The 144,179-nt window shown below is 33.7% G+C and overlaps 2 protein-coding genes across 9 annotated transcripts in view; both read right to left on the bottom strand.

The window, feature by feature from the left end:
- LOC143238200 (uncharacterized) overlaps positions 1 to 18,490 on the bottom strand; it is a 63,012-nt gene extending 44,522 nt beyond the window's left edge. For 2 of the 8 annotated variants that reach the window (XM_076478213.1, XM_076478215.1), the window contains exons 1-4: positions 17,881 to 18,290; positions 15,836 to 16,150; positions 7,777 to 8,088; positions 2,519 to 2,662 (exon numbers count right to left, since the gene is read on the bottom strand). In XM_076478213.1, the coding sequence (XP_076334328.1) occupies positions 2,519 to 2,662; positions 7,777 to 8,088; positions 15,836 to 16,117 (738 nt within the window). In that variant the 5' untranslated portion in view covers positions 16,118 to 16,150; positions 17,881 to 18,290. Of the gene's footprint in view, positions 1 to 2,518; positions 2,663 to 7,776; positions 8,089 to 15,835; positions 16,151 to 17,880 lie in introns of all 8 variants that reach the window. The other 6 variants (XM_076478218.1, XM_076478220.1, XM_076478217.1 and 3 more) reach the window with 4 other exon arrangements.
- A 20,687-nt stretch (positions 18,491 to 39,177) lies between these two features.
- Positions 39,178 to 135,306, bottom strand: LOC143238034 (sodium-dependent neutral amino acid transporter B(0)AT3-like). The gene is made up of 11 exons (XM_076477933.1): positions 135,116 to 135,306; positions 84,817 to 85,188; positions 83,041 to 83,348; positions 74,636 to 74,797; positions 71,180 to 71,290; positions 70,172 to 70,373; positions 68,520 to 68,707; positions 66,138 to 66,339; positions 53,442 to 53,601; positions 49,404 to 49,566; positions 39,178 to 48,533 (listed from the first exon to the last, which is right to left on the bottom strand). The coding sequence occupies exons 2-11, from the start codon at positions 85,157 to 85,159 to the stop codon at positions 48,276 to 48,278; spliced, it is 2,097 nt and encodes a 698-aa protein (XP_076334048.1). The 5' UTR covers positions 85,160 to 85,188; positions 135,116 to 135,306; the 3' UTR covers positions 39,178 to 48,275.
- Positions 135,307 to 144,179: the final 8,873 nt, after the last annotated feature.

Below are 144,179 nucleotides of genomic sequence, written 5' to 3'. Positions count from 1 at the left end.
CAATGAAGAGGAGGGGAATTAAGTGGGGGGAACAGAGACACCAGTAATACATGTGTTAAAACTTATGTTGATTGATCCTGCTCTGAATCCAAAACCCAGCCTATGAGAACTGACAGTCATGTTGGGGTAGAATGATAGATCCTAACCAAAGAGGTGAATTGCAATCCTGACAACTCATTCCAAAGCTACAACATTCTCTTTAATAGACCCATTCAGAAATGGAGCATCAGATTGGAGGATATATCATCATATACACCAGCAGAACACCACTGCCCTGCCCTACTTCAACTAAATACATTAAGTATTTTTTTGTATTGTATATCACCATCGCATTCAAGAAAATACCTCCACAGTCCACTACACCAGTGGCTTGAACCTGGAAAGTGGTAAGGACTTCCCATACTTCAATGGAAAAATAAAGGGGAAAAAATGTGGTGGGGAGTCCAGAGGGTCAACAAAACTGGAGACAGTGCAACAAATGACTATGAAAACCCTATTTTGAAAAGCAGACCACTTTTGATTTATTTAGTCTAAGAAGTGGCAGAGATGGCCAGGTGTTTCCTTAAGCTTTGCCCATGAAGTGTATGGATCAGTATGATCTGCAATGGACATATTAACAAAACAAAGAAAAATATACAAGTGATATTGTGGAAAATGTCATCTCATATAGTGCCTGTGGAAGCTATAATTATGAAGCTATCATGGCCTTACAGTGCAGATTTGACTTTAGTATACCTGGATAGACAACACTTGCCACAGAATGGATCTTGAAAAAAAAAAGAAAAAAAGAGGTGTATATATACACACAAAGGTAACTTACCCAATCACATTCTCACCAAAGAGGGAATAATGATGAGAGGTCAAAGATAGTACTCTAACAAAGAAGAAACAGCAACCCAAAGCAGATAATGAAATGTGAGATGTAGTCCTAGTGTTCAATGAAAGAAGTACCTCCAACAGACAAAATGGGGAGATGCAGGTAAAAGGCAAAGAGAATGATTAGAGTAAAGACATCAAGAATTAAGGGAAAAAGAAAAATTGAATCAAAAGCCAAATCCAACTGGGAAGAAAGGAAGAAGTCACGAACATATGAATGGTGCCAGGAAACTAAACTATAGGTAAGAGAACCAACAAAAAGAAGCCTTAAAGGCAATTAAGCAATCAAGAGCAAGTATAGGACACAAAGTATAGGAGTTATTCTTATCAGCAAATTGGGTAGTAGTTATCAGTGGACTTGTTAATGATATTCACTACTCACTGGCATACTGATCTAAGAAACACCAATGACAGTTTTCTTGTGTCAGAAGCTTTAGAGTTTATTGTCATATTCAAAACAGTGTTGGGGCCTAAGAAAGCAGATTTTGCTTAAATATTATATAGATTTAGCTTGGAAATGAACTTCTACAGAGATTTTCAGCATATTCTACAATCTACATAGATTTTGGCACAGAATAAGATTAATTTCATTAGGACATAAGAAGTTTTTTGGTAATGTTTAAATCTCACCCAAGAACTCTTTAAATTTCTCACTTTTCATAGCTGATAATGGGTTTACATATTTTTATGTAGTTTTACTCTCCAAGAACATTAACTTTAATTTTTATTTGTGCAGATGATGTTTGACTTAATATATAGTGAAATTAAATGTTTAAAATTAAGCAATGAAGTATGTGCTTACCTTCATAGAACAGTCTTAAAGTATCTTCTTTGGCTCATATGCACAATTTCATATCTTTATATTTTCACTATTAGTTCAATGTTTCTTTTTATTTCCTGTTTTAAATTTTTGATTATGTCTATACATATCAATAGGTGTCTTCAGGTTATTTAACATTAATACTGACAGACATGGTTTAGCCTAAATGAAAATATAGTTTGCTTTTCATTTGACTTGTTATAAAAGACATTTTAAATGAGGAAAAGCATAGGATATTTTAAAAAAATCACTAAACCTTTCAAATATGAATTTTCAAAACAAAAATAATACAAATTAATTAAAATAGAAAAGTAAAACCTATATGCTATTTAACTATCAAACTAATATGTGTAAAGGAAGAAAAACAGCCAAGTGCTAGGGACAATACTTTAAGAAAAAATGTAGAGATAGTCTGACATGTATTTTAATATACATATGTCACTAAACTGATCTGGACTCATTGTACTAGACAACACAAAATCTGTTCTTTTTGTTGGTTGGAAGCACACCATTGAACTTAAGACTGTCACTTAGCAACATGGTTTATACCTTGCAAGTGGGTAGGACATATCTTAGATTATGGAAATATTTACAATGGTTTCCTGTGAAGACATTTTTGGAACAACATGTATATGGTGTACTTTGAACATCTGAAGGATTGAGAATATAAATCACACACAATTTCTTTTATACTAGCTTTTAAAGATATCATAGCAGGGTAATTCCTGTCAAAACTGTTATTTACATATAGCTTTAATTTTGATTATCTGACTACAAATTAACATATTTTTTCAGTGGGGAAAAAATTTCAAAACAACTGACCTGCTGACCAGCATCCACATGAGCTTCTGTAGTTGCACCTGGTTGCACAGCCACAAAAGCAGGCTGCTCAGGAGTCTGGGAAACTGTAGGAGCTCCATGGCTTTGTACAACTTGAATCAATTCTTCAGAGTGACCCTGGCTCACCTGAAGAGACATTACAAAACATGTTAATAAATGTTATGAACTCAATGAACTGTGGTGTATCTCCTACAAATAGGCTTCTAAAAAAAATTGAAAAATTTTGTGAAGTACTTATTTTGGTACATGACATTGTATTGCTATACTTATAATAAAAAAAACTGGTATTGCTGTTTTCAAACATACTCCACAGAGCATTATGATTGGTACATACCACATCCTATTACCTAATTTATAATTAACAACCTTTCACTAAGAAGTAGCATACTGTGTACTTAAAAATATATTTCAGATCAATACACATCTCTCCACAGAAGACAGAAAACAAATTATACCACTATGAAAAAATTTTTATACTTGCACCATGCCTCCGAATGAAACTCTAACCACTACAGTTAATAGCATGTATTGTGTCAGTATACGATGCAATCAGCATTATACCACATTATACCATAGCCCTTCATGAATAGGAAGGCAACACATCTTTGCCCAAAAGTTCCATTAAGCACTTTAAGCATACCAAGTGTTATTCTTGAAGAATCAAAAGAGACACACTGGAAGTGGGAAGAAGGGTCAGTGGTTCTATGGAAAGGTTATGTATCTACCCAAAATACATTTCTGGGTTAAAAAAATTCTAATGCAGAAATGCTGTTCACACCTCCACAGAGCAAACAGCTACAACAGAATCCCACACTAAAAAGATGATGAAGGTAGTGGTATGGATGAAAACATTAAATAGTTAGGTACTTTCATAAAGTATAGCAACTACTGTGTGTATGATGGGGGGCTATAAGGAGCATTATTGGGCATGAGACTGCAATCACCTCAAATAGGAAATACTCTATGCCTTATACAAGTGGCAGTGCAGGAAAGTACTGTCAAAATAACCTTCAATCTAATGTTAAAGTGTTGTAAAAGTGAGTGAAAATGAATGGTGCCATGCATATGGAAAAACATTCTCCTCATGAAAAACAATCAGAAGAGCAAAAGAGACAGATGACAGATGATGCAACATCTCCTAGTGAATATAATCAGGTCCCACCAATGTACTGTCAGATCAATGAATAGCAGTTTTAAGATACATCAGTGTAAATATACAACTATAGTTATAGAAACTATATGCAAAGAAAGTAGCAATCTCTCAGCCCATGACTTGATGGCTCAGAAAGCAGGAGAAGAGATGGAAGAGCTGGAAAACATTCCTCAAGGACATCAGCAATGCTCTGAACACCAGCAACTTCCTGGCCATTTAAGTGCAAGATCTAAAGATCTAACCTTCCAAATTCTGCCAGTTCTGTGCCACTCAGCCTGCTCCAGTTTACATTGTGGTGCATGAATCAATTGGAAACAATCACACTCAATCTTTCTCAGAATGACAGAGATAAAAAAAATCACTTCTCCATTTGGTGTTATTTGCCTTTCAAGAGAAACTAGCAAAAGGGGGCAAATGGACAAATAAATAGTACTAAATGTTTGACTAGATGCAAGAAAATAGATAAATGAGCCAATACTGATAAGAGAGAGGTTGTGATCCGAGAGATAATGCTCTAGAGAAAGACCCCTCGCCCAATCAATATCAGCACCACCCAAGAGGAGACTGTGTCCATTAAAGTCTCCCAAGGTGAAAAAAAGTTATGGCAATTGTTCATTAAGGTCATCAAGGTCCACTTGATCATAATTCTTTCTTGTTGATAGATAAAAAGATCAAACAGTAAGAGTACAGCCCATGGAGATCAGGATGGCAACAGCTTCCATGGGTTTAATGTGTGGTGAAGACATAGTGGGTGCATGCTGGTCAACCACAAGTGATACATCTCCATAAACTCTTACATCACACAACCTGTCAGTTTTGTATAAGGAAAATGTGATAGCATCCACAGGCAAAAGGAGTATTTCCTGTAAGGAGACACACACAGGAAGATAGGAATTGATCAAAGGCCTTAATGTCATTAAAATTAGAATGGAAACTTCAGGGTTCTACTATCAACTTGGCCAACTTTACCTAAAAGGAGGAGAAATGGTTGGAGAACCATTGTGTTTGTGACCACAATGTTTTTATGTAGAAGAAAAAGGTCTGTCAACCTCCATGAGACCTGCCCTCGGTTGATTGGGCAAATCTCTTTCAGATGAATAATGGAACCAATGGAGAGGGGCCAAAACAGTTACTGGATGATATGATAGAGACAGAAATAGGAGAGGATGTCAACTTGTCAACTCTTAAATCCATGAAGGGCAGAATATTCTGGACATTATGAGAGAGGGAAGTACAGAAAGATCAGTCTGCATCCTCCACAGAAGGTAGTGGAACAGAGTGCAGCAGCATATTTTCAAAGTGGAACAAGGAACAGGAACTTCTCTGCTTCTGGATAAGAAATGTTAACAGTCTGTAAATGCTGTACATCTTTCCTTTCTATTCATTTTGAACAACAAAAAATGGATGTGGGGTGGAAACCACCATAATTAATGTGCAGTATGGGTCCAAGTGATACTCATATGCATTGTGGACTCCACCACCACACTGAATAGATATCACAGAACCATGGCAAGGTGTCGTATAACAATGCCTAAACCACTAAAACTGGAACATCTTAGAAGATTAGAAATATAATATTCATAATTACATTCCAACAGCTAAGCTGAAGAGGTATCCAAGAGCAGGTGAAGGAAGATGGATGCTTTGAGTTATGTTAAAATGTTTGAGCCACCAACAGAGAGAGGTAAAGAGATGGTAGCAAAGAAATAACAAAATGGTAGATTCAAGGCATATTCCACTTATTTGCTAGAATACAATAATGAGAACATTACAGAATATGAAAATGATGAAGTCCCAAAAAGTGAAAAAACCTCACATATAAAAAAAATAAAGAAACATGATAGTTTTGGAAACTAAAAGCTCCATATTATGCACATGTAAAGGGAAAGGTTGAGCCAAACAAATAAATGAGATTATAAGGAATCCTAAATGAATAAGCAACTGAATAGGAGTTAATAATGGCTTTGGAGCCTAACCAGCCAACCCCAAAAGGGTGGAGAAGGAGAAGGAAAATCCAAGATGACATGTTTCAGGATAGGGATAGGATATGCTAAGTGTCTGAAATGTAGACCAAACAAGTGTAAGCCCTGAAAGACAAGTAAACTTTTGAGAGAAAATCAGTGTGACTCAAAGATTTTCTACAACGTGAGTCCATAGGTGGGCAATTTGTAACAACCAAGCTCACAAAGGACTCAGACTGAGGGTTGGTTTCACAAACAGCTGATTACTGATTCCCACGATGGTTGGCCTCTTGGATAGAGTACCAGTAAGAGGCTATAGGAGAAGGAACTGCTTAAAACACTTCTGCATAAAAAAAAAAAAAAGAGTGCCAAGTGGTTTTCTCTTTCTGAGATAAATCTAAGTCCAGGAGCAAAGAAAGCAAATGAACTAGGTCGCAGCTGAAGATCAGATTAGTTCAACCTTCTCCAGTAAAAACGTAGGAGAAGAAAAAAAATTCTCCAAACTGGGACAAGAGATTCAATGGATATTAACACTAAAAACAAAAAACACAATTCTCCAGAAACAAACCACGTAGAAAGAGGTTAGCGTTTATGGAGAACAAGGTAACAGAGAGTCAACATGCAACAGAAGCAGAATAAATCTGCAATATGACCATCACATGAGGTAGGAAGTGATGTGTGTGTGTGTGTGTGTGTGTGTATGGAGAGGAAATCTGATAACTGAGATGCATGCAAGAAGTTCAGTTGAGAAACAGCAGAAAAATCTGGGATAAGTGAACAAATTTCACATAGCTGATTAGCAGAAAAGCAAAGGAAAACAGCAGGTGTTACCTGATCTTCATGAGGAACAGAAGAACCAAAACCAAAGGCAGGTTATAAGAAGATAAGGGAGACTTAATGGTAGTTACAGAACCACAAGGCTGTGAATCCTGGGTCTGAGATGAAAAAATGTAAATATAATGAGCCAAGTGATGTACAATGACAGTAACATTACTTATCATCACAACAACTCCATTTGGGATTTAAGAAAAATGGAGAGAAAGTCAACTGTCACGAGGTTTCAGAAACATAGATGTGAGAACAATAGATACCACTTCAAATGTTAACTAAAAGTTGAAAATAAAAAGTACAAAAAGACTATAATTCTTGATGAAAAAAGAATATGACTGAATACACCAATTTCAAAGAACAGAAGGAGTTTATAGTACACAAATCACTCAAGATGAGTAATGGTCATAAAAGATGTTGCACTCTTTTGTTGATGGTAGGGTATAATCTAATGCTGATATTATACTAGTCTAGGACAGTACATGCTATCATGTTCAGGAAGGAAAGTTTTATTTAAAGCCTTGGTACATGCATTTAAACATTATGGAAGTAGAATGAGATATTACCCATCTGTTATGTGGACAGGTAGGTAGCAATACTGATATGAGACTACTACCATTTTTTGCACACACTTTCTAAAACAAGAGAAATACTACAGTGTATTATAATCATTGGACTAAATATGAGAACAGTTTTCTTAAAATGAGTGCTCACTCTGAAATTTAAGAGTAGCCTTTACTAGATGGGGGAGGAGACACATTCCTGACAAAAAGAATACAAAAAGTAACTATAATAATTGTTTTTGTTTTTGAAACCAAACTTCATAAGTAATTAATCAAACCAGATGCTGTGATATCACAAATGTGTGGCAATGAAGGGCTGTAGTAATAAAAGTGCCAATGGAAAAGGAAAATATGTAAAAATATAATATGAATCATTGCATATTCAAAGTGATAGTTTGTCAATGAGTATAAACCTACACTTTAGGATGTGCAAAAAAATTATTAAATTGGTTGTTTACAGACAAGACTCCTTGGGGCTGTGCAGAAAAGAAAATTTAATTTTTTATGACTAAACATCAATTCTAAATGTTTTTAAATAAAATATAATTGGAATAGAGTTATAATAATATTTTGTTATTTAAATTTTCAAATTTGACCTGAATCTGTGCACCGATTCTAATAGGGTTAAATGTTGTTATAACATGAATAGCATCATTCTGGTAAACCATATTTAAACAATGTAACCTATAGTACTTAAAAATATAATGCTGCTTTTAAATAAAGGCAATGATGTACTTGTCCCGTCATAGAGGCCGGAATAGTAACGGAAATTTCTCGTGCTTCTCGTTCTCCTACTTCTCCAGACATTCCCTGTGCCTCACTCACAGCCAAGACAATCTGTTGTAGGCCACTCTGATTTTCAGTCACAACCTGTTGTCCATCGCCACCTCTAACTGCACAATAGGGACCCTGTGATTTGTTACCAGAAGGGTCCTGACTTCCATCCACAGTATGGTAGGTTGCCATTGCAGTGTATTGGCTATGAGCTGTATCTCCCTCTTGGACCTCAGCATAGTAAACCCCTTCTGCTGCAGCCCCATAATGGGCCTAAATAACAAAACACAATATTCAGCTTAAAAAAAAAACTTCCTCTATTACTCTAAACATGTTCCTCAATTATGTGCAACTATTAGAAGAGTTGAAATAAGAAACAAGAATGTCATACAGTGTCTTGTAAAAGTATTCATCCCCTGCAAAGTTTCCACATCTGTTGCCACCTGAGTTTTCATTCATGAACTTTTCAAATGGGACTTTATGTTTAGAATCAACACAATATACTCCAAATGAGAAAGCTAAAATAACATTTATATTATGTAAGTAAGTTAGATTTTCAAAGAAAATTAAATATTCTCAATTGCATAAGCATTCAACCCCTTTACTAAGGCAATCCTAAATCAGTTTAGATGCAAAAGATTAGTTTGAAAGGTCTGGCAATGTTTAATCAAAATGACTTAACTTGACTTCAGAGTAAATGTACATGTTCAAGCCACAACTCATGTAATGATTCAACAAACCAACCCTCTATGACCAAGGAACTTTCCAAACAAGTCAGGGATAAAGTAATAGAGAAGCACAGATAAGAAGGTTACAAGAAAATTTCAAAGTCACTGATTATCCCTTTGAGTATAGTGAAGTCCATCATTAAGAAGTGGAATGTGCTTCATACACCCAGAACAGAATTCTCTTCCACACTAAGAACCTAGGCAAGTAGGAAACTGGTTAGGGATAACACTGTAAAGTCAATGGTGACTTTGAAAGATCCGCAAAGTTCCACGTATGATACAAGAGTCAGTATTCATATGTCCCAGTCCCTACAGAGAGTTGGCCTGTATGGGTGATTAGCAAGAAAGAAGCCATTACTAAAGAAGAATCATCTTAAAATCCATATAGAGATTTTGACAAAGCAAGTAAATGATCCTACAGACAACTGGCAGTAGGTTTTGTAGTCAGACAAGAGAAAAATTGAGTTTTTGGCTCTAAAATTCAAAACATTACATCTGGTGCAAGCCCAACTCAGCACATCAACCAGTTTAAACCATCCAAACTGTCAAGCATGATGATGACAGCATCATGTTATTGGAATGCTTCTCATCAGCAGGGACTGGGAAACTTGTTAGAATTGAGGAGAAAATTTATGGTGCAAGGTAAATGCTAGGGAAAAACCTGCTTGTGTTAACCACAAATCTAAAATTGGGACAAACATTCACATTTCAGCAAGATAAATGATCCAAAGCATAAGGTTAAAGCCACATTCAGAAGAAGAAAGTGAATATTCTGGAGTGACCTAGTCAAAGTCCTGAATTGAATACAACAGAAAATTTATAGTGAAACTTGAAGATTGCAGTTCATCAATGATACTCAATGGACTTGTCAGAATTAGGATAATTTTGCCAGGAAGAATGGACAAAAATTAAACCACCCATTGTTAAAAGGAGATAGAAACCAATCCTCAATGACTTACAGTAACTTCTGCCAAAGGTTCTTCCATCAAAGTACTGACTTAGGGAGCTGAATACTTATGGAATCAGAAAATTTTAGTTTATGTATTTTCTTTGTAGGTTTTTCTTACATTCAGCCTCCTTCACACACATAACAGTTTGATCATTAGAGCTTTGTATAAAAACAAGCCCATTACAAAAAAATTGTTTACATTATTTGTATTCCATCAAAATGTGATATTATTCGCAGGGGTGAAACTTTGGGAAGACACTGTGTACAGAGATTGAATACATTATTTTAAAAGAATTTGAGAACTTCACCACATCGTTACAGTTCATGTTGCTACATCCAGTTATGCTCTGCCTGATGACCATGCATTTTGATAACAGTCCTGCAGCAAAGATTCCATTACAAATGTATCTTTTATAAGGCTGTCCTGTCCAAAGCACATCCTAAATTCTGACCTGTTGCATGCTGCTGCACTTTGTATACCATAGGTAGGATATGGCTTGTTGCAGATCTCCTCATATTGGATGGTACTGGTGTCCCAAGTTGATCCACCTTCCTTTGTTTTCCAATACAATTACGTACAATAGATATCCCATCATGGTAATCCTATATACTAGATTTGAACACATATTATAATCTGAGTGTGTGAATATTTTGTGCCTGAAAGAGCCATTCCACATTCTTCCAAAATGTGATACATTTTTGGTGGCATCACAACTTTCAAAACATTAGTGTCAAAATCTAGTTCTAATACAATGCAATCCAAATCTGACTTTATATTGATAGTCATTACAACATGACTACCATATTCAAAATCTTTGTAATATAACGCACTCAACCTTCTGTTTTCTAATCCATGTCAAAAGTATAAAAACAATAGAAATACTTTGATAAAAAATAACTGCAAAGAAAATCTGTGCAAAATATAACATGAAACTTGACACTCAGTACACACCTAAAATATCTTCTTTTAATAATAATATAAGTTTAAATTTTTGTGATGTAATTTTGTATACAGAGATTTTTCTGACAACAGAACTTTAAATCAGTTAAGAAAATGTCTCTGCTCTTTTAAACTATTTTGCTTGTTTATTAAATTAAATATATTTGTAAAGCAGAAGTTTTCTGACAGTTACATGTGTTGTAGCTTGTAACATAGATTTTAGAAACCACACTGTTTTGTATTAAATCAATGTAATTTTAACAAAGAAGCTACAACAATAACAAAGTAGGAACACAAGTAAAATTTATTAAATGAATCAAAATACATTTTACAAATTTACAACACATGGATAAACCCTGCTCCACCCCTCCCCACAAAGTATAAAAATTTGATTTGAAAGGATTACAAGTACAATGGGAGAAAAAATTAAAACTAAGATAACATGAAACTGAATTTCAGCTTCATCAATCAGTTAGCCATAGCACATATTAATACAAAAAAAAAAAAGACTGTACATAATGGTATATACATACATTAACCACCCAAAAATAAGATTGTACAATTATACATAATGGCATATGCACAAATCAACTCCCTAAAATAATTTACTTTATGACTATGTATCATGCCATATACACACAATAATCACAAAATGTAAGACTACTGAACTGAACATCATGCCATATACACACATTAACTCCAAAACATAAGACTTTCCAACTGTACATAATGCAATACAGCATAAACCTTTTCCAAGCCATAAAACATTATAGATATTCTAAATTCATAACAAAATATTTAAGCTACACAGCTGCTCCTTGGTTGTTTTTTTTCAAGAAAGAAATATACTTTCAGAAAATACACCACTACATTCTATGAAGTAATGCTCCTACATTCATTCATGAAATGTACAAAGCTTATAGTTTACACAAGGTTTTTTTTTTCACACCATGAAGAAGTTCTAATAAAAACTAAAAAATTATCCACCTCAGGAACCAAACCAGAAATTATCCTTTTTAACTGCAGACATAACTTTGAAGCTTTTAATATTTCACGAAGGTTATGTTAAGCATAAAGCTGAAAAATGAGCTACCTGAACTGTTACCCACAACAGACACCAAACTCAGAATGTTTGCACTACACGACCTCAAGATTATTGTTCAGCCACAAGATAGAGTGGGGATATAAAGTGTAGTATGCTAAAATGTTACACAGCAAAGTTTAGGAAAGGGATCAAAGATTTCTTGGGAGAAAGTAAAAGGTGGATTTAATTTTTACTTTTCTCAATGGTGTGTAAGAACCTTTACTGTCCATTTGTTATAATTACAGTTACCACTACCAGAACCATGATATTCTATTTAACAATGCATGTTAACCTATAACAATAAATATTACATGAAAAAGTTATATTTTCAGTAGTTAACTAATAACAATTTTACTTAATCCATATAAATTGTTGGTCAGTACTGATTTTCTTTTTTTCAAAGCACAAATGTTTAGTAATTAATCTCATTACAATCATAATTAGCTGATGCTCAACAATGTTAAGGTCATTTGGCCTTCCCCATAATGCAAAAATGTCAGTATATGTTAATTATGTTAAAAAAAATAAAATAAAATATGCAATAATGGCAGAGGTAGATACTCTTCTAAAAACAAAAAGTCACAAATTTTTCCTATACACTTCATCAAAACTTGTAAAACTTTCAATTATTTTTCACCATGTCTGATTGGTCAAGATCAGTACCACAATGGTGTTGTTACAGTGAAAACACTCAATAATCAATATATTTTTTTCCCTTTTCTCAGTTTCACTTTTTCCTTCGCTTTCTTTTATCCTCATCCATCCAAAATCTTGCCCTTTTTCCCCTTTTCTATGATCCAAAATTGTTCATAAATTTCAAAACATTATTCCTGTAGACCTTTTGAGTACTTATTTGGAAGAATATTTGTTTCTAGCAATTCAACATATTTCATGCACATACTTAAATCATTTACTAACTTACTTCAAATAATAATGTGATACAGAATGAAAGACGTCTCCTTATCGACCATGAATCTTATACTTAAATATTACTTATAGTACTTATTACTTCTAATATCTGTGCTGCTACTTATTTCTAAAACTTTATGAGATTCAAAAGCTAAGTCATATCCAAAATTTCTCTCTAAAACTTGAGAAAATATTAATATCTAAGAAAGGTCCTTCTAACTTATGACACCTCACAGCCATTAGGGTCAGAAAAGTATGTTTTGTTTAAATTTTAAGCATCTACAGTTTGTTCTTATAATGTGTGGCATTTAATAGCCGATCTATTCATAAAAATCATTTATTTCTTTTTCTCTAAGACTTCAAGTAATATTATTTAAATTATGACCTCATAATTTATGGCATGGCATCTCAAAGCTAATCTGTTCATAAAAATAATTTATTTCTGTCCAAAATTTTGGTATTATCTACAGTATGTCCTCACAATTTATGAAATATCATAGCTAGTCTATTCATAAAAATCATATACTTTTCTATGACTTAAAATTGAAACAAAATTCTCATAGTCAGTTTGTTCACAAAAATAATTTCTTAATACAAACATACATATTCTCAATTATCAGTTTGGCACTTTTATTTCTATAACAGACAAATTAATATTTTACCTGAAGTTTGTGTTTAGTTTTAACACATATACAAAAGCAAATTTATATACATAAATGTGGTGAAACAAATATTAATGGAATACCACATTAAAATGAACTCACACACAAATCAAGAAATATTAATTTACTACTTTATTAATCTTGCTATCCATTAGTTCTGAAGGCCTGAATACGATAAGTATAAATCATGTTACAAGGAACTAAGAAGTAATAAATAAACATCACAGCTGTTGCTACTTGCCTTATTTAAGTATCATAAGCCTAACCATGGATCATTCTGTAAGTTATCAAAAACACCAGAACTAGCATAATGTGAACAAAAACATAATTATGGATGCACTTATCAATAACAAAAAAAAAAAAAAATACAGCTTGGTTTCTTTCAGCTAACAACTTAAAATTTTCTATGTTAATTTTTCACTCACAGTAGCCCTACTGAAAAGACATAGAACTAATTTTCTATTGCGTGTTAAGTTAATCACATTCTTGATACCACAGAAAGTTGGCTAGAAAGTATTTCAAGAATGTATAATATGATTTAATAAAATGTTGCATTCATCATGGTCAAGTAGAGAGACAATAATGATTTCACTCCAACAAATCAACATTTCTTTAAAATTAACAGGAAAAACAATGAACTTCTGGAAAAATCCACTAAACATTTACAAGTAAACAGAAAAAAATTATGATATTACATTTTTGCATATCACATATTATGCAAGATAGTTTAATCCTTTCACAATGGGTCAGGGTTTAAAGACCATCATCACATTTCTTGATTTGATTTCAAAATTTTATTGTATTTATGTCAATAAGTTTTAAAAATTGTATTACATAGGATTTAATTTCTTAATTTAAAAGTAAATATTAAAAGAACAAATATAAATATAGATTTTAGTGAGTCATGTGGTATATTGAATGCAGTGTTGTTTAAAATTAGATGTTTTTGATGTCAAAATACTAAGTCTATAATTTTGTACAAATTAGGAACTCAAATTACTTATATTGAAAAGCTGGAATATGAAAAAAGAACCTTGTATCTTTTTATTTTGTTAAGATATGGCTTATGTACTGAATCTTTGAAAAGACTTCCATGTTCTTTTGATCAAAGTTTTCAAGGAAGTAGGCTGTGTTTTTAACCTGCTTGAAGTTTCATATTTTTTTTAAATCGAAATAAATCTTAGCTACTGAGCTTAATAAATTAGAGTGGATTTCTATGGTGTCATTGTAGTTATTTATGACTTGTGGTTATTCAATTGTATATACATAAAACCCAGAAAAATATTTTATTTGATATCCTCCATGTGCAAAATTTTAAAAGGCTTAGCAACATATGTCCAGCAATGAAAAGGTCAAAGTGGGAAAAGATAATTGTTTGCTTTACTTTTTGATTTACTGTTCTATATTTTAAGAAAAATGAGCCTAATAATTTATTTCTAAATAGTAATAATCTATATACAAATATATAATGTATAATAATTGAAATGTAACTGTAAATTACAAAATACTAGTCCACTAAAACACAGCTAAGACAGGGAAGACTAAAGATCAGTTTTATATTACTGGATATGTGAACTGAGTACATGTGCTCTGTGTCAATGCAAACTATGTAATGTTAGATAGACACAACTAAAAGGTCAATATAATAAAAAAATAATAAATACATATGTTCATATATAACCTTATGAGACTTAAATAACTGATACTAAACATTTGTATTTTCATGTTATAATATGTACTCATTCTACCACGAGAAAAGCATAATTTGCATTTCCTTCCTTATTTTTTATGATGGTTACAAGGTTAGTTAATTGACAGACCTCACATAATTAGAGTATAGAAAGTAATAAAACATAATGTCTTACTGAAACCAAACATTTGAAATGTATTTAGGTTTTAAAGATTGCACAAATATTTGAGATTTTTGGGATGAAGAATAGTATTTTTAATCATGACATAAAATCACTTTGTTCTCAGACTAGTGATGAGACTCTGTTTTCATAAATCTTTAGTAAAAATATTTCATTAAAAAAGCTGATTTTTTGTATACAAAATACAACCATTTTATTTCCTTTCTTTTTATAGCATTTACATAAAAACTAAGATAAACCAGTAAATTGAATACATTTACTGTGTCAGAAACCAAATTCAGTAAAGTTCTATTCTAGTATACTGATAGAACTGGTCAGGATGGGTTTGTATGTTTTTATTTTAACAAACTAAATATTACGTTATTCAGTTTTTTTCTTCTCATGTGTCCAAGTCACTAATGGTTCAAAATCTGCTATATTATATATTAGTTGATAAATATGAAAATAATAACCAATGCAGCCATTCAGTGTTTTATTGGCATTTTCAAACATCTAAAAAAATTGAAGTCTCAGTTTGGTTCCTATGTAAACTAATAAACAACACAAAACAGTTCAGTCCACATATATTAATGTTTTGTTTTTTAACTAATGATTGATTGTGCAATCCATATATAAGTAATGGGGTTTAAAGAGAAAAGACTATAAAACTGTCAGAATATACTTTTTTTGCATCATCATGCAAAAACATAAGCAAAGATTTCTGTAAAAACTCTTCTGATGCATATAATTATATAAAGTAGTCACAAGTACTTCCTTTCATTTATTAGTAGAAGGTTGCATATGAAAATTGAAATATTTTAAGACCAGTCACAATCAAATGGTCAGTTACACATACAAGCAATCAAAAGTTATGCACAAGTTTTACTTTTGAGCCTACCTGAGTATTAGGGTCATAATGATAACCTTGCAGGGCAGTGCCATCTGCTGACTGAGTGACATAATACGTTGTAGCTGCTTCTGCATTAGGCTCGATTCCAGTCTGATTGGTTACAGCAGCCACTAGATGGGTTCCTTCAGGCATCTGGTGGAACACTGCTGTTTCACCAGCTGAGGATGTTCCATTCTGTATTTCTTTATTAAAGGATGCAAGGTAGTTCTGGATATCAGATATCGTTTCTGCTTCAGCAACATCAGAATCTCCTCTTCCTTGACTGTCCATTTCACAGCATCAAGTTTCTTAAAGACTAAAAGTCTATGAGAAGAGAATTTGCAAGTTTTGTACAAAGAATTATAAAAAGTACAATAACTATAAATTGTTGTATACAGTTATAAAAAAAACTGGTGGTTACCATATTTGGACTACTCTCTTAACTGAGAAAATAAATAGAAAATTCAGCACAAGAAAAACACTTGTTCTCTTTAAACCTTCAACATATCAAACTTAAGAACACAGACAAAAACTGCTGTTCAAAAGATATTCCTAATTAAATTGATCATTTTGTGATATTATATTTATCTGATTTTTACTACTTGCTGAAATAAATTTCACATTCATTTAGAATACATAACCTATATAATGGGTATGTAAAATAAAAATGTATCCATTTATGAAGACATTTGTACACTGATGATGAAGACCTCCAAATTATTTTCTTGAGACTTACTACATGTGTATAAACTACTTTAATGACGTATCTATACACACACAGTATTACACAACCTGGTTTTGTTCATAGTGGGAACTAAACTCAGTAAACATAAATTGCAAGATCTAAAAATTAATCAATGCTGTATCCTTTTCATTCATTCATTTCACTTTCCCATATTTTTAAAACCCTTAAAAACTTCACACCAGTAGAAATAGTTTTATCCTACAAATTATTTAGAATAAAATGGGGAAATCAATATATACATCCTAAATTTACCTGCCAAAACTTGATTATTAGCAGGATCAAAAACAAAATTTAAAAACACATATTATACATCTGTTTTTAATGACACAATGCAGACTTCGCACTTACATCAAAATTGTGCCCCATACTAAATATAAATTTTTCATTATACTCCCACTTAAATCACAGCCTTAAAAATCTATCTATTCTCTTCAACTATACTTTATATTCTTGTATTATTATTATGAATGAAAGGTTTCAAGTTAGAGGAAAACAAGATAAACTGTTTAATGTTGTAAAAAAAATTGTTCATCAGATAACTTCTTTTCAAATCAAACTAATTCTGGGTAATTCAAACAGAAGTTATTTTTTTATAAATTTCATTACTAACTTCAATAGACTGACTATTATAGTACAGGCATATACTAATTAAAAACAATGTACAATATAACGTTTTCCTAAAATGAATAAATATATTTTATTAATTTGGTTGCAATGATATTGCTGAATTGTGAAGTTTTTAATAACTAGTTATTTATGTGTGTTTGTGTACATGAAGTTATAACCACTGTATTCTGAACAAGATTCATACAGTTCACATTATAACCACTGTATTCTGAACAAGATTCAGTCAGTTCACAGAATACACAAGATTCAAAGATACCTAATGGAAACATGGTGTAATCACCATTTGTTCAGAGATACACACACATCACAAGACGGTCTAAGACCCTTCACTTTTAGTTTAGAAACTTCGTATAATCCACACCTTAAATTTTTCAAAAGGAAAAAGTAAACATCCACTCCCATTCTTAACTCTTTAAAGAAACACAAATAAGCGCCATCTGCCTAAGTTTAGCGCCATCTAGTCATAAACTAATAAAAGTATCAAGCGACATGTTGCCTAGCATTGAAAAATTTCGTTTGCGCTTAAAAAACAGCACAACAGTGTTATGGCGGAACAAATCATGACTGTACTTAGAAGCTCATGATGTCGCTAATGGCAGAGTCATAGGTAAAGTATGCAAGTATATATTTCTTGCAAATAACAAAAGATATGATACGGAAAACTAGTTAATTGTTAACTCACTTAGATTCGTTAAAGGTTTCATTTCCCACAACAGACACCGCGGCGCTGCAAGCTTTTCCAGTCTTTCCATAAACGATGCTTTCAGCCCTCTGCACTGCGGTGGCGTCGTTATTGATGGAGGAAGGACTTGTCGTTATGAGCAGTACATCGTGCTGATTGTACCGACCTTCAGAAGTTCGGTATTGCAAGAAGGCACGCTACAAATTTAACTTATACGCAATGAGCCAGCAAAAGATACACATTTTTTCGATTATGTGTCAACAACCGATAGACTTTAGTACACAAACGCGAAAGCTTCGTTTAATATAAAACGAGCCTTACCTTCTCATACAAGCTTTAACGCTTGAGGGCGTTGTTAGTTTAAAGCTTCCATGATGGCAGCAAAACAGAAACGTTCCTACGCATGTGTAATAACGTCATGGAAAGGAAATTTGGGTCGATTATAAATGCTGCGGTTGGCGGGAAACCGTTGTAAAAACTAAATGATAAAATTTTCATCTAACATGAAATAAGCGATTTAATTCTTGCTGACATAATAAATAGCAAATCCACTTGAAAAATGGATCTTCTAAGCTCATCTTTTTTTATTAGTATCCTTCAAATCAACTACTCTTGATGAAACACAAAAATGTTATAAACCCTATATATCTTTGTTGTACCTGTACATATAAGATTAAATCATTAAAAAAGAAATATATAAAAAGCATTACGTAGCGTAATTTAGAAATATATTTTACTACTTCCATTTATTTATTTCTTCCATTTCTTAATAATTACATCATTCAAGTCGTGTAGAAACAATATTGCTACACTGATTGTATTGCATACATTCTAGTATGTGATTTGTAGCCCATACATCAATTTTTAATCGCAAAGTTATATAACAGATAATATGCGCTGTGCTCACTGCAAGAATCGAACCTCAAATTTTAATGTAAAATATTATAAGCTCTCAAGGATATCGTTAAACTGACGGAGTGTGATATTAATTATGACATAATTTTGGTTTCTATAGACTTCCTTTTAAAAAGTTGTTTCATGAAACTTGTTTACGTCAAAAAAAAAACTACATAGCGTGGACAGGTTAGTGTTGAAGATTTTAATACTAATAGAGGGTATAATAATAGCTAAATTTTTACGTTTTTTTTACTATTTTTCCTAAATATTGAACAAAAATGCAACGATGAACTTATTCATGGTTCGTTATTCATAAGATCCGAAGTTAAATATAACAGTAGTACTTCAGCGGCACATGTAATAAGTACTCCATTAGAATATTTCTCCAAAATTTCGGCGACACACTGGTATGTCTACGGACTTAAACTGCTAAATGGCCCGGCATAGCAGGTGGTTAAGGCACTCGACTCGTAATCTGAGGGCCGCGGGTTCGAATCTCTGTTATACCAAACTTGCTTGCCCTTTCAGCCGTACGGGCGTTATAAAGTTATGGTCAATACAACTATTCGTTAGTAAAAGAGTAGCCTGAGAGTTGGCGGTGGGAGGTGATGACTAAGTACCTTCCCTTTAGTCTTACACTGCAAAATTAGGGACGACTAGCGCATATAGTCCTCGTGTAGCTTTGCGCGAAATTCAAAACAAACCAAACTTACCTGTCCATCGCGGGGAATGAACTGGGATATTAGCATTTAAAGTACATTACCTTGGAGCTCATTCATGAAGGACTGTCTGAAATAACTTTCATCATTGCATAATAATTAAACAGAAAGATGCCTCAAATACAAGTTATTAACTTGATAATTTATATGTGATAGGATTTCGTCAACATAATACAATAAAACACTCCAAACTGTTAGAGTTTTACATAAACTTTTTAGGTTTAAACTATTTCTTTATTATTTTAAAGTATAAACACTGAACCTTATGAGGTTTAGTTTGGTTTAATTTGAATTTCGCGCAAAGCTACACGAAAGCTATCTACGTTAACCGTCTCTAATTTAATAGCGTAAGACTAGAGGGAAGGCAGCAAGTCATCACCACTCACCGCCAACTGTTGGGTTACTCTTTTACCAACCAATAGTTGGATTGACCGTCACATTATAACGCCGCCACAGCTGAAAGGGCGAGCATGTTTGTGCACGACCCTCATATTACGAGTTGAATGCCTTAACCCACCTGGCCATGCCGGGCCTATGTATATAGGTGTTATACACACTGAAGTTAGAAAATATTTTGGTTGTGTCTGTGCATATGTATCATTATAATTTACCAATCCTTAAAATGGAGGTTTATATAATAAATATAATCGTAGTGCATATTTGAAGATACAGTTTTACAAAGAACTTGTTGTTGTTGTTTGTTGTTTTGGAATTTTGCACAAAGCTACTCGAGGGCTAATTTTGCAGTGTAAGACTAGAGGGAAGGCAGCTAGTCATCACCACTCACCGCCAACTCTTGGGCTACTCTTTTACCAACGAATAGTGGGATTGACCGTCACATTATACACCCCCACGGCTGGGAGGGCGAGCATGTTTAGCGCGACGTGGGCGCGAACCCGCGACCCTCGGATTATGAGTCGCACGCCTTACGCGCTTGGCCATGCCAGGCCTTTACAAAGAACTCCTCAAATACAGTACTTTACAAAACTATTTAACCGGTGCAATATTTGCACATGTTGTTCCACCTAAGATTGCAATCATAAAATTTTCAAATGGAACTTTGTATTGATAATCTACTTCAAAATGAAAACGCTGATATTATATAAGTAAGTTGTATTTTTAAAAAATATATCCTAAATTGCATAACTATTCAACTCCTTTGACACGGCAAACCTAAATCAGTTCATATGCAAAAGATTACTTTGAAAAATCATAAACCTACTGTAATCGCATCTGTCTGTATGTATTCAAAGTGGTTTAACTTGACTTTATAGTAAATGCATCTGTTCATGTTACAATTCCTATAGTAATATAACAAACCAACCATAACGGCCAAGAAACTTTCCAAAGAAGTCAGGAATAAAGCGATATAGAAGCACAGATCAGAAAAAGGTTAAAAGAAAGTTTGAAATTCGGTCACTATCCATTTACGTATGGTGAAATCCATTATTAAGAAATGAAATGTGCTCCATACGATCAAGTCACTACCTATACCAGACAGCCCTTTCAAATTAAGCGGTCAAGCAAGTAGGAAATCGTATAGGGATGCCACTATGAAGGCGACAGTGACTTTTAAAGAAGTGCAAAGTTCTATGTCTGAGATGAGAGTCAGTGAGCCAATGCACTTACATCGAAAATATATTGGTCTCTACACAAAGCTGGTCTGTAGGAACGAGTGGCAAGAAAGAAACCATTGCTGAAAACAAATCATCTTAAAAACGTATGGAGTTTGTGAAAAAGCATGTAAATGATACTGTAGACATGTGACAACAGATTTTGTGGTCAAACGAGACAAAAGTTGAGTTGTTTTTTTTGTCTAACTATAAAACGTTACATCTGGCTCAAGTCTAACACAACACATCACCCAGTCGACACCATCCAAACTGTCAAGCATGGTAGTGGCAACATGTTATGAGGATGCTTCTTATCAGCAAGGACTAGGAAGCTTGTTAGGATTGAACTTAAAATAAATGGTGCAAAGTACAGACGAAACTTAGAGAAAAATATGCTTGTGTCAGCCAAGAGTCTAAAACTGAGTCGAAAATTTACATTTCAGCAAGAAAATTATCTGAAGCATAAGAAAAAAACACACTGGAGTGGTTTCAAAAGAAGAAATCCTGACTTGAATCCAAAAGAAAATTTATTGCGAAACTTAAAAATTTGAGTATATCAGTGATTCTCAACGAACTCGTCAGAAATGTAGCAATTTTGCCAGGATGAGCGGATAAAAAAAATTACACTATCTCGTTGTGCAAAGCTGGTAGAGACCTATCCTAAAAGACTTACAGACTAATTGCTGCCAAAGGTGCCTCCACCAAGTACTGATTTAAGGGCGGAATACTTTTGCAATAAGGACATTTCAATTTATATATTTTCTTTGCAGGTTTTCTGACATTAATCCTACTTCACACATAACAATGTTAAGTTTGATCATTCAAGTTTTGAATAAAAACAAGTCAATTAAAAATGTTTTACGCTATTTGTATTTCATCAAAAGTGATATTATTCGTAGCGGCGAATACTTTTGCAAGATACCGGATATTGATTATTATTACTGTTGTAAGTTTTATTTTCAATATTTTAATTCAAATGTTAGGTAAAGGGTGCATGAAGTTAAATTATTTCTAGAATATGTAGAACGTAGAGGAATGTCGTGACTAGAAATTTTGCGAAGTGTTTAGAAATAAGTTTACGTTATAAATGCGAGAATCAGCAAACAGTGTCTGTATTTTTGTTCTCCGCTAGTATTGAAGTATGTAGATCAGTTACTGTAAAACTGTAATGTAAATTTATCTTTACATAAGTCGTAGTACTGTTAATGACTTATTTCCATTTGGACATCATTTTTTCGCGTAGGCCTATAACTTACAACAGGGTACAAGCTTTTAAAATTGTAAAGGAAAACAAACCAATATGTTATTGTTACGTGGAGTGGACTTTAAAATATATTCATCAAATAATTTAATAGAAACACCCAATGAAGGAGAAATGTTATAACATTGTTATTATTATTCTAGAACAGGGATTTCCAACAGGCGGCCCGCGGCATAGTTTGTGTGGCCCATGAATGTCTTTTGAAAAATAACCAACTTTTATAATATTTTTTTTGTAGTGGAGGAATGAAAAATTCTGACTTGCAAGGTAAAACTGCAAGAGAGTTCCAACTGACATTCACTAATGAAATTTTAAAATTTATTTCATGTGCACCTATATGTTTATTATTTATGCCTCTATAATTTTACAGTAAAAACTTAATAGTAATAACTTTTAAGTTATGTGACATAAACCTCGGCGTATTATACCATCATTCCCCCTGCTAGACAAAGTGGACTTGCTCAGCTATATACTCCCTCCCCTCTGCTAAACAAAGTGAACTCGTCCGACTAGTGGCTCTTGCCAGTCTGTCTGTTTGCAGTTGTGGAGGTTGACGTGTTGTAAATTATCACTAATCAGTGATGTCGAGAAAACTCAATTGTAGAGAAATATATATGTAAATTATCACTGTTCATTTACGTGGTAAATATAAGCATGAGCAAGGTTTTTAAGAAACGCGAGATTGACAGTGAATATAGAGTGTACTAGGAACGTTGGGAACTTGATTATTTAATTACAAACAATAACGGCAAGTTGCAGTGTTTGGTTTGCATGTAAATTATATCAGTGTCCAAAGAATTTAATGTGAAAAGGCATTATTGAACGATGCATGAAGAAAAGTATAAAAATATGAAGGAGAAACTCAAAAAGTTCAGATTGCAGATTTCAGAAAGAAATTAAAACAGCGAACGAGTATGTTTATCAAGTTGTCAGAAATCTGCGTTGAATGCTTCGTACATCATTTCTCTTGAACTTTCTAGAGCAAAGAAACCTATTTATGACAGTTTAATGAAGAAATGTGCTGTTGAAATGGCAAAGGCGTTTGGGGATGCCAAAATTGCTGGAAAATTTGAATCACTGCCACCTTTCAACTAAACCATACAAAGAAGGGTCACTGATGTGGGAGAACAATTAGAAAACTCACTTGTTGGATTGGTTGAAAAAGTACTTATTTCTCGCTTTGTCTTGACGAAAGTACTGATCAAGCAGATGTAAGTCAGCTGTTAATTTTTGTGCGCGTTATTCATGAAGATTTTTCAACGAAAGAGGAATTATTGAATGTATGTGCTATTCGTGGGACCACGAAATGAAAGGATATCTTCGAGGCAGTGAAAAATTCAGTTGATAAAATAGGAGGTTTCAATAAGTGTTCAACAATAGTGACAGATGGCGCACCTGCAATGATTGAAAAAAAAAAAAGTTTTTTTTGGGAAAATGAAATAACTTGTCCAACATTTCATTGTGTCATTCATCAAGGAGCTTTGTGTGAGAAAACAGTGAAACAAAACGAAGTTTCTAAACTTGTTAAAGTTATTAACATGATAAGAAGAGGAAACAAAGTTCTTTTACATTAACAGCTGAAGCAGTTTTTGGAGAATATGGAGGCAGAATATAGAGATTTGGCATTTTACAACCAAGTAAAATGGCTCAGTGATGGAAAGTGTCTTGAACGATTCTTTGGAATAAGGAAATAAATCCCTGCATTCATCGTTCAGTTTGTTTCATTTGATACAACACGACTGGAAGAAGAGCTCAAAAGTAAGGATTTTCTGAAACAACTGGTTTTTCTCCCAGACATCACTGCTCACCTTAATGATCTCAACCTGAATATCCAGGGTCGGAACTAGATGATATCATATTTAATGGAAAACATAAATGGGTTTCGAAATAAGTTAAGAATTTCCAAATTTTGTTTAGAAAGCAACAACTTGGCCCACTTTTCAAGTTGTTAACAATTAACAGAACAGTTCAAAGATGACAAGCCACTTGATTTTTCAGAATTTTGTGTAAATATTGAAATATCATAGATGAGTTTAACGCAAAATTCGAAGAATTTGAAATGCTAAAAAGCAGGATAGAGCTGTTAAATAATCCTCTTTGTGTTGACATAGAAAATCAACAAGCTGACGTTCAACTTAAATTATGCGAAACTTTGTAGAATGGAAGGCAATTGCCTGTTATGGAGACACAAGCGTAAGGGACGACGTTTGAAAAGTCTTCCACCTTTCGTCTTTAAGGTGGAAGACTTTTCAAACGTTGTCCCTTACGCTTATGTCTCCACAACAGGCAGTTGCCGTCCATTCTACAAAGTTTCATCATGAATACTCTGCCTAAACAATTTATCAATTGAATTATATGATTTGTAAGCGGATCCATTTCTGCAAACAAGACAAGAAAAAAGGACAAAATTTCTTTAAACTACTTTCAAAAATTCGATTTCCAAATCTGCGTGCTTTTCGACAGAAATGACATTAATGTTTGGTAACACATACATATGTTAAAGTGTGTTCTTCACAATGAAATTCATTAAGAACCAGAACAGAAGTTGCCTCACGGATTCTTCTCTGCTTCACCTCCTGAGACTAGCAACGACAGAACTCCATGTTGGGATACCCGCTTTGGTCAGTACTACTGAGCGACCTGAAAGTTCACATTAAAAATTTTACGTCCTTATTACGTTAAATGCCATAGATATGTTTGTTATTCTAGTTTCTTTTATATGCAGCATTTTTTTCATTAAATTTATTTATTACGTAATTGAACTTGTTTAAATTATTTTCTTTTTATTTTCACAATGAAATAGACCTTTTTTTCACAAATATGCCCGTCCAAATATCATGTAACGTAAAGTAAGTCGCACTCATATTAACTCCTTCCACAATCGTAACTCATTTTATCATGTTGAAAGGACATAAATTAACCCTGCCATGGATTTATTTACTCTTTATTTTGCATTACGTAATATACCAACAAGCCCTAATTTGATAAAAATATAATGCCGCCCGATACTAGACTCGTGAATATAGTTGTGGCTCTCGGGAACTCTTAAGCTGGAAACCCCTGTTCTAGAACCACTCAAAATACGAATATCAGTATGTAAATAAATTGGCACCAGTATGATGCGTTTAAGACTTAACGAGGTATTTCTCTTGGGTTGAAAACAAAGTCTTTCTTTACGCATGTATCATCAAACTAAGAAACATGATAAAATATACTCAATAACATTTTTAAATATTCGTTTTGCGATTTGATTTTTGTCCTATCAATATTCAAGTTGTGATTGATTTTATAAACAAAACCAAAAAATATCAGCACGAATGTAACATCACAGAAAGTTTTTGCTTCAAACACTTAAAATATTTCATTTATTTTGGACAAAAATAATACAGAATGATTTTTGTTACCCTCTTATTTCTTCAGTAGTCCTTTCATGCCTCATCGGAAGGATTGGATGATTGTATTGCCAAAAATTGGTTTTAGATACCAGTAGGGAGCAAAATACTGATATTCTATGGGGTAGCTGTTTGTTTCAGCATATTAATATACCAAATGTTCCTATCTTATTGTAGTGCTATAAGATCTATTCTGAATTTATTCAGGCTTCTTAAACAGCTGTTGAAGAAAGTATTATCTAAGCCTGGACAATTCTTTGATGTTCTCAAAGTTGGTAATACCTGTTCCCATCTGTGAAAAATATTGCTTCATAAAACTACATCATATAAAGATGTCGGCAGTAGTATTCGTCAACAGCTACTGGTAATATTTAGAGGCCAATATCTCACCTTTATGTACAGACAGTGACTGGTATTAAATTTCATACTCGGTAAATATGAAGTTTCTTAGTTACGAAGAAAACTGGTGTTCGGTGAATTTGACAGTTATTCAACTCGTCAGTAACTACTATAACCTGTTCATGACAAAGGTTAAATCTAGGACAAGCTACTTAGAATTATCGTTCAAAGTAAATGTGTTCAAGGTACACTCACTGCTTTGGTTTAGTACACTAATAAATGTTTTTCGTATTATGTATTACTTGTGTCGAGTCTGTAATTTTCCTTCGCATCGAATCGGTTTATTAAAAGTTTTTGTCACACAAAATCTGTTATTTGATGAACTTACTCCAATAATTCTAACGAATATTCAGCTCACCTAAATATACTACATGCTTGATAAAAAACGAGATTTCTTATGAATTTTAATTGTCATTTCCCGTTGGATCAGCGGTAATATTTCGTACTTACAAGACTAAAGTATGTGATTTTATTTCTCACACAGATGACACCTTATGAAGCTTTGGTATACAAAAAGAATCGAACATTTAGACAAGTAAAAGCTTTATTTTCCAAATACTTATGTTCGTTTGATAGGAGTTTCCTCTTGCCGCGTTTCGGGCCTGGCATGGCCTAGCGCGTTAAGGCGTGCGCTACGTAATCTGAGGGTCGCGGTTTCGCGCCCGAGTCGCGCCAAACATGCTCGCCCTCCCAGCCGTGGGGGCGTTATAATGTGACGGTCAATCCCACTATTCCTTGGTAAAAGAGTAGCCCAAAAGTTGACGGTGGGTGGTGATGACTAGTTGCTTTCCCTCTAGTCTTACACTGCTAAATTAGGGACGGCTAGCACAGATAGCCCTCGAGTAGCTTTGTGCGAAATTCCAATAACCAAACCAAACTTACCGCGTTTTAAATTACTTTTATTTTCAGTTAATTTTCTTATTACTCATTAGATGGCACTAGCGACAAATAGGAAAGTACAAAATTCTGCATTGACAGGGAGTGACTCTTGACATTAGCGCACATTCATGTGAAAAAGTTAGAACACCCTATGAAAGCCTGTGTATTTTTGCCACATTTTTGAATATATAGATATTTAATCCCAATTTCAACAATACTGAGAGATTATAGGAATATAACTAAACAATTAAAGCTGAAAAAAAGACTTTTCAAGATCTTCTGTAAATGTAATTCAACAAAAATGCATATTTAATCTGAGGAAAAAGACAGGACACCCTACCCCCTAATAGCTAGTGTTACCCCCTTTGGTTGAAATAACTGTAGTGAGACGCTTCTTGTAGCCATCTACCAGTCTCTGACGTCGGTCTGAAGAAAGTTTGCCCCACTCCTTAATGCAGAATTCTTTCAACTGTTAGATGTTTGAGGGGTTTCTTGCATGTACAGCCCGTTTCAAGTCACCCCACAGCATCTCAATAGGATTAAGATCTGGGTTTTGACTCAGCCATTCCAGAACTCTCCATTTCTTAGTTTTCAGTTAGTCCTTGGTGGATTTACTGGCATGTTTTGAGTCATTCTCGTGTTGCAGGGTCCAGCTCCGCTTCAGCTTTAATTTTCTTACAGATGGTCTCACATGATTCTCAAGCACCCTATGATACACAGTAGAATTCATGGTGGATTCTATGATTGTGAGCTGTCCAGGTCCTGCTGCAGCAAAGCAGCCCCAAACCATGACACTTCCACCTCCATGCTTCACAGTTGGTATGAGGCTTTTCCTGGAATTCTGTATTTGGTTTACGCCAAACATGTCCTCTGTTCTGGTGTCCAAATAATTCACTTTTGGACTCATCTGTCCAAAGAACATTATTCCAGAAGTTCTGGTCTTTGTCTACATTCTCTCTTGCAAACTTCAGTCTGGCCTTGATGTTTCTCTTAGAGAGCAAAGGTTTCCTCATTCACACCTCCCATGCAAGTTACACTTGTGCAGTCTCTTTCTGATTGTAGAGGCATGCACTTTCATATCAACAGTAGCCAGAGCCTTCAATTTCGCGTAAAGCTACACGAGGGCTATCTGCGCTAACCGTCCCTAAATTAGCAGTGTAAGACTGGAGGAAAGGCAACTAGTTATTACCACCCACCGCCAACTCTTGGGATACTCTTTTACCAATGAATAGTGGGATTGACCGTCACTTTATAATGCCCACACGGCTGAAAGAGCGAGCATGTTTGGTGTTACAGAGATTCAAATCCGCGACCCTCGAATTACGAGTCGAGTGCCTTAATCACCTGACCATACCGGACCTATTATTACCGATCTCCTTGAGATAGCGGCCCGGTATGGCCAGGCTGGTTAAGGCGCTCTACTCGTAAACTGAGGGTCGCAGGTTCGAATCCTTGTCGCACCAAACATCATCGCCCTTTCAGCCGTGGGGCGTTATAATTTGAGGTCAATCCCACTATTCGTTGGTAAAAAGAGTACCCCAAGAGTTGGTGATGACTAGCTGCCTTCCCTTTAGTCTTTAACTGCTAAATTAGAGACGGCTAGCGTAGATAGCTTTCGTGTAGCTTTGCTACAATCTCACAAAACCGATTTATATATCACAATTAACTGGTATAAAATGCTTTATACTAGAAGAAAAGAGTTGTTTAGACTTGACGTATAAAAATAGATTTGTTGTCAAAACGATTGTACTAAGAAGAGTTAACTAAAGAGAAAAATTCCAGGATAACATGTAAGGAAATAAAAGTAACGTACGAATAAGTCTCAACGTTAGTTATACTGTTAAACAGAGTGACGTTATAACACTATATAACACAAATTTTGTTTCTGGATAGTATGTGTTATTTCTTAATTGCTTACGTCGTAAAAATACAGAAAATGGCCATTATTCCCTTCAAACTTTGCTTTTGTGACCTGGATAATGAAATTTAGAAACTAAACTATTTTGTATGCAAAAAGACGGGCAAATTTGCACATATACATTTATATAAGGTCTGAATAAAACAACATGTGAATCAAAATTTACATGTATTTATATCATATAAGAATGTTTAGAAGTGAGTAGTTTTTCGAGATTTGCGACTGTAATGTAAATCACTTTCACGTATCAACCCCCAAATATAGTCTCCCATCATGTTTTCCTTATACACTCATTGGTGGCGGTGTTCAAAGTCTAGTAAATATTGGCGGAAGCGTTTGCCTTGCTCCTCTGAGTATGCTCCCATGTTTTCCTTGAATTTATCAAGATAAGCGTCAAGGATATGGACTTTCACGGACATCCTGCAGCCCATTTTGCTGTAGATCTTCACCAGTTCCACATAATTTTCAGCCTTGTGATTGCCCCAAAGCCCCCAACCACTGCGACAAAGCTGCCCCAAGATTTTTTTTCCCTTCCTAATGAGCATCTTAGGGAATTCTGTGCACTCCAGGATCTTCTTTATTTGTGGTCCAACGAAGACAGAAGCTTTGACCTTTGCCTCAGACATCTTAGAAAAGAACTCTCAAAGGTAATTACAGGCTGCAGACTCCTTTTCAAGAGCTGTGACTAATTGTTTCATAAGACCCAATTTTATGTGCATTGGTGGGAACAACACCTTCTAGAGATCCACTAGTGTCTCACACTTGACATTGTGTTTCCCCACAGAGAACTCGGTCCGTTGTAATAAATTGGTCATATACATAGCAGAATACGTCTAGAGAATGCTTGCAGCTTCTTGATGCCATCTCTGATAAAATCAGATAGGTGTATGTGTTCACTTTAGCACGTAGAACTAAACTGAAGTGGTGAGTGGTGAGCCCTGTATATATATATATTACTATGGAAAGTTTTAGAAAATTTTAAAAGGTTCTTGAAAATTCTCGTAAGTTCTACAACATTCTAGAAAGTTCTTGAAAATTCTCTATCAGCTACTCAGCACTGAATTTACCTGGAATGTTCTGGAAAATGGGTAAATTTGAAAATTTCATTACCCTGGTCACAAAAGCTAAGTTTGAAGAGAAAAATAGGTATTTTTCATTTACTTTAGGCATAAGCAATTGGAAAATAATACTTAGTGCCCAGGAACAAGAAAAAGTAAACATTTTGTTACATAGTGTAATTAGTGTTAGAACTTTTTTTGGAACTGTTAATATTAACGTTATAAATCATTAATCGGAAAAGGCTTATGCAGTTTATAGTAGTATGATATTATATTACAATTAATTAATTAATTGTTACAGAAAAAATATATAAAATTGTTGAGCAAATATTTTCACCCAAAACTGTTTCAAGAACTTTAATATGCTTAATAATTAAGTGGTTACCTTTTAAAAAGAAATGTTAAGTTAGGCTAGGTTCTGCAACATGGTACATACCACCTGATGAGGCCAGCATCATGAAGGTTCTTTTCTGAAAGCCATCATCACGAAGGTTATCTGTTCCAAATGTTGCACAAAAGAGTCTTTATTTGGGCATGTGTGTGTAACATATTTATTTATGTAAGTTAAGCTTACACATATATTTACACAGTACCTTGAAAATGTATACACCCCTACCAATAATGTCACGTTTGGATGAGATACAAATAATGTAAACATATTTTCAAAGAACTTGTTTTTATTGAAAACCCTAATGATCAGACGTAACACTGATAAGTAGGATGAATGTCAGGGAGACCTTCCAAGAAAATACATAAATTGAAATTTGCTAATTGTATAATATTTAGCTTGCTAAGTCAGTACTTGGTGAATCACCTCTTTCAGCAATTAGTGCTGTGGGTCTTTTTAGATAGGTCTCTACCAGCTTTTTCCAATAGGATGGTGTAGTCTTTGTCCATTATTCCCGGCAAAATTACCCCAATTCTGATAAGTTTGTTAGGGGTGGTTGATAGATTGCAATATTGAAGTTTCGCCATAAATTTTATATTGGATTCAAGTCAGGACATTAACCAGGCCTCTCCAGGGCATTCACTTTTTTTCTTTTGAAACCATTCCAATTTTGCTTTGGCATTTAGACCATGTGAAATTTTGATCCAGCTTTCGATTCTTGGCTGACTCAAGCAGGTTTATCTCTGGTATTTTGCACCATTTATTTTACGTTCAATCCTGACAAGTTTCCCAGTCTTTGCTGATGAAAATCATCCCAATAACATGATGCTGTCACCACCATACTTGGCAGTTTGGAAGGTGCTCATTGGATTATGTGCTGTGTAGAGCTTGCACCAGATGTAACGTTTGAATTTAGATAAAGAAGCTCAACTTTTGTCTCATTTGACCACAAAAACCTTCTGCTACATGCCTATAATATCATTTACATGCTTTGTTGCAAACTCCATACGAGACTTAAGACGATTGTTTTCAAGCAATAGTCTCCTTCTTGCCATTCACCAATACAAGCCAGTTTTGTGAAGGGACAGATATATTGTTCATGTATGAAGACATACTCTCATTTCAGACATGGAACTTTTAAAGTATTTCAAAGCCACTGTTAGTTTCATAGAGGTATCCATAACCAGCTTTCTTCTTACTCGACTTCTTACTTTGGAAGGACTGTCTGCTCTGGATGGTATGAAATCTGTTCTACTCCTTAATGATGAACTTCACTGCACTCAAATGGATAATCAGTGACTTTGAAATTTTCTTGTAACCTTCTCCTGACCTGTCTGGAAAGTCTCTTGGTCATTAAGGGTTGGTTTGTCGTATCATTATGTGAGTTGTAGCTTGAACATATGAATTTTTTTTTTACACTGAAGTCAAGCTAAACCACTCTGATTACACAGAGACAGGTGCCATTACACTAATTTTGTGATCTCTCATATTATCCTATTGCAGCTTAAGTAATTTGGGTTTGTCTTACTTATGCAAATGAGAACATTCTAGAGTTCTTTGAAAATAAAACTTACATAATATCAGCGTTTTTTAGCTTTCTCAGTTTGGAGTATATCGTGTAGGTTCTAAATATAAAGGCCTATTTGAAAATTTCGTAATTATAAGCTCAGACGATAACAAAATATGGAAATTTTGTAGAGAAATGAACACTTTTCAAGACTGTGCAGTGAGGGAGTTGTATTCTCTCTGAGTGTATATTAATACACTTTAATAACAGCACTAATATAAATTCTTGCTGAAGAGCATTTTAGTTATAAAGTCTTAATGTGGTTGAATTTGCCAGTGATAACACTATGTAACACAAATTTTGTTCCTGGATAGTATGTGTTATTTCTCAATTCCTTATGTTGTAAAATGGCCATTTTTCTCTTCAAACTTTGCATTTGTGACCTGGATAATGAAATTTAGAAATTAACCTATTTTCTCTGTAAAAATGGGCAAATTTGCACATTTTTATTTATATAAGATCTGAATAAAACAACATGTGAATCAAGATTTACATGTATTTATACTAAAGTTATACAAAAATGAACAAAAATGTTTAGAAGTGAGTTGGTTTTCGTGATTTGCGACTGTAATGTAAATCACTCTCACTTATCAGCCCCTAAATATCGTCTCCCATCATGTTTTCGTTATACGCTCCCAGGTCACAAAAGCAAAGTTTGAAAAGAAAAATAGGTCTTTTCCATTTACTTTAGGCATAAGCAATTGGGAAATAACACTTTCTGCCCAGGAACAAGAAAAAAGTAAAGATTTTGTTACATAGTGTAATTTATTCCATGATGCCTAGAAAGAAGGAAAAGTGAAGTTTAATGACATATAGATAATAACATATTTGTTTATTTTAATCACGAAGCTACACAATAGTGCAAGATATTTTGATTGAATTGAATCAAATTATTTATAAATAAGTAAAACGACCAATAGTTGAGTAAACAACAAAAATTAGCATCTTATCAAATTTAAACTTCGTGGATCCAGTTTTATCTGGTTATGACAGAATCATTTCAATTAACCAGACTGAAATATTTTATAATCACACAATTTTTGAAGTGTCTTATAATGGTTGTTTTAGTATAAGGCGCATTTGTAACCCATGAAAATGCGAGTTGAGAATATATTGCAGAAAGTACTATCTGCGTGATGAAACTTTGTAAATTGTATCTAATTGGCACTAAACTTGCAACTGGAAAAAAGTCCTTAAGGATAAACAGTACGAATTTTAGTGAACTTCAACAGTCATAAGTAAAAGCTGGGTTATTTGTTTTGGTTTGTTTTGAATTTCGCGCAAATCTACACGAGGGTTATATGCGCTGGGCCGTCCCAAATTTAGTAGTGTAAGACTAGAGGGAAAACAGCTAGTCAGCATTACCCACCGTAAACTCTTGTGCTACTCTTTTACCACCAATAGTGGGATTGATCATCACATTAGAATGCCCCCAAGGCTGAAAGGACGAGCATGTTTGGTGTGACGGGAATTCGAACCGGCAATCTAAGATTACTAATCGACTGCCTTAACCACGTGGCCATGCCGGGCCTAAAGTTGGATTAGCTAGCCCAAATTAGTTCACATTTATATAAATCAATTTTTGCAGTTTCTACCTTCTTCAACGTCTACTGAGCCATGGCTCTGTTTGTGTAATAATTTGATGTTAACAATAAGACCGAGTTGAAAAGTAAGCCAGGGTGCTTGTTATCCATTAGAAACAACAGGGGGCAGCACAGGTAGTGATTAAACAAAGACCCAATGAAGCCTGAAAAGTTCTTAAATTTAAAAACTACATCAATAAATACATAATCAAACAGATAATCTTATGTGTAGCTTTGTGATTAACAACAAACAAACACGTATAGTGAAAGTCATGTTCGTGTTGTGAGGAGAGTACTTTTATATAAAGTTATGTTCCATTATAAAGAAATAATATTATTATCTAATTATTTGAAACTTGTGTAACCAAAGTGTGAAACTTATATGGATTTGTACTTGTGATGTCATTTAATAGATGGTATAGGAGTTATGGTCACATACACAGATTGGTTTGTTTTGAATTTCGCGCAAAGCTACACGAGGGCTATCTGCGCTAGCCGTCACTAATATATATCAGTGTAAGACTAGAGGGAAGGCAGCTAGTTATCATCACCCAGCGTCAACTCTTGGGCTACTCTTTTACCAACGAATAGTGGGACTGACAGTCACACTATAACGCCCCCACGGCTGAAAAGGAGAGCACGTTTGGTGTGACGGGGATTCGAAACCGCGATCCTCGAATTACGAATAGAGTGTCTTAACCACCTGGCTATGCCAGGCCACACACGTAGATACTGACGTACACACTATGTGTATTATAGTAATATTTTGTTGTTAAAATGTTTGTTGGAACCGAGAAATGTTTGCTTATCTTATTTCAATTGTGTTTCATGTGTAATAGCTATCTATGAGTCTGTTTTAATATCATTGTCGAATGAGGCCATAACTTGTATCTCAAGTAAAGGGTTTTTATGCAGATTTTTGTTTTATGCGTTTTTATTTTTCTTTGTTTGCAGTCGGATATTGTAATATATTGAGTTTCCGTTTGGTAGTTTCTACCATGTTATCATAATAAATTATATTTTTCTTATTTCATTATTAAAGCGTAATGATTGAAATGCCACTGTTAAAGTATTTCTTGTATTTTATTTGGTATCAAGTCTCGTTTTGATTTATATTAAATGGCATTTTTCTCGAGATATTAAATTATTTATTTTTGTGAATCATTGCTAAAGAAATTTCATTACAGTATCACATTGATTTGTAACTATGTATTAATTTACTTTGCTAAAGAGTTTTAGTTATAATTCTTGCAATCGTTGTTAGAGGGTATTACAATTGTATAACGTAACTAATTAATATGCTGCTTCCTTATTGAATGTTGTTGTTTTTTTACTCTGTGTTGTAAAGGTTGTAATACCTGTGTCGCATGTAAGTATTTAGAAGAATAGAACATTCCTTGATCTGTGCACGATTATAAATACAACCGGTTTCAAATTTTAGATTTAATGTTGACTTCAGAATAAACCTATAAGGGGAGGGGGGTAGACTGCTCTGTTCTTTGTTATTTTAATATAGGTTTTAGCTTGTTCTAGACGTGTGTAGTTGTCCAACGCGGTCAAGAAAGTGGTGAATTCATTTCATTTTGTGTACCTCTCTTGTTTGTTATTTCCTGGATATAACACCTGGTCTACCCATGGGAAAACATAGGTGCATATTTACTTCTTGTTCATGAAGGTTGACAGTGGTGTACTCTAGTGATATGTCAGGTAATGTCTTAAGATTTCAACCCCCTTATGTTTAAATGGATCCAGTCATATGGGCAGTGTTACTTGCTTTGGATAAGTCTGACATTACCACTTCAATATATCTTGAGCTAGTTGGTCAGTATGAAAATAAGTCTTGAGGGAGTAGGCCTAGCCTGTTCAGTCCAATACTTTAATGAATGTGACTGCTCACCATTCAAAAGTGCTACATGCACACTATTGTTTTGTGTTGGTTAAATAAAAATAGTTTCATCGTGTATTACACGTTCTATCCAGTGCCTATATTTTCTCTCACAGATTCAGTAAGGTTTGATGGAACTTTGTATTACTTCACAACTTACCTTCTCGGACGTCTAATTGTATAGTGGACCTATCTGATTTACTATTTTAGATGATCAGTTTCAACTGAAAATACCACATTGTTTCTTCTTTAAACAAATGAAACATTGATTACAACAAACTTTGATTTTGAAATACACAAGAAAAGTTATTTAAATAAAAAGTAGCTTTTGGTTGACTAGCCAGCATCCATTTGTGAGTGTAGTAAGTCATGCAAGATTCAATCTTTATTGAAGGGTTATCATGAATATAGACGAATATTTCTGTATTAGTATTATGTTTTTACTAGCGTATATCCCCTTAAGATTAAAGCTGAATCAATAATTCTACTTTCACGGTAAATTTAATATATTTGGCTGAAAAGACGAACATGTTTAGTTCGCCTGGGATTTGAACCCATGACCGTCAGATTACGAGTCGAACGCCTTAACCCACCTGGGCGTCGTCAAGAAGTCATCAGAACTTTAGAATACTACAGTGTTTTTCTATAACAATATATGTGTAATGACTGAGTCACAAATTCTATTATTGTTTGTAAATATCACAGCTAAAGTTTGAATTTCTTGTTCGTCATTTCTATTACATGATGATTCAAAAACCAAAATCATGATGTCAAACAATTTCACTGAGACAGTAAAATGTTTAACTTGAGTATCCATTAATAGTATTATTAATAAAACTAGAAGTAATAAGAAATTGTAATTCTAGTGTAAATAATGTTATAATTACCCTTTGAAGTTAGCTTTTTATATAGAAATGTGTTCTTTTAAAAATTCATGTGCAGAGTGAAACAGGAATTACCAGCCAATAAAAGATTAAAGAAAATAAGTAATGCATTTGGAGCCTCTTTGTATTCAGAAGGTAATTGTAAATACAACTTTCTTTGTCTCTCGAAATATCTCATTAAAAAGCAAACAAACAAGTAAAGAATAAACTTAAAAAAGAAGTAAATTTAGGGATAGATAATATAAATATTTAAAACACAAAACAAAGGAGTAGAAAATGGCGTCTGCATCGTTCATACATAATAGTACAGGCAGACAGTGTGGTGGAATGTTAATAGATAAAAATAGGGTTAATTATATTCAGTTGTGACTGAATAGTTATACACACATACAAGGGCGTAGATTTTTTACACCCGAAGGGGGGATGATTTTTGCAACCACTTATGTGGACTGTTCAATTTGCAAATTGGTAATCTCTGATTACATGAACCTGAAAGCTATAAACATGCAGTCACAGAGTAATCTAGTTACCACGATACTTGCATGTATACTTCAGCCTACTGACTAATACTTACGAACTATCGCTTAGATCGAAAAGCTTAGAAGCATACCTATATTAAAGATGTACATTTTGGCTACTGAAAAAGCCTACATTTAGGCCTGATTATGTAATTCGATTGGTAAGAACACGAGAATCACAATAACAAACACACAATTTGTAGGCCTGTGATGCAATAAAACAATTCAACAGACCAAACTGTAGGGAGGGATAATTGTTTTTTGAATTTCGCACAAAGCTACTCGAGGACTATCTGTGCTAGCCGTCCCTAATTTAGTAGTGTAAGACTACTCTTGGGCTACTCTTTTACCAACGAATAGTGGGATTGACCGTCACATTATAACGCCCCCACGGCTAAAGGGGCGAGCATGTTTGGCGCAACGGGGATGCAAACCCGCGACCCTCAGATTACGAGTCGCACGCCTTAACACGCTTGGCCATGCCGGGCCCAGGGGATGATTGTATGCACCATACCCCTCACCTAAAATGAAGGGGGGATGTATACCTCCCCCCAGTATCTATGCCCCTGCACACATACACAAAGAAATACACAAACACATATATATATGTTTCTATTTTATAATTATTGTCTTTGCTATTACATAGTGATGATGCCAGTGCCATCTGTACTATCTTGTTTGCATTATTTTTGAAGGGTTGATATTAGCCATTCCTACATTTACTTCCTCTTTTTTTTAAGTTTATTCTTATAATATATAAAACAGACGATTACACTTACCTATAATATGTAATTGGTCAATATTTTCTTGTTACGTTATCTAAAGTAAACGTCTCGTAATTTGTATTATTTAGCTAAAAGTTACAGCACATAGTCTCGTTACTAAAACGTGTAGTTTTGATACTTATTTAACAGACGTGAATTTGGTTTAAAAACGTTTAAATTGAATAACTTATTTTTACAGATGTTGCTTTTAGTCTGATTCAAGAACCACGTTGTTGTTCATGCATTTTGGTAATATAAATAACTTCTCAGCCGCTACAATTCTTACCGTTTCCCGGCCCGGCATGGCCAAGCGTGTTAAGGCGTGCGACTCGTAATCTGAGGGTCGCGGGTTCGCATCCCCGTCGCGCTAAACATGCTCACCCTTTCAGCCGTGGGGGCGTTATAATGTTACGGTCAATCCCACTATTCGTTGGTAAAAGAGTAGCCCAAGAGTTAGCGGTGGGTGGTGATGACTAGCTGCCTTCCTTCTAGTCTTACACTGCTAAATTAGGAACGGCTAGCACAGATAGCCCTCGGGTAGCTTTGTGCGAAATTCAAAAACAAACAAACAAACTTACCGTTTCCCAGTTAAGTATGATGAGGTCTGGTATTAGGCGATAAAGCTCGTTGGCACCGGATGCCTCATACATATAACGTGATTGACATGTTGTCACACATTCACCTTTATTTTCACTCAATTTTTTGTTTACAATTATTAATGCATTATTTTATTGTTCCTTGTTCACCAGTTCTTTTGAGCGACGAATAGTTAATTCAAGTAACAAAATATTAATCATTAATAAAATGGTGTTAGAATAAATAAATAATATTATTTTATTTTTCCATACAATATTAATAATTTGCAAATGATTCAAATATAAAATTGATGATAATTATGCTTGATTAAGTTAACATAGTCCACGCCATAAAAGTTGTTCTTGCAATTTGATAATATATATATATATAGTGTCTCAATAACACACACACACACACGTCTGTTGTACCCTAATCAGGCCTGATTAACCCTTGTATTAGGCAAAATACCTCGTCGTACAGAATAAAGCAGATGAAGTATGGGTGACATACATTCACAATGTCTTAGAATTATAATGGTTCACTTTGTTTATGTATTCTATTTAGTCTGTATATCAAAAATCTTCATTTTGAGTACTTTTCCACAAACTTTGTTTAATTCATTTCAAAAACGTTTAGCATTTTATTTATGTATAGGCTTTATATTTCAAAATTGTATAACATTATTTTTGTAGACGCTATTTTGCTTAGCCTACTTCGAAAATTTGAAGTTTTTTTCGTTTTCTTAAAGGGGTGTTCAACACAGCACCCAGTGGCACAGCGGCAGGTCTGTGGACTTAGAATACTAGAAACCGGCTTTCGATACCCGTGATAGACAGAGCACAGATAGTCCATTGTGTATATTTGTGCTTAATTTCAAACACATTTATTTTTAAATCAAAGTTCATATTTGCTTGGTGAAGTATCAGGGTTAGGAGTTTATTGGAAGTCAATCTTATGTTGGAAATATTGAGCTGACAGTACGTCATAATTTGATCATGCACTTTTTATTGCTTCTATAACATCTGACAATGAAATGAAAACAGAAATATATGGCATTTCTTAAATGTATCTATATATACATACACACACACACACACACATATATACAATATATATATTAACAATTTCATACATAACAACATAGTATTTTTTTTCTTTTTTTACCTTTGGTGCTCTTGTATTATACACAGTATACACTTATTTCATATAATTTAAAAATAATAAACCTTAATAATGCGTTTTAACATAGAAATATATTTCTTGATAATAAATAAAATCTAATTTAAACATTACAATGATTTGCTGCACCCTAACGAGCATTATATTTTAATTGTTTAATAAAAAGAATCACAAGTAAAGTAGGCCTTATTATATAGATCGATATATTTATAAAGTATTACATGTCTCAAGCTTAATCAAGTCCATTAAAACGTACGTTATTAAAAAAGAACGTTATAAGAAATACTCTTTTTCTAAGGATTTTTAGCATGTTGGTTTATCATCATTAAAAAAAAAAACAGTGTAACTCAATTATCATATTTGGAGTGAAACTTGTGCAACTTGAAATATACATTTTATTCAGCAAAACCATGTTATACCTTAAAACCTCAACTATCGATTTTTAATTACGTGCTTGCATAAACAATTTAGTTACTACTATCAAGAAAACTCATAATTAAATTTTATTCCAATCACTAGGTGGCTGTTAATAGCGTTAATCATTTAAAAATGAGATGTAACCATTCATGAAGTGCTTTTGCATTAACAAAATGTGGATTGAATCTCTTCACGTTTTGAGCTGTGAGGATGATATTAAGTCACTCACGGAAATAACGCAAACAAATGAAAAAACACGTTTTTTTTTTTTGTAAATGCTTGAAAGTGTTAGTAATTCCCGAAATCAGTGTCTCCCCTACATACAGAAGACAATAAAAAGTATTAGGCTAGTATTTTTAAAATTACTTGAGAAGATAATGACATAGCATCTATTTTGTCAGGTTTCAAAATAAACAGAGATGCAGCGCCAAGTAAAAACAAATCGTTTAATACCAAAGAGAAAGTCTAATTTTAATTTCAACCACAAGTCCACACTTTTCATATTACAATAGTAATATAAAAGTGAAATGTTTTACCACAGTCATTAGTTAAAGAAAATGAAGTACAAACATGTACAAAAACTGCAAACACAATTCAAGCTCGCGCACTTCGTGTCCACGTTCAGATGATTATGGCACTTGACTCGAAATCTGTGGAATCAAAACTCTTCTTTCTCAAACATATTCGTTCTTTTAGGCATGGAGGTATTATAATGTAGCGATCAATCCCAAAATTCGCTGGTAAAGAATTAGATTTGATTGTTTACTAGTTGCATTCCTTCTAGTCTATTACTAAATAGTTCTGAAGTAGCTTTGCGCGAAATTAACATAACAAACAAGGAAACTACCACTTTGTTTCAAATACATGAAAATAGGATGGAATACAGTTCCATTTCATTTTTGCCAACGTTGTAACCACCACAAAAAACTATACATTCTATAACTCTGATAATAGTAGGTGCATCTTTATAAGACTAAAAAAATTTAAAAAGTTTGTTGTGGACAAAAAAAAATAGGATTTTTAGTCATACAAATTGATAAAAATATTTCATTCACAATAAGAACGTGTGTACAAAATATATTATAACTACGATCGCCCAAAATGTTTATTCAGACACACACAAAAAGATCTAGACATAGTGGTGTAGGAAACAATCACTTACTCTACATAAATAACACGAAACAGAATAACGCTTGAGTTGCCAAATTTTACATTTCACATGCCAAACAGAATACAAAACATATAATCTTAGTTCATACACTAACGCAAAAAACAAAGATGTAAAAAAAAATCAGAACTCGGTTGGAGCTCACACACGCCGGTAGGTCGCAAGTATTACACTCCGAAAAATATGGTACAGTAATATAGTACATAACATTTTAAGTAAAAATACATAACTATATGAGAAGTATATTATTAAACATCTTAAAACTTTGTTTATAATACAGAATAGTATGTGCACTTATGAGTAAATGTGAAGGACAAAAATAATATTTGCAGGATGTTTTGTAAGAAAGTCACAATTATAAATAACAGAATGTAAAGAACTATACTGGACCAGTGCTACTGCTGATAGTTATGGAAAGTTGAAGCATTCAAACGTATAAATAAGTCAGAGAATATTCTCGAAAATTTAAATACCAACAGGAAGCTAATATTTTCCGGAATTTGATTATTAGTCAACACCAGAATGTACGGTATTAGTTATTCGACTGTAACCTTATGGTATATTACGTATTGGCATGGAATAAAAAGAAACTCAACCACACTTTCAAAACATATAATACTGTATAATGTACATTGTATGTCACCCTGCGAAGAAATCCAAACCTAAAGGACGCCAGTAAGTTTCATTTAATTCTTAAATTAGACTTTCAAAATTATATAATAAACGCTTAAAGTCACCTTGCGAAAGCAACAGCGACAATAAGCATTTTATTTGACTTAATATAAATACATATTCATTGCACATGAAACACTTTTCTGCCACTAGGTTTGCATGTCTATTGTTAACTATGGATGTGCGTCATAAGATGGTTACAACAGTGTGCTAATAAACAAACAATAAAGTACTCGCATCTGCAGTGAACAAGAGAAAACCTAATAAAACTTTGTACACCTTTCATATGAGACGATTAAGTTACAGTGATTGTTTTTTCTTACAATGTTTTACTAAGAAGTAATTAGCTGTACAAAGTATTATGTTTCTGTGTCACGTGTAAGGCCTCCTACAACAAATTATATTTTTCAAATAAAATAAACTGCTAAAACCAAAATCTCTGCACGAATTTTGGTACTTAAGTATTAACGGGTAGGGCCCGACATGGGCAGGTGGGTTAAAACGTTCGACTCGTAATCTGAGGGTCACGGGTTCGAATCCCCGTCAAACCAAGCATGCTCGCCCTTTCAGCTATGGGGCGTTATAATGTGACGGTTAATCCCACTGTTAATTAGTAAAAGAGTAGCCCAAGAGTTGGCGGTGGGTAGTGATGAGTAGCTGCTAAATTAAGGACGGCTAGCGCAGATATCATATTCAAGATAAATGTTCGGTTTGTTTAGAATTTCGCAGAAAGCTACCCGAGGGCTATCTGCGCTAGCTGTCCCTAATTTAGCAGTATAAGACCAGAGGGAAGGCAGCTAGTCATTACCACCCACCGCTAACTCTTGGTATACTTTTTTACCAACGAATAGTGGGATTGACCGTAACAATATAACGCCCCCACGTCTGAAAGGGCGAGTATATTTGGTGTGACGGGGATTCAAACCCACAACCCTCAGAGTACGAGTCGAGTGCCTTAACCACTTGGCCATGCCGGGCCTAATATAAATGTAATGTGATTAAGTTTAACAAGAGTAACAATTTTTTTTTTATTAATTTTCTAATTAAGCCGCGTTTTATCGAGTCATATTTAGCTGAACCTATCTGGAGACAGACGCTACGTGATCAAAATACCTATCTGGAGACAGACGCTACGTGATCAAAATACCTATCTGGAGACAGACGCTACGTGATCAAGATACCTATCTGGAGACAGACGATACGTAATCAAGATACCTATCAGGAGACAGACGCTGCGTGATCAAGGTCCATTTAATTCCATTCTTAATGCTATCAAACATGTTTGGCCTCCAGAAACAATTGTTTCTTCTGTGTAACACGTATGAGTCTAATGCTTTCTTATTAATTTTGTTGTTGTTGTTGTGAAAAGAAAAAAACATAACTTAATCTAAATAAACCGTATACAATTAATATTGTATTAATCTATTTTAAATTTCCAATATATACAAGTGATTTTAATGCGCTCCCGATAATACGTAAGTACCAGAATTTTACACTACCTGATTAATACCTGAATCGAAACTTTGAGTAGCATGTTCTTCATTTGTTGTTGAACTCAAAATTACATCAGTGAAATAATATATTCTACTCTATAATAGACCTGGTTTTTTCCTCAGTCATATTTTAAAGAAAAACTGACAACTACGTAGTGACACATTCTTGTCTTCATTTTAGTAGATACCAAAACAATTTTGATACCGACTCATCATTTTCATTCATACCAGGAATTACAAAAAAAACAACTTTAAAAGTAGATCTGATTAACTATCTCATATTACTAGACATTAAAACAGAGAAGTACATTAGTAAATCAAATACACTTCTTCACTCCACTGGAAAATAAAGAAACAAAAAGTGAATGTGATTACGTTTCCTCGTGTTACCATCCTACCAAATATATAACCTTAAAGGTACATATACATATACATACTTATATAAGTAAACTTCTTCATTTTACCTTTTATTTTCGCAAAGAACTATAAACACATCCAACTTCCCAAAACTAATTTTATCATCACTAATTTTGGAAAAAATTAAATATCGGAATAGCTCAAATGCGAGATCCACGTTAGGTCGAATTTCTTTGTCCACTTTCCCATTTAAGCCTTTTCTGAAATTATGCTCCTGGTGGTTGATGGGAAATCTTACTTCAGCAAGCCGTGCTTTTTGTGTTTTAACTCTAATTTATAATTTTAATGAATCGTTTGATTTCACCAGGCATTGCAGTGTAAATGCAGCAAACAGTTTTGTTTAATTAAAAAGACTAAATCTAAGCATAACTTAAGAACAATTATTAAAAATGTTTATTCTGTTATACAATATACTCATAAGAGCAAAATAACTACTTCTTTTATCGTTCTATCGTCGTTTTAATTTGAGATTTTCTTACGTGAATTGTGACAATCTGCTTTGAACAAACAATTACACAAAAATAGAATTACAAATAATTGAAAATATAACAATGGTTAAAATCACTTTATTTAACCAGAATAACACGGTCAAAGTTTAAGCTATACGACCTTTGGAAGGTTGTTGGACCGAAACATTAATCACCTCTTGCTCCTCACTGAAATGTTAACAAATTCTGAATTTTTGCATTGACCTTTGACCTTCCTCAGTTGTGGCAGGGTGTTTTAAAAAATATGAATTCTGCATACGTGGAGGAAGAGATTGAACCTCAGATTCCCACGTCGAGCACAACGATCAAACACTGACAAGACCAAACTACTGCATATATGGACGAATCCTATTTATATACTGTTCAAAAATGCATCACAGAAACAATAAGTGCTTAACCTAATAGACTTAAAACTTGTATTAAAAATCGCGTTAACTGAAACTCTTTCTTTTACACATTCCTCTTATTTTGTCCATTGCGGAAATGATGTCATAATACGCCTCTTATTTTGAGTGCGAAAGGGACAAATGATTGTTTGTTTGTTTTGGAATTTCGCACAAAGCTACTCGAGGGCTATCTGTGCTAGCCGTCCCTAATTTAGCAGTGTAAGACTAGAGGGAAGGCAGCTAGTCATCACCACCCACCGTCAACTCTTGGGCTACTCTTTTACCAACGAATAGTGGGATTGACCGTCACATTATACGCCCCCACGGCTGGGAGGGCGAGCATGTTTAGGGCGACTCAGGCGTGAACCCGCGACCCTCGGATTACGAGTCGCACGCCTTACGCGCTTGGCCATGCCAGGCCAGGGACAAATGAAAAGGAACGTAAAGAAATACATATACAATTGACGTTAGGCTTACTCGTTTCTAATGCTTCGTCAGCTATCTGCATTTATACAGAAACTTTTATTAAAATATTCAAAGTAAATTAATGTAAATTACATTGTACAATGTTTAAGTTCTGATTTGTTGGGATATCGCTCTATGTACCGAACACGAAAATTAAAATCCTTACTCCAAAACTTCTTTGATTTAAAAATAATAGACAACATATTACTATTACAAAAGCAATCTTTACATCTAAAACTAAACTAAAGAGTAGTGCTAACGTGATATAACATCAGTATTTACACCTATAACTTTTAAGTTTCTTGAATGATTTACATAAATACAACGGCTATAATTGAATTTGCTGAGTATCTTCATCAAAGTACAAGAAAACAGTGTGCATTTGCAATTACACTGGTTTAAATCACAACACCAACACACGTTAATAGAGCTAATGTACTCCAAAAGTGTTAAAGTTTTCAACCTTAATGTTCATGAGTATAACATCCACACTAATAGTCTATGTTTTAATGTCAATTTCCAGTAAATAGTCGGTTCTATTTGTATACGTTAAAACGGATAAATGTTAATGCTAAACACCAATGTTTAGGAATACAACATTTATGCTTAGACTTTTACAGTTAACCAGCACAATACGTAAATATAACACTCGTGACCTGAATCTTCCTTTCTCAAGCCGTCTGGTGGGACAGCGGTAACTCTTCGGATTTACAACACTAAAATCCGGAGTTCGATACTCATCGGTAGACACAGATAGCCCGATGTGGCTTTGGCATGAGAAAACACACACACGCACACTGAAGTGAGTACAATACTTGTTTCTAAATGTTTTTAATCTGAATACTAATGCAAATTTTTAAAATAACACTTATGACTGTTGAGCTTTAAAAATAATATTCATGAATATCAATCAACAATGGTGCAGGAAGCTTAGTTGCTTTTCGCCATAAAATGCCAAACCAACCAATCAATCAACAAAGGTACTTTCAAAGTTAGGCCTTAAAATTACGAACACAACTGCATTTTATAGTTAGGCTTAAGCGCTATAACACTTATACTTAACATTTATAGTTACAGTTACACTTGAATACATTGAAACTTGAAGTCCACCACCACTAAAATACAACAATATTTACAAACTGTGAAATACTTCAGTTTTTCGTCTTTTTAAAAATGTCTTTTTCTGACTTATATAATGTCACCGCCAATTTTCAGAACACCAGTCCACAATATTAATTTACTGGTCATTTGATAGTAGAATCTTCCAAAACATAACACAGACCAATATTACAATAAAGTCAATAAATCAGATTGATCGTAATAGTGAGCTATTTTAATATTTTCACTTAAAAACTATTCGAAGTAGACAAGTGCCCCGCTGGTACAGCGGTAAGTTTATGGATTCATAATGCTAAAATCAGGCTCTCGATTCCCCTCGCTGGACTCAGTGGATAGCCCCATGTGGCTTTGCTATAAGAAAGAAAAACACACACATACGAAGCAGAGAAATGCTAATTTTAAAGTTATTTATGTTTGTTTGTTCCAATAGTCAGTTGTTGTTTACTGTTATGTTCTTAATCTAAAAACGAATTTTATATAAAAAACTGAAAATCATTTATGAGCGTGTAGCATAGGACGTGCCAGCTTAAAATGATGTAAAACAGTAATTACAACACAAAAGGGGCAAAAGTTTTAAGATTTAGATCATAAAACAATTTTTTTTTTTGTAAAACATATAAAAGATTCTACCATTCCGGTTACTTGGATAAGTGCATTTGAGACAAGAAGTATGGAAACATCGATTGCTCAAAATGTTAGTAAAATGTGTTTATGGTAAGAACTGTGGAAGACTCCACTGTCTAAAATGCCAGTGATGTGTGTTTATGACAAAAAGTGCGAAACTTTCCACTTCTTATATTGTTATTGAAATCTGTTTATAAGAAGTGTGAAAGGTTCCACTGCCCAGATTGTTATCAAAGCGTGTTTATGACAAGACATCTGAAAAATTTCATCGTCCAAAAAGTTACTAAAACGTATTTATGTCCTAACACGAGTTAAGAAGGTTTTATTGCCACCAATAGTTGTTAGAATATTCAACTAGAATGATCTGTGACTTAATATATAATTATAGTACGCTCATATAATTAGGTGAATAGAAAGTTTTTGACTTACTAGACTTAATTAATTTTCACTATCAGATATGATTTTAATTTAAATGCTTAAGAGAGGAAGAAATGTAGATATTTTCAATATTTTTTCAGGGTTATTGAATATATGTATCTAACGATCATCTGAAACGATTTTTCGATATAAATTCTAGAACACTCCATTCTCTTAAAATCATTTTGATAAAAAGATATTCTTAAGGTACACCAAAGTTTTGTGATTCCCAATTTCTTCCTTACCAAGACAGCAGCTATAATATGGAAATATGGTAAGAACGTGAGTGGAAGCATTCACATCCATTCATACTCTGTTGATAGCTAATAAAAAGCTAAGGCTTTCTTTTTTTTAACATACAATAAATTCGATTTTTACTTTAATCGTGTTAACGAGCCCGGAAGTAATAGACATTTTATTTTAGTTCAAAATGACAAACTCTGATACGAACTAATGACTTTTTGAATTTGTAATTTCCTCCAAAGTAATATAGCTGAACGGAGAATTTTTGGAACTATTTCTATGTTGTCAATTTGAGCCAGAATTTGGTGAATGAATTGTATACAGCCATACTGTAGTAGCTATAATTTGGTAGACTTTTAGCTGCTTTTGTTGTTAACTGTCAGGTTCTTCACTGTATTTACAGCAACCAGTAAGTTCTCGGCTGCATTTGGGGCAAACCTTTGCAGATTTTCTTCTAAATTTGTCGTTATTTTACAAGATGTTTGGTAACTTTCTAGTTCTTGATTAAATTTGTCACAATATTTAGCTATATTTTTCGGTAAGATGGCAAATTTGTAGTATTTCTCTACCTAAAAGATACACTGCATCTATATCGATAGGCTTTTGTTTACTTCTGTGACAAAACACTTGCATGACAGCTGGATATTAAGGCTAGACCTTGCTGTATAGACTTACTGGGAATCCCTTCAACAGATGTTATAATTAAGTCTCTTTTTTATAGCCCCAAAAGTCTCTGTAGAATGATCGTCCTCAGTGAACTAAGGGTATTGGAAGGCTTTTAGTACTTGGATCTGAACTAAAATTATATTACATATGGTTAATGTCAGAGTTTCGTTGCTTCCTGTGCCTGAGAGTATATGTCGGTGCACTTTGACAATGCCAATGATAAATCTGATAACCAATAATATATTAGCTTTTCAACACAGAACGCCATCTGCATAAGAGGTGAAGGAAAATACGTAAATATTTTAAACATTTTCTTCTTCTCCACCATAAACATCTAATTTCAAATGCCCTCAGAAACATCGTCTTCCTCACGCACGCAGAAAAGCCACTTTTCCACCGTGGTCACTTTATGAGGGGCGATTCCATAAAAATCACGTAGTTCTTCTGCAGGAAACCATGTTGGTTCCTCATCCTGAAGAATTCGAATGCCAAGAACTCTTAGAAAGGCCACCAGGGGAATCCAAATGGCTGCCATCAAAATTAAAACGGCGATCAAAATATGTGCCCAATGAGGCCATTCCAAGTGCATCGGAGAAGCCTAATGACGAACATTTCTGCATTAATTATTACTGTAAATTGTCAGTTTTTTATAGAACAGAATGTTTGAAAAATAAACTTCTTAGTTATATTTTTATAATAATTCTTGCATTAAAGACAGAGTCAAAAAATAAACAATATAGCGTCGGAAACAAATAAGTGATGTAAAGAGTTGAAAGTGAATCAGATTTGTGAAGAGCATTTCATGAAAACAAAATTAGGCTAGATTAGATCATTACTGATTTTGGTGCCGGTTCGTAAGTTACAGTTTGTTTGAAGTAATGAGTTACTTTTTAATTGAGTTCAGTTAGTTAGCGAAATTCTATTAATCAGAAAAAATATCAGACGAAATTAATGTGAAAATAAACAATTGAATTACTAATTTATGTACCCTTTAATTGTTATCTTAATATCTTTATCTTGTTTTTCGTCATTTTTATCTCTAGCTATCAAATTCATTATATAATTTTTCTTTTTGATTGTGAGATATTATTTTGGACCAAATCCGAAACCAGATTCATATTAAGGATATCACAAACTTATTGAAAGTTATATGGAGGAGTCATATAATCACTTTTCCTCCCTTTTCCCTGTTTCCATGCTTATGAACGTGCATTATGTTCTGCCTCTATTGTGATATGAAATCAACATATTTAAAGAGTTGTTTTCATAGTAAGCTGAAATTTAAATTATTATGGGGTGAAGATAACATCATACACGTTACGATTTATGTTATAAGCATCTCACGATACAAAGTTTTTTTTTCATGATATTTTTTAACTAGCGAGAGTCAACTTTCATAAATATCGTTTACAAAACGTGAAATGTCGATAAATAACCAAATAAATATTGCTGAAAAGTTACAACCTACCGATTCACTGTCCCAAGCTTCGTATCCGCTACCCTCTTTAGCAATTTTAACAAAGCTGGTTACCAAGATTGTCAACATGGTAATTGGGGCAACATATTTCAAACAGAAGAGCCAATAGTAACTCGGCCGCTTGCCCGTCATTAGTTCCAAGTCATCACTGAACCTGTGTTTACGTTAGAGACCAAGCCACTTTGAAGTTCCACAAATAGTCATATAACATTAACATGATAAAAAATTGTTACATGCAGCGGGGTCTACTGAAGACACTTACTGGGAACAACTCTTCGTGAACATTGATTAGGGCGAAAGGGAAAAACAGGAACTGACAAAAATAAGGGGAAGGGGAGATAAAAATATAAAGATATTACTGGTATTTTATTATATTTTCCTTAGTTATACCACAGATGCATAGAAGGCAGTAGTTGGTAGAGATGGTGCATTCCTTCCAACACTTTTAAAATGAGGGGGATAATTAACTGACATTACTTTATTATAGGCAATGTATTTAATTTAGATAAATTTTTGAAAGATTCATCAGAGAAATAGTAAAACATAAACTATATTTTCTTACGGTTGGTAACATACAATGTTTTGGGCAGGTGATTTTCTTCAGATAAAAAGAGGTAATGAATCTAACTTTGTTCCGTATACTGATTAACGTCTTTCATCCATAGAACTTGGAAATGTACCTAGACGATACGTTGATTGCCTGTCTTATAAAAATGTATATATTTCATACCTACTATCTCTGGCAAATTTTTGAACAATGTATATAGTTTTAAACTTAAATTAGACTAGAATAAATGATTATACCATTTTTATGTCGATTTGTAAGTTAAAATGAGTATGAGGTAGTAAGGTATTATTTTACTGAGTTGTTAGTCGGTTATTTATTATAATTTGGAATATTAAATTCGTGTTATTGAAGAAGTAATAAGTGATACGCCATGCATATTGTACATCGTAATAAATTAGCAAGTTGCATAATTGTAGCCGATGGAGGGAATTATTTCGACTTTTTAGACCTATTATTTAAAGCGTTTATAAGCCTAGGTCTTTATAAGCCCATGGGCATTGAATCCGTAGTAATGTATGAATTTCTGAGAAATATAAAGTATTTATCATAAACTTAGGACTATCAGTGTTAAGTTTATCTGTAGAACTTGCAGTCGAATAAATAAAATGTTTTTTGTTATCATGAATTGGACTGGACCTTGCACTCTTCTTTCTCCGATCAATCCCGAAGAAACAGTTATAACAATATTTTAATATTAAATAGACATATTTGAATCTAAAACGTTAGTTACATTTGATCTACAAACTAAATAAAATTTAGATCCGTTTTGATTATTCCAAATGGTTTTGGGTAATATGCTCATTACCACACTTTAAGGTGTCACACTCTTATATTCTAGCGGGGGGTCCGTGGTATAGAACAAAGATTAAAAATTAAATTTGGGATGAAGACTTTTCCTAGTTTCTAAGGAAGGCAAGCCCTGTAACTTGTACAAAAATGTGGTATCTTATAACATCTACAAATGTGGGAGAAAACTAATATTTATTTTCAACTAAAAGGGTTTGTTTGTTTCAGCGCAGAAATAAACAATAGGTTGTATACGCTTGATTCATTATGGCGAAAAGAACCCTGGATTTTATCATTGTAAGTCTGTAAATTTACTCTTAATCCACAGGGTTTTGTTTTTGTTTGTTTTGAATTTCGCGCAAAGCTTTAATCTACAGGGAGCCAACTAAAGGAAAATATGTGAAATGGTGACACGATTTTTTGTAACAACCAAATATAATGTATTATTTAGTAACGTCCAGAGGGTTGCTCTATCAGTAGTGCCACCTGAATTGGAAAGTAATAATAATAATAGAATGGAAATTTACAGCATTTGTTAATAGAATAAAAAATGAAATTTTCTTTCATAACCTGAGATATACGTGGCTGTTAATAACAAGATAATCTAGAGCATCTAGACATTTACAGGGCATGGCATTTGCTAGATTTGTTTTGCATTTGGGACACGTGGGTAATTATAAAAAGACATAATTTTGTAACATTCGTAAGCAAAAGAATAAGAATATTTAACAGATATTTCGTGACATCAATCTCTGGCAAGGTAACAATACTAAAATAATTATTTCAGTATATCTATCCAGGAAAATAACAATACGTCTATAAGTATAATAATACTAAAAATAATGTTTTTCAATACAATTACCAAGGAAAATAGCAATACTAAAGTGTTATTTCGAAACACATATATTTATATTGATAATAATATTACAAGAATATTTTCAGTATATTTACCAAGGGGAATAACAATATTAAAGAAATTTCTGAATAACATCTATTTCCAGAAGTAAAACAATACTAAAGTAACATTTTTTTCAGTATATTTACCTTGAAGAATAACAATATTAAAGTGAAATTTTGTAGCATCCGTTTCTAGAAGGGTAATAATTCTAAAGGAATATTTTTGAATATATTTATTTAACGATGGAAATAACAATATTAACTTAATACTTTGCAACATCCACTTCTAGGAGGTAATAATATTAAAGGAATTTTTATATATCTTTACTCAGAATAATATTAATATTAAAATATTATTTTAATATGTACATCTAGAAGGATAGCAATGTTGAAGAAATATATCGAAATATATTTATTTTCTTATGAAAATATCAATTAACTTGTTATTTTGTAATATCAATGTGTAGAATGAAAATAGTACTAACTAAGGTTTTAAATATATTTTTACCTGGTAGAATAGTAATATTAAAGGAATATAACAATAATAAAATAGTAATTTTAAATATATTTATTAGCTTATGAGAATAACAATATCAAGGTGATATCTCATAACATATATATCTAGAGGAATAACAAGACTAAAATTAAAATTTTAAATATGTTTATTCACCTAGAAGAATAACAATATTAAATTGATGTTTCGTAATATCTACATACAGAAGGATATACCGTATTTCCCGGCGTCGAAGACGCTATTTTTCATCAAAATAAGTCTCAAAATTTTACCCTGCGTCTTTTAGGCCGAAGGTTACGTTGCTCATAGGCCTAAATTTAAGCCTAGATGAAGTGTTTAGATACTACACAGTAATCCAAGCCCCTCTATATGACTCGTTAAGTTACTTAGTATTAAATAACAAATAAATACACAGAAACAGGTCACAGTACATATAACGCTGTAATATCGGCACTCTTTTTAACTCCTCGGGCTTAGAATAACGTTACTACTGGTAATAACACAGATAATCCAGTGGTAATATAAGGTATACACTTTCAAAGCACATAACTCACAAAAACTAGAAGTGGAAAAGCGGATTTAATGTACCCATGAAACATCTTGGTAAGATTGGTGGAAGCGCTAGGACCTTATTCTTATGTTTATCTTTTTTTTCAAAATTTAGTTAATCAAAATGGGGGTGCGTCTTCGACGCCAAGAAATATAGTATTAATGCAAAATAAATTATTTTAAGTGTTTACTTAAATAACAAAAATAAAGAGTTATTTCGTAACTTCTATGAACAGAAGAGTAATATTACGGATGTATGCTATGTATCAAGGTTGCAAATGTATAATTTGAATCATTTGTATCTAAAAGAACATTAGTGTTATAAAGGTATTTTTATAATACTTGTATCTACAAGAACAACACTAAGTTAGAGATGTTTTGCAATATTTGTAGCTAGAAAAATTCAGTATTAAATGGTTATTTTGTAACATCCGGAGGTTGGTGGATAAAAGTGGTAAAATTACTTTCTACGAAAGAATAGTATAACAAAATCTGAAAAGTTTCTATGTTTTTCTCAAAGTTTATCTGCATACCCAACCCATGCTATATTACCTGTATCATCATAACTGTTAGCTTTCCCTTTACTTGTATTTAAGAGGATATTATTAATTTGAAACTCTTTATATGTAATAACGAATCACATAGATGTTGTTTACATTATATTCTAGGATAGAGTTTTACAAGTTTATCCAATTATTCCAATAATAAAACATACCTTGTAACGCCATAAATGTAAGATATAGCGATGCATTCAAAGAAGGCCACAATTAGCAAAGGGAAATTACCGCTGAAATCATCATACAAGGTGAAGACGTAATTACCTCCGCCGTGTGAGAAAATTAAAGACATTCCAAAAGAAACTAAGCAGATCACTCCTGAAACCATAAAACAACAGAAACATGTATATAGTAGATACATCTTACTACAATACACCCAAACACGTGTATAATACAACAGAAATATGTATACAGCAGATACATCCTAATACAATACATCCAAACACATGTAAAATGCAACAGAAATATGTATACAGCAGATACATCCCAATACAATACACGGAAACACATGTATAATACAACAGAAATATGTATACAGCAGATACATTCCAATACAATTCACCCAAACACATGTATAATACAACAGAAATATGTATATAGCAGATACATCCTGATACAATACAACGATCTATCAAAAAGGACAAAAATATGTAAAGCACACCCAAACACATTTGTATCATCCACACATAATAATAAAATATATATAACTATTCAATCACAGATGAGTTTAATAAAACCTATTTTTATCTGTTAACATTCTACTACACTGTGTTCCTGTACTATTACGTATGGATGAAGCGAATGCCATTCCTACCATCTTGTTCCTGAAGAACTGATATTAGCCATCCATACATTTGCTTTCCTTTTTGTACTGACTTGTATGCAAAATTATTTATAGAACACACGCAATGATATGGGTCATATCTCCAGTAATAAACTATCTTTATTGACTAAACTGAATTCTATAATTTCCACTAATAAATCGCGTAATCACGTTGAATAAAACAGTTAAGTAACTAAATAAAGATTTGTTTGAATCACTTATAAAAATACTTGGCTAATATCTACGAAAACTTACCTTTTTAAATAGTTTATGTTTAAGTTGATGTGGAATAAATTTTCTATTTAAATATGCAGTATTCATTTTAAAGACGCAGAATAAAAGTCTCTTCTGCCAGAATCTCTTGGGGATTATTGGATATAATTGTTTTTTATGTTTTCTCTCTTACGTTAAAAAATTAAAATAGAATATGCTTTTTCCAACGCGGTCATATCATCTTGTTTTTATATAAACCTGACTTATCAAATATGAATGCATCTTACATTCATATATATATATATATAAATGCATGTACGTAATGGACAAAAACTAAGCTCCGGCAAAGGAAAGCAAGATTATAATAATGTATAATGACACTACTTCCTTTTGAGAATTGTGATTTTTTCTGTCTTTTTTTCCATTATTAGCTTTTCGTTTTGGATACATTAAGATTCTTGTCTCGAAAAAAAATTTAGCTATCTTAGAATATTGCCTAGCAACGCACAAAAAACATTACTTTAAAAGTTGAGTAATTCGCATGGATGCTTTAAAATGCTGTGTCTGTTAAGATGTTCAGACACCTATCTCAGATTATAATCTATAACATTTATAACCATGTAAAAGTTAACAGATTCAAATTGAGTGCTGTAGGTCTGTATTACAAATGACGCTTATGTCAAATTATAGCATGTTAAATATTCGTTTTTAATGTTAATCAGATAGATAGCCAATAAAAGGATGACGAATAGCAATAAAGATATTTTCCCAAAAGGGAGCCAAAGGCCATCTGAAGTAGTCACCTCTTTTAATTATTGGCACCGCTATATAGTAGTGTGTTGTCCGTCAGTCAGTCAGTAGAAATTAAAACGACATCACATAAGATACCCTTAACATTGCAATCTGTACTACCATGAATCAGGAAATAAATTATGCGCTCTGCAGCATAACACAGCATAACATATGAATTCAAGAGCAAAAAATAATTTTGGTTTTATTTACTTTTGAAACAGAACAGATGTACGGAAGTACATCTAGAATATGTTATAATCAGAAGCATATCCCAGAATGTTTGGGTCCTTCTGCGAATTTTCCCATCGGGTTCCCTTTATTTCAGATTTATTATAGTGCTATGGAGCTTTATTCAGCTCGGGTTTCACACAACACGGAATCTCCATGGCAGTTACTTGCTTCTAGCTATAATATATCAACTACATTGTATTTGCTATATCTAATGTAGAAAAGGCCTTTTGTTGAGCACTATAGCTAATGGCTAGGATACGACAGACACAGGAACTACTTATGTCATCAGTTTTCATTATGAGGTTTGGTTAAGCTGTTTCTACTGTTTGTAGTTTACAACACTGTCATTTTCCATAACGATAGTGAACTATACGTTCAATAAAGTGTCGGAATATATATTTATTTATTTAACTTGTAATCCATGTCATATATAAATACCTCTCCTATAGTGACACACTTTTCATTACAAAATGAATAAATTAATCGACTATTAAGTGGACAAAGACGAGTGACAAGGGCTGATTCTTAACTTAGCGTTCAGTAAAGAGCATTGTGTATGGTTTAAACAGATCGGTTCGAACCCCCGTCGCACCAAACATGCTCGTCCTTTCAGCCGTGGGGGCGTTATAATGTTACTGTCAATCCCACTATTCGTTGGTAAAAGAGTAGCCCAAGAGTTGATGGTGGGTGGTGATGACTAGTTGCCTTCTCTCTAGTCTTACACTGCTAAATTAGGGGCGGCTAGCGCAGATAGCCCTCGTGTAGCTTTGCGCGAAATTCAAAAACAAACAAAAAAAAATTAAACAGTTCGTATCCGTAATGAAGTTCGGTATGTTTACGCTTTAAAAAGTATAAACTAATTCATCAGTTATTCCGAATGATAAAATGAGTTAACTCAAGTAAATAGATAAATAACATTAATAACAAACAAACTGTGTGTTAAAATAGATAAATAATTTGATGTTAATAAAAATCATAAACCTAATTCTGATATGCAACAACCTTGTTAAAACTGATAAAAACTTAATCTCGTAAACTTGACCTAGTTTACATAGAAACAGTTATTGTCGAAGTAACTGATGACACAAATAGAAAGTCAATCAATACTGTGAATGTTGTATTCCAGCCAGCTAATGAGCTCTGGTATCGAGCATAAAGCAGTGTTGACACTGATGATAGCAGATAAAGTGTGATTAATTTATTGTTACTTTCATTGAAAAATTCTTATAATTTATTAATTTAAAAAATTAAATTTAGAATAAGGTTTGGTGTTCATACTTTAAAAGTTTGTCTTCTTAATGAAGTTTCGTATGGTTATACTTTAAAAAGTTTGTATTACTAACGGTTTTCAGTTTGTTTATACTTTTAAACGTTTGTTTTCCTAACAAGGTTCTTTGTGTTCATACTTTATAAGAGTTTGATTTCCTAATGAGGTACAAATGAGGAATTCTACAAAACCCTCATAGAACTTACGGACAAAAAGCACCTAAAACAGTAAAGACCCAGTTCAAACAACGCTTTAAAACCTGTAACTGCTAAAGATATACACATGTAAAAACACACTTGTTAGAATTGCAAAGACAAGGAAAATGAAAATACATTTGAAACGGCTAGTTTGTAATTATTATTATTGTCTTGCCAGCCTAGAACAAAAACTGCTTGGTATATTCCACCCAAACCTACTTGTATAATACTGAATAAATTACTGTGAAGGTTGTAGGGGCATTGAAAAGTTAATTTGTTTAATCTACAGTACTATGGAAATGTGTTAGGACAAAACAGATTTTAGGCCAATTTAAAACACAAACCGGGAAGGTAAATCACAGGTGAAACATCAAGATTTTATTAAGTTTTATATTTAGTAAAAATGAAACTCAGTGAAAGTGCTTGAGTTTAACAAACAGTCAATAGTTTGTGTCCCTCTTTTACTTTAATCACTACACACTGTCTTTCAGGCATTGTTGCAATATATTTAACGAAAGTGTCCTTTGGGATTTTAATCCAAATGTCTGTAATACATTCCTATTAAGTTTCTTTGAAAGTAACATTTTATTTGTCAAGTTTTGATCTTATCTTTCAAATCCCATATCTACTTAATTAGGTTTAAATAAAGATCTTGTAGGGATCGTTGCATCATTTGAATGACTCCAGCAGCTAAGTAATTTCTGTGTTGGTTGGTTGAGTGTTTGGGGTCGTTATTTTGTTAGTAGTAGAATCCTTTACCGATAAGCTAGCCACCATTGTATACCATGACATATCATTATTTGGTGGTACTTGCGCTGGTCCATTATTGCATCTATTTTGAAAATATCTCCTTTCTCCTCAGCAGAAAAACACCCCCAAACTACTACCCTGCCTTCCCCATGCTTCATAGGTGATATGCATTAAGATATCTTTCATTTTTTTTGCCGGACGTAATAATTACGCTTTGAACCAAATAGTTCAAACTAGGACTCATCCATCCATAACAGTCTTTTCCAATCATCAAGTCCGAGTTTGTAACTCTTAATAATGTTTGGAGATCAAAAATATAACTCTATGTAACAGCATGGAGCAAAAATAGGGTTTGTAATTTGAGTAAATAATGTGTTCAGTATCTTATTTGCGTATTTTTTTACGATCCCTGCTTAAAGATTTTTGTATTCTCATTTTTTTTTATTTTTCTTGTACCTTAAAACTTTTGCTTTCCAAATGAGATTCAGTGTGTTTGTACTTTAAATTCTCCCGCTGGAACAGCGGTAAGTTTTCGAATTTACAACGCTAAAATTAGGGGTTCGATTCTCCTCAGTGAACACAGCAGATAGCCCGATGTGACTTTGTTATGAGAAAACACACATGCACACTTTAAACCTTTGTTTTCCTAATGAAGTTAAATGTATTTATACTTTAAAACGTTTGTTTTCATAACATGGTGGGCCCGGCATGGCTAGGTGGTTAAGGCACTGGACTAGTAATACGAGGATTGCAGGTTCGAATCCCCGTCACACCAAACATACTAGCCACTTCAGCTGTTGGGGCGGTATAATGTGAAGGTAAATCCCACTATTCGTTGGTAAAAGATTAGCCCAAGAGTAGCCGGTGGGTGGTGATGATTAGCTGCCTTCCCTCTAGTCCACCCTAACCACATGACCATGCAGGGTCCCCGCGACGGACAGAGCTAAAATTGTTCAATGTGTAGTCCTGCGCTAAACAAAAACGTTTGAGACAAAGCATGATCGAGTACGTTTTAAACACACATGTTAATCAGTAGGAAACATCACGAGGAGTCTGGGTGTGGCTTTAGTGTTTGGCACATCTTGATAGTGAATCCAAGAATACATGGTTTGAGTTTTGATGCCTCAAAATTACACTCCATACTTTAGGGCCCTATGCACCATAAGTGTGACGACCAAATCCCACTGTTCGGTCAGATAAGAGTAGTTCAAGAGTAATCGGTTTCTGTTACTGACTAGCTACTTTCCTTCTAGCTTGTCAGTTCAAAATAAAGTTATTTGCGAGTAGTTGTTTGTTTAGGACTGCATACTCTTTTGGGCCCATGTGTTGTTTGTTTGTCTTAGAACTTCCTAGCAGTTATATGTATCATCTGTAGGGAGAATACCTGTTAAAGTTCAAACGTGTAAAAAAAATGTAAGTGAAACTCAGTGGGAAATGCATTTCGGATTCATATAAATGCTCATTATTTGATCAGTACTTTTGTTAAAGAACCAATTTGCTGTAAAATAGAGAGGAAAATGTGATAGAAGTTATTCAAGTACAATGATTCTTAACAGCATGCATTGAGTGTGACGTCAATACATCAAGGCACTATATTTTTCTGACACTTGATTCGAATGGTTTTGCTTGAATGCGGCATCGATCCCTCTGGCTTATTTGCGACACGCCTACACGAGTCCTATAGTCTCGAGACATGTATTTCTATCGATACTGCAATAAAAAGTCCCTTCTCTTTAAGTGGAAAAGCTATGATAAATAGGTTAAGCCTCTTGTCAACATAATCTATATATACCACGATGGCTTAATTATCGATGGAAGACAGAATAAACATTTTTTACAAAATTACACCCTGACTAAAAACTAAACTAGAAGTTTCTATTTCAGAATCACAAACTGATAGGGAAGGACGCGTCCTAATAATTAAATTGGGGCCCGAATATCACTGCCCCGCTCAATATTTTTTATGATAATGTTTTGTTGTTGTTTTTTTCTATGCAGTTGTCTGTCTGCTTTTTCCTTCCGTAAAAGCGAAAACGCGCTGACCAATTCACCCCACCGGCTACAACAAACTCCCTGTATTCTTCAAAGTTTTTCTCGAACCTCATATTTATATCCTACCCTTGAATTTATTGGAAAATTTGACGTCAAATCTTTAGAGCTATTAAGGCTTATATTCAAACTTTTGATCTTAATGCCACAATTGTGACCTGCAGTTTTCTTAAGCGAAATAGATTAAAACGTTAAAATTAAAACTTACAATACTGCCTCTTTCCTGGATTGTGACGTCCCTTGAACAACATAATAAAAATAGATAAAAGTTACACATAAAACATCTATGGCCAGGTGGTAAGGGCGCTTGACTCGCAATCTTATAGTCACGGGTTCGAATCCCTGTTCCAAAAGACATGCTCGCCCTTTAATCTATGGGAGCTTTATAATGTAACAGTCAATCTCACTATTGATTGGTAAAATAATAACTCAAGAGTTGACAGTGGGTGGTGATGGCTAACTGCTTTTCCTTTCATTACCAAATTAGGAACAGCTAGAGCAGATAGTTTTCATGTAAATTTGCGCAAGTTCTAAACAAAACAAACAAAGTCATTAAAACTTTGTAACGTGCAAGTAAATGATACTTGGGTAAAGAGGTTTAAATAATTAATACCATCTTATCACATAAAATATATGTATTAAAAGTAATTTTTAGGCTTAGTTATAATTCATTTTGTAGTGAGATTGTAAGACAAATTAAATACATTATTTTATTTAACAAATACAGTCTAAAAATAACTAATTATAAAACTTAGGCTTAACAGTGTTACCAACGGATACTGGTACTTAATCATTATTCTGGGTGTTTATTTTAATTTTACAAATAATACAATGGCCAAGACTAGTTTGGAGGTTAAGCATTCAGAGTTTGTTAGGTAAAATAGGTACAAAGAAAGGGAAATCTGGACTACTATGTACTTTTGAGGAAGTTAGTATTTAGGATGTTTAATCTATATGTAGAGTTTGTAGGTTGGAGAAAAAGTTGGAGGTTATCCTTATTGAAGTTGAGGAAATAGATAAAGAAAAGTATAAAGTGTTGGAAATGACAGTAGGACTTCAAGAGGAGCTTAATCTTTTACATGCAAGGGAGGCATCAGCTAAGATTAACAATGAAATTCAGGAAGTTAGAGGGGGTAGTATTACAGTTGGAAGTACTGATCTTATTTGTAAAGACTCTATTCTTTTGAGCAACAGAGTTTAGCCCTTGACTTGTGTAGACGAGGAACTATTGGAGAGAGGTGTAAGAGAAAAAGGAATAGAGAAGGATATAGATTATGAACTTAAAGTGGTTATAGTTATAAATGATTATCAAATATACAGCATGTGTATAAAGTAGTCTGCGGGACAAATAGGGAAAATAGAGTTAAATTATGCTACACTGGAGTACAAATGGAAGGCATAACTGATAGAACAAGAGATATAATGAAGGAAACTGGCTACGATGCAGTCTTTGTTGTGCACATAATGGCTAAAGATATAGTGAAAAGTAAGTCACAGGAGCTAATTATTAAGTACAAGTGGTTAATGAAAGCATTTAAAGATAAAGGCTATAAATCAACTGTGTCAAAGATACCGACAATAAGTGATTCTGGAGATGACATTTTGAGTAGATCACTAGGGCTAAAATCAATATAGTATGAGCAGGTTAACTGGTCAGACTTATTGGATCAGTTCAGGGAAAGGAGGGAACTTTTTGGAATTAGTGGTTTACACTGAAGTAGGAAAGGATCTAACATGCTTGTAGGACTATCAACACAGCTGTAACGGAAGTTTTAAACAAGGACTAGATAGTGATGAGGGCAAAGATAGACTAAATGAAACAAAATCAAGATGTAGAGGAAAGTTTAGAATAGTAAATCAATATACAAGTGACTATAAGAATAGGCCTAATTATTACTATTGTAATGCTAGAAATATAAAGAATAAAATAGATTACTTTAGGGCACTAGTGGATTTTGATATAATGGTAATAACTGAAACATGGTTAAATGCAAATGATTTTAATGACAGAAATATATTTGAAATACATGGTTGTAGGTTATTTAATAAGGTCAGAGTAGTAAAGAGAAGTAAAAAGGAGTGGCACTATATGTAAAGTGTGAATTACATCCTGTTGAAGCTGAGAATAATAGCAAGAAGATTGAATCCATTTGAATTCTTATTAGTGGATACCAAGGAGAAAACAGTTTAGTAGAAACTTGTTACAGACCACCAGATGAATCTTTAGAGTAATAAAATTTCAGCTGTTAATGAAGTCATAATTATAAATTATTTTAATTTCAAACATATTGATTGGGCTGTTGTTGTTTGTAATTAAGTACAAAGCTACAAAAAAGACTATCTGTGCTCTACCCATCATGGATATCGAAACCCAGTTCTTAGCGTTGTAAATCCGCATGGAGGCCATATTGATTGGGAAATGCTAGAGTCAAACCATGAGGAAGAAAGGTTACTTGACAATCTTCAAGACGAATTTCTTCACCAGTTGATCAAGAAACCTATTAGAAATAATGTTATTTTAACTTTATTTCAACTAGTAGTGCAGAAGTGGTTGAGAGGGTGGAAATTGGAGGTACAAATTATCGTTGTTGTATTAGGTATGATGTTTTGTTGCATATGAAAATCAAGGCTAATCATATTTTGATTCCAATTTTCAAAAGAGCAAATCTTGGAGAGATGTAACAAGAATTATCTGTTATGAATTTGGTAGTTGAGTTATATGGAGACACCGAGCAAATGTGAAAAATGTCTTCGCTATTCAAAACAAATATATTTTTTATAAAGAGAAAAACGTAGCTGCAAGTAAAAAACCACGTTAAGAGATAAAATTTAAGACATTTAAATTGGCTGGCGTTAAAGAAAATTTGGAAGATTATCAAACAGGAAATTAAGGTATCCAAAAAGATGTATTAGAAACATTTGGCAGAAAACATAAAGATTAACAGTAAGAGTTCTTTTAAATACATTAGGGGTCAGCAAACTGTTAGGATGGGGATAAGACCCTTGAGGGAGGATAAAGGAAGGTTTGTAACTGATGATTATGAAATGACTAGGTTATTATATTATACTTTTTCTTCAGTTTTTATTAATGTATACTTAAGCAGCATTCTTTACCTTAAACAACTGATATATGAGAATAAAGTTGAACAAGACAGCTGGATAAATTTTGAGCTTGTTAAAATAAAATTTTAAAATAAAAGTTTAAAGAATGTTAAACCTCCTGAGTCAGATAATATTTCCCCAAGGGTTTTAAAGGAAGTCAAAATGGCTTATATATCCAACTTGCCACAATTTTTTGTATGTTCTTGAATAACGGACAAGTACCAACAGACTGGAAATTAGCTCATGTTACGCCTATCTGTAAGAGTTGTAATAGAAGTCGTCCTAGTAATTATAGGCTTATTAGTCTTGCATCAGTTGTGGGAAAATTTTGGAAAGTCTGACAAAAAATACTTTGTAAAGTCATTTAACAAAGTTTAGAATTTTATAGGATAGTCAACATGGTTTCATTAATGGAAAATCTCACCTAACAAGTATTTTAATATTCTTTCAAAATGTTACTGCATACGTAAATGAAGATAAGAGTGTAGATTTGATGTATCTAGATTTTTAGAAAACATTTGACAAAGTGCAACATAAAAGTCTTGCAAAAAAACTTATCTCTATAGATGTGAGAGATAAGTTAACTAATTGGACAGAAAAGTAGCTTGATGGAAGAAAGCAAAGGGTTGTTATAAATGGGGTTAAATCAAACTAGATTAATGTTGCAAATGGTATATTGCATGGCTCAGTATTAGAACCATTGCTTTTTCATTTACATACATGACATAGATAAAGGAATGGTCAATAATTTACTTAAATTTGCTGATAACATCAAGGTCTCTGGTGTTGCTGGGTGTGAAGAGGGCGCTGCTGTTTTTAGATCATTTATTGAGTTGGGTATATAAACGGTAGATGAGTTTTAAGCATAAGTGCAAGATACTGCATGTGGGTTATCATAATTTGAATTATCAGTATAATTTGAATGGAAATCATCTTAACAGTGTCATGAAAGAAAGGGATCTTGGTGTAATGGTTGATCAGTCTCTTAAGCTGTTCAAGCAGTGTGCTGTTACTAGGAGTATAGCAAATAAGATTTTCAGGTTGTGTCTACAGAAATATTGAATACAAGTCTAAAGAGGTTATAATTTCATTGCATAGATCACTGGTTAGGCTCCTTACCTTAGGAAAGACATCGAATTGTTGGAAAGAGTTCAGAGGAGGGTGCCAAAATGGTACCCGAAATGAAAGACTTGTCATACGTGGAGATATTAAGATCCTTATAATTGTTTCCTGAACAGTGAGAGGAAATGTGAGTGAAGTATTGAAGATTGTAGATGGAATTGATAATGTTGATGCATCAACATTTTTCATATTCAACTAGAAGAATTATAGAACTAGGGGCTACAAATGTAGATTTAGGTAAGGTCGAAGTCGTCTTCAGCTAAGAAAATTTCCAAATAGAGTTATTGGTCTTTGGAATAGGTTGCCTACGGATGTTGTGGGAGTAGTAAATTTGAGTGAGTTTAAAAGAAAGTTTGATATATACATGAATTATAAGAGCTAGCTTTCAATTTTTTTAATAATATTAGTTTTGCTTAGAGGATGGAACAGCCAAGATGGACCAATAGGTCTCTTGTTGCCCCTAAGCATTATGTTATGTTATTTTGTTGTGGTTTATTTCTCCAATTTAGTGTAAAACTAGCAGGCTCATCAATTCTTTCCCTCTTTCTAGACTAATGTTAAGGGAAGTTGATGTTTCAGTATTACATAATCTCATAATTCCATAACTTCTAGATGGTTCCTCTGGTATTTTATCTGCAACTTTAATAAATTGAAGTTTCATTGCCAATTTTCTATGTGCCAACGAATCCATCACTTTGCGATAATCATGTCGGTAAGATAATTGGAAAACCTTTTTAAATCTTCTGCAAGTTCGACTGAGGGCTCCTCTTTCTTCTGTACCCCATTCTGGACCTTTGCTCTGAATGCTTCTTTCGGTAGGACATTTTGTACTTGTTCGATTATGTGGCTAACAATGTTTGATAGTTGTTAGAGCTCTCAGCTGGAAAATTACTGGTTGCTTAGTGTTGTCAACGTTGGTCCTTTCTAAATGAGCAGCAAAATTGATTGCATGTTGTTCACTATTCTACCTGTTCATCTTGAAAATGATTTAAAACTAAGCCTCTTTTCACTCTCATAGTATATTCTAAAATAGTTCGTTGTTTTTTTTTCAATTAGCTGAAGTGGAACTGGCCAGCTGTAATTTGGAACTTGATTTAGTAGTGTTACGGCTGGTATTGTCAAGAAATGTCGTTCGCTAACAGATGGAACACCATTGGTAGTGATAGGTGTACAACAAACAAGTTATCCTATTCGGTATTTCGTAATAAATGGTGTTTTAGGTTGAAATTATTGAGTTGATTTGGAAAGTCTTATAGCTGGTTTAATCTTTTCATTTAATAATTAACTTTACATATGTTTTAATCTGTCACTGATATCCTTTTCTATCCCACCTTTGACTTCATTAATTTTGTCATTATAGCCTCTCTGTACATTTTCTGATGTCCTCTTGTATTATTTCAAAATTTTAATTGCAATTCCTCTGAAGGTTCTCAATATCTTCTTCAATCAGACTTGTTTTCAGTTTTAATTCTACTTTACATGGGATGTTTCTTTCTTCTAACTCTTCCTTTATAACAACACTTTATCCATTTGGGTAAATATGCTAGGTTCTTTATTCACTAGCATTTTGTTTTAGGTGGAGTCCATACATATTCTCCAAAAGAAATGAAAGTAAGGACGTGTAACAGCAGCTCATTGATTATAATAATTAATAATTAAGAAATGAGAATAGTTTTCCTTCTATTTCACGATTGTAATATTAACTAAGCTGCCAAACGTATAAACATAAAATCATTAAATATACATTTGTTTCTTTGTTTTGAATATCGTGCAAAACTACATGAGGGCTATCTGCGATAGCCGTCCCTAATTTAGCAGTGTTAAACTGGAGGAAAGGCAGCTAGTCATCACCACCCACCGCCAAATCTTGGGCTACTCATTTACAAATGAATAGCTGGATTTACTGTCAATTATAACGTCCCCACGGCTGAAAGGGCGAGTATGTGTGGTATGACGGAGACTCGAACCCGTGAACCTCAGATTATGAGCCATGCTGGACCTAAAAATGCACTTGAGCAATCTCGGTGCGTGCTAAGCTTGATGGCATCTATTGAATATTCTACAAATAATATATTTAATTTATTTAACTTTGGATTTATTTTTTTGAGATAAATATATAGTTTGAATCAGATATAGCTTCGATTTTTATTCCTGGATCATTAAGTTTGACATCACTTAAAAAGAAATTCTGAGTAAAATTCACGAAAATCTTCCACATACTTCAACAAAGTAACACTTAGGCCTACTTTTGTCTTTGCATAGTTTAGTTTTGTTGTTTTATTAAGAATAAAAAATAAGTAAATACTACCTGTCAAGATCTCTTTACGTAGATTCGGAAACAACTTTAGATCAACAATAGAGGTAATAACGCCCTCTAGCGTTCCAAATTGAGAGTCAATACCGAGGGTAAAGAGCATCAAGAAGAAAAGAATCGACCAAAAAGGCGCCGCAGGAAATTGGTTAACAGCTTCCGTAAATGCAATGAATGCTAATCCTGTTCCAGAGGCGCTCTAGAAAGAGGAAACAAGATAATGTCTGTATGATTTGGCACTACAAGCTTATTAGAGATTTCATTCAATTTTGACAAGTGATAAAGGAAAAAAAAACAACAGTTTTCTGATAGTATTTACTTCTAGGAAAATAAAAATAAATTAACCTTTCGAAAATAAAATATGACTGAGAATGAAATGTCTCAATAAAAAGTAGCTATACTTTAGGGCCGTATTGAGCTTAAAGTATGGATTATGTAATTTTATTTAGTTTTAATGCATATTTAAAAGAAAATATTTTAGTATCTTAAGCCATAAAGGGCCTTGTCGAAGATGATTCTTATACATAGGCAAACATTCAAAATGCCATCCGCTTGACACACACACAGATATATACATATTATTTTATTCAACTTTACTTCAAGGCAATTGTAATATATGTGATAATTATTAGAATTTTCACAGGTTAAATTTTTGTATTTAGTACTTTTTTAATAATTAAAGTTCTTACGTTATTTTTTTTCAAAGGAAATCTCAATTCAATGTTATTCCATGTGTAAGACTTTCTTTAGGAAAAGTTCAGCATGTCCAAGTGGTTAAAGCGGTCGACTCGCTATCAGAGAATCGCAAGTTCAAATCTCCCTCCTATCATACATGTTCTCCCTTTCAGCCATGGAGGCGTTATAATGTGATGATTAGTCACATTATTCGTTAGTAAAATAGTACCCCAAGAGTTGGCGGTGGGTGGTGATGACTAACTGCCTTCTCTCTAGTCTTAAACTGCTAAATTAGGGACGGATAGCGCAGATAGCCCTCGTGTAGCTATACACGAAATTTAAAACAAACAAACAAACGATCTTCACTGAAAGGGTCGTTATTCTCCCCCTATTCTTTCTTCCTACTCACTCTGGTTTTCACTTCCCTCCCCTCCATAATATACTCCTTTAGAGAACTGCCAAGTCACCTATCCCTTAAAGTACCAATGACGCTGAATTTTACTTTTATCTAACAATAAGTACATTTCAAAAGAAAATATTAAATGCATAACATTTTACTTGTAGTTAGAAACGCTTGTATTAACTCCAGCAATCCTTTCTAAACAAATGTTTTGAACTGTTTATGTATTGAATGTTTGAGGGTCCACGACATTTTGGTTAACAGAGTACCTAATAATAAATGAAAGTAAATGTAAATGAAAGTATTCTGAGTACTGAAATTTATACTACGAATAATTTCTGGGGTTTCTTACGTATTTTACATAGAAGTTGAGTGATTTTATCCATTATTTAATCTGTCGGTTATTTATAATTGTTGTGACTATAAAAAAAAAAAATCAACATAAAGTCTCTCCTTTCCGGTGGAACTGCGATAAATCTACAGGTTCACAAGCGTAAAATTTGACGTTTGATTCTCCGTGGCTTAATATACCGTTGCTCTAAAATAAGCAACCTAAACTTAATATAATTCAATATGCGCTCTCTACCTGTAATGAACAATATAAAAATAAATCTCTGATGGAAGTTGTTTTTTGTTTGTTAATTCTTTCATAATGATATTGGATTAAAGAATAGCATAGTTCTGCAGAAATATGTATCTTCCAAAAAAATAAAATAAAAGAAAGGAAAGATTTTCTCATCTCTCTGCAACTGACTCATCTTCGATAATTCCAGGATTCATCACTTTTCTCATTCAGTTAAAAGTGCTATATATACAGGGGTTGGACAAAAAATGTGCCCCCAAGGGAGATTCTTTTTGTCCACGCCCTGTATATATATGTATATATTTAGTGAAAATAATTACATTCTAATGAAGTTAAATAGTAAAATCATTAGGAAGGACTGCATTAAAAACAGCAAATCCTAATTACATAATTTGTTATATTAACCTGAGAACAAGCCGAAACGAAAACAAATTTTAAAAAACGCTGCATTTTATAATCCCACATTTTAGCTTGTACCCTGGGATCTTTTCAGTTGAGGCAGCGTTTTTTGTTTGTTTTTTATCGGCTTGTTTATGAGTTAAAGTAACAAATTATGTATATATTTTTTCATCTATTCCGTTGACCTGGATTACACATATGTGGTTGACTTCTGATTTATATATTTGTTTGTATACATTTTAGAAGCTAATAGACACTCTTATCATCTGTTCCAGTGACCTCGGTTGGTATTCATGTATACCCTGTGTAAATTAAAATTTACCTTTTCCAGTTCTTTTTTCAGGTCACATTCAGGGAAGTCGTATGGAACGATTATATCGGTGCTGTTCAGTAGTTTTGCTATTATGTCTCGTGTCAGGTGAGATGAAATCACTGAGGAATTGGAAAACGAACTGAGGAGTTCGTACCGCTCCTGAACACAGCGCTCGTGGGCCATGTGGGCCTTGAAACCTGTAAACCAAATGGTACTTTGTCAGTCTCATGAAGATGTTCTCTTTTCTCGTATGAAAATGATAACGATTCCTCCTGTACTATCCTATACAATAAGTAATAAATTTCTCGGATGGATACGGAAAAAAGAAAACTTTAGTCGAACATACAGGTATAGATATATCTATATGAATATAATAGTACTGTCTATTGTATATCCATATAACTGCATCACATGGTGTGGATAACTCTTCACTAAAGTTAACATGGAGGTTCATTGGATCCATGCAGAGGTGCATAGAAATATTCAGTTTTGCATTTTGCGTTTTTTTACCATCAGTTTGCCCCCTATAAATCGATCTTCATCACAGTTAGTGTGAGGATTCCTTGGGTCCAAGGAGAAATACAAATTTTCAGTTTTGGGATTTGTATGGGAAGTTTTACTCACTCACTGATAGACTCTCACTAAATTTTGTAGGAATATTCATTAGGTCCATGAGGAGATATATGCAAACTTGTGGTTTCATGTTTTATGTTGCAATTTTTATGTGCGATTTTTCCAATTACATGTAAGGGAAACAACTTTTCATGTTTCAGATAACCTTTCATCAAAATGAATTTACATAACTTCCGTCCAGGGGGTGATTTTTCTCCAGCTAGAATACCTTTACTTAAATTAATCGGTATTGTTTGGTATTCCTTAACTAAAATAGTTACAAATTTTCGCAGTCCCTTATTCACAATAATTATTATTGATAGAAATTTTTTACAAACTTACCAACATCGTTGAAAGTTTGTTAACTAAAAAACAAACAAACAAATGTACGTCATAAGAAATCCATAATCTAGAGTAAGTGGCATTGCCAAAACAACTAGTATTGCTAAGAATATTCACCTACCAGTGTCTCCTACAATGTTAAGAAACTATTGTTAAAAGTTCTTTCCCTAGAATAATTGGCGACGTTAATATTCACTTGAGATAACCAACTGTGTTTGTACTTCTTTCCTAAGAATAACCATTAGTGTTAATAGTCGCATATTACACTATAACCGTCTGTATTAACACTTTTTTCTCAAGAATAACCATTATTTTTAAGAGTCACTTAATGGAACTATCTGCATTAACATTTCTTTCTAAAGAATAACCAGCATTGTTAACTTAAGTTAACCGACAATGTTAAGAGTCACTTAAAATAGCTGACACTGTTAACAGTTTCTTCCCTAGAATAACCGTCGACGTTAAAGGGTCACTTAAGTTAGCTAGTTGCCTTTTAGAAGTTCCTTACCTAAAATAACCTGACGTGTTAAAATTTTTCTATTTAAAGCAATCATAAGTTTATGTTGCTAGGAGTCCGTGAGCTAGAACATAAATACTACTAACAGTGCGTTTACTACATTAAAAAGGGATTTAATACTTACTTAAAATGTCCAATGTTGGTCAAAACACCTCAGAAAGGTCAACCAGTGTTATTTTAAGATCCTTACCTAAAATAGAAAACACAACTATTCCTGCAAACATCGATGTTCCTGCGTTACATGTTGAAACCAAAATAGCGTCTCGGTAACAGTTATTATGGACAGGATTATAAGAAGAGAAAGCAATGAGTCCTCCAAATGCTAAGCCTAAGGAGAAGAAAATTTGAGTCCCAGCCTCCAACCAGACGATTGGATCAGCAAGCTTTGCCCACTAAAAGGTAAGAAAAAAAGTGCGAGGTTTAGTTTGAAAACAATATTCAACACTTTCTTCATTAATATTTGCATGAATAATGATATTTAGATATCAGTTCATTCTTTTATTTATCTTAGAACAGAGTCACGTTGGAAAATCTGCGGTGTCCACCGCGAGGAATAGAACCATTGATTTTAGCATAATAAGTCCGTTCACTTACTATTGTCCCACCAGGGGAAGAATAAAGATGTCAGCATGAGGCGAATGTTCTAGAATAAAAATGTATGTATTCTGAAAAGAATGATTACATAACTGGGGCATATAAACTGACTTTATGAAAAATATGCTTTTATTGTTGTCACAATCTGTCAAAGTAAAGGAAAGTTATTGTTCGTAATTATGCAGAAAGCTACACAAAGAACTATCTGTGCTCTGCTCAACACGGGTATCGAAACCAGATTTTTAGCGTTGTAAGTCAGCAGACATGCCGCTGTATCACTAAGGGACCGGTTAGGAAAGAAAATTCAAAACTTTCTTTAAAAACCTATGGATATGGTAAAAAATAAAATAAAATATACATATTTTGTACTTATCCTTCGCTGGATTTATTAATTTAGCAATGCCGCTAATAATCATAAATTCGGAGCATTTCCTATAAACTATTTAATTAGAAACACTGAAAATTCAATATTTAAAACTAAGAAAACGATAATTTCAAGTACAAATAACTACAGATAGCCATTTTAAGTTATACTGAGAGGCAAAGCAAATACTTTGATTGATTTATTAAAACATGTTATTTGGATATAACCATTCCAACTTACGTCTGGAGTAAAGAGATGAACAATCCCGTCTTTCATGCCATCCAAAGTGATCCCGCGAAAAAAGAAAATAACGAGAACAATGTAAGGAAAAGTAGCTGTTACGTAGACAACCTAAAAAATAAAGAGAAAAATAAGGAAAAAAATCCCATTTTTTTCAGATAAAATATCTAAGAGAGTTTGAAAATTACGAACCAGTCAGGAAGTTAAATTTTGATGAATTATAGAAAATTTACAATATTAGAACATTCCTTAGTAGAATTAATTACTTATATTTATAGATAATATTTTAAGAAAAAAAAGAAAAATCCCATTTTTCAAGTAAAAACCTAAGAGTGTCTGAAAGCTTCGAACCAGTCAGGGAGTTAAATTTTGATAAATTATGGAAAATTTAGAATATTAGAACGTTGGTTAGTAGAATTAGTTACTTATATTTATAGATAATATTCTGAATGTCGTTTACTTCTTCCTCATCTAGTTCATTGTCTTCTTTGTTCTTACCAGTCGATCCGTTTTATGTGTACTTTTTTGTAAAGAATATACCAATTTCTAAATTTCTATTTTTCTAGAAATCTGGAAATAAGAGACCAATAACGATGTTTATTTTCAAGCAGAGCGCCATCTTGCGAAACATGATGCACAAGACTAAACGGCCTCATCAGAGATCTCTGTAGTCCAGGTATCCCCCACCCTCCTTCATAATTTTTAAATACTTAATGTCTTAGTTAATATGATTGTGAAAAACCAATTGATATAGTCAAAATTCAGTACGTAGAACATACAAATCTTTAAACTAACAGAAAACTCGATATTAAGCTCAGCATTTATATTTGTTTGTTTTGAATATTTAAGCAAAAATGTATAAAAACTATTTATTTTAATAGATTAGCAGTAAAGCAGCTGTCGACATTACCCCCCACTCCTCATCTCTCGGGTCACTCTAATCAAAGAGTGCAATTTGACTATCATTCTTAGGATTCACCAACAATCTTCTCAAGTTTGGAGCATGAATTTGCAGTAATATTTCGCAAACCTAAGTACTCGGGCTCATAGTCTGGGCACACTTACTATTAAGTCTCAGCCGAATGCTATCGGCAATGAGAAGCCTTTTGCACTTAGCAGGAAAAAAACTGAAGAGTGGTTCATTCTAATGATGAAAATAGAAGCTTTGGTTTCTAGTAGTTCCTTTGAAAGCCTTGAACTGTATTTAGCATGCTGCCATTTCATTTTGATTACTGCTTGTAATATCATAGCCTAAACATAAAATACACGAAAATTATTCGGCCCGACATTGCCATGTGGTCAAGGCACTCGACTCGTAATCTGCGGGTTCGCATCCCCGTCACACCAAATATGCTTTCTCTTTCAGCCGTGGGAGCGTTATAATGTGACGGTAAATCCCACTATTCCTTGGTAAAATAGTAGCCCAAAAGTTGGCGGTGGGTGGTATAACTAGCTGCCTTCCATCTGTGTGCAAAATAAGAGACAGCTAGTGCAGATAGTCCTCGCATAGCTTTGCATGAAATTCAAAAACAAACGAACGTTCTTTTAGTCGTTAACATTAAAGACATCTTTTGTCTGTTTTCTGCTCGCATTTGTCCTTCTGTTTGTTAATTCTTACGTTACATGCTCTTTACGTTCAGTCATGTCTCATTTTTCGATCTTCGTTTTATTTTATCATAATTTTGTTTTTTATTTTATTAATTCGTTTTTGTTTTGTTTTTTTCACCTTTACATTGTTAACCCTAGTTTTATTTCATCATCACTCAGTTGGTACTAATATTGTTGTTTATATCACCAATACTAACTGTACTAATTTTATTCATTGTTTCGTCATTACTTTGTTCATCTTACTTTTGAGTGTCACTTTGTTATTGTTTTATTTTGTAATCATTCTTTGAGTCACATATTATCATTCATATATTGGACCTAATTAGTTTTCAATATTTCTCTGTTACTGCTCGTTTCATTTATTCTTTCATCATCACCCTGTTTATCCTAGTTTCGTTTCTTACTTCTTTACCACTGTTGGTTCTAGTTGTGTTTTTTTTTTTTATACCACGCTGTTAACACTAGTTTTGTTTATTTTTTGTATACCACGCTTTTAACACTGGTTTTGTTTATTTTTTGTATTCCACGCTGTTAACACTAGTTTTATTTGTTTGCTTGTTTTTGAATTTCGCACAAATCTACTCGAGGGCTATCTGTGCTAGCCGTCCCTAATTTAGCAGTGTAAGACTAGAGGGAAGGCAGCTAGTCATCACCACCCACCGCCAACTCTTGGGCTGCTCTTTTACCAACGAATAGTGGGATTGACTGCAACATTATAACGCTCAACAGTAGGCTATTAGAGTTCTGCCCACCACAGTATCGAAACCATGTTTCTAGCGCTGTAAGTCCGAAGACATACCACTGTCATTGGTGGACCATCCCTCTCTAAAAATCATTTTGTTATTTTAACCTTAATTTCTTAAGTTCTAAATCTGCGCTTTTTTAACCTACTTTGCTCTTATTTGTTATTTGGTTTCCAATCTAGTGGTTAGCGGTTCTTTTTATATAAACATATTTGTATTTTTCATTCCATAATGTTTAAAACTATTAATAATCCTCCAATGACCATTTGAAACTCATCAGTATAAGGATTAAGGCCAACTATACAAAAATGAGCTACAAAATGATGTTATTCTTTACAGTAGTATTTACAATTGTTTTCTTAAAATTACATATCTTGTCACAACCAAATCGCCAAGCGATTTCCTTAGTTGGGCTGTGCGACAGATTTAGAGCGGCTTGATATTCTAGAACTGTGCAGTTACATATCAGCAGTTCCAGAACATTCTTTACTGCTTTCAAATTTCTCCGTTTGTGAAGGAGACGCAGTTGGAAAAATACTTTCCATTAACTGTAGTGCCTCCTTGACCAACATAAGACGTTCGTTGATAAACTTATCATAGGATCCTCTGGTGATCAAAATAGCCTCATAATCAACAATACACCTTTACAGGAGAAACCACCATTATATGATCCACTCTTCTGCCGACGATACGGTTCTCATTCTTCTTAATCAAGAAGTCGCTGTTACTAAAGATTTTTTTTCCCTTTGCCCTTGATCATAATCAACAAGCTATCTTTACTGAGGAATCTCTCATTGTAACCTTTACTGAAGACACGGTCTAAGAAAATATATCTACTGACGATATGATTCAACAAAATATCTTTACCTGGAAAGTAACCACTATAATTTAACCTGACAATATGGATATGTACCCCTTAATATCTTTATTGTCCTTCCTCAGAAAACACTTCAGACAATCACCTTATTTTGTGAGAAAGCTACCCCTTAATATTTACCTTTGTTACGAAGACATGTTATACAAAATTCTCCTTCAATAAAGGCGTTATCTCTCTACAAATATTCCACATTTAGCGATATAGTTAACGAAAGATAAGAAATATTACCTTTCCTGAAGAAGCTATTCCTTTTATCATGCAGAGATAACACAGGATCCATGCCGCCAGAAGACACACCCCGATTCTCCAGTTGAATTTTCCTGTTGATTCTAGACTCTCTGTGATGTCCAGTGTTTCACGATACCAAAAATACTGCGTAGGACTACTTTTCTGAAACAAAACGAATTCGCAATTTGCCTCTATATAATATTTATTAAGTTCCAAGCATACGTCTTTTCTTTCCCAAAGAAACCCGACTTTAATTCACCTGACCTTTTCTTTATAGGTTTTGTATGACGGTACTCAAAAAAAAAATATTTTACATTTAACTAAAAATCTTCCTTTAGAAAATTCCCGATGGGAATATTTGTGACAGAAATAGAGTGCATTTTAACTGCGTTAGTTACGATTGTGTCATTGTTCTTCCAGTACAAGTTCCACGAAGTGAGACTACCAAGAAAAATGATGATAAAATAAAAAAAATCACATTAAGTTACTAAAAGACATAAACTTTGTCTAAAATCCCATCAGACGTATTTTTTATTGTTAAGATCAGCTTTTACAAAAAGGAAGCGACAACGAGCCAATATCGTTGTTCTAAACAATCTAGTGTTGAGTGAGTGTGTGTGTTTTTCTTATAGCAAAGCCACATTGAGCTATCTGCTGAACTCACCGAGGGGAATCGAACCCCTAATTTGAGCGTTGTAAATCCGTAGACATACGGCTGTACTAGCGGGGGATCTATTGAGTGATATAACGTATTGTTTTATAATTTCTATTCCGCCCCACTTGCATTTGTGATCCGCACTTTGTCATTATCCGTTGATGACAAGTTATTTGGACTCGGTGGTTATATTTCCAGTTTTATGAAGTTTATCCTACATTATTTGATATATCGATATAAAAGAAAATCACATATATACTATAGTCATAAATACATCTATCGTACAATGTTCTATTATTGGAAAGATAAAATCCCAATTTTTAATGTGAAAATGGACTTCAGATTTTTTTACATTTGAAACTACTGTTTAAAATAAGATGAAACGAACGCACCTTCTTCTTTCATAATTACTAACTGTATTACAGAAAATTATTCACATATTCAATGCACAGATTGAATACGTTATATCAAAAAGATTTTGGAGCCTCATTACGTCGTTACGGTATATATCGTCATGTTTAGTCTGCACTACCTTGCAACTCTCCAAAAACCCTGCAGTATGTTTCCCATTAAAAATTTCTTCTTCTTTCGACTGTCACTTTTAAAGTACACACTTCCCCACTTCCTTTGGATGTTGATTAACCAGAGCTCCTTTCGATAAAATATATTTGTATATCTTTGTAAGTACTATGAATACTTTTCATTATCCATGTCCTTCACGTATGCGATTGTTGAAAGGATACAAGTGTCTTTTGCCATTTTTCCAAATACAGTTCCTTCATGTTTGTGTTATGCATTGTGTCCTTGTCACATAGAAGGCTTTAACCACTGATCTCTATATTTGTGGATCATTACTTGACAAAAGACATCGCTCTTTGCTTGTCACAGCTAGAGTTATAAACTGCTGCAGTTCTATTTCTAGATAGTCCTGGTTCCCAAGAGGAGCCTTATTCTTTTATTTCTTAATGCCATGAACTACGAGAGATATCCTTGCTTTGGAAGTTGGAAGTTCCCGATCCTCTGTTATTCGAAGACTATCATAAAATGTATATGTTAATGGTATTCTTATAGTAAATAATCAAGGCTTTCCTCCAGCATGATCATAATGTAGCCTTCAAGAAAACGAATACGTTCACATCGTTTTCCAGAGAATTAAGAAATATCCTGAGAAATGTAGGTCAATGTATTTAGCATTTAATACATTAACAACTGTGAACTGTATCTGATAATGTGATAATAATTTTGCTTGTGAAACACAAATGCTAAGAGTTAGAACAATATCTACTCGTGTTTCTTCTGATGTCACTATTACTTCAACGTTGTGGTACATTGTATTTCTGCTGCTATCAGTACAAACCAATAACTGTACCAGATTATGTTTCTGTTGACGTCATCTGAAGTTAAAAGCCATGACAGATTGTTCTTTTTATGATTTCACTATGTGGTAATACAATTTATACATGTTCTACGGGTATACTTGGTCTCAGGACCTCTCGCATGCCAAAAATAGCTGTTTTCGGTCGGGCTAACATTGTATCAAGTTCAAAGTTGTACCAGATTGTGTTAATGTTACTATAGAATAAAAGTTGTATTAGGCTGTGTTAATGTAACTATAGCATAAAAGTTATACCAGATTGTGTTAATATTACTAAAGAATAAAAGTTGTATTAGATTGTGTTAACGTTACCACAAGCTAATAATTGTTTCAGACTATTGAGTTTAGAGACGAATTTAATATGTAGTGAAAAAAACTTTGAAAAGCTCACAACAACATCAGTTTATCAGAACGTTGTACATTTGTAATAACTTTTCTTTCATTGTCCATTTACGCAGCCTCCGATTTTATTATATAAAAAGTTGGTCAATCATCATCATATTTGTACCAGACTCTTTCTACTGACTTCACTAAGAAGTAAGAGCTATGGCAGATCGTGTCTGCTGACGTACAAGCAAAGAGCTGTCTCAATCTGTTTCGAATGACGTCATTCTGAGATAACAAATGTGGCACATTTGCGTTTCTGGTGATGTCACTGCAGGCTAAAATTCGTACCAAATTATGTTTCGTTAACACCTCAGGTAAAAATTTTGACATCAATACAAATATCAAACTGTATCAGGTTATGTATTAGCTGACGTCACTGTGGGCCAAGAGATGTATCAGAATTGTTTTTCTGACGTCACTTCGAGATAAGACCTGTATCAGAATTATGTTTTTACTGAAATCACTACAAGCTGAGAGGTATATAAGAATTATGTTTTTGATTGCGTCACTTCGAGTTATGATCTGTATTAGAATTATGTTTCTGCGTATATCACTTCGAGATATCAGCTGTATTAGAATTATGTTTCTGCGTACATCAGTTAGAGATATGAGCTGTATCAGAACTATTTTTCTGCGTACGACATTATAAGATAAAAGTTATATATCATTATTTAAGGACCAAAACAACATACCGCTCTGTGTCAGAGCAACTAAATACACGAAGGTGGGACCAAAATAAAACAATATCCAATACGTGTATACATCAACTGATGTGGTACGTAATCTAATTAAATGCTAAATGTATATAGAAAATAAATTTAATTTTAGAACTTAGAAGCAAGTCATGTTTATTGATAGTTAGAAAGCACCTAAGACACGTTAACTACAACAGAATGCTAACTAAAGATAAAACATGAACTTAGATATGTTTTTTGTAGATTCACTTACATTTAGGCCTAGCATGGCCAGGTGGTTAAGGTACTTGATTCGTAATTAAGAGCCGTGGGTTCAAATCTCCTTCACATCAAATATGCTCACTATATCAGTCGTGAAGGCGTTATAATGTGACAGTCAATCCCACTATTCGTTGGTAAAAGAGTAGCCCAAGTTTATTGGAGTTAACTGTTAAAAAATTTGAAGAACATTCCTGTGCTGATCATATGGGGGGGGGGCTACAACATCAGAACGACTAGTTTGTAACATGTCTAATAAGATTTTCTGTAACAATGTAAAAACACTAACTTATAAAACATTTACTATGGTTACCTATTTCAGTATGAGAATGACTAGTTTATAAACATGTTTACTAGAATTATATGTTATAATGAATATCGACTTGTTTATAACAAAATGAAAACATAAAAACGACTATGAATATTTTATACGACACCTTGCTCAACAAAGTTTAAAATCAAAAGGGCTTAACACATTAAATGCGCAATATTTTTTTACTTGGCCGATGACTAATAATAAACGATATATCTCGAGAGCGTTTTTGTCATCGGAAGTAAACACCTACATGACAAGTGGGCAGTTTTATAGAAAAAGGTTTAATTCATCGCAACTTATGTAGGTGGTAAGAGTATTATTTAATGTAAGAATCTAATATTTCTTTTCATAACTGTAAATTATCACCAGCTAATCCTTCATCTCCATTAATAAATAATTACTTGTTTTACAGCACAAAATTTCTGGTATTCAATCCACTTTAAGTTTGTTTGTTTGTTTTGGAGTTTCGCGCAAATCTACTCGAGGGCTATCTGCGCTAGCCGTCCCTAATTTTGCAATGTAAGACTAGAGGGAAGGTAGCTAGTCATCACCACCCACCGTCAACTCTTGGGATACTCTTTTACCAACGAATAGTGGGACTGACCAAAACTTTATAATGCCCCCACGGCTGAAAGGGCGAACAAGTTTGGTGTGACGGAAATTCGAACCCGTGACCCTCGAGTCGAACTTCTTAACCCACCTGGCCATACCGTGCAAACCCACTTTAAGTGTTAAATTCATTTAAAAATATTGTTTCGTGCCATTTCAACAATGTGTTCAGTAAGAGAAGTGAGTTTAGTTAGTTAGTTATCACCATTTGATTCCATCTAGGAACATAGGGCCGCAATCACTTGAGGATTCTTCAACAAGTATTTAAGTGAGTAGGTTATTAGCCCACTACACCGAGCCGTCCCTAATTTAGCAGTGTAAGACCAGAGTGAAGGCAACTAGCCATCACCACCCACCGCCAACTCTTGGGCTACTCTTGTACCAATGACAAAATATTTTTTCTTTTATTCACACATAATTTGATATATATATATATATATTCTCTAAAATGTCTTTTTTATGTCCAGTGCTAAGAACTGTTGTTTGTATTTTGTTAAATAGTAAAGAGATTGGAACATAATTATGTTTTTTTTAATACACTGGTGATTCCCTAGTTATACTTAGCGTGTATAGTAATGTTATTCTACAAGTAATTTTATTTCCATAAGCACTATTTAATCTAGTACATTGTTTAATAAAACTGAGTTCTATTTTTTGTATTACACTTACAGTGATGTCAACTTCATAACTTCTATCGTTAGCAATGCTTTGTACATAAATTCAATTTTTCAAATTAGTAGAATGAAAACAAATTCTTGGAGACTGCATATGGTTTCCAATAAACAGTTGTGGAAATAGAACCATTATTGATGAAACTTTGAAGAATGGACGGCAACTGCCTATTGTGGAGACACAAGTGTAGAGGATGACGTTTCAAAAGTCTTCCGCCTTTCGTTTTCAGGTCAGTGTGTGTGTAGGTATTGTCGTTCTTTTATAGTGCCGTCCATTCTTTATTATTGTCATTCTTTAACGACTGTAAAACTATTGTTTGTGTTCTCGTTAAATTACAATTCACTTCATTTCGACATTATATTTTGGCATCGCTATCCAATTATATTATTAATTTTACCATTGTTGCTTCTTGCAGAGTTCAAATAAATACTAGCTATCACATATTTTATGAGTAGAACTTGTGGAGTTACTACAAAATTTAAACCGAAGCTCAATACGTTAATTTGTATGGTTGACAACAGACTTATCAAACACTTTTAGGTTACATACTGGTGATACTTTCGAAGTTTCCGTTTTATTAGGCGTACATAGAGATTTAATCTCAATATCCAGTCGCATATTGTATTATTCATTTTCTTTTTTCATTTCTGTTCCAACAGTAATTCTATACCAAAGACTGTTCAAACTTTCATCAAATTCAACATCTTTTCTAATCTACTGAAGATGGCTTCTACAGTAGTTTCTAGTGTGGAAATTTCACTTCTTAATTTAGTGTTTTTCGAGAAGATGCATGTCTTCCAAATAATATTAATGAATTTTGAAATTGTCGAATTGTTTCTGATAGAATAATTTTAAATGAACCTAATTCGCAAGGTAAATCGAACACTAGAGAATTAACTTTTTGTTTCTGTGAATTAAACAATTCTTTGTTAAACAGAGATGAATGGTTAGCTGGTGATAACGCACAATTTTGAAAAGAAATATTGGCTTCTAATGTACAATACTCATACCATATATAAGTTATAATAATTTAAACTTTCTCTTAAAATACTTGCTTGTCATGTAAGCTTTCACTCCTAATGATCATAGTAAAAGCTACTAAAACATAGACTGTCTTTTAATGTTGACCCTCGGTCAAATAAAAAAATGTTTATTATACATTTTAAATGTTGGTCTTTTTAAAGTTTAAAATGAAACCAACTAGTTTTAGAAAAACGTCACTAGAATGTTTTTTCCTATATTAGCATGTATGTTTGTTTTATTGCTAACCACAAAGCTACACAGTGTGTTATAGGTACTCTGTCCACCTGTAAATGGAAACCCGATTACTAGCGTTATAAGATCTCAGACTTACACTATAGACCAGCGAGTGACTACAATGTAAGAACATTCGCATATAACAAGTTTACTAAGACTATGTACTACAGCATAAGAACAGACGCTTATATCAAGTTTGCTAAGATTACTTATTTCAATTTAAAGCAACTAGTTAACAAGTTTACTAGTATTATTTTTACAATGTAAGAAGGAATACTTTGTAACAATTTCACTAGGATTATTTGTTTCAAAGCAAAAACAACTTAAAAAACAAAGCTTATAACAACTTTACTACGACTGTCTGTTACGATATAAGAATGACTAATCTATAACAAGTTTATTAGAATTACCAGGTACTATGTAAGAACGGCTAGTTTATAATAAGTTTATTAGACTTATCAGGTACAATGTAAGAACGGCTAGTTTAGTTGGAGTAATTGTTACAGTGTAAGAAGGTCTGGCGTATAACAAGTGTAGTAAGACCAACTGTTAAGAGTATATGAACGGCTAGTTTATAAGAAGTTTATTATCTACTACAATGCAAGAAGGACTAACTCGCGGAAAGTTCACAAAAACTACCCGTGATATTGTATAAACCACTAATATATTACACTATTTCAAAACTGTTCATGACAGATGTTATACTAACAATGACGATATTTTAAAATAACAGATCGTAGCAATAAGTCTATGGTGTAACTGTATAATAACTATTCATGATGTCAGAAAAATACGAAAGTCCAAGAAGTCTTGATACAAAGTGAACCCTGTATATGGTTATGGCGTAAACGGTATAATAACTGGAAGTTTATGGCAAACTCAGATAACGATATTAGAACCAATAGTTCGTAAAAGTTTGTTTTACGATTAATCTAAAACAATCCAATTTATACACCTTTACTGATTGCTTGACTATTAGTTACTGAAAGATCTATTTCGTGACATTAAAAGTGAACTAAAGGCTTGTTGGATGAGTGCAATTAGATGATTTAGTTCATGATATGCTTACTGAAGGCTTGTTGGATGACTGCAGTTAGAAGATTTAGTTTCAAGACATGTTCACTGAAGGCTTGTTGGATGACTGCAGTTAGAAAATGTAGTTCATGATATGCTTACTGAAGGCTTGTTGAATGACTGCAGTTAGAAGATTAAGTTTCATGACATGATTGCTGAAGGCTTGTTTGGTGACTGCAGTTGGAAGATCGAGTTCATGACACATTTATGAATTAACCAAGATGTATCAGAGATTCAATAACCATAAAAGTTATTGACAACTCGTTCAAGTCATTAAAAATATTTATATAAATATAACGATTGCTTCAGGTTTTAGAATGGCTTTGTATAACTAAGTTACTACGCTCACAAAATCGTTGTTTTTATTATGTTTGATCACATTTAAACATGTTAAGACAAGTTCAGAAACCAGCACATATATATAACAAGTCACCTTACTCTATGTTGGCTCATGGACATTATCTTCAACAATTAGCACTCTCAGATGAAAAGTAATCTCGTTTCTTGATGTGTCGAAAATATCAGTTTCAGAAATTGACCTACTTAGGCAAATATGTCATATTATTTCGTAGTAGGTAAAAAAAATCATTCTCAACAACAGGTGCACTTAGAAGAAATGTAATCTTGTTCTGCTTCAGAGATTGACCCATTTAGATATGGATTCCTAATATATTTTAAACATCACACCCTCCCTATGAAGGTAGTTACTTATACCTTTATCTCATTTGCAAATGATCCATGATTTGGAATTGGTTTGAAAATAATGAGCTTTCAACAGTAATTGTTAATAATAATAATAATATCACCAGTAATAACACCGGGAGATGGCTCTGTACATCGCACAGTTTAAAATCTTATAATCAAAAACTGAAATGTTAAAATATTCGTGTGTTTTTTTATGGTTGCACCGATCTTAAAGGTAAAAAGAAATTCCAAACGTAAAATATATATTCAGAAAATCAGGAACTGCTCTCAAATGTTTACTTATTATAGTGAAAAAGATCATTCAATTATCTTGTTTGTCCGGCACAGAGTTTGTAGTTAAGGTATAAAATCTAAATATGTTTTATTTCACTTATGATTGCGAAGACAGTGTTACGGTCTCACCTCGCATTCAGGAACTAATGTGGAAGAGCCATTAGGAAAGATGTATCTGGGACACTCGGCCCAGGGTAGAGGAAACTGGAAGCTGCGGCCCAAGTAGAAGAGACACCAGGATATGATGGTATTATAGTATAGGGCTACGTTAAATGACACAACAGCGCTGGTTACCCCGATCCCGCCCATGTATGGAGACACTAAGTTCCATGCGCCAATGGCCCCTTTCCTCAGCCTTTGACCAACAGCTAGTTCCAAGAAGAACAATGGAATACCTTCCAGGGCTAACATGATAAAGTACGGGATCAAAAATGCCCCTGAAAATGACAAAAGTTCTAATATAAAGAAATATCAATGTATCTATATTATAACCTCATCATTAACTGTAAACTATAGTTTGATTAAATTTTATGAGATGGCTTCTAAGGCAATTTGTTTATATTACTACTTAAATTGAATAACAATAACAAATATAACTTACCTATATATTTTGTTTTAATATCGTCACTAATTTAATTGCGCATATTTGCTACACCGGTATAATAAAACTTCACAATGTTTTCTTCAATGTCAGCTAATCATACATATCTGGCAAGCTATAACACTGTTTCAAAGATTACAGAGCGATACGTACGTTATGTTAAAAATGACTTTAAATATATAAATGAGAAAGCTACACGCTAACCATGGCTGATAAAAATCTGTAGTGGAACGGGATGTATCAGAACTACATTTGGAAATTATTTTTTGTTTCGTAAGCATTGTGATGCCACTGAAAATTTATCGATTTTGGAAAAAGTATGTAACAGATCGTTTGATGTAAAATATTCAAGCTCTCAAATCGTAAAGATAAGTTCAGATGGGGAACTTAGAATTTACAAAACTGAGGAACAAAGATATATGAATTAATTTGAAGTACCAGAACCATCCCGAAAAAACACACGTGACAAGTCGTGTCTCAACCGTAGTAAGCAAAGTGCGGCGTCTTGTAATAGGTCAGAATCCACAAACATAAAATTCAACGCCAGAAGCTGTTCCAATGTCCCAAGGAACAAAGAAAAGAAGAATTTTGCAATCATAAGTCACGTGCACAAAGATTTATACTAGGATATACCTGTTTAACCGTCGCTTACCTTAAGGAACAGGTGTTCATGCTATTCCTTACGAAAATATAGCAGAAAATTCGAACGAACGTAACACTTATGGATGTCTGAGCGACCGAATTGTTGGAAGAACGCTTGGAAACAATTGTCTTCCTACACTTGATATATTATAAAAGCTGGCAAGAGGGAGTCTTACGACGAAATATTTTGCAATATAAAAACTCTTCAGGGCTATTATTAAGTTGCACTTTCGTCAATCACTGCATCACCGGACCTAATAACATGAACTACCTCGATGAATTAAGAACCCAAGATATATCTAATATGTCTAATATAGCGCACTCATCATCTGTGTAGTGTATGTTTACTTTGTTTGCTTCAGATTCTCTAACAAAATCACATATTATCTATTTGTGCATAACCGATCTTTCTCGTGGAAGTAATAGATTAGAGGGAAGGATTCTCAGCAACACTTACTGCCAATTCTTGGACTACATTTGTGTGATAAAATAGTAGGATTTTTCTCTCACTCTTATAGCGCACCTACGGTCCTAAAATGCGGAGCGCGTTTTTGCGGTAATGAATCCTCGAGTTCACAGGCCGACACGCTAATTGTTAGCCACGATGAGCACAAAAAATATTACATAAATTTTAATACTATGCTAGCTATGAATAAACGTACCTCCGCCGTTTTTTTGGGCCAGATAGGGAAATCGCCATACGTTACCAAGACCAACAGCGTAGCCGATAGTAGCCAAAATAAACTGAATTTTGCTATCCCAAGATTCTCGTTGTTCTGGTTCCACTGGTTTGAAACCGTCTCTTTCCACCATGGAAACCATATCCATGGTGATAGGTTCAGCTGTTTGAGGACTGGTATCATTCTCGAAAGCCACGTTGGTACTACCATACGTTTGGAGATTTCCATTTTCCACAATCAGTGGTCCTTGCATCTCCTGCAACTCTACCTTGTCTCCAACCGGTAGCTCACCCTTGGAAGTCTGTTTTCTTGGAATGTTCTGCATCACTCTAGTGTAGAAGTTGACCAAACAAACTGTGAGGAAAAAAAAATACTTTTACGATTAATTATAATCCATTTCTATCTACCTAGATACCTGTATATATCCATAATGGATGTATCAATAACTTACAGCTTCATCTGCAGTCGCATACATACTAAATTTCTGCACAAAAAGATTTGAAGAAAAACCCTTTATATTACGAATATAGATCTGAATAGGTTAGAGTTTTTTGGGTTTATAGCGTTATTACAAATTTATGCTAGTTAACAGCACCAACAACTCTTCGACGACTTTCGTCTCGACGAATTGTAAAATTTGATCGTCATTCTTAGAGCGCATTCGGGGCCTCATAATTCGGTGCACGTTTATTTCGGCAATGGACCATGAACCGTACATCATTCAGTTTACAACCACAGCGTGCTAACCACAGGACCATAGCAAGTTCAGAGTGTAGCAAAGCTTTACTAAGTATATGATAAAATTATAAATATAATATAGTGATAAACGTAAGAGCATTGGCAGTAGTATGTTATTGGCTGACTAGGCATGGCATTTTCTTTGTTAATGTGTTTATCACATACACTAAATAAACACAAGAGTCAATTAATTCTGTTAATCCTTTTGTATATCCAGCCTTTCCAAATTCAGATAACATCTAATAGTCTATCAGTGACTCGAGGTGTCATGTACACCTAATAGTCTATCAGTCACAATTCACACTACACACCTGATAGTCTATCAGTCACAATTTACTGCATACATTTGATAGTCTAACAGTGATTAGAGACTTTTGGTATGATAATATAGTAGTCACTAAGCTTCGTGTAACCTGATTGTGTTATAGCCACTAAGCACTGTGTACTTCTTGTAATTTGTCAGTTACTGGGTGCTTTGTACACATGACATTCTATCAGTCACTGTGTACTGTGTACAGTAGATATAAAAGCAGTCACTAGGTGCCATCTACAACTTAAAGACTAACAGTCTTTAGGGTACATCTGTTAGTCTAACAGTCTTTATGATACATCTGTAAGTCTAACAGTCATAGTGTGCATCTGTTAGTCTAACAGTCTTTAGGGTACATCTGTTAGTCTAACAGTATTTAGGGTACATCTGGTAGTCTAACAGTCTTTAGGGTACATCCGTGAGTCTAACAGTCTTTATGGTACATCTGTTAGTCTAACAGTCATAGTGTGCATCTGTTAATCTAACAGTCTTTAGGTACTGTGTTTAACTAATAGTCATTAAGTGCTGTGCTCTCCTGGCAGTCTATCACTCACCTTTGTGTTGAACTAATAGTCATTAAGTGCTGTGCTCTCCTGGCAGTCTATCACTCACCTTTGTGTTGAACTAATAGTCATTAAGTGCTGTGCTCTCCTTGCAGCCTATCACTCACCTTTGTGTTGAATTAATAGTCATTAAGTGCTGTGCTCTCCTGGCAGTCTATCACTCACTTTTGTGTTGAACTAATAGTCATTAAATGCTGTACTCTCCTGGTAGTTTATCACTCACCTTTTAACTTTTACGTCTGGCAATATTTGTCTATTTGATTGAAGTTAAACACAAAGCTACACAATGGGCTATCTGTGCATTGCCCACAACGGGTATCGAAACCCGGTATATAGCGTTGTAAGTCCTCAGACACGTCGATGAGTCACTGAAAGCACCTGGTTGTTTAGCAGTTACTATATAATAGTACGGCCCGGCATGGCCAAGCGCGTTAAGGCGTGCGACTCGTAATCCGAGGGTCGCAGGTTCGCGCCCGCGTAACACCAAATACACTCGCCCTCCCAACCGTGGGGGCGTTATAATGTTATGGTCAATCCCACTATTCGTTGGTAAAAGAGTAGCCCAAGAGTTGGCGGTGGGTGGTGATAACTAGCTGCCTTCCCTCTAGTCTTACACTACTAAATTAGGGACGGCTTGGTGCAGTGGGCTAACAACCTATTCACTTAAATACCTGTTGAAGAATCCGCAAGTCATTGCGGCCCTATGTTCCTTGATGGAATCGAGTGGTGAATGATGATGATGATGATATAATAGTACATTTGTTTTGAACCTAATTAGTTATTACATGATGTGTACACCTGGTAATGTAATAGTTATATTGTAACGTGTACATCTTGTAGTCACTGTGTAGTAGTACACTATTAAACATTAGGTTCTTTGTATACTTCGTAAAATTGTAGTGAATAAATACCGTATATAACTAGCATCCTGTATATTCACCTAACCACTAGCTATGCTATATATTATTGAGATAACTCTGTGTAACAAAATTGTTCCTTGACAGAAAGTATTATTTCCCATTTGCTTATGCCTAAAGTAAATAAAAAAAAGACCTATATTTCTCTTCAAATTTTGCTTTTGTGACCTGGGAGCATATAACGAAAACATGATGGCAGACTGTATTTGGGGACTGATTCGTGAATGTGATTTACATTACAGTCGCAAGTCTCGAAAACCAACTCACTTCTAAACATTTTTGTTCATTTTTGTATAACTTTAGTATAAATACATGTAAATCTTGATTTATATGTTGTTTTATTCAAACCTTATGCAAATGAAAATGTGCACATTTGCCCGTTTTTACGTAGAAAATAGGTTAATTTCTAAATTTCATTATCCACATCACAAAAGCAAAGTTTGAAGGGAATAATGGCCATTTTCTGCACTTTTACAACATTAAGAAATAATACATACTATCCAGGAACAAAATTTGTGTTACATAGTGTACTTAACAAATAATATGGTTTGTTATATCTTTTTTTTTAAATTGGCAGAAAAAATTCATTTTCATTGGCACATCTAATTAACTATGTCTCATATCACTAGATAATTTAATGTAAAATAATAGGGATAACTGACACTGGGTTTTTAACGTAAACATAATCTTAAGTGACACATACGCTGAACAGTCAGATCAGAAGCCAAGCCATGTTCATCATTAATTTAGAAGTACTGATAAAATAAACTGCAACTAGTCAGCCACTCCTGTCGCCCAGTATGCGGAATTTGTTGACACTATTGTAACACACTCACAGCTATAATTGTGAAACGTATTCAGCACCATCTCGTGGCTTGAGCTGTGTATTATGGTCCGCAGCCCGATTCGCTTGTCACTAGTTCACGTAAACCCATCTTGAAAGAAAAACAAATAAAACGAGAAACCGATTTTCATTTCAGCTAAAAATTCCTTTGTTAAAACAGCAAGACCAGTATATTACGTGCAAAGAAAAACTTGTCAGCGAGAAAGGAAAATCGAACGTATTTATTTTTATGGCAAAGCTACCACTGTCGCTGTCCTTAATTTCAAATTACGAAGCAGAGAGATAGCAACCAATCATCAGCAGCCTACCTTCTATCACACACCATAGAAGACTCTCTGTTACTCTTACAGCGTACCCACAACTTAAAGTGTGGGGAACATTTTATGGTCTTACACCGATTTGTGCTCTCTCACTGGTTCCGAAATCTAGAGTTCTCGCTTCTACTGGTCAGACCCGGTATGGCCATGTGGTTAAGGTATTTGACCAAACATGCTCGCCTTTTCAGCCGTGGGAGCTTTATAATGTGGCGGTCAATCCCACTTTTCATTGGTAAAAGAGTAGCCCAAGAGTTGACTGTGGGTGGTGATGACTACCTGTCTTCTTTCTAGTCTTACACTGCTAAATTAGGGACGGCTAGCGTAGATAGCCCTCGTGTAGCCCGCGAAAATTCAAAACAAACAAACAGTCTAATGGTTCAACCCATGCACGTTTGGCATGTAAAAATAAAAAGTAGTAAACTGTGAAGGATTCAGAGGGCGTACGGGGGGAGGGATTTCCCTGTCCAGTAGTTGTCGCGTGATAACTACATAAAAACAAACAAACAAATAAACTAGACGAGGATAAAACAAATTGAAACTAAAGCTGACTGTGCTTCCTGATATTTCTATGAATCGTCATGGGACTTTTTACCAAAATATCATCTGTGCCGAAAGTTAGATTAAAGGGTAGTTTGTACCAAAATGTATACCTACTCACATACACAAAAAGCCTTTAAGTCAGAATAGAGACTTGGAATAGAGACGACCGATCGATTCTAATGCGTCCATCCAACTCTGATTACTAGCTAAGCCCAACGTCGGGACGTGATCTAGTTGGATCAGTGCCAAACATCAGGCTACATTTCTTTGTCTACGTGGAAGCGTCATGCAACAGTAACGTTTCATTTGACCCTTTCTGGAAAACACAGCCTATAATAACTTTCGTTTCACCTTCCTGTTAGTTCAAACGTACAGCAGTGTTTTGTCTAATTTCTCCGAAAGCTATAATCTTTAATAAAGTCTCGCTTGGCCTCTGGGCAAAACAATCGACAAATAACGTTTTGTTTGACCGCTGAATATCTTAACTTACGGTAACATTTTGCATCACAGCCTGTAATAAAGTTTCGCTTGATCTTTTCAGATATTACAACCTATAGCATCGTTTCTCTGTTCACTATCTTAAAGACAATGCGACGTTCATTATAACAAGGAACATATCATGACCTCTTAACTATCACAGAAGACAATTGGCATTATAACACGGAACACAAAAATTGTTTGTTATTAAACACAAAGCTACACCACAAGTATCCATGGAACATAAGAAATCAAGATGTTTCATGATTCATGTGTTTTAGGAATTCTGTAACCAACGAAATCATGGATGAATTCATAAGTCATTTTGTACAAAAATAGTTTGGAAAGTGTGTTTAAAGAAACATTCAAACACCAACAATAAATTTTTGTGTTAGTACACTTAAATAAGATAAACTAAAATCTTTAAGCTTGTAGGCATTGTTGCAATTTTTGTTATTCAACAACCGAAACAATATATTTCTTTAAATTTCAACGATCATTTCAATGACGTCAGATAATTAGTTTTTAATCAGATCCAGTTTACTCTGGGAGAAAACGCCACACTTTCTATATAGGAATGGCACAATACAAAATGCATCTGAATTTTATTCTCTACGGGCCATCAGAAGCTAGATATCAAAAGCTACCTGACATAGCTGCTCTATTTCCGGTATATATGCCGCTTCTCAGTTATCCAGAGCGTCACAAAGTCGGAAATCGACGAATAGCCGAAACTGAGATTTATTATTGTCGTTCGTTATCATTTTTCTTCAACAGGCCTAGAGTCTATCTAGTTCTAGCAGTAACTACAATTTTATTATCATTTGGTACAGTAAAACAGTCTTCACGATTTTTGACTATCTATTTTATTGTCATTTTACGTAAAATTAGTAAACCCTTAGAATACGCTGTATAACTTAGTAACCACGTACGCCATCTTATATAAAGGTAAACAAACAAGTATCAGGAAAAATTATCTCTAAATAAAAACTATGTAAAACTTACTGTTGAACTTGAAAAAAGGAATCGAACAAGATAGGTATGGAAGTGGACATATCACTTTATCAGCTAATGATCACATAGCAGACTAAACCGTCTCGACTTTATATGGATAACAAAATTTTTCATTACTGGCTTCCTTATTGGCAAAACAAACAGAACCAGAAGTTCCAATCACAAAATGGTACTCTGTTGTAAAATAGTCATAAAACTGGTATTCTAAAGTTAACTAAAGGAAAGAAAGACATAACAATGAAAGTTGAGTTTGTATTCAAACTCCAACTATCGATAGCCAAAGTAGGAAAGTCATTAACGTAGAAATTTTATTCTCCCTGTATATTCTATACAATTTAGTCTGCTATGTGATCATTAACCAGATCAAATGATACGTCCACTTCCATCACCATTTTGTTTGGTTCCTTTTTTTTAAGTTTAATCGCCAGCCCTACGTTACGCTTTTTATTTAGCGATATATTTTTATCATGTGAAGTATTGATTTATGAAATGATTTTAATATTTAGCCACACTTATTAAAACGCTACTTGACAAAAGTTGTTTGTTTTTATTATAATAATATCTGCGAGTGGTTGTATTATAGCAAAGCCACATTGGGCTATTTGTTGTGTCCACCGAACCCCTGAGTTTAGGGTTGTAAATCCGTAGATTTACCGCTATCTCAGTGGGAACCAATAATATGTTCGATCGGTTATCTCACTGAACAAATGCCTGACGAAGTAAATAGAATAATTACATTGATCCCTTATATTTATTGCAACGTCGAATCTTTCGGATTCATATTATTATGTTTGTTTTAGGAAACTGTTTCTCTTGGTGTTGACCATTGGTTACTTCTCTGCACCAATGTTCTGAAGTATATAAGGCACCCTGAGGATAGAAGCTCAATAAAGATGGAATATTTATTTACCTATTTGGTTGATTTTCGCTCAAAATTACTCTAGAACTATGTGCGACAACCGTCCATAATTTAGAAATAGCCTCTTGAGCTAGTCTTTACTAACGAAAAGTAGGTTTTACCTTCACATTATAGCGCTCTCGCGATTAAAAATTGATCATTTCGGTGATTGGATTCCAATCTTAGCCTTGCAGTTTGTGAGTCGAACATTCTAACCTCCAAATTATGTTTGACCAGAAGGTGGAATGTAAAACATACGCATGCATTATTTAAAAAAAACAACAACATACGAAGCAAATAGAATTATTATTTTTTCGATCTTATTACATCAGCATAAATTTCTTCAGCCTCATCCCTCCACAGTGGATAACTGAGTGCTTATAACGCCAAAAATCAAGTTTCAATCGCAGTGGTGAGCAAAGCACAGATAGCCCTTTGTGTTTTCTCACCAACATTCAATCAACCTTGAGGGTTAACAAACTAATGCTCTACCCTAACAGACCTGAGTTTTGAGGGTTCGAATCCCCGTCACACCAAATAACCTCGCCCTTTAAGCCGTGGGGGTGTTATAATGTTACGGTCAATCCCACTTTTCGTTGGTAAAAGAGTAGCCCAACAGTTGGCGGTAGGTGGTGATGATTAATTGCCTTCCCTCTACTCTTACACTGCTAAATGAGAGACGGCTAGCGCAGATAGCCCTCGTGTAGCTTTGCGCGAAATTCAAAAACAAATTTACCCTAATGTTTAAGTCTCAAGCACAGTTTGATAAAACATCTTATAACTGTTAACAAATTGTGACGACACTGTAAGTTTTCTTTGGATTTTGTTTGCATATTGTTAAACAAAAAAAACTACACAGTGGTCTGCCTGTACTGTACCCACAGCGACTACTGAAACCCAGTTTTTAGCGTTGTAAGCCTTTAAACGTCTTTGGACGAGAGAGAAAAATGCTCGTGCTACCATCGTGTAAAATATTTATTATAAACTACTAAGTCTAATAAAATGTTCATGGAGAAATAGCAATTCTTTATAAACATATTATCATTAAGTTATAAAAAACAAACAATTTAAAGATAACCTGTGTAAAAAAATATACCTCACTAATAATAAAAAACAATAACAAAAATACATCCTTCTGAGATTTGAAACTCAAAAGTTTCGCATACTTTATGTGAGCGATTTTCAAACTTAATTTGTACTTTATTAAGCCTGGAACTCTGTTAATAACGAAATTTGATAAACGGAAAAGGGCTTTGTCTTTTACGTTGGAGAGTAACGATATAGTTCTATCCGTCAGTTCCTGATACTTGGAAGCCTCAAGTAATTACATTTATTAAAATGAAAAATAAAGAGATAAAACTGGCATTGCAAGAAATCATTAAATAAATACGTATTTCAAAATTATGAGTGTGGAAAATAGCAAACAACAAATAAACATACGACTAAATTATTTCTTTCTGTATAATTTATTATTTATCTCCTCCAAACTACCACCTAATTCACTCAAGTTATAAACATACAAAACATTTTATCAAAATTTTTAGAGTTTTAAAATGAGTTAATAAAACCGTATTGGAATTTTCGTATTAAATTTTCGCTGAGTAAATAATCTATTACTCAGTGGTAACCTTGGAGGCTTGAAACTTTAATCATCGGCTTTTGATAATAATGTTGGGGTTATATCCCATAATGTAATTTTGCCTTGTTCACACACACAAAAATACATTTGAACCAGGGTGGTGCGTAATAACAGTAATTTGAAATTATATATATCTTTCAAAAATGAATAAGAATTGTAATTTATATTATATTTATAAAAAAGTGTACATTTTTTGAATTTGAAAAATATTTCATAAAAAAAGGTGTGTTTATTTCATGTTTATTTTCGTTGCGTAGAAATATTATTTACCTATTCTTTTTTCTTGAATAGATTCAATCTAAAAAATGTGTTTATCTCTATGGGACTTTAGGGTAGAATAGCTATAGTAGGTTTGAGAACTTTAATAAACTATATTGAAACAAAAAGTTGTTCCTTTTTCTTTCAACAGGCAGTTGTAATCTATTAAAGTTTTCAAACCTACTATATTTGGTGTTTATGTTTTGGTTACTTTGTTGTTGTTCGTTTGATTTTTTGACTTTATTGGTGGTGGTAAAATCTAGGAATTCATGTTAAAATATATTAAATCAGTGATAGCTGTAACATTGTAAAATTAGAAAGTTTCGTATCAGCGATAAAACAATTGGTTTCTGTCTGTAAATGAGTAACACGCTTAACAATATTTGCTGGAAAGCTATATAACTTTTATATATAACTTTTCTGTTTTCAGTTTCAAAACAAGTAGAATACAAACAAATTCATGTGCATACAGTGGGGAAACTAATAATAAATTAAGTTAATTTATCTAACAGGATGCAACTTAAATGTGATAATTTATTTTAGACTAGCTTGTTCGCTTTTTGAATTTCGCGCAAAGTTACACGAGTGCTATCTGCTCTAACCGTCCCTAATATAGCAGTGTAATACTACAGGGAAGAAAGCTAGTCATCACCACCAACTCTTGGGCTACTCTTTTAGTCCAACGAATAGTGGGAGTGAGCGTCACGTTATAACTCCCCAATGCTGAAAGGGTGAGCAAGTTTGGTGTGATGAAGATTCGAACCTGCGATCCTCAGAATACGAGTTGAGCGCCCTAACCACATGCCCATGCAGGGCCTATCTTAGACTCACTTGCCACTTAAGATTAATTGAAAATATTTTTTTTCAAAATGCCAATCCCTTAATAATACAAAGGATCTGTACTGTAAGTGAGTTTGAATGTCATTTTTAAACTGTACCCAGTACTCAAAAACTTTAAAACATGCAGTCCTGTACGCTAATCGCTCAATAACGCCCAACCTTTGGACATAATAATTTATTTCAGGTTAAATCCCTTATTAATAGTGTGTACGATAAGCAATTAAACACTAAATTACTTATCAATGCTGCTTAGATATAGTTCAGTCCAAATTGCCTGTTTAATATAAGAATTTCTTCAAGCAGAATTTAAGAAAGTTCCAAACGTGTAGTTTTCCTACACGTCAACATGGCTTCTTTTGTATACCAGAACGGGTCTGGTCAAATCAATGAAACAAGTTGTATTTCTAATTCATATATCGTCAATATTACTTAACAGCTGATAGTATTAAAAGAAAAAGGAACGCTGCATGAAACGTAATTGTAGCTGTTGTTGGATGTGATACACTAGTTATGGGTAGTATCCCTTTATTATAGACATTAGGCTACTATGGTGAACGTTTTAGACGTTCCTATTAGTGTACCTATGATAATAATCAGAATACAACATAATTTTGTGTTTCAAAATTCATGCGCTTGTCATTCGCAGTCGAAGAGTGGCGCAATAATTCAGTCTCTGAAATGTTTGTTTCGAAATTACTCTTACGCCCATTACACTAACAACAGTTCTGTCTCTGAAATTTTTTGTCTCGAAATAGCAGTATAAGTCATTACCACTAACTACAGTAACAGTTAATAGTAGAGATCGTGATAAAACAGGTTTATTTGGTTTGGTTTGAATTTCGCGCAAAGCTACACGATGTCTATCTGCGTTAGCCGTCCCTAATTAACAGTGTAAGACTAGAGGGAAGGCAGCCAGTCATCACCATACACCGCTAACTCTTGGGCTACTCTTTTGCCAATGAATAGTGGGATTGACCGTCACATTATAATGCCTCCACGGCTGAAAGGGCGAGCATATTTTTGTGTGACAGGGATACAAACCTGCGACCCTCGGATTACGAGACGAGGGTTCTAACCACCTGGCCATGCCGGGCGTTATCATTTCGTATTAAGACTTTTTGAACTTACGTGTTTTTCTGATAGCATGTACATATACTAATAACACTGCATAACAAAGTTTTTGCTTCTTCAACACTGTTGGGTGTTTCTTATAGATTTGTGGCTGCTGATCAGGAAATTCACATCCAAATTTGCCCATCACGTACCGTTTCATCGAAATCTTCAGTTTCGCCAAGACATTGCTACAATTGAAAAACAATATCAGGGCAACTAGAATCCATCAATGCTTGCTGACTACTGTTGGACACTGCAACGTGATGCACCGAACATTGAATGAAACGAAAATCAGGAGCAAAACATTTTTAATTATGTAGAACTTAATAGCGTATTAGAAACATAAACGCAATTAAATACGTTATTGCCGGTAAACAGTTAACTGTCTATTTCTCAGAGTTACTACGCGATGAAGCAAAATCAAAACTATATTTGTGCATACCCACCAGGTACATGTCACAATCAGCAAAAACTTTTCAGGAAGCAAAACCTTTCAAAAAATTGTTGTGCAGTGTAATTATTACACTAAAAACTCACGCAGAACGAATTCTATTAATTATTACACTATCATAAAACTCATAACTATACCTACTAATTACAACTATGATAAAAAATAACTAAGTTTTGTAAAGATAAGGAGGTTCGATATATAGGTACCTTAGCTAGCTATGGTAATATAAACAGTTTTAATACTACAAAAAAGTATTGAAACAAGAGAGTCATAACTACAAAACTTAATTATTTAACATATAAAAAACACTTATCTCTACTTTGGCAAACCACTGAAATTATACTAGTCTGAATCAAAGTACAGATAATTTATTTTAATGATAAGTAACCCAGTGTTTGTTGTCTTGATATTCTTGTTTCTATAATTTTTGTAGCATTGAAACATTATTTATTACTATAGCTAGCTAGGTTACATATATATCGAATCTCATTGTCTTCATAAAATTTGTAAAAACATTATTATACTTGTACCAACCTCCACTTTGGAATCTGAAACTGTTTATTAACAGTGGAACTTTCACACGAGCCTACATTTAGGGCTACCTAAACATAAACGCCCCTAATATTTTAATGATAAAGTAAAGGTTAGAAAACTAATCAACAGCACCAACTGCTACTCTTTGGGTTATTATTACCCAATCGAATAATGTGATTTTTACCCCTAGTCTTACACAGCATTCTTGTATAAAAATAATGAACGGGTTTCTGAAATAACTGAACGAGAAACAGAATCCTTGAATTCATGGCCAGGGCACGCGGTTTGGAATCAGAGTAAACCACACTGCTGTATTAACATTTCAAACCTAATCCAATCTATTATACGAAATCTGACAGTATGATTTATAATTTGTGCTGTGATGAACTGATTTAATCTCAAAGATAATATTCTTAACACAAAATGCCAGTTTTTGATTCAACTAAGTCCTTTAGCAAGATGTATGAATACAACCGTTCACCGTATCATAAAATACTTCTGGGATCGTATGACGATACCAGAAATAAAAGTGAAACTTCTTCATTCAACTGGTGGAAGTTGTGCAAGTCTTTTCTTTTCTAAAATAGAAACTTCGTCATCAAGCTTAAAGAGTGAAGTGGTTTACATCAAAAATAAGTAAACAATATCTTACAGCGTTCCAACTTTTTCACTAATATCAAGCGATGCACCAAAAAGCGTAGGAATACATACCATGTAAACTATTTCTTTACAAATTGTGACGTTTCGAAACTTCAGCTATATATGAAAATCGTGCTAAGAACAGTTTGTTTGTTTGTTTTGTTTTGGATTTCGCACAAAGCTACTCGAGGGCTATCTCTGCTAGCCGTCCCTAATTTAGCAGTGTAAGACGAGAGGGAAGGCAGCTAGTCATCACCACCCACCGCCAACTCTTGGGCTACTCTTTTACCAACGAATAGTGGGATTGACCGTAACATTATACACCCCCACGGCTGGGAGGGCGAGCATGTTTAGCGCGACGCGGGCGCGAACCCGCGAATTACGAGTCGCACGCCTTACGCGCTCGGCCATGCCAGGCCTAACTAAGAACAGAAAACGATCAAAAAGAAGCTATGAGAAAGAAGCATTTGACGTCAGCGATGTCAACATTTTTTTAATACCAAAAGAAAAACATTTTCGGTAAATATTTAACGGGAACTCCCAAAGAACAGTTGGGAAAAAATTTCGAATTTTCTTACTGATAAGATAATGCTGTAGAAAATAAATAAACTAACAAATGACAGGAATTTTCCATGAAAAGTAATTTTTCAAAGACTAGAAACCAATTTAAAAACATTTATCTTCAATAAAATGAAGAAGAAATTTGTTACCTAAGAATATTCTAGAAAACAGATAATAATGTTCGATTAACCACTGTTCAGTCTTTAGTTTTTTCTTAGATGAATCCTATTTATATTTTACTTCATGCTTTAAGTAGAAAACATGCCATTCCTCATTCCATTTTCTTATCACCTGATCTCTAGATTAAGAATATGATAATAGTAAACTCTAATTCACTGTTTTTATCTCCATTTATTCCTATACTATATCCGCTAAATTAAGAATAGGGTAATAGTGACATCTACCTAATTCCCTGATTTTATCTACAGTTACTCCTATATTACATCCACTAAATTAAGAATAGGATAATAGTGACCTCTATCTAATTACCTGTTTTTATCTCCAGTTGCTCCTGTACTACATCCGCTAAATTAAGAATAGGATAATAGTGAACTCTACCTTATTCCATGTTTTTATCTCCAGTTACTCCTTTGCTACTTCCACTAAATTAAGAATAGTATAATTGTGAGCTCTATGTAATTTCATGTTTTTATCCCTGGTTACTGCTATACTACATCCGCTATATTAGGAATGAGATAATAGTGACCTTTATCTAATTCACTGTTTTATCTCCAGTTATTACTGTTGTTATATCAACTAAATTAATAATAGGATAATAGGGACCTCTCTCTAATTCCCTCTTTTTATCCTTAATTACTCCTATACTTCATCCCCTATGTTAGGAGTAAGATAATAGTAACCTCTATCTAATTCGCTGTTTTTATCTCTAGTTACTCTCGTACTACATCTGCTAAGTTAAGAATAGGATATCAGTGACCTCTGCCTAATTTTCTGTTTTTATCTCCAGTTACTTCTATACTACATCCACTAAATTAAGAATAGGATAATAGTGACCTCTGCTTAATTCCCTGTTTTTATCTCCAGTTACTCCTATACTACATCCACTACATTAAGAATAGGAAAATAGTGATCTTTACTTAATTCATTATTTTTACTCCTATACTACATCCGCTAAATTTAGAATAGGATAACAGTGATCTCTGTCAAATTACCTGTTTTTATCTCCAGTTACTCTCATACTACATCCGCTAAATTAATAACTGGATAATAGCGAGTTCTACCTAATTTCTTGTTTTTATCTCCAGTTACTCCTTTGCTACTTCCACTAAATTAAGTATAGGATAATAGTGAGCTACATCTAATTGTATATTTTATCTTCAGTTACTTCTAAACTACATCCGCTAAATTAAGAACAGGGTAACAGTGATCTTTTTCTATTTACCTGTTTTTATCTCCAGTTACTTCTATACTACATCCACTAAATTAAAAATAGGATAATTGTGAGCTCTATCTAATTCATTTTTTTTATCTCATGTTATTTCTATACTATATCCACTAAATTAAGAATAGTATAATCGGGACCTCTAACTACTTCCCTCTTTTTTATCTCCAGTTACTCTTATATTACATCCACTAAATTAAGAATAGGATAATCGTGACCTCTACCTATTCCATGTTTTTATCTCCAGCTAATCCTACACTACATCCACTAAATTAAGAATAAAATAATAGTGAGCTCTATCTAATTTCATGTTTTTTTCTCCAGTTACTCCTTTTCTTCATTCACTGAATTAAGAATAGTAGTGAGCTCTACCTAATTTCCTGTTTTTATCTCCAGTTATTCCTACACTACATCCACTAAATTAAGAATAGGATAATAGTGACCTCTATTTAATTACCTGTTTTTATCTCCAGTTGCTCCTGTACTACATCCGCTAAATTAAGAATAGAATAATAGTGAACTCTACCTTATTCCATGTTTTTATCTCCAGTTACTCCTTTGCTACTTCCACTAAATTAAGAATAAGATAATTGTGAGCTCTATGTAATTTCATATTTTTATCTCCGGTTACTGCTATACTACATCCGCTATATTAGGAATGAGATAATAGTAACCTCTATCTAATTCCCTGTTTTTATCTCCAGCTAATCCTACACTACATCCACTAAATTAAGAATAGGATAATAGTGAGCTCTACCTAATTTCCTGTTTTTATCTCCAGTTACCCCTTTGCTACTTCCATTAAATTAAGAATAGGATAATAGTGAGCTATATCTAATTTTATATTTTATCTTAAGTTACTTCTAAACTACATCCGCTAAATTAAGAACAGGGTAACAGTGATCTTTTTCTATTTACCTGTTTTTATCTCCAGTTACTTCTATACTACATCCACTAAATTAAAAATAGGATAATTGTGAGCTCTAACTAATTTATTTTTTTTATCTCATGTTATTTCTATACTATATCCACTAAATTAAGAATAGTATAATCGGGACCTCTAACTACTTCCCTCTTTTTATCTCCAGTTACTCTTATATTACATCCACTAAATTAAGAATAGGATAATCGTGACCTCTACCTATTCCATGTTTTTATCTCCAGCTAATCCTACACTACATCCACTAAATTAAGAATAGGATAATAGTGAGCTCTACCTAATTTCCTGTTTTTATCTCCAGTTACCCCTCTGCTACTTCCATTAAATTAAGAATAGGATAATAGTGAGCTACATTTAATTTTATATTTTATCTTAAGTTACTTCTAAACTACATCCGCTAAATTAAGAACAGGATAACAGTGATCTTTTTCTAATTACCTGTTTTAATCTCCAGTTACTTCTATACTACATCCACTAAATTAAAAAAAGGATAATTGTGAGCTCTATCTAATTCATTTTTTTATCTCATGTTATTTCTATACTATATCCACTAAATTAAGAATAGTATAATCGGGACCTCTAACTACTTCCCTCTTTTTTATCTCCAGTTACTCTTATATTACATCCACTAAATTAAGAATAGGATAATCGTGACCTCTACCTATTCCATGTTTTTATCTCCAGCTAATCCTACACTACATCCACTAAATTAAGAATAAAATAATAGTGAGCTCTATCTAATTTCATGTTTTTTTCTCCAGTTACTCCTTTTCTTCATTCACTGAATTAAGAATAGTAGTGAGCTCTACCTAATTTCCTGTTTTTATCTCCAGTTATTCCTACACTACATCCACTAAATTAAGAATAGGATAATAGTGACCTCTATTTAATTACCTGTTTTTATCTCCAGTTGCTCCTGTACTACATCCGCTAAATTAAGAATAGAATAATAGTGAACTCTACCTTATTCCATGTTTTTATCTCCAGTTACTCCTTTGCTACTTCCACTAAATTAAGAATAAGATAATTGTGAGCTCTATGTAATTTCATAGTTTTTATCTCCAGTTACTGCTATACTACATCCGCTATATTAGGAATGAGATAATAGTAACCTCTATCTAATTCCCTGTTTTTATCTCCAGTTACTCCTATACTACATCCGCTAAATTTAGAATAGGATAACAGTGATCTCTGTCAAATTACCTGTTTTTATCTCCAGTTACTCTCATACTACATCCGCTAAATTAATAATAGGATAATACTGAGCTCTACCTAATTTCCTGTTTTTATCTCCAGTTACTCCTTTGCTACTTCCACTAAATTACGTATAGGATAATAGTGAGCTACACCTATTTTTATATTATCTTCAGGTACTCCAAAACTACATCCGCTAAATTAAGAACAGGATAACAGTGATCTCATTCTAATTATCTGTTTTTATCTCCAGTTACTTTTTTGCTACATCCACTAAATTAGAAATAGGATAATTGTGAGCTCTATCTAATTTCATGTTTTTATCTCCAGTTACTGCTATACTACATCCGATATATTAGAAATAAGATAATAGTAACCTCTATCTAATTCGCTATTTTATTTCTAGTTACTCAAATACTACATCCGCTATATTAGGAATGAGATAATAGTAACCTCTATCTAATTCGCTGTTTTTATCTCAAGTTACTCCCGTCCAGCATCTGCTAAATTAAGAATAGGATAACAGTGGCCTCCACCTCATTCCCTGTTTTTTCTCCAGTTACTCCTTTGCTACTTCCACAAAATTAAGAATAGGATAATTGTGAGCTGTATCTAATTCATGTTTTTATCTCCAGTTACTGCTATACTACATCCACTATATTAGGAATGAGATAATAGTAACCTCTATATAATTCGCTGCTTTTATCTCTAGTTTCTCCCATACTACATCTGCTAAATTAAGAATACGATGATAGTGATCTTTGCCTAATTCCATGTTTTAATCTCCAGTTACTCCTATACTACATCCAGTAAATTAAAAATAGAATAATAATGACCTCTTCCGAATTCCCTATTTTTATCTCCAGTTACTCCTACACTAGATCCAATAAATTAAGAATGGGATAATAGTGACCTTTATTTAATTCATTGTGAGCTCTATCTAATTTCATATTTTTATCTCCAGTTACTCCTGTACTACATCCACTAAATTAAGAATAAGATTGTGCAATCTCTATCTGAATTTCTGTGTCCATTTCTAGTGGTTTTTCCGTCCAGACATTCAGTGAAAACAGAACATGATGCTTCTTATCTCTATTTCAATCCTTATTTTAGTTCCAGTTGAATGGATATCACATAGAAGTCACTAGGAGTAATATCATACTAGATTTCAATGTAACGTTTGGGTTTACTTACAGGCTTCCGTTCATACTTATGTTTAAGATATGTGTTTCTCTCGCTAGATGTATATATTGTGCATACACCTCACTAGGAATAAAATCACACTTAATGTTTATGTAATCTCTAGTTTATTCCTCAGTATGTATTCCGAACACATAATAGGGTGATACTGGATTCTAACATAAACCCTGTGTTTACCTTCAGATATTATTCCATGTACTTTGTTTTAGGGCGATTGGTATCTACTTTAAAAAAGCACAGTTAGTGAAGGGTGGTTAAAACATACAATGTAATGGAACACTCAGTCCGTTTGTCTGCCCTTCTCGGAGTAACGTCTGCAATTGTTTCTGTTGATGAATGAGTAAACTCAGAATAACACACGAGTGGCTACCATGACTTACACGTTCAATGGTATTTCACTCAGTCATAAAGATAAACTACAAAGACTTAGTGAGATGGCTATAGTTTTCTTTAAAACATAAGCTAAGGTGAGCATGCTTATTATATGTATTCAAGGGCTTTTTGAAGTTACGCGGAAACAAAAAAGTGAGTTTTTTTTCATTAAAAGAGTTGGACTACTTAATCATCCAATGGAACTTTGGACGACCTGAATTTTATAACACATATCACACGTAGAGTACATATGCTATTTACGTGTTGACAAAATACTGATACCTTGCGTGGTTTTTCATTTCTATGAGTAATTTACGCTTTCAGCAATATAGATACAGTGTGATAAGATTATTTTGACTTTCTGTGGCAGAAAGTGTCTGTGATATTTGTCTTGTGTAAAATAAAATAAAAGTACTGGAAGTGTTGTCATGGGAACAACGTATACGATGGTAATTAACATCTGTTATACCACTTTCTGGTAGTTAACGTATGTGATTCCACTTTATTCTAATTAACATGTGTAATACCACTTTTTGATAGTTAACATGTGTAGTATCACCTTCTGGTAGTTAACGTATGTGATTCCACTTTATTCTAATTAACATGTGTAATACCACTTTTTGATAGTTAACATGTGTAGTATCACCTTCTGGTAGTTAACACGTGTAATACTACTTTATAGTAGTTAACATCTCTTATACCACTTTCTGGTAATTAATGTATGTGATACCACTTTATTGTAGTTAATACGTAATTCCACTTTATGGTGATTAATGTAGGTGATATCACTTTCTAGTAGTTAACGTGCGTAATACCACTTTCTGGTAGTTAACATGCGTAATACCACTTTCTCGTTGTTAGCGTATGCGATACAACTTTCTGGCAGTTAACATTTGTGATACCACTTGCTAGTAGACAGCAAATGTTATACGTTTTTCCGGTGAACAACAATGTGTATTACCATACCGTGAGTGATTCCTGTCTGATATCTCTTTCTACTGTAGATTATGTCAGATAGCTTCTAGTAGACTTTATTAATACTACTTTATGTCTTAAAATATGTGCAATAAATTTCTCTATGTAATATGTCTGATATCACTTTCTGATAGACAACTTTACTTTATAATATCTATGACATCACTTCCTGTTCAACATACTTAATACCACTTCTAACACAACATGTTTGATACCACTTCTCATAAAACACGTTTAACACCATTTTCCATACAACGTGTTTGATACCATTCGCACGACATGTTTGATGCCACTTTCTAGTTGGAAACACGTTTCATGTCATTTTGTTAAGACAGTTTTGTTATCGCTTCCTGCTAGGAAAAATAAACAAAGCTTGGTCCTAGTTTCCTGTCCACTTTGTACTTCTTGACTGTTTGGCATGACTATCTGCTACATGTCATAACATTTTATAGTTGAAAGATACTTGATATCATTACCGAATGCAAACAAATCCGGTAAACAACGTTTAATAACCCTTTCTGTGACAGAAAATATGAATAATAGCATCCTCTAATAGACAATGTGGTGAATACTTTTCAGTATACAACCTTTCTAATGTCGCTTGTCTACTAATAAATCAATTTACACCACTCACCTGCAGGCATAATATAAACTACAGGTGTTCTCTAGTAGATGGTATATCCGCCGTAGTCTTTTCTTGCAAATCAACTTAATTATATTATCCTCTAGGTAATATCTTTTACTACCATCTACTACAGAATGCGTTTCTTATTACCAATTGGTATATAATGTATTTGTTACCATATTTTGACGGATAATCGTGAAGATACAACCTTCTGGTAGGAAAAAATTATACTACCTTATAATCTGGTAAATTACTTTATGGGAATCAATTTATGGTAATGAATATGCTTACTACCACTTCTTCTTGTATGTTTTTAGTGTAAATATTCTCCAGAAGATTAAATGTTTGTTACAACCTATTTCAATATATTATCTTAATGATACAATCTCCTTGTAACAAGTTATCTTCACTGCTTAGTTAACAAAGAATCTGCTGCCATCCTCTCCGTTACATTATCAAAATGACATCACTGCCTGGTATACAAAGAGTATACTTCTATTTTCTCTTGTAGATAATCGTAACAAAGATACCTTTCTGTTTTCTACCATCTCATCTGGTAAATTATCAAAATGACATCACTGTCTGTTATACAAAGATTCTAATTCTATTTTCTTTAATAGATAATCATAACGAAGATACCCTTCTGTTTTCGACCATCTTCTCTGGTATATTATTCTGCCTAATATATTTACAGCAATAAGGCTGTTTCACAAGGGCACTAGATTTTTACTATCTTTACACATCTGCCCTTTACAAGTTTTTTTTTCTAAAATGTTGATTATTTTCACTTCAGTTCAGGTGTTCATGCTTAATAAACAAAATTAAACATCACAACAAGAGTTCTTCTAGAGAGCTGTTTCAGAAAACTGGTATTCCATGCCTACATATAAAAATTAATTTCACGCATGCATGATACGCACATTAAAATAGCTATTCACTTGTGCCAATCCAATTAAACTACGATTTGATGGCGTTGCATCGTTGTTGTGGTTCATATTATGATGATTGTCTGGTCGTACGTTAGATACCCTACTGCAGGGACCTTCAACCACTTTGTTACAGATGTGTGCATTGGATTCAAACAACTTTACATAAGCCACCGTGGCTGAAATCTTCAGTGCTGTTTGTCCTATTAAATATTTATTTGTATGCACCAAATAAAGAACAGAATAAACTTGTTGCTTGGGTTGTAATTATAAAAGGGCATAATTCTGCACGTACCATTAGACAAACTTATAACCGAAATTGTATTATAGTATTGTTAGTGTGAGCTCAACTAAACTACACTAAAACGAGTTTGAATATTCAAGCCAGCAAGCAAATCATGAGAACCACAGCCGTCCCCGGTCGCACCAAGCATGCTCGCCCTTTCAGTCGTGGGGGCGTTATAATGTGACGGTCAATCCCACTATTCGTTGGTAAAAGAGTAGCCCAAGAGTTGGCGGTGGGTGGTGATGATTAGTTGCCTTCTCTCTACTCTTACACTACTAAATTAGAGACGGCTATCGCAGATAGCCTTTGAGTAGCTTTGTGCGAAATTCAAATAACTGTTAACTGTTAACCACAGCCGTTATGAAGTTGCGGTCATATGTAATGTTTTAAAACTGCATTCTGATATTGTTGTGATGCCACCGAAAATTAAGTTGTTTTTGGCAAGGGAATGTAACAACTCTTTCCAACGCTAAATATATATACACTATAATACTAAAGATGTATTTAGATCGGGGATTTAGAATTTTCAAGACGGTGATATCATTTGTACTTAATAACTTTGGAAAATAAATGCATTTGGATTGACTTGCGATGCATGAACTACCCAGAAAAATATTTGCAATTATATGCACTACAGCCGACGAAGCAAAGTGTGACGCCTTGTAACAAGTAAAATTCCACGGAAACATAGATCTGTAGCAAAAGCCGACTACCTGATGTAGGCAAAAGTACACAACATATTCTAGAAGAATCTTCATCTGGAAACAAAGCCAACAAGATGTGGATTCATCAAGATAAGACTTCCACTCATATCGCCGTTCAACCTTTGATTACCTCAAACACCTGAGAATGAAATAACTATCCATGCTATTCCATACGACATCATACTATCTGTTGAAATATGTACTGGGAAATTATTGACCACTCACATCAGACGAATTATGTAAAGCACAAAGGGAAGAGAGGTACGCTTTGGACATAACAACCTATGATGGAACTTTTTGAAATAGAATTTACGCTGCAGAGTTATTTCCAAAATACACGCAGGAAAAGATGTTTTTGTTTTTTGTTTTTGAATTTCGCACAAAGCTACTCGAGGGCTATCTGTGCTAGCCGTCTCTAATTTAGCAGTGTAAGACTAGAGGGAAGGCAGCTAGTCATTACCACCCACCGCCAACTATTGGGCTACTCTTTTACCAACGAATAGTGGGATTGACCGTCACATTATAACGCCCCCACGGCTGAAAGGGTGAGCATGTTTGGCGCGACAGGGATACGACGGAGGTTCAGATATAGCATAATATGATGTGACAACATATAGTGTAACGACATGATGATGTTTCAGATTTGTTTAAATATAACCTATCAAACCTTCTCATATATCTGGTTCACTAACACTCTAAAGCTAAATAATATTTACTCTGTTACATAAATAATGTCACATATTTATATATTCATACTCAGACATTGTTGCATAAATAACACATGTATTTAAAAGCATTCCACTTCAAAAATTGTATTTTTTACTTTCATATGTTTGATAGGGTATCCTAAATTATTTTAGTAGGGGTATATGGGTAGGGTTGGATTTGGTGAGGAAATAAATATTGCTTAGAAAACTTTGGGATTGTATCTCATGAGAAGGAGAGGGGCACTAACCTACGTGATAAAATCTCATTCCAATAAGAACTGTTCGATAGTTGAAGTGTGACTTGTTATTTTGTCAAATGGACAGTATCCATTGTATCACATAAAATTCAGAAATACGCCATTTATTCAAAATATTTTGAAAAATCCAAATTCTTATTACAGTTACGGTGTGTATGCTTGCCATATTTTGGAAACAAAAAAGACAGAGTAAAAAAATATCTTTTATATCTATGTTGATTGTTATGTAGTATGTTTTTGTGGATTTATGGCCAACAATATACTATTGAGTTTTATGCCTGGATGTATACACTTGGTTTCCAGGTAACAGGGGAAAATATTCGTTGAAGTCTAAAGTTTCGTTGTTTGTCAAGGTGATGGTTGAAGCATATGTGGTCGTAAAACATTTTATGGTATTTTTGATTGATAAGCTACCTTGTGAAAACTTTATTAATTAAAATTCAAAACTTTAATCTTTCATTTGACAGAAAGAATACGTGTATGATTATTTTTATCGTGTACTCAGATGATAATAGAGCAAAAAAAAGTTTCACTTAATACACATCTTACTAAAGTCTGTAAGTTTGTTTTGAATTTCGCGCAAAGCTACTCACGGGCTATCTGCGCTAGTCGTCCCTAATTTTGCAATGTAAGACTAGAGGAAAAGCAGGTAGTCACCACCACCCACCACCAGCTCTTGGGCTACTCTTTTACCAACAATTAGCGGGATTGACAGTCACATTATAACCCCATCACGGCTAAAAGGGCGATCTTGTTTGGTGTGACGGGGATTCGAACCCGCGACCCTTAGATTACGAGTCAAACGCCTTAACCTATCCTTACTGATGTCGTAACAGTTTTTACCGAGACAGGATATGACGATTTTTATAAAACTTCAGGAGTAAGCACTAATTACAAAAATCCATATCTTGCAACTTACACTTTTAATACACGATGTAAAGTCTCGAATTTCCGTTACGAGACAGGCATTAATATTTTATTATACATTCAACTAAGTATTCCTGAGAACGTAGTGTATTTCAATCACTGCAATAATGACAGACTGGTGAATCCAAGCATTGCTTTAAGTAAGCATTGTTGTCATGTCTCGTTATTTATATTTTGTTTACAAAAAAAAAGTTTAAAAATATCTTTAGCCAAAGAATCGTCATTAGCTTACTTAATAATTTCGTAAACTTGTATTATCTTCCATCAAATTTCTATTCAATATGATTGACTATTTTTAATTTAAAAAAATGGCATTTTTGCCAAAAGTTTCTACCACTTGAGATACAAATTATCAAACGGTTCCTATATGTAGGTTCCCTACAGCTAGATTCACTGAGATTGAAGATTTATAAATTTTATGAAATTAATTGAACAATTAAAACAACAAACTATACTACAGTTTCAAAACGCAAACATTGTATTAAAACTATTTTAAACTCGTCACTGGATTATTAAGTTCCCCATCCAAATGACCCGCAATGGCCAGGTGTTAAGACATTCGACTCATAATCTGAGGGTTGCGAGTTCGAATCTCCGTCACACCAAACATGCTCGCCCTTTCAGCCGTGAAGGCGTTATAATGTCGCGGTCACTCCAACTATTCGTTGGTAAAAGAGTAGTCCAAATGTTGGCGGTGGGTGATGATAACTAGCTGCCTTCCCTCTAGTCTTACACTGCTAAATTAGGGACCTAGCGCAGATAGACCTTGTGTAGCTTGGCGCGAAATTCAAAACAAACCAAACCTGACTCCACCCAAACAACGTACCCAGTCTCCCTTGTTTTTAATATTTCTCGCAGAAAATGAAATAGTTGTTACACTGATAAATTAATGAGTGCTGTAAGTTTCGACTGAAAACGTATCAGTCAACACAGCAAATATCTGATATAATGAGTATATCAAACACGATTTTAAATTTTATATTCTGATATGTGTGACAATATATATATATATATATATACACTGCTGGCCAAAAGCGTAAGGCCAATGAACATAAAAAAATATGTATTTTGCGTTGTTAGACTCAACCACTTATTTGAGTAGAGCTTCGAAAGAAGACAATAAGAAAAGAGAAAATAAAAACCTTTTTTAGCATTTAATAAGGAAAATATGAACACCATGAAATTAGCCTAAATACTAGCTGGTCAAAAGTTTAAGATCATACTGAAACGAAACGTTAATCGGTAAACACGTAACGAAATTTAGTCATTTGTGTTCAAGCGTTAGCGTAGTCAACATCTCCTACTGACATCTCCTGTGTTACATTGGGTAAAAACATGGCAAAGGCTAAAAAGTTGACAAAATGTGAACGTGGCAGTATTGTCGAGCTGCAAAAGTAAGGTCTCTCTCAACGTGCCATCGCTGGTGAGATAGGACGTAGTAAAACTGCTGATGCAAATTTCTTAAAAGACACTGAGGAATACGGAACGAGAATTTTAAGTAGTCGGCCCAAGAAAATTTCGCCGGCGTTGAGCAGGAGGATTCGACGGGTTGTCCGGCAAGACACCAGCCGATCGCCGAACCAGATTAAGGCCCTTACGAACTCAGAATGTAGCTCAAGAACAATAAAACGGCATCTACGAGATAAAGGCTTTTTTAAAACCGTAAACGTCTTCAAAGGCCACGCCTCCTTCCACACCACGAAACAGCTCCGTTAAACTTTGCTGATAAGCACCAAACATAGGACGTAGAAAAGTGGAAAAAGGTTTTGTTCTCTGATGAGAAAAACTTTAACCTGGATGGTCCAGATGGTTTCCGACGTTACTGGCACGATAAGAATATCCAACCGGAGAAATTTTCTACACGACACAGTGGAGAAGGTTCCATCATGATCTGGGGTGCTTTCTCCTACCATGGAACAATGGAGCTTCAGGTTATACAAGGGCGTCAAACAGCAACTGGCTATACTGGCATGTTGGAGAGAGAATCCTTATTGCCTGAAGACCCTCGCTTGTGTGCAAACGACTTGATCTTTCAGCAGGACAACGCTGCAATCCACAATGCCCGCAAGACAAAGGACTATTTCATGGCGATAACGTGAATCTTTTGGACCATCTGCGTGTTCGCTCGAGCTGAGCCCCATTGAAAATGTTTGGGAGTGGATGGCAAGGGAAGTCTATAGAAATGGACGTCAATTCCAAACAGTGCATGATCTTCGTGAAGCCACTTGGAATAACATTCCAGCCAGTCTTCTGCAAACGCTTATATCGACCATGCCAAAGTAAATATTTGCAGTTATTCGCAATGACTACCGTGCAACTCACTACTGAGATCTCTTGTTGGGCATTTCCTACTCTGTTTTGGACTTCTTTTTGGTATGATCTTAAACTTTTGACCAGCTAGTATTTAGGTTAATTTCATAGTGTTCACATTTTCCTTGTTAAATGCTGAAAAAGTTTGTTGTTTTTTTTATTCTCCCTTTTCTTGTTTCCATCTTTCGAAGCTCTATTCAAAGTGGTTGAGGCTAACAACGCAAAATGCATATTTTTTCTTCACGTTGGCCCGGCATGGCCAAACGCGTAAGGCGTGCGACTCGTAATCTGAGGGTCGTGGGTTCGCATCCCCGTCGCGCCAAACATGCTCGCCCTTTCAGCCGTGGGGGCGTTATAATGTGACAGTCAATCCCACTATTCGTTGGTAAAAGAGTAGCCCAAGAGTTGGCGGTGGGTGGTGATGACTAGCTGCCTTCCCTCTAGTCTTACACTGCTAAATTAGGGACGGCTAGCACAGATAGCCCTCGAGTAGCTTTGTGCGAAATTCCAAAACAAACAAACAAACAATTCTTCACGTTCATTGGCCTTAAGGTTTTGGCCAGTAGTGTATCTGTTTACAAATATTGCAAGCGTGATTACGTGCATATAACTGCCTATATTGTTCGGTTCATCTTCAAATTTGGCAAACTTCCAAACTGTCATGAGACCGCACTGCCGGGTTAGTCAAGTGATCTGCACTTTCATTGGATGATTGATAAATGCACAATATTTGATGGATTGTTATGTCTGAGGGAGAGAATTTCTGAGAATGGATTCACGTTTTATGTATTATAAGCATCACACTGAATGCAAAATAAAAGATATTTTTAATAACAACTTTTCATCTAATATATATTTATATGTACAGAATAGTTAAGTATATTAAGAAGGTCACCCGATAGTATAGCGGCAAGTCTACGGATTTACAGCGCTAAAATTAGGGGTTGGATTCCCCTCGGTGGGCTCAGCAGGTAACCCCATGTGGCTTTCCTATAAGAAGGCCTGGCATGGCCAAGCGCGTAAGGCGTGCGACTCGTAATCTGAGGGTCGCGAGTTCGCGCCCGCGTCGCGCTAAACATGCTCGCCCTCCCAGCCGTGGGGGTGTATAATGTTACGGTCAATCCCACTATTCGTTGATAAAAGAGTAGCCCAAGAGTTGGCGGTGGGTGGTGATGACTAGCTGCCTTCCCTCTAGTCTTACACTGCTAAATTAGGGACGGCTAGCACAGATAGCCCTCGAGTAGCTTTGTGCGAAATTCCAAAACAAACAAATCCTATAAGAAAAACACATTCACTATTGAGAAGATTAGTAATAAGAAAGCCCCCCGCTAGTACAGCGGTATGTCTCCGGATTTACAACGCTAAAATCAGGGGTTCGATTGTCCTCAGTGGGCTGACCAGATAGCCCTTTATGGCTTTGCTATACAAAAAACACATACTGATAATAAAATATTATTTGATATTAAAATAATCTTTATATATATATTCATAATAGCATATTTTTACTTTTTGTACATACTTGTTTTTATTTGTTTGTTTAAGATATCGTAAAGTGCATACAAACGCTGTGACGATTGTTGTTTTTTGAATTAAGCACAAAGCTACACAATGGGCTATCTGTGCTCTGCCCACCACGGGTATCGAAACCCGGTTTTCAGCGTTGTAAGTCCGCAGACACACCGCTGAGCCACTGGGGGACACGCTGTGACGAAATAAAATTATTTATTTGTGAAAATCGTGTTTTATTTATTATTGAATAGTATTAAACCAAAACGTTTCTGATTTATAATAACTTATGCTCGAAAATCGTGAGGTTTTACCCAAAGCAATTATTTCTCCACCGCCGTTTAACTACTAGAAAAAGCTTAGGAGAAAGACGAAAGGCAAACACAGGTGTTAATGAGCGTCCGTAATGAGATGAAAAGGTGTGTGTACAAGTTTAACTTAAAGACTTAATAGATTACCTTACGGATAGAGTATTTTACAATGGAAGTTCGGGTGTATTCAACTTTATGACAAGCTTTACATGTAACTTCAAACTTACCTCAATTTATTTATTCGTCTATTGATATCGGTGAAGTTAAAAACAAATACACAAACACAAAAACACGAACATTTATTTGTGTGCTTTGAGTGCATTTTCAATTCTCCTTTTCGTGACGAGAAATCAATATACTCTCGTCTCTCCCTATGCAGGAGGACTCAGAGTCTCACTTTACGGGTTTCGTTGCTTTCTGTGACTTATTTGGAACTTTGCCAACAACAAGGGCTCTAAACGTAGGTGAAAACAATATAAAAATTGTGAAATTCTTCGAGCCATTCCGCTTATCTTGGCTTAAAATATTTAATGAAGTTCTAAATGTTTAATCAATAAATCGAGATGCTCTGTTGTGTTCTATTACGAATATTTATAAATGAACTAAACAAAAGATGTCCCTTGTTTAGTGCAGTTTCTGTAAAGAATAGAATATATTAACTATTTTCTTATCGTCCCTACTTAACAAGCTATAGACGAATACGGTAGATACAAAAACTCTGAAATAAAGAAATGATTATTAAAACATTTTAAAAAGCGCCACTTTCGTAATATTTCGTAACCACTTAAGTTATCATCTCGTCCTTTGAGAACTGATGTCCTCTCCTAATATCATCCACATTAAATTATTTTAATGCCGTAAAGCAAAAATCAAATCACGTGATCATTTTAAAGTATCTTTGCGATGATATAAATGGATACTGGTTAATATATCGAGCATTATTAGTAAATACTAAGGTATGTAAGAAACAATAAAAGTACATAAAATATTGCAAAATGTTTCTGTATTAAAGAAAAAATCAAAATGAATAAAGTAATAAGTTATTTGCAAAAAGTTACTGAAAATATTGAAAAAATTACCACAAAATATATAATAGTATACGTACAAATAGATACAGTGCTGAAGAATTTGTAGGATATTACGCATTACAAAATATATAAACACTGCTATGACAAATGTAGAATATTACACATTACAAGGAATACAAACACTGCTATGACAAGCGTAGGATATTACACATTACAAGGTATACAAGTACTACTGTGACAAGTATAGAACATTATATATTACAAGGCATACAAGCACTACTGTGACAAGTGGAGAACATAATACATTACAAAGTATACAAGCACTATTGTTACAAGTGTGGAATATTACATATTACAAAATATACAAGCACTGCTGTGTTAAATATAGAATACTACACACTAGAAAATATATAAGCACTGCTGTGACAAGTGTAGAACATTGCACATTACAAAGTATACAAGCACTGTTATGTTAAGTGTAGAACACTACACACTGGAAAATATACAAACACTGCTGTGACAAGTATAGAACATTACACATTACATTTAAAATATACAAGTATTTTTATCAGTATATAATATTACACACCAGAAAATATTCAAACAGTGATATAATAATTGTAGGATATTAAATAATAAACAAATACAAACAATATTATCTGTTATAAGTGCTAAATATAAGCAACACCGTGAGTACGGATTGTTACGCTTTACAAAAACACAAGCAACGCTCTGATATGTAATATATTTAGTTATAGCGAAAATACAACAAATTGTGTAATAATATTTGGATATTACACAATAAAAAATATCCAGTGTTGTAATAAGTGTAATATATTACACATTAGATAAAAATGTAAACAGTGTTATGATATAGTTAGAATATTGTACATAAAAATACAAGCAGCACTGCGATAAGCGTAGAATACAAAATTACAAGCAATATCATGATAAGTATAGAATACTATAAATTACAAAAATGAAAGGAGTAGTGTCGTGGTAGAATATTAACTTTATAGAAACACACAAGAAGCACTGTTATAACTATATTACATTACAAAAGACACAAAATAATGCATTATAAGCGTATAACGTTTACCTTTACAAAATGTTTAAGCAGTGTCGTGAAACGTGGAGATTTTTAAATATTAGAGAAATAAACAGAAATGACATTATAAGTGCTTGTTTTTACACGTTACAAAATAAACAAGTAACGCTATAATATGTATAGTATATTACATACCAGAAAAGAAAAAAAAATATATGTGTGTAATAAGTATACAATATTACACGTTACAAAATAAACAAGGAACGCTATAATATGTATAGTATATTACATACCAGAAAAAAAAAAAAATATATGTGTGTAATAAGTATACAATATTACACGTTACAAAAAATACAGTCGTAACTGCAGAGACTGTAATCACATTACAAATACAACCACAAGGTGATCAGGATGGAATATTACAAATTACCAACAACTGAAGTAGCATATTACAGAAAAATGAAGATATAGTCATAATAAGTGTTTCTTTTGTGTTAAACGCAAAGCTACAAAGTGGCCTATATGTGATGTTTGCAACAGGTTTTGAAACGTGACCTTTCAAAACCTATCGTTGTTCCACAAGAGGGAGAGGAAGGACAATAATAAGTGCAGAATATTAAACATTACAAAAATGCAGGGGGAGCTGCGACAAACGTAGAAAATTACACATAATAAAAATGCAAAAAGTATTGTGTTAAGTGTAGCACACTGCAAATTATAGAAATATTCAAACAGGGCCGTGGTAAGAGTAAGAAATTTAACATTACAAAATATACAAGGAGTTGCATCTCAACTTTCAAGAATATACTTTATTACTCATATGAAAAGTGTCACTATCAGTCTTATTCTTAAGACTGAAACTTGCTTTACTTTACAATGTGAAAAATCTCCATAAATATTTCTCTACTTAGTATTCTTTTGCTGTAAAATAAATAAAACACCATCTTATACGATTTCACTTTCATTACTTGAACGTATTAAACAAACAAAAACTAGTTCAAATCTCGGTAAAACCTTCATAAGAATATCAATTCTTATTTATTAAACTTTTGGTTAATCAGAACGAACGTAAAAGACTAATTTCGATAACCAGTACTGAATATATACCGATGTTCAGGTCAACTCATTTGATGTGATTTACGATTTCTGTTTTTCATCACGTGCATTTATTGTAAAATGTGGTAAATAACACTAAAATAATTAAACCATTGTGTTGATTTAGACTTTACTTGTAAGAATACACTTATACAGATAAAAGGAAAATACAAACAGCGTTGTAATTGCGGAAGAATATTACATACTTTAAAAAAATATGAGCAATGCTGGGTTAAGTGTAAAAATATTACACGTTATAAAACAAAATAAAACATCGTTGTGCTAACTGTGGACTATTACGTGCCATAAAAATATGAGCAGTAATGTGATGACTGTAGAATACTATGCATCCAAAAAATACAAGCAGTATAATGTTAAGCAGAATATCAAACACGAATAGCGTTTTAGAATATTACACATTGTAGAATAATTTAAGCAGTACTCTAATGAGTATAGAATACGACACAATATATAAAAATACGGTCAGTGTGCTGCGATAAGTGCAGAATATTTCAAGTTATACAATATGAGCACCGCCATGACAAATGTTTGTGTGCATCTTTATTATTAGAAGTAAAGCTACACAGAGGGTTATCTGTGTTACCAACCGTGGATTTCGATACCCAGTTCATAACGTGTTATACACAAGAGCTACTGATGACCCGCTAAGGGAGGTATAATAAGTAAAGAATATTACATTCACTGTAAAATATTACACGTTACAAAAGAATAAAAACATACATGTGATAAATGTAGGATATTAAATATTATGAAAAATACAAACAGTGTTGTGGTAACGCTAAAAATCGGGTTTTGAACATGGTAGTCAAAGAATAAATGGCACATTGTGTATAATTGTGCTTAAGAACAATCAATCCATCAACAAATAGCGCTGCAGAGAATATCAGAAATTACAAAAAATACAAACAGTGATTCAACATCTATAGAATATTATTAAACATAATCAGAATCCAAGCACTACAGTAAAAAGTGCAGAGCATTACACACTAAATAAAATAAAAGCATTACTATGATAAGTGTAAATTATTACTTATTAAAGAAACATATAACCAGTGCCATGGTAAGAGTAGAATATTACATATTACAAAAAATACAGAGTTGGGTAATAAGTGTAAAATATCACACATTACAAAAATACAAGATGTGTTGTGGCAAGCGTAGAATATCAAACATTATAAAAAGTATAAGGAGCGCTGTGATAAGTGCAGAATGTTACACACTGCAGAAAATAAAAACTGTGATAATTGTCGAATTGCTAGACATACACAACTGTTCATTTGCAGTTTAATACGAAGGTAACATTTTTGTTTATATGGTTTGTTTTAGAAATAATAACAAAGATACACAAGCTATCTTTTCTCTGTACACCACGGGTGTCGAAACCCGGATGTAAGAGGTGGGTGTCTGCAGACATACCGCTGAGTCATTGGGGGTAGGTACATTATGTGACCGCAAAAGTAAATTATTTTAGAAGCTATAGTTATGGCCCATTTTCTTACGTAACTGTTTACGAATCATTTTTGTATCATTTTTTGCGTAATTTAATTGTTGTGAATTGGCGTTGTGTTACTTAAAACTATTTTCTCGTTGCTTTAAGTGAGTAAGTTAGTAAAAATAAAAGTGAAGTGAGACTGGGTGACAGTATGGCTGTAACGTGCGATTTATACAGTCAAAGTATCTTAGTTTGTATTGTAATAACTAAATAGAGAAGAATAATTTGTCTGAACCCGCCTGTGCGGACTTTAACAAAAAAAAAAGAGACAATTATGATAACAAATAGTGCAGCGAAGTTTTGTACATACGTTTGATTTTTTAAAAATATATTATTTTAAAATAAGTGAATCGAGTGCTGTTTGGTTGTTGTTGAAATTTATCGCCAACAAGTCAAAGACACCCACTGTAAAAAATTACACCCTATTAAACCTAAATTGAATATTACTCATCGCCAAAAACGCAAGCAATGCTGTGATAAGTGTATAACATTATGTATTATAAAAATACAAAGAGTTGTGTTTTAAGTGCAGAATATTATACGTTACAAAAATACAAGCAGCGTTGTGATGACTTTTGAATAGTACATTATAGAAAAATACAATAAATGCTGTGATAAACGTAGACTATTATTTATTTATAATAATACTAGCAGAACTATAACAGGTGTATAATATAGCACATTATAAAAACAAAAGTAGTAATATTATAAGTATAGAAGATTAAACATTACAAAAAATACAGACAGTGCTTTAATAAGTGTATAATATTACATATTACAAAATTAACAGTTGTACTTTGATAATCTATTGAATTAATAATAATAAATACAGTAATTGTAGTGATAAAATTAAAATACTTCACATGATAGAAAATAAAAGCGGCACTGTAAAGCATCTAGAACATTATACAAAATACACAAGTAGAGCTGTTATAATTGTAGAATACAAAACCAGTTTTATCTTAGTGATAAAAGCAGAATGTTACACATAACATAAAAATACAAACAGTGCTATAACAAGAGTAAAGTATTACACACACAGGAAAATATAAGCTGCTCTGTGTTAAATGTAGATTATTACACTTTACATAAAAGAAGTAATTAAAACATTTTTAGATGTAAAATATGTAAGAGATGGCAGTGCCAAAAAGAACATAAGAATAATACAGCTACACATAGGTCATCCCTACGTGACTTTCAATATTAAAATTTGATGTTACACTGTAAAATGCACGAGCGCAAAATAACTACGAGATCGGTCATTTCGACGGATTTCGTAACGAGAGTGTATAATAGTTTGTCATAATCAAAACATGTTTTGGTTTTCATTTTTAACTTGTACATAAATCCTAGACTCTTAATTACACTTCATCCATGTCTAACCTGACATGATCGTGATATTATGATAATCAAGCTGCATACCAACAGTCATGAATATAACTTCCGAGTGTAATAAAAGTAAAGCCAGGTATACAATTTACAGTGTAACATTAAATTTTAGTATTGATAGTCATGTACAGATAACTTATGTGCACCTGTAACACCTCTATATTATTGTTTGCATTACTTTTTGGCACTGTCGTCCTTACAACAATTTACACTAATAAAATGTTTTTATTACTTGTTTTGTAGCGTTTAGTTTTCCCTGGCTGGAAGTTTATGCATTCCATGAATGTGTACAATAAAACTTAATATTATGCGTATTGATGTTTTTTGGTTTGTTTTTAGTCCTTCATACATAATATAGGGGTTGGCTCCCCGAAGACACCGATTGTATACTGTAAACAGCGTTGAGTATGTACCCAAAGACACCGATTGTATACTGTAAACAGCGTTGAGTATGTACCCAAAGACACCGATTGTATACTGTAAACAGCGTTGAGTATGTACCAAAGACACCGATTGTATACTGTAAACAGCGTTGAGTATGTACCCAAAGACACCGATTGTATACTGTAAACAGCGTTAAGTATGTACCCAAAGACACCGATTGTATACTGTAAATAGCGTTGAGTATGTACCCAAAGATACCGATTGTATACTGTAAACAGCGTTGAGTATGTACCCAAAGACACCGATTGTATACTGTAAACAGCGTTGAGTATGTACCCAAAGACACCGATTGTATACTGTAAACAGCGTTGAGTATGTACCCAAAGACACCGATTGTATACTGTAAACAGCGTTGAGTATGTACCCAAAGACACCGATTGTATACTGTAAACAGCGTTGAGTATGTACCCAAAGACACCGATTGTATACTGTAAACAGCGTTAAGTATGTACCCAAAGACACCGATTGTATACTGTAAATAGCGTTGAGTATGTACCCAAAGACACCGATTGTATACTGTAAACAGCGTTGAGTATGTACCCAAAGACACCGATTGTATACTGTAAACAGCGTTGAGTATGTACCCAAAGACACCGATTGTATACTGTAAACAGCGTTGAGTATGTACCCAAAGACACCGATTGTATACTGTAAATAGCGTTGAGTACGTACACGTTACAGTTATCTTATGTTCTTCTTTTATTGGTTACTAATTTCTGTTTCACCCTGTACTTAATTTTCTTAAAGAATGCCACATTTCTGTAAGAAAGCTAGTTTTAATAGAAAATGATAACGTAGTTTACACTAGTTTTGTGATTTAAAAAAAAAAAATTACTTCTAGTTATTACGACTAAGCGATGACATCTTGTACTGCTCAGAAACACATGGAATAGATTTAAGCTTAAAGTAACATTAATAATAACGTAGTTGTAGAGTTGACTCGACTAAAACAAATGGAAGATGAACAATTTTGTTGTTTGCTCTCTTTCTGGTTTGGTATCTCAGCGATGGTTTCTTGTCTTGTTTGGGGGCTTATTGGGTAGAGAAACAAATGAAAATGAGTGACAACCATCTTTACAAGTAAACCTATATTATGTTTTGTGTATTGTACATTGTTTATTTTTTTAGCATGTATATTTCTACTATGCCTACTGAATACCTTAACCATACCTACACATAACGCCTACCGTGTGATAAGTGTGGAATAATGTACATTACAAAGTGTATGCAGTGCTTTGATAAGTGTAAGTTTCCTTTAATTAAAGAAAATACAAGTAATACTAAGATACGTTTTTAATATTACATATTAAAATAAATGCATTGCAAAGAGAATTATAAAATATTACATATAGAAACATACAGAGAATGCTGTCATAAAACAAGCAAAATACAAGAAGCGCTGGGACAGGTGTAGAATATTATACATTAGAAAAGATACATTTAGTGTTGTGATAAATGTAGTATATTACATGTTACAAAATATACAAGTATTGTCAAAATCTAGAATGTTACACGTTCCAAAAATACACTTCGGTTATGATAAATGTAGTATATTACATGTTACAAAAAATGCAAGTAATGGTATAAGTCTAGAATATTACACGTTACAGAAATACACTTAGGTTATAATAAATGTAGTATATAACATATTACAAAAAATACAAGTAATGGTATAAGTATATTACCCTTTATAAATGTACAAGTAATGCAGTAATAAGTGTAGACAATTATACGTTACAAAATATCCAGGTAGTACTGCAATGTTTATAGAATATATAGATATTTCGAAAAAATGTAAATTGACAAATTTTCAAGAAATACTAGAAGTTTTTTCCGAGTGTAGACAAAGCTAGAAAAGTGCTTAGGGAATAACGTGAAACATGTAACAAGATGTAAAACGACAGAAGTTTCAAAATATGTGAAGAACACTAAAGATTTTTGTTTTGTATTTGTTTGAATTTAACGAAAAACTATACGAGGGTTATCTGCGCTAGCCGTTCCTAATTCAGCAGTGTAAGACTAGAGGGATAAGAATTAGTCATCACCACCCACCGCCAACTCTTAGGCTACTTTTTTACCAACGGATAGTGGGATTGACCGTCACATTATAATAACCCGACGCTTGAAAAGACAAGCATGTTTCGTGTGACAGGATTTCGAACCCACGACCTTCGGATTACGAGTCCAGTGCCCTAAATACCTGGTTATCTCGGGCAACACTAAACAGCCCTGCATGGCCAGGTGGTTAAGGCGCTCAACTCGTAATCTGAGGGTCACGAGTTACAATTTCTGTCGCTCCAAATATGCTCGCCCTTTCAGCTGTGGGGGCGTTATAATGTGACGGTCAATCATACTATTCGTTGGTAAAATAGTAGCCCAAGAGTTGGCGGTGGGTGGTGATGACTAGTTGCCTTCCCTCTAGTCTTACACTGTTAAATTAGAGACGGCTAGCGCAGATAGCTTTCATGTAGCTTTGCGCGAAATTCAAAAATAAAGAAACAAACAATTAACATTAAAGAAGTTGTACAAAGTTACATAAAATACAATAAATGTACTTAGGTGTGATCAAAGTTATAAAAAAATTGAGGAAATTCTATTGAAGAAAAACTACAAACAAACCCAGGATTATGTAAGATGGTCGTATAAGCATTTTGTTTCTGCTGTTCACTGCATGAAATACTAAGTAATTATGACATTATGATGATATAACTTAGTCTGACGTGTGTGTGTTCTGGAGGCGTGCTAATAACGAACACAACAAAACAGTGAATGAGTTCCAACTTTGTTTATCTTTACTATTCTATTTAATGAGCCACTGGATGCCTGCATTTGGGCAGAATTATTAAAATGTGATGACAGGTGTAGTTCATTGGCATACACCTTTTATACAACAAAACTTCACAATAAAAACTAGTAACAAGATGATGTAGCTCTAACATGAAAAAGTAATTTCAAATAGCTTTGTTTCGTAATTATAAATAACACAGGCCTGAAAATTTAAACTTCATAAAAATGTTTTTCGTTTTAAATAACAGAGTTTCCATAATTCAGCTACGTATATTTCGTATATAATACTCTTTTTTTTTCTAACACGTAAGGTTATTTTACAAATCGGGAAATAAAAAAACACTTACTCAGATCAAATTATTATTTCGTTCATCACAGTGAACATTTTGTATTATTACGTTTGGCTCGGCATGGCCAGGTAGTTAGGGCGCTCGACTCGTAATCTGAGGGTCACGGGTTTGAATTCCCGTCGCACAAAACATACTCACCGTTTCAGCCGTGGCGCGTTATAATGTTACGGCCAATCCCACTATTCGCTGGTAAAAGTGTAGCCCAACAGTTGGCATTGGGTGGTGATAACTAGCTTCCTTCACTCTAGTCTTACACTGATAAATTAGGGACGGCTACCGCAGATATCTCTCATGTAGTTTTGCACAAAATTTAAAAAAATAATAATTATTATTATTATGTTTGGTTTATAGAACGATCGACAAGACTCACACATCGTGATTGGTCTGAAGAAATCTACAGCTAGTGATTGTCAACATTTTACGCATAACAGAATGTGACGCGATTACAATAAAAATGATTCACTTAAGTAAAAGTACATGTGAAAAATTTGTACGCAATGAATAAAACTGAATATCATTTTCGGATTCAGCTTATAGAAATATGTGAAAATTTTAAAACAATAAGACTATCGCAGGTCTGTGTAATTAAATAAATGAAAAAAGATTTGAATATGATTCAATCCAGAATTTACTAATAAAGGCTTGTTCCAGTTTAAGACTTTTGTTACTCGTTTACTTTATTATTATTCTATAGTTCTTGTGTACTGTATACAAGCATACTTTTAACTTGAGACATAACATTGTAAAAACTGAGTTTAATTACTAGCGAACTTTCTTGTCTTTAGTGAGATTAAATATTATTGAGGTAAAAGAAATACCTGCTGTTCTACTAGTTGAAACTTAAACTAAATTGGCTTAATATTTACTGTTCTGGGATATATTTCCTTATTCATAGGTTAATAGTTAAAGCAGAAAGCAGTATGTTTACTCTTACATCTTCCTTAAGATGTATATTAATATTAAGTACTTTTATAAAATTTCTTTCACAGTGTTTACAACATAAATTTAATCCTCTAAACGACTGATAGCAGTATAGTTTACTTACGTTATCTTCCACAAAGCCTATTAGTAGTATCATTTTGTTTCACAGCACAATTATTTGGTTTAAAATCCTCTACAATTTCTAGAGTACTGTTCTTTAGTTTAAAGTCCTCTACAATTCCTACAACATTGTTTAGCTTTATATCCTCTACAATCCCCAAAGCACTAATGTTTCGTTTTATATCCTCTACAATCCATACAGTACTGTTGTTTGATTTTTTATATCTCTACAATTCCTACAGTACTATTGTTTGGTTTTATATCCTTTACAATATCTACAGCACTATTGTTTGGTTTTATATCCTCTACAATATCTACAGCATTAATGTTTAGTTTTTATCCTCTACAATCCCAATAGTGGCATTGTTCCATTATTATATCCTCTACCATTCCTTCAGTACTGATGTTTAGTCTAATATCCTCTACAATTTCTTCAGCATTGTTTAGTTTCATGTCCTCTACAAACCCAAAAATACTATGTTTTCTTTTTTGTATCCTCTATAATCTATACAGCACTGCTGTTTGGTTTTTATATCCTCTACAATCCATGCAGCACTATTGTTTGGTTTTATACCCTCTACAATCCTGAGATAACTGTTGTTTTTATATGCACAAAAATCCGTTCAGCACTATTGATTGGTTTTATATCCTGTACAATCCCTACAGTAGTATTGTTTGGCTTTATATCCTCTACAATCCCTACATTACTGTTTTTAGTGTAATATCCTCTACAGTCCCTATAGTACTGTTATTCAGTTTTATATCATTTACGATTCTTACAGCAATATCATTTGGTGTTGTATCCTCTACAATCTCTACAGCATTATTCTTTAGTTTTTTATCCTCTACAATTCCAATGATGGTATTGTATGGTTGTTTTTTCCTCTACAATTCGTATATTACTGTTCTTTAGTTTAATATCCTCTACAATTCCTTTAGCATTGTTTAGTTTTACGTCCTCTAAAATCCCAAAAGTACTACTGTTTGTTTTTTGTATCCTCTATAATCCATACAGCACTACTGTTTTGTTTTAATATCCTTTACAATCCATGCAGCACTATTGTTTGGTTTTGTATCCTCTACAATTCCTACATTACTGTTGTTTAGTTTAATATCCTCTACAATTTCTACATTACTCTTGTTTAGTTTAATATCCTCAAAATTTATTCAGTATTGTTTAGTTTTATATCCTCTACAATCCATACAACACTATAGTTTGGTTTTATATTCTCTAAAATTCCTACAGTACTGTTGTTTAGTTTAATATTCTCTACAATTCCTTCAACATTGTTTAGTTTTATATCATCTACAATCCCAAAAGTACTATTATTTGTTTTTGTATACTTACAATCCATAAAAAACTACTGTTTGATTTTTATATCCTCTACAATTCATGCAGCACTCTTGTTTGGTTTTATATCCTCTACAATCCGTACAGTACTGTTGTATTGTTTTATATGCTCTACAATCCGTTCAGCACTATTGTTTGGGTTTATATCCTTTACAATCCCTAAAGCACTATTGTTTAGTTTTACATCCTCTACAATCCATACAGTACTGTTGTTTAGTTTAATATTCACTACAATCCCTACATTACTATTGTTTGATTTTATATCCTCTACAATCCATGCAGCACTATTGTTTGGTTTTATATCCTCTACAATCCTAACAGTACTGTTGTTTAGTTTAATAATCTCTACAATCCCTACATTACTATTTTTGGTTTTATATCCTATACAATCCATGCAGCACTATTGTTTGGTTTTATATCCTCTACAATCCATACAGTACTGTTGTTTAGTTTAATATTCACTACAATCCCTACATTACTATTGTTTGATTTTATATCCTCTACAATCCTAACAGTACTGTTGTTTAGTTTAATATCCTCTACAATTCCTTCACAAATGTTTAGTTTTATATCATCTACAATCCCAAAAGTACTATTATCTGTTTTTGTATACTCACAATCCATACAGCACTACTGTTTGGTTTTTATATCCTTTACAATCCCTACAGCACTATTGTTTAGTTTTATATCCTCTACAATCCCTACAGCCCTTTTGTTAAGTTTAATATCCTTTACAATCCCTACATTACTATTGTTTGGTTTTATATCCTCTACAATCCTAACAGTACTGTTGTTTAGTGTAATATTCACTACAATCCCTACATTACTATTGTTTGATTTTATATCCTCTACAATCCTAACAGTACTGTTGTTTAGTTTAATATCCTTTACAATCCCTACATTACTATTGTTTCGTTTTATATCCTATACAATCCATGCAGCACTACTGTTTGGTTTTTATTCCCTCTACAATCCATGCAAAACTATTGTTTGGTTTTACATCCTCTACAATACTTACAGTGTCGTTGTTTAGTTTAATATCCTTTACAACCCCTTCAGTACTATTGTTTGGTTTTTATATCCTTTATAAACCTACTGTAGTTTGATTAGTGCTACATCTTCCGTATTTTTGAAACCATCATTTTTATTTGTTTTTATAAACCCGAAGATAGCAACATTTGATGTTATGTTTTTGATAGAATAATAATAGTTTCTGTATTAATAAAATACTATTTTCTGTCGTTTTATGCTACTTTAATAAATTATTCTGATAGACATCTGATAGTCATGCATCCTATAATATTCCACGCACTGTCTACCTTACTAATTTGTTGTAATAGATATTTAATCAGGTATATTCTTCGCACAACCTATCTTACTAAATTGTTGTGATAGACATTCAATCATATATGTTCTACGCATAATCTATCTTACTAAATGTTTTAATAGATATCCAACCAGTTATGTTCTAAACATAAGTTGCCTGACTGAAATGATTTAACAGATATCCAATTAACTATGTTCTAAGCACAATCTACCTTAATTAACTGTTGTAATAGACATCCAATCAGTTATGTTCTAAGCACAATCTGCTTTGTTTAACTGTTATGATAGATATTGAACAGTTATATTTTAAGCACAATCTATTATAACTAAACTGTTGTAATAGACAATTAGTCAATCATGTTCTAAACACAATCTGCCTTACTAAGTTGGTGTTATAGACGTCCAGTCAGTAATGTTCTATGCACAAGCTATACAGTTAGATTGTTGTAATAGTCATGCATCCTGTTACATTCTACATACAATCTATCTTACTAAATTATTGTAATAAACATCCAACCAGTTACGTTCAAAACACAAGCTTTCTTCCTAAATTGTGACAAGCATCCAACATGTTTCATTGCATAAAAATTCTTCATTCAGCAGTGCATGTTTGCTTCTTGATAGTGACGTAATCATGATATTTAATATTTTGTCCCATTTAGAACATGGCCTGTCACAGATTATATCTATCAAACGTACGAGGTCGCATCTTATATTTCCTCTCTGATTTACACACAAGCGAAAATTTTCTCCTCACAACAAATCTCTGCTTTTCCACATGACGTTATTTCCAAACGTCTGTCAGAACATGGAAAATGATTGAAATTAGCTTCCATTAATACTGACGTTTACAACTGTGACCAGTTTAAAGGCAGAAAGTTAATGTTGAGTCAAAAAAAGAGCAATCTTCTTCAATAGTTCTTGTAAACTTTTATAACATATTAAACCAATATACAAACTTAATGGGTTTTTTTCACACTTTGTGGCTGGAAAACAAAACACCAGTTGTATTTGTAATTTTTGGCGAGAACTTACAAAATGAGCTATTTAAGTTGTGTTCAATACGTGGGTCTATTCCCGAAATTATGCGTTATAATCCTCAAACTTACAGCACGGCTAAGAACTTTCGAAAATAACGAGAAAAAACTATAAACTCTAGGCGTAATTTAACGTAACAGCCATTTTGTAACGACACCGTCAACAGTTTGGACAACGCTAAGACTGATATTTGCTAGGCACGACGAAGAATCTACAGTTTCATATCTTTTAAAATTCAACAACATTTATATCATTACGTTTATTCAGCAGTCTCGGAAACAATGCGATGATAATAAAGAATTGCAACATCGGCCTCAGTGCATAAAGTAATATTTCAGAGCTGAGCATTTATATGGTTGTCTTCTGTTTATGTGAAGGGACGGCTGTCAGTAAAATCCTAAAATAGCTCACAAAGAGGATATAATTGATGATATATCACATGTTATATCCTAATCAAGTCATATCTCCCACGAGAGCAGCCAATAATGTGGCCGAACTTTATACTAACTTGGCCAATGGTGGCGGTTCTACAGCATAGGCAAGTGAAACATCACCTTGTCTTTCGTGTGTAACCTGTCTAATACTTGAGTGAATCTACAGTATTTATATAACTCATTGTACAGCTTTGTTCGTATTTCCAAACAAACAAGCAAACCTCTCTTGTTGAATTTGGAAGAGCAGGTATTTGCCTTGATAACAACAGAAGCCTAGATATTGACTGTATAAAAGTCATGTAATAGCAGCACAACATCTTGTTGTCCAGAATTTTCCCTGGGTAACACTCTAAGTATCAGCTGTATATTAAGTGACAAACCAATACTGTGTCATAAGAGATCCACAGAGAGTGACCTTTGATGGCACATGTACTTATTGGTGTTTGATTTGTAGAAGCGATTGTTATGCTTGTGATGCAACAGAAAGTAAGAGTTTACGTCAAAGATATGCTCTTTTGAACAGCACGGAACAGCTAAAATTATATCGATCCTCCTGGAAACAACACACAACCATTAGAGTTGGAAAAGTGTTCCTAATAACAACATCTAACAGCTAGAGTTAAAGAAATATTTATACTAACCGCACGTAGTGCTAGAGTTAATGAAATATTCCTGGGAACGCCACTTAACTGCGAGTTGAAAAAATGTTCCTTGTGACACTTAACAGCTAAGGTTTAAAAGTTGTTGCTGATAATGCCACATAACTGCTAGAGTCTAAGAGATGTTCCTGAAAATAGCATTTAACAGTTAAAGTTGAAGAGATTATCCTGAAAACAGCAAGTAACAGCTAAAGTTGAAAATATGTTCCTGAGAATAGTACATAAGTGTTACAATTGAAGAAACGTTCCTTAGGGTAGCACACAACAGTTATATTTGAATAGATGTTGCTGTGAACAGCACATACTTCTTAGAGTTGAGGAGATGTTTCTGAGACAACACGTAATAGCTAAAGTTAAAGAGATGTTCTTGCAAATAGCTTGCAACAGAAAAAGTTAAAAAGATGTTCCTGAGAACAACGTGCAACAGGAACAGTTGAAGAGATGTTCCTGAGAACAACATACAACAGGAACAGTTGAAGAGATGTTCCTGAGAACAACATACAACAGGAACGGTTGAAGAGATGTTCCTGAGAACAATGTTCAACAGGAACAGTTGAAGAGATGTTCCTGAGAACAACGTGCAACAGGAACACTTGAAGAGATGTTCCTGAGAACAACGTGGAACAGGAACACTTGAAGAGATGTTCCTGAGAACAACATACAACAGGAACAGTTAAAGTGATGTTCCTGAGTATAAATTTTTCCTGCTGTATCTAATTGATGCTAAAATCAAGAATATAAACCTTAAAAAGTATGGGAAAGTCAGGCCGTGCAGCTTTTCTTTTGCATCATTTCTAGATTGGTATGAAAATATTCAGTTTCTCTTCCTCTTGAGTAGTAACCAGAACGTATTGCGCAGTACTCAAAAAATCCTAACGTTACCTCCAATGTCAGGAATTCTCCACGTTACCAAACCCTTTATGTATAAGTCATTATGCTCCCACACACACACATGTAGATCCACTTAGGGTTAAGTATCTTCTACCGTACCCTTAATCTTCGAAATTCTAAAAAAATAATTTTTGTTGAAATAAACATTTGTCATAAATCAAAGTACAACTTCTCCTGCAACCATTTCACGTTCACTGTGAGTGTATTACCAGTTGCTCGAAATATATTTAGAAAAACGTGTCTCTTAGCAACACGTATCGTACATTTTCTTTACTGCTTCTAGAAAGTTGCTATTAAATCACATGTCAACATGAGATAATTCTTCCTTATACGGTTTTTACTAACGTCTCCGTATGCCCAATATTCCCTACAACCAACAGTTCCGTATTCCAAAATAGAACACTCCAAATTAGCAGTTGTCAAGTTCCTTATACATACTGTGTTAAAGAACAATTTTCGAACCTACTACCATCAACGTTTGTGTGTGTCATGAGTTTTCATTAGTGTTGTTAACAACGGATAATACGTTCAATATTATCCTCAGTGACTAAATCCGTATTTATGCTATAGTTTATTGCTCTGGAATCTAGAGCATTTTAAGCCCTTATTGATTACTAGGTTGCATCGAAGCTTTTTTCAGCCATATGTATTTAATTAATTCCATATAAAACGAAACATTTAAATAAAAGTTAGTTATCAAAATAAAATATCAGCAAAAACAAGTTATTTTGATTTATGAAGATAACACGGTTTTAAACAAATAATTCCGTTGCTTAATTAGCAGTGAGTCCTTTATTGTCAAATATATACTTGGCGTTACCATGGAAACGAAAAATGGGGCGGTGTGCGATACGGAAAAATATTGAGCATTTTTATAGGGGGCTGTTTAAAAAACGAAACGTAATCCGTATTCATCGAGGATGTTTGAATATTTCATCACTTCATGTGATTCAGTTAGTTAGACAGTACGAATAGAAATGAGTTACATATCATTGGTTAGCATATTACGAAAGCTACATTATAAAGAACGGAAAAGCGTTCAATTCTGTATTGAACTCACTCTATACTGAATCTCTCACAATATACTAATTTTTTCCTGATATTTTAAGTATATATTGCAACATAATATTGTTCTTATATTGGTGTATTAGCTGTAATACGTTTTAATTTACGTAAGTCATGTTCCAAACCCTAACACATTAGCGGTTGTACGAAACTACAGATATCTGAGATAACTAAAAGTTAATGATTTTTAACGAAATATGCTGTTTTAGGTAGTTGAAAACTTAATCTGTTTAGCTACGACTCTAACCTAACTTACAAGTTGTATATAACTAAATAACTGGAATGTTTAATGCATTGCCTTCAGAAGTTTGTGTCTAAACCTAACGTTGCGGATGCGCAGTAACTTGCAAGCTTTTGTAGTTTAATCTTAAAATGTAAAATTTATTTTGGATTTATCTCACTCATATGAATTTTATAAAAGTGTTCACTCAGGAATTCACCACTTAACACAATACAAAAGTTTCTACGAGTTTTATTTTATTCCAAAAACGTTTTAAACAGTACATAAAACCCAAGGAAAAACGAACTAGTTGTTGTATATCCTCTTACAGATAGAGTTAAGTACGTTTTTAATTGGCTATCACGTATTGATTGGCTATGACGTATCACGGACTGTTTGAAGAATAACAAGAAATTGTAAGTTCACACTATAAAGTTAAAATACTATTTTGAACATAGTACCATACTGAAGATTATAATAAAACACATTTAATAAGTTGAAAATACTGCCGTGTTGAATAGATAGAATAGAGCAAATAATAGGATGAAAGTAGCATCACGACGAAGAGTAGAGCAGAGTACAAAAAGGGGGGTAAAAATAGTACTACTTTGAAATATATACGTCTTAATATAAAGTTGCCAAATATTACACCAATTAAAATTTATTGTTAGGAATCTCTCTCTCATAGAAAACTAGGTCTTCAGAATTTCACAAGTTATCATTAGAAATAATTCGCTTTCCTTTTGTGATTAACATAATTTTATTAATTTAAGGGTCTGATTATTATTCAAATCTTGTTTTAATTTTTATACCAAAAAGTAGAAACTGATTCTTTATCCTGAAAACAAAAGTTTGAAAGATTTTGTTTTACCCTGAATCAGAAACTAGCAATCTAAACGTGTATCGTTCACAAATAGTCACAAATTACTGGGAGAAGTTTAAGCGCCCATTTTCCATGTTTGTGAAGAAAAGCACTTGGGTTTACCGCTTCCACTGTTAATAAAAAAAATTTTGAGAATTATTAAGTAAGCCCGCATGAGCGATTTCACCTGTTACTGACACTGTCCAGTTCTCTACTTTAATAAGTTTGTTGCATCATATAAAACCATTCATATCAATAATACCATCAAAGTAAATTAAATTTCAGTAAAGAAAAATTCCGATTGTAAATTAATGCGCCTTTCTATATAATACATAATATGTTAACATCACGTTTGTCTGTTGGTCAATAAGCACCGAAATGCACAATAGATTATTTGGGATCTGAGCGTCGCTGGTATCTAATTCCAATTTTTAATGTTGTAAGCTCTCAAGTTTACGGCTAATCTACGTTTGGAGTGGATGTCCTAAGAAATAAGTGTTTGAAAATGTTATTTTTAATTTATTGTTCGTTTATAGTTAAGCACAAGCTACACAATAAGCTATCGGTGCCCTGCCCACCAAAGGTATCGAAACCTGGTTTCTAGCGTTGTAATTCCACAGATATGCCGTTGTGTCATTGGAGAGAGGCTTAGTTCTAACTACAGAGAGTATTACACTACAATGTTTAAAAGCCTTGGCTAATACAGTTTGTCGGAAAAATTAAAATAACACGAATGCTCTCCAATGTCACTAGTTCTCGTTTTTTCGTATTTTGACGCATGTGCAACTGCTATTTAAGCACGACATAGCAATGAACAGAATCCCTGTCTTAAATGTTCTTTTCAAAAAAAGAGGACGATGCTGTAGAGATACGTTTTACCAGAAATAAACATCAGCTAGTTATTTACTAGTTAACACCATGAGAGTGGTTTGCTTAAATGTTCAAAAACAGAAAATGTTGGAATATATATAAATGTAATAGTAAGGTAGCAATAAATAAAGCAAACAATATTGACTGCTTTGCGTTTCATAGACACTGAATGGACTGTAGTTTATTATATAGACTATAAATACCAGCAACTGTTACCACATTTTCCTCGTCTTTTCCAACACGTCTTTAGTGTAACGCGTTTGTCTTTTGTTTATTAAAAAAAATTATTACATTTCGACTACTTTATTTCTCAGTCCGTAAGAATATAAAAAAAAATTATTAATCGGTAAGCACACTCATTGTTTGTTATGAAGATGATGTGCCATGATCCTCAACTCACTATTATTCATCGGTGTTCACATGAAGATGATACACCAAACCCTTAGCAACTTAATCATACTTATATCTATACCCATGAATATTATGTATACCTTATATCTCGGGAACGCATTACATATACATATGTGTCACAGAGTTCTACTGTTTGACAAACTTTCGTATATTCGATGGCAACCATTTCTAGACAGGAGTTAAAACAACCCATAAACATAAGACTGACAGATGATATTAATAAGGTTAGTTGTAGTTATTACTGACTGCAAGTCAAAACATGATGTCGACACTTAGCACACTAATAATTCTAAAAAACCTGTGAGTGAAAACAAAGTAGAATATGTTATGATATGTCATCAACTACAGTCGTTATTGCTTACAGGTAAAAACCTAATGATGACACTGAAGAGATTGATCAGGTGATTTATAGTTGATATTGCCTAAAAGTCAAAATGTAATGCCGGCAGAGACATCGAAAAATTAACATTTCAATTTTCTATCCTTCTTAATAAGATAAAAAAAAATGGAGTTTCACACTAACAAATAAGCCAGAATGGGTTGATACTACGGGTTTGAAAGTGGCAAGGGCGTGTTAAGTCGTGCGACTCGTAATCTGAGAGTCGCGGGTTCACATCCCGGTCTCGCCAAACATACTCGCCCTCCCAGCCGTGGTGGCGTTATAATGTTTCGGTCAATCCCACTATTCGTTGGTAAAAGAGTAGCCCAAGAATTGGCGGTGGGTGGTGATGACTAGCTGCCTTCCCTCTAGTCTTCCACTGCTAAATTAGGGACAGCTAGCACAGATAGCCCTCGAGTAGCTTTGTGCGAAATTCAAAACAAACAAACAAAGTGGCAAAAGCTAGCGACAATAAACAACTGGAGTGTTTGAACTACGAACATTTGAACGGCGCGTAATACGCATTGTTTTCTCACTTTAAATCACTATATTATTATTCAGTGTGTTCGTTGGGAATAGGTAGAAACATTTTAATACCAGTTAATAAACGATCGTATAAAACCAAATTTGTTTTTTGTCTTTAACTTGACACTCAGAGTGTCCTCAAGAAGGCTGGTATGGGTATTAGCACTTTAAATAAAATACAGATAAACGTTTGCAACTGGCTTTGTTAACCTGAAGATGACCTAAGAAGGTCAAAAAGTCGTTCTATATTTTAATTACAGTTTTAATACCCATACCAGCCGTCTTGAGAATACATATTTACTCCAAGTGAGTTTCTTATCATCGAATTACTTGACACTTAAAAGTTTCTCTTTACATCTTCGTTAGGAATACTCCACTAAAACTGTAAAGCGAAACGTTGGGTATTCAATTTATTAACGAAAAACGACAAATTTGGTTTTATAACATTTATTGAGTGGTATTAAATGTCTATTACACACCAATATAAAGTACAGAAACTAACTAATTAGTTATAAAGAATTAATTTCTCACTTTAATTAAGTAAAATTTTCTCAGTTTAATCACAGCACCATTGTTGAATACGTTCTTTAGTGTTTGTTTTAAGCACTGTTTCTCCACTTTAGTTACCATACAATTCTAGAATACGATTGTTGGGGACGTATGTCAAGCGTAAATGTTTCAAAGTAATCGCTATAATATTGTTGAATATGCTCGTTGGAACGTGAATTAACCATTATTCATTCACTTTAATCACTAACTGTTCTAGAATATGCTCTTAGGGCGAATGTATTAAAAACTTTCTCTAATTTGTAGCGCTACCTTCTTGTTGAATATGCTGATTAGGCTAAGAATGTCTAGAACACAGAAAAATGTTATAGACATGGATTCACCGTTTACCTAAGGTATTGTTTTTACAACTGATGATCTTGAAACGCAGTATGAATTTTACAAAAATATAAAATGTTCGTTTCACAGGTGCCGATTTTTAGTTGGAAATAAATACTGTTGTTTAAAAACTGCTCGTTACTGTTGAGTTTAACAAGTGCGTACAAAACTTTTTTACATAGGTAGAACATCATAATCGGTCAATGTTCATATTATTTATATATATATATATAAAGAGTTCTTGTGTGTATATTACTGTTAAACTCTTCAAAGATGAGAATATATTAGCCAGATATAAGTACTCATCAAATCACTGCTTTCTTTAACGTAATGCAGAATGTACCGTAACTGTTATGTTAATATGAGGTTATTTAGAAGATGAGATAAAGAATGACAGGAATGTTATATTTAACTTGTTACTGTCCTTTCTCTCAGTTACTCAGCAATGAACCGAGACCTTATAATTGGTAAAATGACGTGTTCGGATACTAACGGCCAGTAGAGTGCAGGTAATCTGTTGTGTAACTTTAAACTTAACAATGACTAGAATATATCTTGTTATTATTGTATAGCTTTAAACGTGACAATGACCAGAATATATGTTGTTATTATTGTGTAGCTTTAAACTTAACAATGACCAGAATATATGTTGTTATTATTGTGTAGCTTTAAACTTAACAATGACCAGAATATATCTTGTTATTGTTGTGCAGCTTTAAATTTAACAATAAACAGAATATATCTTGTTATTATTGTGTAGCTTTAAACGTGACAATGACCAGAATATATGTTGTTATTATTGTGTAGCTTTAAACGTAACAATGACCAGAATATATCTTGTTATTATTGTGTAGCTTTAAACTTAACAATGACCAGAATATATCTTGTTATTGTTGTGCAGCTTTAAATTTAACAATAAACAGAATATATCTTGTTATTGTTGTTGTGCAGCTTTAAACTTAACGACAAACAGAATATATCCTTTATTATTGCGTAACTAAGTTTATAGACAAACAGAATATATCTTGTTATTATTTGCAGCAAAATAAATATTATAAACGCGATGTCCATTAGAAAACAAGTCCTACTTACGATACAACAAAAGGAGATATTTTTAGAATATTTATTATTTCAATCAACCGTTTTGTGACAACCGCAGAAGAATTCTGTTTTTATTCATTTATGAGATATTTTGTCGTCTTAATCTTGCTTCAAGACAGTTTCATTTTAACTTTTTTTTTAATTACTATACTATTCATCTGTTCGTCACACTATCCTACAAATTATATTCTCGCTCATCTATCTATCTATGTTGCATAATTATAAAAGACTATATTTTACAAGAAACATAAAGAAAGGTTAATATGCTACTTACAACTATGACGTATCTTTATGGTGTTCTGACTGTCTATTCCAAAGATTGTTACAACCACAAAGTCATGAGATTGTTCGTCTTTAAGCAACTAGTAGCTTTTTCGGAGTATTACTTTGTGTAAAGTGACGTCACTTTTCATTACGTCTTGCAGAAACGTCACCGCGGTACATGATACAAGAGTTCCCTGCAGTAAGAGATAAATCATTCCTCGTAGCCATTGATTGGTCAGTCCGTAAATATACGGAACGTGCGCACAGCTTGTCTGATAAGGGTGCAAGTGTCATTACATTACACATTTCTTAACAACGTAAAAGAAGACCAACTACAGAAACCAATTACAGCACGCGGTTTTCACGCCATCTTGTGAAAGAAAAGCTCAAAACGTTTCTGTTAATTCGATTTTTATTTTAACAAAGAGAAACAATCCTTGTATTCAACACAAGCATTTCAAAAGAACAAATCTGAAAGGAAAGTAGATATCAAAATCGAAACGACGAAAAGAAACGTCAACTGGTTAAACCAAACAAACACTAACAAAATCTAAGAACGAGAAACGAAAGAAATAATAACAAAATTAAAATAATTTCTTATGTTGCCTGTCAATAGTGCAGCGAAATGTATATCGAGTTACAACGCTAGAAACCGGTTTTCGATACTCGTGGTTAACAGAGCACATATAGCCCATTGTGCAGCTTTGTGCTTAACTTCAAATAAACAAAAATTCCGTGTATCAAATCACCCCTGTACAAATGGCATTCACTTGCATCGACTCTGCAAGTGACATTCACGCAGGATAAATCTGTACAAATTACATTCGCTCACATTGACTCTGCCAGGTGGTTAGGACGCATAACTCGCACTTTGAGGTTCGGGAGTTATAATCCCTGTCCAACCACACTGCCTGCCCTTTCAGCCGTGTGACGTTATAATTAATCGATCAATCTCACTATTCATTAATCAGAGAGTAGCCCAAGAGTTGGCAGTGGGTGGTGATGACTAGCTGCCTGCTTTATAGTTTTTTACTATTAAAATAGAGATGGCTATTGCAGATAGCCCTCGAATAGTTTGCGCGAAACTCGAACGAAACCACTTTGACTCTGTACAATTGACATTCATACAGACTAATTCCGCACCGTTAAAATTTAGGCAGAATAAGTCTGTACAAGTGACATTCACGACGATAAATTATTTATAATTGGCATTCACATAGACTGACTCTATAAAAAAAACTCTGATTGTATAAATTACTTTCACGTAGACTAAGTCAACAAGTGGCGTTCAAACAGATTGGCTGCATAGTTTTTATAACAAATGAGAGCTATCTTTGTTTAAAATATACGTCTTAAGAGACGGACTCATACAAACCAGTAGAGAAACAATAAAAGAAATCTCACCTTAAGATTATGTACTTTCACGTTTCAACACAAACTGAAGATTTGTTATAGAAGCTTTATGAAAATGCAAAACAAATATTAGCTTCATGTTTTAGATAACTATTAAACACATTAAATTTTTGTGTTATTCTCAGACTTAGGGTTGATTTGGTATATTTTAATTTGGTTTTCTATAATATCAAACTTTTTGTCCCTTGTGGCTATTCTTTCTCCTGTAGTCCATCATATAATTGAACTATCTCTTATTTACAATCTTGCTTAATTGAAATTGTAATATAGCGAAATATCGATCTGTTTCCTTGTTTGAAAGGGGAGGTCGAGAACGCCGCGTGCTCCTGACATCCTTTGACTGAAAATGGATGCGTAGTGAAATTTACGCAGCTCCGGAAATTTAACGCGTGGAAATAGAACCAACGGACAGCGCCTGCATCAGCCGTGATCGAAGTCAGTGGACGGCTCTCATTCATCTGTCCATCTATCTATCTTTTTATTTGTTATAATGGTCACTAAATTCATATAAAATATTTGCTTTGTTTTTGCAGTTGTTTGTTTGAAATGTTAAGTACGTTCGTCTATTCTGATCATCTTTCACTACATATATATTGGGAAACTATATAACACTGATGAACATGTTTTTAATTGTTGGTTAATGTGTTTTAGCCATATTAACAGGTAATGAAATAATTTGGATTTTAAGAAACAAGCCCACAAAACATTACAAATGTCAAATACTCAAAAAAGTGCAAAATGTATTCGATCAATGGCATATTAATGAAAGATGTAATAAAATTAAATACAATAAATAGTGTGAACTAGTATGTTTTGTATTTCAAGACATGCTATGAAGTATGAAAAACAGGCTAGGTTATGTCATACTTCGTTGTTTCTTTAAAGTTATTGTAACAACACTCACTACACTTATAAGGTGTCATGGTATCCCCCTTTGCATTGCTTTAGTTTATTGCTTCTGTAAAATATTTTAAATGTATCTTTAAATTTAATTATATATGCCTTTTATAAATATTATTTTCTAGTTAATACAAAAAAAAAGAAACCATAAATGCAGAAAGAAACTAAGGTGTTTTTCTTTTCCATACTTTAGATAAGTAAGTCGCTGCCAACGAATGGTTATGCTAAAAGGTCAATATTATTCAGCTACTAAGGTAATATAAGTTATGTGTTTTCACGTTAGGTGGCATGCAGTACAATTACGTAAAAATAACTACAATCTAGTTCTTAACAAAAGATAGTGAAAAGGCTGAATGTATGTCCCAGTGATTATAAATGTTTTTTGTAAGGGTTACTGTTTTTATTGTTAGTATTTCTTAAGGAAAGTTGTTTATGTGATCAACATTTATCAACAATTTCCAGCAGCCTACAACCTCAGCATCATCAGTGTAATTGGTAGTTGAAATTTGATACTCTTGACGTTCAAGAAATAAAAATCCCCTTTCTTTACGAACACACTTTATAAAACAAAACACGAATACACTTCTTGACTGGGTCGAGCATGGACTATTTGGTTAGCGTTCTAGGACTGTGAATTTGAGGTTTATGGTTCGTGTTCATTTGCTACTTAAGCGCGTTCTGCGTATTTGAAACGTGTGTGACCAGTATGATTAACGATCAAATTTCACTATTCGGTGAGACAAGAATAGCCTAACAATTGAAGTTGGATCTAGCCATTCCATTTAGAAATTGCTTTACAGATACATTACGTAATGCTAGTAATAATTCTGAATAAAACATATAATTTCTTATACTTTTTACAGCAAGTTATTTAAAATTAAAGTAATAACACTCTAGGCAAAGTGTATAAATTTATGTAAAAGTAATGTTTTTATATTATTAACATGTTTACAAAAATAGAGATATTTGTTTATAACTAACTTTAAATTAGAAATACGAAGATACGAACAGTTTGAAACTGAACGAAACTTACTTCTCTATAAAGTTTTCCTGTCCTGAAATAGTAAGAGCGCTCGATTCGCAAACTATAAGTTTCAGGTTCGAATCCCATCGCTGCACATTCGCGTCGTTTTAGCCGTGGGAGCATGACAATGTAACGGTCAATCCCAATATCAGAGTAGCCCAAGAGACAAACTAATTGTCTTCTCTCTAATTTATTACATCTAAATTAGGAACAACTTCCGGAAATTGCCCTCGAGTAATTTTACTCGAAACTCAAAACCCGCTCTGATCACGCTCACCATTTAAACCGTGGGTACGTTATAATGTTACAGCCAGTCCTACAATTTGCTGGTAAAGATTAGCTCAAGAGTTTGAAATAGGTGATGTTGACTAGCTGTCTTTCTTCTTTGTGATGACGAGAAACCCACTTGAAGTAAACAAGTATCTCAGGTTAACCTGAAGATAACATAAGGTCGAAACATTGTTCTCTGCTTTATTAATAAAAGCGTTAAAACCCATACCAGCCGTCCTGAGTTACATTCTGTCTTCCTTCTGTTTTATAACTTCATTTCAAAATTAAGGAAGGCTAGTGCAGGCACCCCCAGTGTAGCTTTATGGAAATTTAAGCAAAACGAAGAACTGTTATGCATTATATTATTCTCTAGGTGATACTTATTTAAATATCTGAACTATATTTTATATATAATAAAATAAAATAAATAAATTGAAACAAATTGTTGACTGGTTTTAAAAAATATGGCAAAAATAAAATGGGAAATCGCTTTTATTATTTTATTTTTATTATAACCTATAATATAAATACTTTGTTATTTCCTTACAACTATATTCGTGTAATCCTCCGGTAGGACAGCGGTAAGTTGATAGACTTACAGCACTAAAATCCCGACTTCGATTCGATGCGGGGAACAAAAAAGATAGCCCAATGTGTATTTTCTTAAAGCATACAATGCAAGCAGAATATTCGTAGAGATCTATTTTTCCGTGTATCGAAAGTGATCTCCCTAAAAAAATCCTGATTAAACGCATTACTGAAATTAAAGTGTCAAAATCCTTTAAATTATTTCCTAAGGATATTAACATTCATGGTCCCCGGCATGGCTAGATGGTTAAGGCACTTGACTCGTACGTAATCTGAGGGTTGCGGGTTCGAATCCCCGTCACACCAAACATGCTTGCCCTTTCAGCCGTGGGAGCGTTATAATGTGACGGTCACTCCCACTATTCCTCGGTAAAAGAGTAGCCCAAGAGTTGGCGGTGGGTGGTGATGATTAGTTGTCTTCCCTCTAATCTTGCACAAACAGAAATTTATGGAGAAATAATTTTCATATGATGATCTCCTAAAAGTACTTCAAACTTGACGATACATGATGTTTGACAAAAATGACATAATAAACGCGTGTAGCACGTAATAAATGTTCTCTGTACTTGTATTTTAGTGGTTTCCGACAATTTACTGAGACAGCGATCCAATCTCTAAGATCTGAAATGGTAAAGAACGTTCATTTAACCCACAAGATCTCAAACAATTTAAACGATGCAACATGTCAGAGTAAGTCGAATGTTTCCAGTTTCAGCTAACACTGCAAACCGGACCATTTACTACTTTCAACAAATTACTTAAATATCTTGCTTTGTTCTTTGAACTGACCCGCGATTTTTATTGTTACATCAAAGTTCTGATTTAGGGCAATTAAGCACTGAAAAGAATTAATTAAATAACTAAGATGTTATAGCATACCCAACCTAGCACAATACTCAAACAAATTAATTAAATAACTAAGATGTTATAGCATACCCAACCCAGCACAATACTCAAACAAATTAATTAAATAACTAAGATGTTATATCATACCCAACCTAGCACAATACTCAAACAAAAACGCAATAAAGTTTAATTATCCTTAATAGCTTTTCAAATAACCAGACGTTTTTTTCTATATTGTACCTTAAATACCAAATCAAACCAAGAAGAATTGGGTCTATTATAAAACAATAAAAATAAATAAACAACAGTCATCTCCCTCAAAGTGTAACAAATCCTTAATGATATAGGTACGAATACTACAACTTTTAAATTTCTGCTTATTCACACATACTTGCATGCTTGTTTGTTTTTGAATTTCGCTCAAAGCTACTGAGGGCTATCTGTGCTAACCGTCCCTAATTTAGCAGTGTAAGACTAGAGGGAAGGCAGCTAGTCACCACCCACCGCCAACTTTGGGACTACTCTTTACCAACGAATAGTGGGATTGACCGTCACATTATAACGCCCCCACGGCTGAAAGGGCGAGCATGTTTGGCGCGACGGGGGTGCGAACCCGCGACCTTCAGATTACGAGACGCACGCCTTAACACGCTTGGCCATGCCGGGCCTACTTGCATACATGAGAAAATCAAGTCATGCCATTAATTAAATGAAACCAAAAACCAAATATATGAACAAGAAGATACGAAATAAAATGATAATACAACATAAAAAACCGTCAGACCCTTGTCTTCCATATGCACTAATGAGTGCAGAGCTTCCACTGTTATTGTAATATTTTAATGGCAACCACGGGTGCCTTGAGATCTGCTTGTGGTCACACCACAGCGTCGGGTGCCTGTCCTGCTTTAACGTAAGTGATCTAAAAGCTTATTTTTCGCTTTTGGTATCTTTGCCGTTGGTGCCTTAGAACCTACACCCTTGTGCAAAGTAATTGAAACAAATGATCTTTTCACAATAATTTCAGCATGGCGGCCGGTGTAGGCTCACTGGACCGGCTGATTTCCTTTAATGGTCATTTTTTCACACAGACAGCGTCATTAACTGTGTTTTGCAGTACGATTGATCTATTTTGGGGTATATGACGAAATTTTGAGGAATATTACGTCATTCGAAATTGCGTTAGAAGGGCAAGGAGACCAGTCAAAAAACAACTTCTCACCAACTCAATGAAGAAAAAAGGTATCAAATGGAGTCTGAAATACAAGAACTGGACACAAAAACAATGGAGGGAGGTGTTATTCAGTGACGAGATTCATTTCTTTGTACAGTGTCAAAGACGTCTGCATGCTTCCAGATCACCAGGTGAGAAACTTCGAGAATCTCACATCAATCAGATCGTAAAACATCGCTTGAAGAAGATGTTTAGGGACTTTTTCAGCTACTATGGCGTCGGAGACTTACATATCGTAGAAGGTATGATGCGAGGATCACAGTACATCGAAGTTTTGCAGAGAAGAGCCGTTCCAGAATTGAAAAAGAGATTTCCAGATGGATCTGGCATTTTTCAGCAAGATCTGGCTCTGTGCCACACATCGAAACTTGTGAATAATTTTATGACTACAATGCGAATAAAGATGCTGGACTGGCCTGGAAACTGTCTGGACTTAAATCCTATTGAAAATCTTTGGGCGATTTTAAAGAAAGACTTCGGGGAAAAGACTACTACGAAAGATAAGCTAATTGAGGCCATAATTGAGGTGTGGTACCGAGATCCAAAATTAGTAAAATTGCAGTCAACTCGTGGACTCCATGCCAAAGCGGATTAATGATCTTCTGAAAAATAAAGGCGGTCATATCATGTATTAATTTGTGAGTAATTTTTGGATTCCCAGAAATAAAACGCAAAAAATTGAAAAAAATCGTAATTTTTCGTCTTGTTTCAATTAATTTGCACAAGGGTATAAGGTGACTAATGTTTTTTGGATCTCTCATCAGTTTTAAATCTCGAGATTTTATATTCTTTGACGATTAAATCGTTCTGTTCTTAATTACTAACGACGAATTCTTGTTGAAGCCAAGAGTTTGTCCCAATTTCTATTTTCCAGTGCTTGGACATATCTTGGGATATATTTAGCACCAGAAAGTTATTTTGATATTGTGAGCCCATTAAAGATTGAAGGAGGTAATTTCCTCCTTGTAATCATATCACACCTTATGATGCAATAAATAACTGGTATATGTTCTTCAGTCTCCAACTCCAAGCAGCATAAACAGTGATACTAAACTCTGCTCCTGAGCTAATTGGAGACTCAGTTCCTCCTGATGCAATGGCTTGAACTCCAATTATCCAATTCTGGGTACCTTCCAGGGACAAAGAGGGCCTTCTTTGACCATCACAAGTAGCTTACAGACACAAGTAACATTTAATACCTTGGCAATTTTTCCGATTCGGACATGTCAATAAGCAATATATGTATGTACACTTATAAGCTTATTAATGATCAATGTTAACCAATAATTTTTTGTTTTCTGGATAATATCATTTTACTTGATACAAGGCTTCAAAATTTAATGAGGAATCTATCTTCAGAGCCCATGAGAAAAGAAAACAGAATGTGTAACAAAGCAAGAGAAACGTCGGGCAGTAGATGAAACACAGGCTGTTCATGGCTAGAACTTGATTTTAAATACTAAAAATCGAGATTCAAATACAAACGTACAGCTCTATATTGTCAAGACGGTTAGTATGAGTATTAAAACATTAATTAAAATAAAGTACAGAACAAGATTCGACCTTCTTAGGTCATCTTCAGGTTAACAAAGAGAGTTTGCAACTAACTTTGCATGTTAACTATGTTCTAATTGGTCAAAGGTTCAGACAATTGTGTAGGTTAAAAAGAGGAGAGGGATTCGTAGCAGATGGTTATGACAATGAACTAAATAATGATCAAGAAACACATTTAGATGTGTAATGTATACTCAGGTTCATCGTCAATCGCAAAACACGTGTCTCAGGAACACGAGGACTTTCCGTTCCCCTAGTTCCTTAGGTTTCATTTGCAAAGCTACCTATGGCTTTGTTGTATTCTGTTGTCCTTGTCAGACGATGAGAACATTTATTCCAAACTGTTATGCTGTATTTCATCTCTAACATGTCATCAGCTTAGTGCCAGTAGGAACAACAAATATGACTTGGATGAGGTGACTTAATCACTACTCTGACTGTTCACCTTTGCCACACTCTTCTTGTCTTCATTTAGGGACTTTCTTCTATTTACGAATTGTCTAACAGTTACGACGCGAATTACAAGATTTGACAGCAGAGGTGGTATCTTCTATTTTCCTTACAGCATTTTTAGCCTACATTTCTATGCTTAAAACGTCAGTTTGTAATGAAACAACACTAGGAAGTAGCCAGTATAAGTGTTAGCTTATCAAACACCTTTCAATCTGCACGACTGAAAATATTACATTTACAATCAAATTAAATACTAGATACACAGTATAAGTATATTTTTTATAATACCTAAACCATTTATTTGTGATTTTCATGCACTACTCACAGTTTCATTCAACCCCTAATATTTTACTTTATCACGATTAAACTTCGTGCTGTTACTACTATATCCCAATCCATATTCAGAAAAAGCTGAACTTCTGTTGATCTTACGTTTGGCATTTTTCCACAAAAATCAGTTAACATTTCGAGAGCACTGGGTGATATAACATGCACATATAAATTGTCAGAAATAGTAGATGATGTTTTACAAAAAAAAAATAATTTTATGCCTTGGAAAACAAGAGTTCACAACATTCTTTCAATCAAATAATCGGCCTAACTATCAAGAATCGAGTGATAATTGTACAATGTTGTTTGTGCATTACAAATCATTATCCCTCATTAGTTTGGAAACCAAGAATACCACTTTTTTCAGTCCAATATCATACAGCTAAACAACTGTCCTTATTGTCAATAATTGAATAGTAGTCACAAAATCATAAAATACAGGCCAATTTAGTTCCAGGCGAC

The sequence above is a fragment of the Tachypleus tridentatus genome, chromosome 13, assembly GCF_004210375.1.
Source record: "Tachypleus tridentatus isolate NWPU-2018 chromosome 13, ASM421037v1, whole genome shotgun sequence".
NCBI lineage: Eukaryota > Metazoa > Arthropoda > Merostomata > Xiphosura > Limulidae > Tachypleus > Tachypleus tridentatus.
The sequence above is the reverse complement of the archived record's forward strand: the minus strand, read 5'-3'. Positions and strand labels throughout refer to the sequence as shown.

Bases quoted from the DNA above. Each gene is read 5' to 3' on its own strand.
- LOC143238034 (XM_076477933.1), bottom strand. From the start codon at position 85,159: ATGCAGAACATTCCAAGAAAACAGACTTCCAAGGGTGAGCTACCGGTT. The intron at 74,798-83,040 runs GTGAGACCGTAA...GTTTTGTTTCAG, and splicing joins CATTAGTTCCTGAATGCGAG to AAAAGTAGTCCTACGCAGTA. The intron at 49,567-53,441 runs GTATGTTTTATT...ACGTAAACACAG, and splicing joins TACATTTATGGCGTTACAAG to GTTCAGTGATGACTTGGAAC.